Raw genomic sequence first — 143,275 nt, 5'->3', positions numbered from 1 at the left:
TCACTAGTAACATCATTTTGAGGCTTACTAGTGAACATGTAAGCCACAAAACGCCCACTAGTTCACTAGTAAGATCATTTTGACGCTTACTAGTGAACATGTAAGCCACAAAACGCTCACTAGTTCACTAGTAAGGTCATTTTGACGCTTACTAGTGAACCTGTAAGCCACAAAACGCCCACTAGTTCACTCGTAAGATCATTTTGACGCTTACTACTGAACATATAAGGCCATAAATGTGCCCACTAGTTCACTAGTAAGATCATTTTGACGTTTACTAGTTGACATGTAAGCCACAAAACACCCACTAGTTCACTAGTAAGATCATTTTGACGCTTACTAGTGAACATGTAAGCCACAAAACGCTCACGAGTTCACTAGTAAGATCATTTTGACGCTTACTAGTGAACCTGTAAGCCACAAAACGCCCACTAGTTCACTCGTAGGATCATTTTGACGCTTACTACTGAACATATAAGGCCATAAATGTGCCCACTAGTTCACTAGTAAGATCATTTTGACGTTTACTAGTTGACATGTAAGCCACAAAACACCCACTAGTTCACTAGTAAGATCATTTTGACGCTTACTAGTAAACATGTAAGCCAAAAAACGCCCACTAGTTCACAAGTAATATCATTTTGAGGCTTACTAGTGAAAATGTAAGCCACAAAACGCTCACTAGTTCACTAGTAAGATCATTTTTAGGCTTACTAGTGAACATGTAAGCCACAAAACGCCCACTAGTTCACTAGTAAAATCATTTTGAGGCTTACTAGTTGCATTGTAAGCCACAAAACGCCCACTAGTTCACTAGTAAGATCATTTTGAGGCTTACTAGTGAACATATAAGGCCATAAATGTGCCCACTAGTTCACTCGTAAGATCATTTTGACGCTTACTAGTGAACATATAAGCCACAAAACGCCCACTAGTTCACTAGTAAGATCATTTTGAGGCTTACTAGTGAACATGTAAGCCACAAAATGCCCATTAGTTCACTAGTAAGATCATTTTGAGGCTTACTATTTGACATGTAAGCCACAGAACGCCCACTAGTTCACTAGTAAGATCATTTTGACGTTTACTAGTTGACATGTAAGCCACAAAACACCCACTAGTTCACTAGTAAGATCATTTTGACGCTTACTAGTAAACATGTAAGCCAAAAAACGCCCACTAGTTCACAAGTAATATCATTTTGAGGCTTACTAGTGAAAATGTAAGCCACAAAACGCTCACTAGATCACTAGTAAGATCATTTTTAGGCTTACTAGTGAACATGTAAGCCACAAAACGCCCACTAGTTCACTAGTAAAATCATTTTGAGGCTTACTAGTTGCATTGTAAGCCACAAAACGCCCACTAGTTCACTAGTAAGATCATTTTGAGGCTTACTAGTGAACATATAAGGCCATAAATGTGCCCACTAGTTCACTCGTAAGATCATTTTGACGCTTACTAGTGAACATATAAGCCACAAAACGCCCACTAGTTCACTAGTAAGATCATTTTGAGGCTTACTAGTGAACATGTAAGCCACAAAATGCCCATTAGTTCACTAGTAAGATCATTTTGAGGCTTACTATTTGACATGTAAGCCACAGAACGCCCACTAGTTCACTAGTAAGATCATTTTGACGCTTACTAGTGAACATATAAGGCCATAAATGTGCCCATTAGTTCACTAGTAACATCATTTTGAGGCTTACTAGTTGACATGTAAGCCACAAAACGCCCACTTGTTCACTAGTAAGATAATTTTGAGGCTTACTAGTGAACATGTAAGCCGCAAAACGCTCACTAGTTCACAAGTAAGGTCATTTTGACACTTACTAGTGAACATGTAAGGCCATAAATGTGCCCACTAGTTCACTAGTAAGATCATTTTGACGCTTATTAGGGAACATGTAAGCCACAAAACGCTCACTAGTTCACTAGTAAGGTCATTTTGACGCTTACTAGTGAATATGTAAGCCACAAAACGCCCACTAGTTCACTAGTAAGATCATTTTGAGGCTTACTAGTTGACATGTAAGCCGCGAAACGCCCACTAGTTCACTCGTAAGATCATTTTGACGCTTACTAGTGAACATATAAGGCCATAAATGTGCCCACTAGTTCACTAGAAAGATCATTTTGAGGCTTACTAGTTGACATGTAAGCCACAAAACGCCCACTAGTTCACTAGTAAGGTAATTTTGACGCTTATTAGTGAACATGTAAGCCACAAAACGCCCACTAGTTCACTCGTAAGATCATTTTGACGCTTACTAGTTAACATGTAAGGCCATAAATGTGCCCACTAGTAAGATCATTTTGAGGCTTACTAGTTGACATGTAAGCCACAAAACGCCCACTAGTTCACTCGTAAGATCATTTTGACGCTTACTAGTGAACATACAAGGCCATAAATGTGCCCACTAGTAAGATCATTTTGACGCTTACTAGTTAACATGTAAGCCACAAAACGCTCACTAGTTCACTAGTAAGGTCATTTTGACGCTTACTAGTTAACATGTAAGGCCATAAATGTGCCCACTAGTAAGATCATTTTGAGGCTTACTAGTTGACATGTAAGACACAAAACGCCCACTAGTTCACTCGTAAGATCATTTTGACGCTTACTAGTGAACATATAAGGCCATAAATGTGCCCACTAGTTCACTAGTAAGATCATTTTGACGTTTACTAGTTGACATGTAAGCCACAAAACGCCCACTAGTTCACTAGTATGATCATTTTGACGCTTACTAGTGAACATGTAAGCCACAAAACACCCACTAGTTCACTAGTAAGATCATTTTGATGCTTACTAGTGAACATGTAAGCCACAAAACGCTCACTAGTTCACTAGTAAGATCATTTTGACGCTTACTAGTGAACATGTAAGCCACAAAACGCTCACTAGTTCACAAGTAAGGTCATTTTGAGGCTTACTATTTGACATGTAAGCCACAGAACGCCCACTAGTTCACTAGTAAGATCATTTTGACGCTTACTAGTGAACATATAAGGCCATAAATGTGCCCATTAGTTCACTAGTAACATCATTTTGAGGCTTACTAGTTGACATGTAAGCCACAAAACGCCCACTTGTTCACTAGTAAGATAATTTTGAGGCTTACTAGTGAACATGTAAGCCGCAAAACGCTCACTAGTTCACAAGTAAGGTCATTTTGACACTTACTAGTGAACATGTAAGGCCATAAATGTGCCCACTAGTTCACTAGTAAGATCATTTTGAGGCTTACTATTTGACATGTAAGCCACAGAACGCCCACTAGTTCACTAGTAAGATCATTTTGACGCTTACTAGTGAACATATAAGGCCATAAATGTGCCCATTAGTTCACTAGTAACATCATTTTGAGGCTTACTAGTTGACATGTAAGCCACAAAACGCCCACTTGTTCACTAGTAAGATAATTTTGAGGCTTACTAGTGAACATGTAAGCCGCAAAACGCTCACTAGTTCACAAGTAAGGTCATTTTGACACTTACTAGTGAACATGTAAGGCCATAAATGTGCCCACTAGTTCACTAGTAAGATCATTTTGACGCTTATTAGGGAACATGTAAGCCACAAAACGCTCACTAGTTCACTAGTAAGGTCATTTTGACGCTTACTAGTGAATATGTAAGCCACAAAACGCCCACTAGTTCACTAGTAAGATAATTTTGAGGCTTACTAGTTGACATGTAAGCCGCGAAACGCCCACTAGTTCACTAGTAAGGTAATTTTGACGCTTATTAGTGAACATGTAAGCCACAAAACGCCCACTAGTTCACTCGTAAGATCATTTTGACGCTTACTAGTTAACATGTAAGGCCATAAATGTGCCCACTAGTAAGATCATTTTGAGGCTTACTAGTTGACATGTAAGCCACAAAACGCCCACTAGTTCACTCGTAAGATCATTTTGACGCTTACTAGTGAACATACAAGGCCATAAATGTGCCCACTAGTAAGATCATTTTGACGCTTACTAGTTAACATATAAGGCCATAAATGTGCCCACTAGTAAGATCATTTTGACGTTTACTAGTTGACATGTAAGCCACAAAACACTCACTAATTCACTAGTAACATCATTTTGAGGCTTACTAGTGAACATGTAAGCCACAAAACGCCCACTAGTTCACTAGTAAGATCATTTTGACGCTTACTAGTGAACATGTAAGCCACAAAACGCTCACTAGTTCACTAGTAAGGTCATTTTGACGCTTACTAGTGAACCTGTAAGCCACAAAACGCCCACTAGTTCACTCGTAAGATCATTTTGACGCTTACTACTGAACATATAAGGCCATAAATGTGCCCACTAGTTCACTAGTAAGATCATTTTGACGTTTACTAGTTGACATGTAAGCCACAAAACACCCACTAGTTCACTAGTAAGATCATTTTGACGCTTACTAGTGAACATGTAAGCCACAAAACGCTCACGAGTTCACTAGTAAGATCATTTTGACGCTTACTAGTGAACATGTAAGCCACAAAACGCCCACTAGTTCACAAGTAAGGTCATTTTGACGCTTACTAGTGAACATATAAGGCCATAAATGTGCCCACTAGTAAGATCATTTTGAGGCTTACTAGTTGACATGTAAGCCACAAAACGCCCACTAGTTCACTCGTAAGATCATTTTGACGCTTACTAGTGAACATATAAGGCCATAAATGTGCCCACTAGTTCACTAGTAAGATCATTTTGACGTTTACTAGTTGACATGTAAGCCACAAAACGCCCACTAGTTCACTAGTATGATCATTTTGACGCTTACTAGTGAACATGTAAGCCACAAAACACCCACTAGTTCACTAGTAAGATCATTTTGATGCTTACTAGTGAACATGTAAGCCACAAAACGCTCACTAGTTCACTAGTAAGATCATTTTGACGCTTACTAGTGAACATGTAAGCCACAAAACGCTCATTAGTTCACAAGTAAGGTCATTTTGAGGCTTACTATTTGACATGTAAGCCACAGAACGCCCACTAGTTCACTAGTAAGATCATTTTGACGCTTACTAGTGAACATATAAGGCCATAAATGTGCCCATTAGTTCACTAGTAACATCATTTTGAGGCTTACTAGTTGACATGTAAGCCACAAAACGCCCACTTGTTCACTAGTAAGATAATTTTGAGGCTTACTAGTGAACATGTAAGCCGCAAAACGCTCACTAGTTCACAAGTAAGGTCATTTTGACACTTACTAGTGAACATGTAAGGCCATAAATGTGCCCACTAGTTCACTAGTAAGATCATTTTGAGGCTTACTATTTGACATGTAAGCCACAGAACGCCCACTAGTTCACTAGTAAGATCATTTTGACGCTTACTAGTGAACATATAAGGCCATAAATGTGCCCATTAGTTCACTAGTAACATCATTTTGAGGCTTACTAGTTGACATGTAAGCCACAAAACGCCCACTTGTTCACTAGTAAGATAATTTTGAGGCTTACTAGTGAACATGTAAGCCGCAAAACGCTCACTAGTTCACAAGTAAGGTCATTTTGACACTTACTAGTGAACATGTAAGGCCATAAATGTGCCCACTAGTTCACTAGTAAGATCATTTTGACGCTTATTAGGGAACATGTAAGCCACAAAACGCTCACTAGTTCACTAGTAAGGTCATTTTGACGCTTACTAGTGAATATGTAAGCCACAAAACGCCCACTAGTTCACTAGTAAGATAATTTTGAGGCTTACTAGTTGACATGTAAGCCGCGAAACGCCCACTAGTTCACTAGTAAGGTAATTTTGACGCTTATTAGTGAACATGTAAGCCACAAAACGCCCACTAGTTCACTCGTAAGATCATTTTGACGCTTACTAGTTAACATGTAAGGCCATAAATGTGCCCACTAGTAAGATCATTTTGAGGCTTACTAGTTGACATGTAAGCCACAAAACGCCCACTAGTTCACTCGTAAGATCATTTTGACGCTTACTAGTGAACATACAAGGCCATAAATGTGCCCACTAGTAAGATCATTTTGACGCTTACTAGTTAACATATAAGGCCATAAATGTGCCCACTAGTAACATCATTTTGAGGCTTACTAGTGAACATGTAAGCCACAAAACGCCCACTAGTTCACTAGTAAGATCATTTTGACGCTTACTAGTGAACATGTAAGCCACAAAACGCTCACTAGTTCACTAGTAAGGTCATTTTGACGCTTACTAGTGAACCTGTAAGCCACAAAACGCCCACTAGTTCACTCGTAAGATCATTTTGACGCTTACTACTGAACATATAAGGCCATAAATGTGCCCACTAGTTCACTAGTAAGATCATTTTGACGTTTACTAGTTGACATGTAAGCCACAAAACACCCACTAGTTCACTAGTAAGATCATTTTGACGCTTACTAGTGAACATGTAAGCCACAAAACGCTCACGAGTTCACTAGTAAGATCATTTTGACGCTTACTAGTGAACATGTAAGCCACAAAACGCCCACTAGTTCACAAGTAAGGTCATTTTGACGCTTACTAGTGAACATATAAGGCCATAAATGTGCCCACTACTAAGATCATTTTGAGGCTTACTAGTGAACATGTAAGCCAAAAAACGCCCACTAGTTCACAAGTAATATCATTTTGAGGCTTACTAGTGAAAATGTAAGCCACAAAACGCCCACTAGTTCACTAGTAAAATCATTTTGAGGCTTACTAGTTGCATTGTAAGCCACAAAACGCCCACTAGTTCACTAGTAAGAGCATTTTGAGGCTTACTAGTGAACATATAAGGCCATAAATGTGCCCACTAGTTCACTCGTAAGATCATTTTGACGCTTACTAGTGAACATATAAGCCACAAAACGCCCACTAGTTCACTAGTAAGATCATTTTGAGGCTTACTAGTGAACATGTAAGCCAAAAAACGCCCACTAGTTCACAAGTAATATCATTTTGAGGCTTACTAGTGAAAATGTAAGCCACAAAACGCCCACTAGTTCACTAGTAAAATCATTTTGAGGCTTACTAGTTGCATTGTAAGCCACAAAACGCCCACTAGTTCACTAGTAAGAGCATTTTGAGGCTTACTAGTGAACATATAAGGCCATAAATGTGCCCACTAGTTCACTCGTAAGATCATTTTGACGCTTACTAGTGAACATATAAGCCACAAAACGCCCACTAGTTCACTAGTAAGATCATTTTGACGCTTACTAGTGAACATATAAGGCCATAAATGTGCCCACTAGTTCACTAGAAAGATCATTTTGAGGCTTACTAGTTGACATGTAAGCCACAAAACGCCCACTAGTTCACTAGTAAGGTAATTTTGACGCTTATTAGTGAACATGTAAGCCACAAAACGCCCACTAGTTCACTCGTAAGATCATTTTGACGCTTACTAGTTAACATGTAAGGCCATAAATGTGCCCACTAGTAAGATCATTTTGAGGCTTACTAGTTGACATGTTAGCCACAAAACGCCCACTAGTTCACTCGTAAGATCATTTTGACGCTTACTAGTGAACATACAAGGCCATAAATGTGCCCACTAGTAAGATCATTTTGACGCTTACTAGTTAACATGTAAGGCCATAAATGTGCCCACTAGTAAGATCATTTTGACGTTTACTAGTTGACATGTAAGCCACAAAACACTCACTAATTCACTAGTAACATCATTTTGAGGCTTACTAGTGAACATGTAAGCCACAAAACGCCCACTAGTTCACTAGTAAGATCATTTTGACGCTTACTAGTGAACATGTAAGCCACAAAACGCTCACTAGTTCACTAGTAAGGTCATTTTGACGCTTACTAGTGAACCTGTAAGCCACAAAACGCCCACTAGTTCACTCGTAAGATCATTTTGACGCTTACTACTGAACATATAAGGCCATAAATGTGCCCACTAGTTCACTAGTAAGATCATTTTGACGTTTACTAGTTGACATGTAAGCCACAAAACACCCACTAGTTCACTAGTAAGATCATTTTGACGCTTACTAGTGAACATGTAAGCCACAAAACGCTCACGAGTTCACTAGTAAGATCATTTTGACGCTTACTAGTGAACCTGTAAGCCACAAAACGCCCACTAGTTCACTCGTAGGATCATTTTGACGCTTACTACTGAACATATAAGGCCATAAATGTGCCCACTAGTTCACTAGTAAGATCATTTTGACGTTTACTAGTTGACATGTAAGCCACAAAACACCCACTAGTTCACTAGTAAGATCATTTTGACGCTTACTAGTAAACATGTAAGCCAAAAAACGCCCACTAGTTCACAAGTAATATCATTTTGAGGCTTACTAGTGAAAATGTAAGCCACAAAACGCTCACTAGTTCACTAGTAAGATCATTTTTAGGCTTACTAGTGAACATGTAAGCCACAAAACGCCCACTAGTTCACTAGTAAAATCATTTTGAGGCTTACTAGTTGCATTGTAAGCCACAAAACGCCCACTAGTTCACTAGTAAGATCATTTTGACGCTTACTAGTGAACATGTAAGCCACAAAACGCCCACTAGTTCACAAGTAAGGTCATTTTGACGCTTACTAGTGAACATATAAGGCCATAAATGTGCCCACGACGAAGATCATTTTGAGGCTTACTAGTGAACATGTAAGCCGCAAAACGCTCACTAGTTCACAAGTAAGGTCATTTTGACACTTACTAGTGAACATGTAAGGCCATAAATGTGCCCACTAGTTCACTAGTAAGATCATTTTGACGCTTATTAGGGAACATGTAAGCCACAAAACGCTCACTAGTTCACTAGTAAGGTCATTTTGACGCTTACTAGTGAATATGTAAGCCACAAAACGCCGACTAGTTCACTAGTAAGATAATTTTGAGGCTTACTAGTTGACATGTAAGCCGCGAAACGCCCACTAGTTCACTCGTAAGATCATTTTGACGCTTACTAGTGAACATATAAGGCCATAAATGTGCCCACTAGTTCACTAGAAAGATCATTTTGAGGCTTACTAGTTGACATGTAAGCCACAAAACGCCCACTAGTTCACTAGTAAGGTAATTTTGACGCTTATTAGTGAACATGTAAGCCACAAAACGCCCACTAGTTCACTCGTAAGATCATTTTGACGCTTACTAGTTAACATGTAAGGCCATAAATGTGCCCACTAGTAAGATCATTTTGAGGCTTACTAGTTGACATGTTAGCCACAAAACGCCCACTAGTTCACTCGTAAGATCATTTTGACGCTTACTAGTGAACATACAAGGCCATAAATGTGCCCACTAGTAAGATCATTTTGACGCTTACTAGTTAACATGTAAGGCCATAAATGTGCCCACTAGTAAGATCATTTTGACGTTTACTAGTTGACATGTAAGCCACAAAACACTCACTAATTCACTAGTAACATCATTTTGAGGCTTACTAGTGAACATGTAAGCCACAAAACGCCCACTAGTTCACTAGTAAGATCATTTTGACGCTTACTAGTGAACATGTAAGCCACAAAACGCTCACTAGTTCACTAGTAAGGTCATTTTGACGCTTACTAGTGAACCTGTAAGCCACAAAACGCCCACTAGTTCACTCGTAAGATCATTTTGACGCTTACTACTGAACATATAAGGCCATAAATGTGCCCACTAGTTCACTAGTAAGATCATTTTGACGTTTACTAGTTGACATGTAAGCCACAAAACACCCACTAGTTCACTAGTAAGATCATTTTGACGCTTACTAGTGAACATGTAAGCCACAAAACGCTCACGAGTTCACTAGTAAGATCATTTTGACGCTTACTAGTGAACCTGTAAGCCACAAAACGCCCACTAGTTCACTCGTAGGATCATTTTGACGCTTACTACTGAACATATAAGGCCATAAATGTGCCCACTAGTTCACTAGTAAGATCATTTTGACGTTTACTAGTTGACATGTAAGCCACAAAACACCCACTAGTTCACTAGTAAGATCATTTTGACGCTTACTAGTAAACATGTAAGCCAAAAAACGCCCACTAGTTCACAAGTAATATCATTTTGAGGCTTACTAGTGAAAATGTAAGCCACAAAACGCTCACTAGTTCACTAGTAAGATCATTTTTAGGCTTACTAGTGAACATGTAAGCCACAAAACGCCCACTAGTTCACTAGTAAAATCATTTTGAGGCTTACTAGTTGCATTGTAAGCCACAAAACGCCCACTAGTTCACTAGTAAGATCATTTTGAGGCTTACTAGTGAACATATAAGGCCATAAATGTGCCCACTAGTTCACTCGTAAGATCATTTTGACGCTTACTAGTGAACATATAAGCCACAAAACGCCCACTAGTTCACTAGTAAGATCATTTTGAGGCTTACTAGTGAACATGTAAGCCACAAAATGCCCATTAGTTCACTAGTAAGATCATTTTGAGGCTTACTATTTGACATGTAAGCCACAGAACGCCCACTAGTTCACTAGTAAGATCATTTTGACGTTTACTAGTTGACATGTAAGCCACAAAACACCCACTAGTTCACTAGTAAGATCATTTTGACGCTTACTAGTAAACATGTAAGCCAAAAAACGCCCACTAGTTCACAAGTAATATCATTTTGAGGCTTACTAGTGAAAATGTAAGCCACAAAACGCTCACTAGATCACTAGTAAGATCATTTTTAGGCTTACTAGTGAACATGTAAGCCACAAAACGCCCACTAGTTCACTAGTAAAATCATTTTGAGGCTTACTAGTTGCATTGTAAGCCACAAAACGCCCACTAGTTCACTAGTAAGATCATTTTGAGGCTTACTAGTGAACATATAAGGCCATAAATGTGCCCACTAGTTCACTCGTAAGATCATTTTGACGCTTACTAGTGAACATATAAGCCACAAAACGCCCACTAGTTCACTAGTAAGATCATTTTGAGGCTTACTAGTGAACATGTAAGCCACAAAATGCCCATTAGTTCACTAGTAAGATCATTTTGAGGCTTACTATTTGACATGTAAGCCACAGAACGCCCACTAGTTCACTAGTAAGATCATTTTGACGCTTACTAGTGAACATATAAGGCCATAAATGTGCCCATTAGTTCACTAGTAACATCATTTTGAGGCTTACTAGTTGACATGTAAGCCACAAAACGCCCACTTGTTCACTAGTAAGATAATTTTGAGGCTTACTAGTGAACATGTAAGCCGCAAAACGCTCACTAGTTCACAAGTAAGGTCATTTTGACACTTACTAGTGAACATGTAAGGCCATAAATGTGCCCACTAGTTCACTAGTAAGATCATTTTGACGCTTATTAGGGAACATGTAAGCCACAAAACGCTCACTAGTTCACTAGTAAGGTCATTTTGACGCTTACTAGTGAATATGTAAGCCACAAAACGCCCACTAGTTCACTAGTAAGATCATTTTGAGGCTTACTAGTTGACATGTAAGCCGCGAAACGCCCACTAGTTCACTCGTAAGATCATTTTGACGCTTACTAGTGAACATATAAGGCCATAAATGTGCCCACTAGTTCACTAGAAAGATCATTTTGAGGCTTACTAGTTGACATGTAAGCCACAAAACGCCCACTAGTTCACTAGTAAGGTAATTTTGACGCTTATTAGTGAACATGTAAGCCACAAAACGCCCACTAGTTCACTCGTAAGATCATTTTGACGCTTACTAGTTAACATGTAAGGCCATAAATGTGCCCACTAGTAAGATCATTTTGAGGCTTACTAGTTGACATGTAAGCCACAAAACGCCCACTAGTTCACTCGTAAGATCATTTTGACGCTTACTAGTGAACATACAAGGCCATAAATGTGCCCACTAGTAAGATCATTTTGACGCTTACTAGTTAACATGTAAGCCACAAAACGCTCACTAGTTCACTAGTAAGGTCATTTTGACGCTTACTAGTTAACATGTAAGGCCATAAATGTGCCCACTAGTAAGATCATTTTGAGGCTTACTAGTTGACATGTAAGACACAAAACGCCCACTAGTTCACTCGTAAGATCATTTTGACGCTTACTAGTGAACATATAAGGCCATAAATGTGCCCACTAGTTCACTAGTAAGATCATTTTGACGTTTACTAGTTGACATGTAAGCCACAAAACGCCCACTAGTTCACTAGTATGATCATTTTGACGCTTACTAGTGAACATGTAAGCCACAAAACACCCACTAGTTCACTAGTAAGATCATTTTGATGCTTACTAGTGAACATGTAAGCCACAAAACGCTCACTAGTTCACTAGTAAGATCATTTTGACGCTTACTAGTGAACATGTAAGCCACAAAACGCTCACTAGTTCACAAGTAAGGTCATTTTGAGGCTTACTATTTGACATGTAAGCCACAGAACGCCCACTAGTTCACTAGTAAGATCATTTTGACGCTTACTAGTGAACATATAAGGCCATAAATGTGCCCATTAGTTCACTAGTAACATCATTTTGAGGCTTACTAGTTGACATGTAAGCCACAAAACGCCCACTTGTTCACTAGTAAGATAATTTTGAGGCTTACTAGTGAACATGTAAGCCGCAAAACGCTCACTAGTTCACAAGTAAGGTCATTTTGACACTTACTAGTGAACATGTAAGGCCATAAATGTGCCCACTAGTTCACTAGTAAGATCATTTTGAGGCTTACTATTTGACATGTAAGCCACAGAACGCCCACTAGTTCACTAGTAAGATCATTTTGACGCTTACTAGTGAACATATAAGGCCATAAATGTGCCCATTAGTTCACTAGTAACATCATTTTGAGGCTTACTAGTTGACATGTAAGCCACAAAACGCCCACTTGTTCACTAGTAAGATAATTTTGAGGCTTACTAGTGAACATGTAAGCCGCAAAACGCTCACTAGTTCACAAGTAAGGTCATTTTGACACTTACTAGTGAACATGTAAGGCCATAAATGTGCCCACTAGTTCACTAGTAAGATCATTTTGACGCTTATTAGGGAACATGTAAGCCACAAAACGCTCACTAGTTCACTAGTAAGGTCATTTTGACGCTTACTAGTGAATATGTAAGCCACAAAACGCCCACTAGTTCACTAGTAAGATAATTTTGAGGCTTACTAGTTGACATGTAAGCCGCGAAACGCCCACTAGTTCACTAGTAAGGTAATTTTGACGCTTATTAGTGAACATGTAAGCCACAAAACGCCCACTAGTTCACTCGTAAGATCATTTTGACGCTTACTAGTTAACATGTAAGGCCATAAATGTGCCCACTAGTAAGATCATTTTGAGGCTTACTAGTTGACATGTAAGCCACAAAACGCCCACTAGTTCACTCGTAAGATCATTTTGACGCTTACTAGTGAACATACAAGGCCATAAATGTGCCCACTAGTAAGATCATTTTGACGCTTACTAGTTAACATATAAGGCCATAAATGTGCCCACTAGTAAGATCATTTTGACGTTTACTAGTTGACATGTAAGCCACAAAACACTCACTAATTCACTAGTAACATCATTTTGAGGCTTACTAGTGAACATGTAAGCCACAAAACGCCCACTAGTTCACTAGTAAGATCATTTTGACGCTTACTAGTGAACATGTAAGCCACAAAACGCTCACTAGTTCACTAGTAAGGTCATTTTGACGCTTACTAGTGAACCTGTAAGCCACAAAACGCCCACTAGTTCACTCGTAAGATCATTTTGACGCTTACTACTGAACATATAAGGCCATAAATGTGCCCACTAGTTCACTAGTAAGATCATTTTGACGTTTACTAGTTGACATGTAAGCCACAAAACACCCACTAGTTCACTAGTAAGATCATTTTGACGCTTACTAGTGAACATGTAAGCCACAAAACGCTCACGAGTTCACTAGTAAGATCATTTTGACGCTTACTAGTGAACATGTAAGCCACAAAACGCCCACTAGTTCACAAGTAAGGTCATTTTGACGCTTACTAGTGAACATATAAGGCCATAAATGTGCCCACTAGTAAGATCATTTTGAGGCTTACTAGTTGACATGTAAGCCACAAAACGCCCACTAGTTCACTCGTAAGATCATTTTGACGCTTACTAGTGAACATATAAGGCCATAAATGTGCCCACTAGTTCACTAGTAAGATCATTTTGACGTTTACTAGTTGACATGTAAGCCACAAAACGCCCACTAGTTCACTAGTATGATCATTTTGACGCTTACTAGTGAACATGTAAGCCACAAAACACCCACTAGTTCACTAGTAAGATCATTTTGATGCTTACTAGTGAACATGTAAGCCACAAAACGCTCACTAGTTCACTAGTAAGATCATTTTGACGCTTACTAGTGAACATGTAAGCCACAAAACGCTCATTAGTTCACAAGTAAGGTCATTTTGAGGCTTACTATTTGACATGTAAGCCACAGAACGCCCACTAGTTCACTAGTAAGATCATTTTGACGCTTACTAGTGAACATATAAGGCCATAAATGTGCCCATTAGTTCACTAGTAACATCATTTTGAGGCTTACTAGTTGACATGTAAGCCACAAAACGCCCACTTGTTCACTAGTAAGATAATTTTGAGGCTTACTAGTGAACATGTAAGCCGCAAAACGCTCACTAGTTCACAAGTAAGGTCATTTTGACACTTACTAGTGAACATGTAAGGCCATAAATGTGCCCACTAGTTCACTAGTAAGATCATTTTGAGGCTTACTATTTGACATGTAAGCCACAGAACGCCCACTAGTTCACTAGTAAGATCATTTTGACGCTTACTAGTGAACATATAAGGCCATAAATGTGCCCATTAGTTCACTAGTAACATCATTTTGAGGCTTACTAGTTGACATGTAAGCCACAAAACGCCCACTTGTTCACTAGTAAGATAATTTTGAGGCTTACTAGTGAACATGTAAGCCGCAAAACGCTCACTAGTTCACAAGTAAGGTCATTTTGACACTTACTAGTGAACATGTAAGGCCATAAATGTGCCCACTAGTTCACTAGTAAGATCATTTTGACGCTTATTAGGGAACATGTAAGCCACAAAACGCTCACTAGTTCACTAGTAAGGTCATTTTGACGCTTACTAGTGAATATGTAAGCCACAAAACGCCCACTAGTTCACTAGTAAGATAATTTTGAGGCTTACTAGTTGACATGTAAGCCGCGAAACGCCCACTAGTTCACTAGTAAGGTAATTTTGACGCTTATTAGTGAACATGTAAGCCACAAAACGCCCACTAGTTCACTCGTAAGATCATTTTGACGCTTACTAGTTAACATGTAAGGCCATAAATGTGCCCACTAGTAAGATCATTTTGAGGCTTACTAGTTGACATGTAAGCCACAAAACGCCCACTAGTTCACTCGTAAGATCATTTTGACGCTTACTAGTGAACATACAAGGCCATAAATGTGCCCACTAGTAAGATCATTTTGACGCTTACTAGTTAACATATAAGGCCATAAATGTGCCCACTAGTAACATCATTTTGAGGCTTACTAGTGAACATGTAAGCCACAAAACGCCCACTAGTTCACTAGTAAGATCATTTTGACGCTTACTAGTGAACATGTAAGCCACAAAACGCTCACTAGTTCACTAGTAAGGTCATTTTGACGCTTACTAGTGAACCTGTAAGCCACAAAACGCCCACTAGTTCACTCGTAAGATCATTTTGACGCTTACTACTGAACATATAAGGCCATAAATGTGCCCACTAGTTCACTAGTAAGATCATTTTGACGTTTACTAGTTGACATGTAAGCCACAAAACACCCACTAGTTCACTAGTAAGATCATTTTGACGCTTACTAGTGAACATGTAAGCCACAAAACGCTCACGAGTTCACTAGTAAGATCATTTTGACGCTTACTAGTGAACATGTAAGCCACAAAACGCCCACTAGTTCACAAGTAAGGTCATTTTGACGCTTACTAGTGAACATATAAGGCCATAAATGTGCCCACTACTAAGATCATTTTGAGGCTTACTAGTGAACATGTAAGCCAAAAAACGCCCACTAGTTCACAAGTAATATCATTTTGAGGCTTACTAGTGAAAATGTAAGCCACAAAACGCCCACTAGTTCACTAGTAAAATCATTTTGAGGCTTACTAGTTGCATTGTAAGCCACAAAACGCCCACTAGTTCACTAGTAAGAGCATTTTGAGGCTTACTAGTGAACATATAAGGCCATAAATGTGCCCACTAGTTCACTCGTAAGATCATTTTGACGCTTACTAGTGAACATATAAGCCACAAAACGCCCACTAGTTCACTAGTAAGATCATTTTGAGGCTTACTAGTGAACATGTAAGCCACAAAATGCCCATTAGTTCACTAGTAAGATCATTTTGAGGCTTACTAGTTGACATGTAAGCCGCGAAACGCCCACTAGTTCACTCGTAAGATCATTTTGACGCTTACTAGTGAACATATAAGGCCATAAATGTGCCCACTAGTTCACTAGAAAGATCCTTTTGAGGCTTACTAGTTGACATGTAAGCCACAAAACGCCCACTAGTTCACTAGTAAGGTAATTTTGACGCTTATTAGTGAACATGTAAGCCACAAAACGCCCACTAGTTCACTCGTAAGATCATTTTGACGCTTACTAGTTAACATGTAAGGCCATAAATGTGCCCACTAGTAAGATCATTTTGAGGCTTACTATTTGACATGTAAGCCACAAAACGCCCACTAGTTCACTCGTAAGATCATTTTGACGCTTACTAGTGAACATACAAGGCCATAAATGTGCCCACTAGTAAGATCATTTTGACGCTTACTAGTTAACATGTAAGCCACAAAACGCTCACTAGTTCACTAGTAAGGTCATTTTGACGCTTACTAGTTAACATGTAAGGCCATAAATGTGCCCACTAGTAAGATCATTTTGAGGCTTACTAGTTGACATGTAAGCCACAAAACGCCCACTAGTTCACTCGTAAGATCATTTTGACGCTTACTAGTGAACATATAAGGCCATAAATGTGCCCACTAGTTCACTAGTAAGATCATTTTGACGTTTACTAGTTGACATGTAAGCCACAAAACGCCCACTAGTTCACTAGTATGATCATTTTGACGCTTACTAGTGAACATGTAAGCCACAAAACACCCACTAGTTCACTAGTAAGATCATTTTGACGCTTACTAGTGAACATGTAAGCCACAAAACGCTCACTAGTTCACTAGTAAGATCATTTTGACGCTTACTAGTGAACATGTAAGCCACAAAACGCTCACTAGTTCACAAGTAAGGTCATTTTGAGGCTTACTATTTGACATGTAAGCCACAGAACGCCCACTAGTTCACTAGTAAGATCATTTTGACGCTTACTAGTGAACATATAAGGCCATAAATGTGCCCATTAATTCACTAGTAACATCATTTTGAGGCTTACTAGTTGACATGTAAGCCACAAAACGCCCACTTGTTCACTAGTAAGATAATTTTGAGGCTTACTAGTGAACATGTAAGCCGCAAAACGCTCACTAGTTCACAAGTAAGGTCATTTTGACACTTACTAGTGAACATGTAAGGCCATAAATGTGCCCACTAGTTCACTAGTAAGATCATTTTGAGGCTTACTATTTGACATGTAAGCCACAGAACGCCCACTAGTTCACTAGTAAGATCATTTTGACGCTTACTAGTGAACATATAAGGCCATAAATGTGCCCATTAGTTCACTAGTAACATCATTTTGAGGCTTACTAGTTGACATGTAAGGCACAAAACGCCCACTTGTTCACTAGTAAGATAATTTTGAGGCTTACTAGTGAACATGTAAGCCGCAAAACGCTCACTAGTTCACAAGTAAGGTCATTTTGACATTTACTAGTGAACATGTAAGGCCATAAATGTGCCCACTAGTTCACTAGTAAGATCATTTTGACGCTTATTAGGGAACATGTAAGCCACAAAACGCTCACTAGTTCACTAGTAAGGTCATTTTGACGCTTACTAGTGAATATGTAAGCCACAAAACGCCCACTAGTTCACTAGTAAGATAATTTTGAGGCTTACTAGTTGACATGTAAGCCGCGAAACGCCCACTAGTTCACTAGTAAGGTAATTTTGACGCTTATTAGTGAACATGTAAGCCACAAAACGCCCACTAGTTCACTCGTAAGATCATTTTGACGCTTACTAGTTAACATGTAAGGCCATAAATGTGCCCACTAGTAAGATCATTTTGAGGCTTACTAGTTGACATGTAAGCCACAAAACGCCCACTAGTTCACTCGTAAGATCATTTTGACGCTTACTAGTGAACATACAAGGCCATAAATGTGCCCACTAGTAAGATCATTTTGACGCTTACTAGTTAACATATAAGGCCATAAATGTGCCCACTAGTAAGATCATTTTGACGTTTACTAGTTGATATGTAAGCCACAAAACACTCACTAATTCACTAGTAACATCATTTTGAGGCTTACTAGTGAACATGTAAGCCACAAAACGCCCACTAGTTCACTAGTAAGATCATTTTGACGCTTACTAGTGAACATGTAAGCCACAAAACGCCCACTAGTTCACTAGTAAGATCATTTTGACGCTTACTAGTGAACATGTAAGCCACAAAACGCTCACTAGTTCACTAGTAAGGTCATTTTGACGCTTACTAGTGAACCTCTAAGCCACAAAACGCCCACTAGTTCACTCGTAAGATCATTTTGACGCTTACTACTGAACATATAAGGCCATAAATGTGCCCACTAGTTCACTAGTAAGATCATTTTGAGGCTTACTAGTGAACATGTAAGCCACAAAACGCCCACTAGTTCACTAGTAAGGTCATTTTGACGCTTACTAGTGAACATGTAAGCCACAAAACGCCCACTAGTTCACTAGTAAGGTCATTTTGACGCTTACTAGTGAACATGTAAGCCACAAAATGCCCACTAGTTCACTAGTAAGATCATTTTGAGGCTTAATAGTTGACATGTAAGCCACAAAACGCCCACTAGTTCACTAGTAAGGTCATTTTGACGCTTACTAGTGAACATATAAGGCCATAAATGTGCCCACTAGTTCACTAGTAAGATCGTTTTGAGGCTTACTAGTGAACATGTAAGCCACAAAACGCTCACTAGTTCACTCGTAAGGTCATTTTGACGCTTACTAGTGAACATGTAAGCCACAAAACGCCCAATAGTTCACTAGTAAGATCATTTTGAGGCTTACTAGTGAACATGGAAGCCACAAAACGCCCACTAGTTCACTAGTAAGGTCATTTTGACGCTTAATAGTGAACATGTAAGCCGCAAAACGCCCACTAGTTCACTAGTAAGGTCATTTTGACGCTTACTAGTGAACATGTAAGCCACAAAATGCCCACTAGTTCACTAGTAAGGTCATTTTGACGCTTAATAGTGAACATATAAGGCCATAAATGTGCCCACTAGTTCACTAGTAAGATCGTTTTGAGGCTTACTAGTGAACATGTAAGCCACAAAACGCTCACTAGTTCACTCGTAAGGTCATTTTGACGCTTACTAGTGAACATGGAAGCCACAAAACGCCCACTAGTTCACTAGTAAGGTCATTTTGACGCTTACTAGTGAACATGTAAGCCGCAAAACGCCCACTAGTTCACTAGTAAGATCATTTTGACGCTTACTAGATAACATGTAAGGCATTAAATGTGACCACTAGTTCACTAGTAAGATCATTTTGAGGCTTAATAGTTGACATGTAAGCCACAAAACGCCCACTAGTTCACTAGTAAGGTCATTTTGACGCTTACTAGTGAACATATAAGGCCATAAATGTGCCCACTAGTTCACTAGTAAGATCGTTTTGAGGCTTACTAGTGAACATGTAAGCCACAAAACGCCCACTAGTTACTAGTAAGATCATTTTGAGGCTTACTAGTTGACATGTAAGCCACAAAACGCCCACTAGTTACTAGTAAGGTCATTTTGACGCTTACTAGAGAACATGTAAGGCAATAAATGTGCCCGCTAGTTCACTAGTAAGATCATTTTGAGGCTTAATAGTTGACATGTAAGCCACAAAACGCCCACTAGTTCACTAGTAAGGTCATTTTGATGCTTACTAGTGAACAGAAAGGCCATAAATGTGCCCACTAGTTCACTAGTAAGATCAACGACCATTAGTTCACTAGTAAAATCATTTTGAGGCTTACTAGTGAACATGTAAGCCACAAAACGCCCACTAGTTCACTAGTAAGATCATTTTGAGGCTTACTAGTTGCATTGTAAGCCACAAAACGCCCACTAGTTCACTAGTAAGATCATTTTGAGGCTTACTAGTGAACATATAAGGCCATAAATGTGCCCACTAGTTCACTCGTAAGATCATTTTGACGCTTACTAGTGAACATATAAGCCACAAAACGCCCACTAGTTCACTAGTAAGGTCATTTTGAGGCTTACTAGTGAACATGTAAGCCACAAAACGCCCACTAGTTCACTAGTAAGGTCATTCTGAGGCTTACTAGTGAACATGTAAGCCACAAAACGCCCACTAGTTCACTAGTAAGATCATTTTGAGGCTTACTAGTGAACATGTAAGCCACAAAATGCCCACTAGTTCACTAGTAAGATCATTTTGAGGCTTACTAGTGAACATGTAAGCCACAAACGCCCACTAGTTCACTAGTAAGATCATTTTGAGGGTTACTAGTTGACATGTAAGCCACGTGCAGATTCGGCTGAGAAGAAAGATCAGGGAGGGGAAGAAGTTATACAGGATGAAATTGGAGGACCAGTTACAGGCCAGCAATGTCACTGGTGTCTGGAGGGGCCTGAAAACCATCTCAGGCCATGACAGCCCAAGGACAGTGGTTGAGAAGGACAAGGACTGGGCAGATGGACTGAACCATTTTTTCAACCGTTTCGACCAGTCGTCTGTCCCTTCCCCCAACCACAAACTGCAACCTCTCTCACTGAGGACTTCTTCTCCTCCCCCTCCTCTTTCGACCAGCTCTCATCAACCCAGTATGTCACCTGGTTCCTGCCTGTCCATCACAACAGAGCAGGTAAGGAACCAACTGAGGAAGATGAATGTGAGGAAGGCAGCAGGTCCGGACAAGATCAGTTCCCGGCTCCTCAGGACCTGCTCTGACCAGCTGTGTAACATTGTCCAGCACATCTTCAACCTGAGCCTGAAGCTGGGCAGAGCTCCACAGCTGTGGAAAACTTCGTGCCTGGTCCCAGTGCCCAAGACCCCCCACCCTAAGGAGCTGAACAGCTACAGACCGGTGGCGCTGACGTCTCACCTGATGAAGACGCTGGAGAGACTCATCCTCGCCCACCTTCGACCGCTGGTGAGCCCGTCACTGGACCCGCTGCAGTTTGCCTATCAGCCTGGCATCGGCGTGGAAGACGCCATTATCTACCTCCTCCACTCAGTGCTGTCACACTTGGAGAAGGCTGGGAGCACTGTGAGAATCATGTTCTTTGATTTCTCCAGTGCCTTCAACACCATCCAGCCCAATTTGCTGGGAGGCAAACTGCAGAACGCCGGAGTGGACCACCATCTCACAGCATGGATCATAGATTACCTCACAAATCGGCCGCAGTACGTGAGATTGCAGAGCTGTGAGTCGGACCAGCTTCTCTGCAGCACTGGAGCGCCGCAGGGGACTGTTCTGGCTCCATTCCTGTTCATCCTCTACACCTCGGACTTCAGACATGACACTCCTAACTGCCACCTTCAGAAGTTCTCCGATGACTCTGCGATTGTTGGCCTCATTACAGAAGGGGATGATCGGGAGTACTGGGGACTGACAAAGGACTTTGTGGACTGGTGCCAGCAGAATCTCCTCCAGATCAACCCGAGGAAAACTAAGGAGTTGGTTGTGGATTTCTGCAGGAAAAAGTCCTCACCAGCACCGATGAACATCCAGGGTATGGACATAGAGAGGGTGACCTCCTACAAGTACCTTGGTGTTCTTCTCAACGACAAACTGGACTGGTCCACAAACACGGACACCCTGATTAGGAAAGGACAGAGCCGACTCTTCCTACTCAGGAAACTGAGGTCTTTTGGGGTTCAGGGGTCACTCCTTAAGACGTTCTATAACTCGGTGGTGGCCTCGGCCATCTATTATGGCATTGTCTGCTGGTCAGGCAGCATCTCGGCCCGGGACAGAAAGAGACTGGAGCGACTGGTCAGGAAGGCCAGTTCTGTCCTGGGTTGCTCCCTTGACACTCTGGAGGAGGTGGGCAACAGACGGATGCTAACTAAGCTAAAAGCTATGATGGCCAGTCCCTCCCACCCCCTCCAGCCCGCCCTGACAGCACTTGGTAGCTCCTTCAGCCAGAGACTGTTACACCCGCGCTGCAAGAAGGAGAGATACCGACGCTCGTTCCTACCGACTGCTGTCAGGCTGATGAATAAAAAATAACAATCATAATAATAATAATAATAATTAAATGATGTGAAGGTAAATTGTAAATAGTACTGCGATTTATTCATTTGTGTTCATATTTAATTGAATTTATTTATTTATTTAATTGAAAGATGTTTGTTGTTGTTTTTTTTTCTCTTCTTCTTTCTACATACATTCTTGCTGCTGGAGGCTGTAAATTTCCCCATTGTGGGACAAATAAAGGATATCTTATCTTATCAATTCTTATGGTGTCGTCTTGCAAGGTCTCATGATGTCAAAATGTGAACAGTATGTTGGGGATGACTGTATAAACATCATCTCTCATGTAACCAGGACATTTATTGGTCGATTGAAAATCAAATGCCTGTTGTGAATTTTGACATTAACCTCCTTGTTCAAGAACAGCGACTTGAACAAAAAGTATGTCGTCGTCCACCCATCCCCAAAGTCAATGCAAAACACTTCCATAGTACATTATTTTTTAGTATTTTTTTTACTTGTCAAGTTAATGAGTCATACATGGTAAATTTATGCAGGTCAAAGTCTGCCTTACAGTGTAAACTATGGCAGGTCAGCTTTAACGTGGATAACGCCGAATTTATGCGACATCCGTTGCTTTTTTCCGCTACACATTTCTCCCCTCTTCTACCAATGAGCATTGGAGCTGCTGTCCCAAGTTTCCTGCGGACAGCCCGCCTCCACTTCCTCTGCTTATATAAGGCAGAGTCCCCCGCCAACGCGTCACATTGCCTTGTCTCTGAATCCTCTACGTTGCTCAAAGGACAAGCAGACAAAATGGTAAGTAATCCCGTGGCCTCGTGACGTCGCATTCGAGTCTTAATTGTTTCACTTTGCTCCTTTGTTCTCATCGTAGTGATTCGTAACAGGAGTTTACAAAGCCTGCGTCACGCTAGCGAGGTTTCAGTCCGTAAGGTTAGCGGGACAGAAAAAAATGTAGCGTTCCTACATTCGATGACCGCGGTTGTTCACTGACGACGTGTAGCCTGTGGGGAAAAAAAGTGTACAAACGTTAAAAAGGGGCAACTCAAGCTCATGAAATAAATATATTAAAAACTTTAATTGGGTTATAAAATGGGTCAAACCAGCTAGGTTTATGGAAAAAGGGGTTTACGATTATTTATCAATGTTGAAAATGATTAGAAACGTTGCAAGTTATTGATGTAAATGGTACCGTGGGCCTGGTATGCTCGATAGAAGTGGGAAAAAAGGAGTGGTCCGTAGTCATAAGACCCCCCCCCCCCCCCCCCCGAGTTTCAGCCGCCATTTTTTCGGCCTTTGGGCGGTTTTTTTTCTTCGTGGAGGGAGGGGAGGGGCCGTCCCCGGCATTACACAGCACTATGCAGCTGGAAAGAATGGGGGAAGGGAGAGTCCTCAAATTTAGGGTGGGAGGCATTGACATGTGCATACTTCCCACACGGATGAGTGGACTTTAGTTTTCCAGAACTTTTTTGTTTTCCCCCATTGTTTTAGAACTTGGTACAATTCACAATGTTTTTACTTAAAAACCCCCGCTTGGTTCATGTGTTGCACATTGCGGAACATGCATACTTGGAAAAATTTGTTTATAGTAACATTTTGTACCTTTTGTCTTCCTTTTAGCGTGAATGTATCTCTATGCATGTCGGCCAAGCCGGTGCCCAAATGGGCAATGCCTGTTGGGAGCTTTACTGCCTGGAACATGGCATCCAGCCAGATGGACAGATGCCCTCTGACAAGACTATTGGAGGAGGTGATGACTCGTTCAATACCTTCTTCAGTGAGACTGGAGCTGGGAAACATGTGCCTAGGGCAATCTTTGTTGATCTGGAGCCCACCGTCATAGGTGAGTAACCGGTGGCGACTCGTGCCAAATTTACATTTGGCGCTTTAATGCTGTAACTTAAATCTTGAACTTTGTTTTCTACAGATGAGGTTCGTACAGGTACCTATCGTCAGTTGTTCCACCCAGAACAGTTAATCACAGGGAAGGAGGATGCTGCAAACAACTATGCCCGTGGGCACTACACCATTGGCAAGGAGATCATTGATCTTGTTCTTGACAGGACTCGCAAACTGGTAAGTTCTTTGGGCAGGTTGAGCATTTCTTTCAAAAATGTGTAGGGGAAAAAACATGCGACATTGTTATGACATAATTAAAAAAATTATACTCTTTCATCTTTTAGGCTGATCAGTGCACTGGCTTGCAAGGATTCCTCATCTTTCATTCCTTTGGTGGTGGCACCGGTTCTGGTTTCACCTCTCTGCTCATGGAGAGACTGTCTGTAGATTATGGGAAGAAGTCCAAACTTGAGTTTGCTGTCTACCCAGCCCCTCAAGTGTCCACAGCTGTGGTAGAGCCCTACAATTCCATTCTGACCACTCACACCACCCTTGAGCACTCCGACTGCGCCTTCATGGTGGACAATGAAGCAATCTATGACATCTGTCGCAGAAACCTTGACATAGAGAGGCCAACCTACACTAACCTCAACCGGCTGATTGGCCAGATTGTGTCTTCGATCACAGCCTCACTTCGCTTTGACGGCGCCTTGAATGTTGACCTAACAGAGTTCCAGACCAACTTGGTGCCCTACCCTCGTATCCACTTCCCTCTGGCCACATATGCCCCAGTCATCTCTGCAGAGAAGGCCTATCATGAACAACTTTCTGTGGCTGACATTACCAATGCTTGCTTTGAGCCAGCCAACCAGATGGTTAAGTGTGATCCTCGTCATGGCAAATACATGGCCTGCTGTCTGCTGTATCGTGGTGATGTGGTGCCTAAAGATGTTAACTCTGCGATCGCTGCCATCAAGACCAAACGCACCATCCAGTTTGTGGATTGGTGTCCTACTGGTTTCAAAGTGGGCATCAACTACCAGCCTCCAACAGTGGTTCCTGGGGGAGATCTGGCTAAGGTTCAGAGGGCTGTGTGCATGCTGAGCAACACCACAGCCATCGCTGAGGCCTGGGCCCGCCTGGACCACAAGTTTGATCTCATGTATGCCAAGAGGGCCTTTGTGCATTGGTATGTGGGAGAAGGAATGGAGGAAGGAGAGTTCTCAGAGGCCAGAGAAGATATGGCAGCCCTCGAGAAGGATTATGAAGAAGTTGGTACTGACAGCGTTGGGGATGAGGATGAAGAGGGAGAAGAGTACTAAGGTTTCATAATGCTCAGTCTTTGAGATTACACGTTACAAAAAGCCAGTCATGACATCCTGCAGATGATATGCTTCTTGGCCATCATTGGTCAGTTAATAAAGAATTCCAAACTGATTGAATGCAATTGTGATTATTTTAATCTTTTGACAACTTGCTCCTATAATTTTGAATTTAATCTAGGTCCCCCATGTCCAGGTAAATTACATGAATTCATTGTATACTTCATGCCACTAAATTCTAGTGACCACATCTTGGCTATTCAGTACGGTGTATGGTCTGAAGGCTTTTAAAATTCAGTAAACATTGCACCAACTAGTGTGGGCATTTCTAAAGTAGTAAAAGTGTGAAACCTGTTGCAGGCAAACGGGACTGACATAGCTCAGTTGCAAGGCGCAGAATCCCTGACTGATTTGGCAATTAGTCCCACTCCTGAATTTGGCCTTAAAAATTACTATTAATCCAGTGTTGTACTATTACTTTCCATTTATCAACTACGGACTTGATCTTAAATCATAACCACGCTCATTAAATGTACCATTTCAACAAATTCTGAAGCCAGAATAGATTTTGACCTGAAAGTGCATGCAGTAAAAACTAAGGTGATATCAGTTTAATGCGCCTACAATCTCCCCCCGCATGCACACACGCGTATCTTTTGGACAGTGAGCATTGCGGATGCTGCCTGAAATGCGGACCGTCTTGCGCCGCTTCTTTCCATCCGCGGTCCTCCTGCCTTGCCTGAAGTCTGCAGAGTACGGCATTTCATCGTGAAGGACGAGCAGACAAAATGGTGAGTGTCTGCATTCCCTCATTACCTCATCCTGTAAGCGTCTTGTTTGGGTTTCCTCCACGCTTTAGAGATTAGCAACCAATAACTAAGGACGGTGTCATGCTGATAAATCCTTTGCTCGTGCTTTGCCTATTAGGTGGCAGCCTTTGTTTGCTCACGGAAACTCGTTTAATTTATTGAAAATGTGTGCGAACCTTCCAAGAATGTGTAGCCAGCAGGTGCGTCACTAGGTTTTTTTTTTTTTTACCGATAGGGTGTCCTAGCCCCCAGGCGGTGCATCATTCTCTCATCCTATGTTTTTCCTTTGCTCTGACTCTCTCTATAATAAGCCGCTCTCGCACAACTCTAATTGCACCATGGGGATGAAGTTTTCTGAATCTGAATTCACAGGATGTGGCAAATATTGCTCTCACATACTCACATGTAGCTAACAAAGACATCTGGGGTTTTTTAGTTTGCTTTTTTGACACTTTAAACCAGGGGTCACCAACGTGGTGCCCAGAGGCACCAGGTAACCCCCAACCACTACGGGAGTCACAAAAATTAATTACTTGGGTAATGAACAGACTCACCCCTGCCCACCCTGTTTTGAGGCAGAAATTATAGCAGCTGAGTTGGATTCCCCCCCCCCCCCCCCAGTATAAACATCCATTCATCCATTGTCTGATCTGCTCATCCTCACGAGGGTCGCGGGTGTGCTGGAGCCTATCCAAATTGTCTTCGGGCAGCAGGCAAGGGACACCCTGAACTAGTTGCCAGCCAATCTCAGGCACACGTAAACGAAGAACCATTCACACTCGCTATCACACCGAAGGACAATTTAGTGTTCAGTTAACTTAATCTGCATATTTTTGGAATGTGGGAGGAAACCGGAATATGCAAAGTCCCTCGCAGCACCTTACCTCTGAGCTCCTCTGTCTCGACGTACCTGCCCGCCTCAGACACTATTAGCGGTACCGAGAACTAAGTGGAGGCTCAGGGGGGGATGTGTGTGTGTGTGTGTGTATATATGTATATATATATATGTATATATATATATACACATACATACACACGTACAGTATGTGCATAACACTTGAGTCTTATGTGACATTGTTATATTTATACCTTCTCTTCCATCCAGCGTGAATGTATCTCGATACACATCGGCCAAGCTGGAGTTCATATGGGCAGTGCATGCTGGCAGCTTTACTGCCTGGAACATGGTATTCAGCCAGATGGACGGATACCGTCTGACAAAAGTATTGGTGGAGGCGATGACTCATTCAATACTTTCTTCAGTGAGATTGGAACTGGGAAGCAGTTTCCCAGGGCCATCTTTGTTGATCTGGAGCCCACGGTGATCGGTCAGTAACCGCTGACTCCGCAGGCCATGTGCCCTATTGCTAATTTTACATGAAGTGAGCGCTACTTGGAACTTCAACATAAATAGATACAATATAGTTATTTGAATATCTCTTAAATGTTCAATTTTGTTTTCCAAAGATGAGGTTCGTACAGGTACCTATCGGGAGCTGTTCCACCCAGAACAGATGATTACAGGGAAAGAGGATGCTGCCAATAACTATGCCCGAGGTCATTACACCATTGGCAAGGCGATCATTGAGCTCGTTCTGGACAGGATTCGCAAGCTGGTGAGTGTTTTATACATGCAGTTTATCATCAAGGTAACTGGTTGAAATGTTGTCCTGCTTTGGACTATTGGTATATACACAGTTAGAGCTGATTGAAAATAAGACTTGATCCTTTTCCAGGCTGATCAGTGCACTGGCTTGCAAAGTTTCCTTATCTTTCACTCGTTTGGTGGTGGCACCGGCTCTGGTTTCACCTCCCTGCTCATGGAGAGACTGTCAGTTGATTTTGGGAAGAAATTCAAACTTGAGTTTGCTGTCTGCCCCGCCCCTCAGGTGTCCACATCAGTGGTAGAGCCCTATAATTCTATTCTGACCACTCACGGCACCCTTGAGCACTTTGACTGCGCCTTCATGGTGGACAATGAAGCAATCTATGACATCTGTCGCAGGAACCTCGACATTGAAAGGCCAACCTACACTAACCTCAACAGGCTGATTGGCCAGATTGTGTCATCGATTACAGCCTCCCTTCGCTTTGACGGCACCCAGAAAGTTGACCTGACAGAGTTCCAGACCAACTTGGTGCCCTACCCTCGAATCCACTTCCCTCTAGCAACATATGCCCCATTCATCTCTGCTGAGAAGGCCTACCATGAGCGTCTGTCTGTGGCCGACATCACCAATGCCTGCTTTGAGCCAGCCAACCAGATGGTCAAGTGCGATCCTCGTCATGGTAAATACGTGGCCTGTTGTTTGTTATTATATTTTGGTGATGTCGCGCCGAAAGATGTCAACTCCGCCATCGCTGCTATCAAGACCAAACGCAGTATCCAGTTTGTGGACTGGTGTCCTACTGGCTTCAAAGTAGGCATCAATTACCAACCTCCAACAGTGGTTCCTGGAGGAGATCTGGCCATGGTGCTAAGGGCTGTCTGCATGCTGAGCAACACAACAGCTTTCGCTGAGGCCTGGGCTCGCCTTGATCACAAGTTTGATCTCATGTATGCCAAGAGGGCCTTTGTGCACTGGTACGTGGGAGAGGGAATGGAGGAAGGAGAATTCTCAGAGGCCAGAGAGGACATGGCAGTCCTTGAGAAGGATTATGAAGAGTTAGGTGCTGACAGCACTGGGGATGAGGATCAAGATGGTGAGGAGTACTGAGGAGTATGATAGCCCGGGCTTAAAGAAGTTGTCAGTCATAATATGACAGGTGCTGCCTGTGGTGGTGATTCCTCGGTGTTAATAAACACATCCAAACTCCTTTGATGTATTTGTGATTTTGTGTGGCAGTAGAAAAAGATAAAGCAAATCAGATCTTTTCAGGTTGTATCCAGGCTAAAGTCACAACATTGGTTTCCTTCGTCGTTTTCTTGACTTAACAAGACTGACTTTAAACACACATTCTTTACACCGTTTGTTAAAATGTACTCTATTGCCAATCGAGTATCCAGTATAGTCATCTCTTGATTTTTGGAACTTTTTTAGTTCATCTCCGTAACTTTAAGACATGACATGTCCCAACCGTCTTCCAAAACGATTTTCTTCAATGGGAAAATGGCGCTACCTGCTGGAGATATATGGAACTGACAACAGCTTGGTGTAAGCGCACAATCTTAATGTTTTAACGTTTTTGGATTTTATCAACCTATTTTTGAGTCATCATTATCAGGCTCGACCTTTTAGGGGACGCCTGCTTGTGAGGAGTCATTACACTATCTACAATTTAAGAATACGAGTTGAGTTTTGTTCGATTTGTGTTATTATTATTAGTATTCTGCTTCTTATTATTGAGAGACATTTTACCTCCAGTCAATTTTCTATGTGGCGAGTGGGCAGTTTTATCACACATCAACAGGCAGCCGTTAAGAAGATTTATGTTGCGTTGAATACAGGTTAAAAGTGGGACGGATTATTACGACAGTATTTTATTTGTTCCAACAAACTATTATGGTTTGGTAATATTACAATCTAATTTAATTTATTTTTGTTTAAAATACGCAGAAATACACTGTCTCCCTTGGCGTTATTTTTCCTTTGATAGTCTGAATAAGATTTACGAGTTACATTGGACGCAGCATTAAGGGGCGTGTCGAATGACGTCTGTAAACTCCGGCATGTTCTCGACTCTCTATTCCTTCTCTCAGCTGATTGTGACGTAATATTCACAACAACGAGGCTAACTGGGCCAGAGACCTGCAAGTTTTGACACCCGCGGAGTGGATCGCAGAGGCGACTGCTCTGCATTGTGACGAAGGGACGCTGGAGAGACACACCGGTAAGAAGAGACGATTCTAGAAACACGGCTGTCTCTGTCAACGACCACCTCATCGTCTGTCAGGCTCACAAGGTAGGTCAGGTTACACGATCAGACTATTTTGTCTTTCACTCTTGTCCAACACACACTGGACATTAAAATGAGGACTTTACGCTTAAGTGGGCAATATGTACAGGTTTGTTCAACCCCACTGCCTGCGAGTGGGATGCCAATGCTCTCGAAATACACTTATTGTTGCCTCCCAGGGGCCTCACGGTTGCACGCGGGGTGTTTGCATCAATTTGGAAACCCCCCTCGACCCCCAGTCAGTGCTGACACTTGTGGCAGTCCACCAGTAAGTAAGATGGCATGGAAGCCCGAGGGGCTAAAATAGTCAAACGATAGCTCAACCACCAATTATTTGAGGTATTTCATAGTTGTTTTTATTCAGATGCCAGTAATATGTACAGTCGTTACGTTGACTAAAAAGCAGGATAGTGGTTCCTACATTGCTTGCATGAAAATACAATGTATGTACAAGTGAATAACCGCATACTGTACTGTATTCACATTCTGCAAATTTACCGAATAGCAGATTTTTTTTCTATTTCTGGCATGGCTCCTACCCTAATATAGTTTTAGGAATGTTGGCATTCCTTAATGTCAAAATACTGTCATAAGAGACATGATTAGAAACCCAATTCTAATGAAGTTGGGATGTTGTGTTAAACATGAGTAAAAACAGAATACAATGAATTTGCAAATCTTGTTAACTGCAGAAACTACAAAGACAAAAGATTTAATGTTCAAACTGTTAGCTATTGTTTTTAACAAATAATCGTCAACTGTGATTGTAATGGTTGCAGCATGTTCCAAAAATGCTGGGACAGGTGGAAAAAAAGACTGAGAGAGTTGCGGAATGCTCATCAAACACCTTTTTGGAACATCCTGCAAATGTACAGGGTAGCTGGTAACAGTTGGGTGCCATAATAGAGAATCACAGGAGCTTCCCTGAATTGCACAGTCATTCATAACCAAAGATGGGGCGAGGTTAAATTTGTGTATAGCTGCATGAGAAAAAAAGTTGAACAGTTTAAGGACAAGGGCTCAGGAACTGTTCAGAAAACCAATGTCAGTAAATACAGTTTGGTGCCACAGCCATAAGTGTAACTTAAAACTCGACTCTGCAAAGAAAAAGCCATATAGCAACTACACTTTGCCGGTTTCTCTGGGTCCCAGATCATTTAAGACGGACTGATGCAAAGTGGAAAAGTAGTCTGTGGTATGACAGTCCACACTTCAAATACTTTTGGGAATTTTTTTGACATTGTATCCTCCGGGCCAAAGTGGGAAGGAACCATCGGGTGCTTTTGGATGCAAAGCTCAAACATCAGCATCTGTGATGGTGTGGGGCTGTGTTAGTGCCAATGGTGTGGGTAACTTACTCATCTGTGAAGGCGCCATTAATGCTGAAATGTACATACAGGTTTCATCAAGACACTGTCAAACCATGTTCTGCAAATGGTTCAACAGCTTGGCTTCGTAGTAAAGGCGTGCGGCTACTAAACTGGCCTGCCTGCAGTCCAGACCTGTCCCCCATTGAAAATGTGTGTCACAGTATGAAGCGTAAAATACGTCAATGGAGAACTGTTGAATAGCTTAATCTGTTCATCAAGCAAGAATGGGAACGAATTCCACGTACAAAGCTCGCACTTAAGGGTTCTCAGTTCCCAAACATTTGTTGAATGTTGTTAAAAGAAAACGTGATGTAACACAATGGTAAACATGGCCCCATCCCAGCTTTTTTTTTGTTTGTAACGTATTGCAGCCATACAATTCATCAGATTCAATATAATAGGTTATCAAAAATCTGCCCTCAGAAAGATAATGTTCACTTTTGATTGGCAGTCACAGGTAAGGGCAAAAAGGTAGTGCAGTGGACACCCGCTATTCCCAGCATACAGGGATCGGGCCAGACCGCAAATAGAAAAACTACATATGACACTGAGTGAAATGCATTGGGGGAGGGACTGGGGTGGGTTGGGGAAGAAAACAAATCTTCCAAAAACACTGAAAAGCAATTCAATTAGCGTTTTCCATGAAAAACTGGTAGAAATGGGAAAATAAAGCACCCCTCCAAAAACAAGATATTAAAAAGCATTGGGAAAAAAAACAAATCTGAAAATAATAGGAATTCGCGGGTACCAAACCATGCACGAGCATCTTCCTTCCTTCCTTCCTTCCTTCCTTCCTTCCTTCCTTCCTTCCTTCCTTCCTTCCTTCCTTCCTTCCTTCCTTCCTTCCTCCCCTCTGAGTTTTTAGTTTTGTGTTCTTCCAGACTCACTTCACTGGAACCTGCTTTTCTGCCTTCCTTCATTCAATCCCTACCTGCTTCGTTCTACCTCACCTATTTGTACTCATGCGTACTGTCTTTACTTTTTCTTCTTTCCTTCTCTCTTCCTTAATTTCCCCATCCACATTCCCTCAGAATTTCCTTTTAGTTTGCATTCGTCCTCACTCTGCTTGAAACTACCGTCGTTTCTTTGTCTTCTACTAAAAAAAAAAAGTTACGGTACATTACAGTTTATCAACTACAGTCGTACCTCAGTTTTCGAACATAATCCGTTCCAGAAGGCTGTTCGAAAACCAAAACCACACTTTAAAAAAAAAGAAAATCTTTATTGAATACGTCTGCTCACAATGGAACGCTACACGAGGAAGCAAAATTTTTGGTCGAAAACCGATTTGGTCGAGAACGGAGACGTTCGAAAACCGAGGTTTGAATGTATTGCCTTCTGCTTATTCTTCACATTGCTGAATAATGTCAGCATCTGAGTTTTTGCCATGAAAGAGTCGTGTGAAATCTATAGAAAGTCTTATACACATGGCGTGTGGCGTCCAAACTTCAGGGATGGCATTGCACCAGGGTTAGTGGGTACTACAGCCCCATTCGAAATCTGTGTAGCCCCAGTTAAGCCACTCCAGCATTTTATTTCATATTCTAAAATATATTTTTCAATGATTTTCTCAGCGCCCCTATGTATCAGTCAAGCCCCCCTTTCTCTTGGAGGTGTGCGTGCCAAACATGCAATTTAACCAATTCATTAAATTGTTCACTATCCGCCACCTGAATGAATGAGGATTACCTTTGCGATACTCTATTTTGGAAATTGCAGAATGTTTGTCTAGCCTATGAAAGCTGATCTGACATTGCACTCAATAAGTGTGTCCCTTTTTGTTCCCAGCGAAGTGGTGTAGAGGGGTGACAGGAGGCGTCATGGTGGATTACTACAACATCCTGGGAGTATCCAAAACTGCAACTCAGGATGACATCAAGAAGGCGTGAGTATTGATGTCCTCCCATGTCAGTACTCCAGCCTGTGAGAAATTGGCTCATTATTTTTTGTAGTATGCCGCGATGTCCCTAATGTGTGTTTTTATGTTATATTTATCCTATTTATTCACATTCAAGTATTAAAAAAGGTCACATCATTTGGTGTCACAGTGCCCACATTTGTGTTTTTGTTTCAACTCAGATATAGGAAACTTGCGCTTAAATGGCATCCTGACAAAAATCCAGACAACAAAGAGGAAGCAGAAAAGAGGTTTAAAGAAGTTGCTGAGGCGTACGAAGTTCTCTCTGACCGTAAGTCTCGGTACAGGTTGACTTGTCATGTTACTCATCTGTGACGGGCAATCGTTTTCTGACATTTGATTTCATTGTCATATTACTCCAGTCTTAAAGATTTGACACTGGCTCCCAATCAGATTGAATAGATTTGAGAAATTCTGCTGCTGGTCTGTAAATCATTGATTGATTTGTGTCCTGAATACAATTAAGAAATGATTTGATGATAAACCTAGTAGAGCTCCGAGATCTGTCGACTTGGGTCAATTAGTGGAGTCCATCGTTCGATTTTTAAACATTGTGGAGCTGCATTTTGCTGTTAGGCTGCACACAAATGGAAAAAAAGTGGCCAATAGAAGTTAAGTCAGCCTTGAGTGTGAATACTTTTCAATCCAGTTTAACTTTACTTTAAGGTCTTCTGAACACTTTAATCATATTTTTTTCCTTTGAGTTTTTTTTTCCTTTTCTGTGAAGGCATTTCCACGATGTTCTTTTGGTAATAATATTTGTAAGCTACTTTAGTTTTCGCTGCTTTGCTTCTGAATGTCATTAACTGTTGTCTTTGTAAATGCTTAGTTGTCGGTGTTGGGTCTTTGCCTGTGTGAAACACATTGTGTGCGATATTATTATTATTAATAATAATACATTTATTGAGTGTTGTGAAGGGCGCTTATAAATGAAATGTCTTATTATTATTATTATTAGAGTTGCCTTGCCATACCTTGTTCATGTGAGTGGAATATTCACTGATAATTTGTTTTTTTTGTACAGAGAGTAAACGGGATGCCTATGACAGATATGGGAGTGATGGAATGAGATACTCAGGTATAGGAAAGAGCCATTTTTTTGCCTCGCTCACATCGACTTTCCTTTTTGAGTCAGGTTTTCAAATTTTCTGCCCCCCCCCCCCTTCCAAGATTTCTATTAATCTTTTAAGTACTTTCCCCCCAGGCTCTTCCAATTCAGACTTCTCTTCAGATTTCCCAGGATTCGCCTTCACATTCCGCAGCCCAGATGAGGTTTTCAAGGAGTTTTTTGGTGGCCAGGATCCTTTCGCCAGCTTCTTTGGTAAATCATGCACAACAGGATTGAATGATTGCTTCCAGGATGTTCAAAAATGGGTTTCATTTACTATAAGTACATAAAATATAAATGAAGGAATGAAGGAATCCAAAAAGGCATATGCCAACGCCTCACCTCTCTGTAAGTGTATGATTTACATCTGTACAGTCTAAACAAAGAAGGATAAAATTATATACATGAAAATAAGATCCTAGAATATTCAAAAACCCTTGGTAATCAGGTAAAATGTGTTTTGTTTTATTTATTTTTAGTATTTGTAAAGTTGATGTATGCTGTTCCCTCTGCTTCAGTGTGTAATGATTTGAAGAAAGTCAGACTAAATGGAACATTGCTATTTAAATGGTTTACTTTTTGTGGATGATTCAGTTTGGCACTTTGATTATTTATTGTTCTTCAGAACCTGCTTGCCTGTGAACGAAACACAACCCTGACAATTTGTCTACTTTCCATTAGATGACTTCTCATCCTTCGGTGGTTCGTCCTCCCGCCTGGGGCCCAGCCGGTTTTTCTCGTTCCCTTCAGCTGGAGGTAAAGTCTTCATACATGATGACACATCTTACGGCACATATTGAATTAAGAATGCCTACAATTGAAAACAAATACCTCTTTGTCTTTTTTTTTTTTAATTCTTCGACAGCTGAATTTACATCTTTTTCATCCATGGGTGGTTTTCATGACATGGGAAGCATGGGAGGTGGTAATTTCAAATCTGTGTCAACTTCCACCCGCGTCGTAAATGGCAAACGCACGACCACCAAGAAGTAAGTGCCTTTGTGACCATTTCAGTGACACATTTACCACCATTCCCCATTGCAATATTATGCAAAAATGCAGTTTCGATAAAATGTCAATTATCAGCAGAATCACTTCAAGTTCAATGTTTGTTTTTGCCCTTGTTTTGACCATGATTTAAGAACAGTTTTTCAACTTGTATGTACTGCTACAGCTCTGAAGTCAATATAACACTTTTTCTCTGGCAAAAAATTAAATATAAAAAGCAGTACATTATGGAGAGTAATCATTTGGTGTTCACAGAATAGAAGTCACTGAAGATTTGCTAACATCTCGTTTGATGTGCTGAGGGTTGTTCAAAAGCTTCTAGCAGAGGTTTATGATGCGGTATTCCTGTATAGTCCTCCACTGAGACTTTTCCTGGCTTTGAGCAATCGCCTGCTCTAGAAGTTTGGTATTTTCATCAGCGGTGGTTGGAGCAGTCCTTCCACTGCATGTTTTGTCAAGGATAGATCCCATTTTGAGGAGCTTGCCATGGATAGAATACATTTATATTGTGCTGTGCAGCGCGATGGCCATCAAGCTTTTCACACTGGCGCCAAACAGGACAAAAATTTATGCCAGGCGGCAATTTTGTTTGCAACGCTGCTCCATTGCCGATTTGCGAGCTACTGGCACGGGAATGATATGCTTCCAAAAAGGGCAACTGTCAAGTGTTGATGGCCTTACGTCTGTTCGAATGACACCAAAGGTTAAGTAAAAAAAAAAAAAAAGATAATTTTAATGTGACTTTTGACACAGCCTGTACAGATGCGTTCATGCCTTCAATCCGAAAATATGTCACATTTTCTATTTTTCTGAAACAAGCTGTACGAGCGTAGCCTATTTTCATAGTCACCAAGAAGAAATGTTATGAGTTATCAAGAGGAAATTTTAACAGCGTAACACACACATAACACACTGAAATATGTTTTGAATCGGGTTCTGTTTTTTTAGGATTAGAGAGAATGGACAGGAAAGAACAGAGATCGAAGAGGATGGCGTGTTAAAGACTGTGCTAATTAATGGTAAGGGTATTTTATTTTTGTATGTTTGTTGATGAAGATAATCATTGATTGTATGGGAACAAATTTTAACGCGCTTTGTTGTTCTACCCCCCGCAGGCGTACAGGATGATATGGCTCTCGCACTGGAACTGAGTCAACGAGAGGGACAGCCTCATCAACCACCTCCAAATCCCTCAATCCAAAACAGATTACGTCATGAAACCGGGAGAACCTGGTCCAGCCCGTATTCCACTGGCACACAACGCTCGTTCAGTGCCGCCCCTTTCTACCATTACGGGGGAGTTACTGGACGCGAGCAAGACGAGGACGATGAAGATCTACAGATGGCGTTGGCGTGCAGCTTGTCAGAAATGGAAGCCCAGCAGAGAGCAACCGCTCCCGACTTCTTATCAGGTGCCGGGGGCGGGGTCAGAGCTGTCATTGATAGAAGTGATGATCACAGAGGAAGCGGGGTTGTTCAGACGGAACATTCACATGCAGCCGCTAGTGACAATGTTGCTCCGGTCGAAAAAGAGAATGCGCTTAGAGAGGATTCAGGGCCTGGAGATGTAGTGCCGCAAGACTCTGCCGTGCAAAGTAGTCATGGCGGTATGAAGAAGAAGAAGAAGTGTGTCTGCATTGTGTGTTAATGCAGCGTGCGTCCTAATTCTATTGAGTTGCCTTAGCCTTCACATTTATGCCAGAGGTCACCCAAAGTTGAGGCTTTACTTTCATTCTTTTTTTTTCAGCAGCTAAAATGGATTGCACTCAAGTAAACATAAAAGATTATTCATGAATATGCATGTGCAACTATGCCATTTAACACGACTTAAGAGAGTCAATAACATGATTCTTCTTTGTGATCAGAGTGAAATACCCCCCCCCCCCCTCCCGAAACAGGGGAGGGGTGTAGGTGAAATTGCGTTGAGGTTAAATGTGTGTGTGTGTGTGTGTGAGTGTGTGGGTGTGTGTGTGTGGGGGGGGGGGTGTATATAAGGTAATCCTTTTCCTGCTTGCATTTTTGTGTGTTTTCGCTCCGTGTAGACTATGCCATAATGTTGATCTCATTCAAAGGGAACATATCAGAACCGTGACACACTGAGCCCAGCACAGCACTCAGGATCATAATCCAAAAGTAGACCACATAACATTCGCTGATCATGCACGTCTGCTTTAAAAAAAAAAAAAAAAAAGTAAACTCAGCAGTTCCAACAATGTGTCATTGGGAACATGTGCCTTTGCAAGCAGTACATGAATAAATGTTGTGACACTACGTGCTTAGTTTAAACAGAACGGACGTAACAGAATGTCATTCTATTTTGGGATAGGAATGTTTAAACTGACCCTGACCTCACAAACCAAACCTTCTGAAAAGAAATCCAAAACAAAACAGCATCATTTTCAGAAACAGTGAGTTAAAGCTTTCTTCAAAAGTTGAGAATTTATCTCTAAAGTGCATTCAACAAGCAGGAAGTATTTATTGTATTTACTGCCCAATCTATTTATTGACCGTTGCCAGACAATCACCACTGAAGAATTGTTGCGATAGAATGAAGCAGAATAACTCAAACACATTAAAATTTATTGTTTTGTATTTGTCTGCTTTCTTGCCGTTTATACTCCCGATTGTTCAAAATGCAATATTAAATAAAAGTTTGAGCCAAAAGACGAGTTGGAATATTTGATTTGTCATTTTGTCTGATGACGCTGTTGATTGATCATTTAAGGAAACATGTTTTTTTTTTGCCTGCAAATTTAATTTAAGCTTAATTAAATGATACAGTATTGTTGTTTTTGAAATCTCTTGCTTGCCGTTGCAGACTCAGACTTTGAGGCTTTCACCAGCTAACCGTCCCTTGCTGTGTTGTGACCACGCCCTCATCTTCCGGTAAAGTGTGCGGTGTGTTCCATGTCGATGCTCCGGGTAGCTCAGATCATGTCTTATGTCTCACTAGTTTTAATTCGCAGATTACATTTCATTTCTCCTCTTACAGGTCAAAGTTTAATATCCCATGATGCACTTGTCTCTCTGCTCAACAAAGCTTCGACATGATGAATGATTCTTACACCGTTCCAGAAGTGTGCTTTGTGTGTTTGTGAATGAGTATTCCCCATAATGGGTGGAAACAAAAATGGCTCTGGATTAATCAGCTTTGATTGTACTGAGTTGTAACTCATTTTTAGAAGAACAATAATGTACAGGATAAACAGGTCAAGCGTAAAGCGCAATTATCCCAACAATTTGAAATGGATACATGTTTTGACATAAGGTATTATGTAAAGCAAGGAAATAAAGTATTTCCTTCCAGTGTTGAGTCTTTTGTACAAACCTCACGAATACTAAGCATAGATGGTTGTTGAAAGCAGATCAGCCTCTTCAATCCGGAATGCAAAATCGTTTCCCATGATACAAATAACAGCTTTGAAAGCAAACTGGCTTATTGACTATACCCCCCCCCCCTCCTCACCCCCACACCCCAAAAAATCCCTCAAATTCCAAATTCTACTGCATTGGGCAATGCACCTTTTGTAGGCCACTTTTGCTAGATTAAATGTGCCATCTGAATATTTTATTTCAGGCAAAATACACAAAAATATTCAAGACATTATATTCATATTGCAGCTGCGCTCAAGCTTGAAAACTGGCGTGTCCTGATTTCTGTGCCAATACAATCCTCAATGTACTTGTTTGGGAATATTTGTTTCATCTTGCAGCGCCATGCTGAGCATTCCAGGGTGCTAAGGACATTTCCATTGACAGTTTGGTTGCTGAAAGTAGACTAAACTTTACCCCGCTTGAACGAGGTCTAACTATTGGCGCAGATAGTGTAACTGTGGATGTGTGTGGGATGTGATCATACCTCATTCAGTGACAACAGCATGCATCAAACCCTCTGAATCATAGCAGAAATCAATTGATTCATTACAAGGGAATTAAGAGAAGGCAGTTCAGTAGCAAAACAAATTGGCTGTACTCACACTCAAAACGGCGCAAAATGCCCTTTCTCAAAATGTGGCATGCTGCACTGACTTGTATGGTTCTGAGAGCCCTCAGGGAACAAAATGACAATTGTACTATATGCTTTTTTTTGCTGCATCACATCACAAATTTATTCATTTCATCAGTCAAAAATACATTTTTATAGGTATTTTATCTGCCTGCTACATGAAATAAATACAGTTATCAGGGGGGAATTATTTACATTAATCACATTGCTGCACAGAAATTAAACAATTTACACTGACAATGACTTGGAGAAACACTGTGATGTGTACTTTTTAAAGTACATAACTTTGTTACAGAATAACACATGAATGTCGACAATCATTGTAAAGGCAAAGCCAAGCCTCATGATAAAAAACATCTCCAATTTGACACAAACAAGACAGTAGCATACAGTATTCTGGTCCACAGAAATTCAGAAGTCGCACAGGCACTGTATACTGTATATTTACTCGTCTGTCTTAAAACCACTCATAATTATTCATAGTGACATATGCATGGCTGAAATGCAAAATAAAAAATGGAACAAAACATAAATTAAAAGCTTTTATTATCAAGCGTTTTATTATGAAATTAAATACCTTTAATGATTGAAATCCTAGCATGACTGATTCATTCAAGTGAATCTGCTGGCGAGTGTGGCTGTCTTAGAACATTTTTGGGTGGGTGTGTCACAGTCGGTGCTGCTGTTCACTGCGGCAAGGCTTTCAAGATGGCATTCACCTCCTCAGCAACGGCCGTCAGTGCAAATTCAAACTGGTCCTGAGTGGGAGAAGTGAGAATATGAGCAGTGAGGAGAAAATGTGAAGAGTGGGAATCATTTATTTGAAAATGGATGACACAATTGGTACCTTGGTGCTGACCAGGCCGGGTCTCTGGTCTCTGACGTGTTCCAGTGTGGCAGCAATGTCAATCTCCTTCACTCCTAAAAACAAGATCAGACTTTTTTTTTCCTTTGTTACGGAGCAAGAAACTGATCGTGCTCTAACTGTCAAAATGATATGAAGGTGAGTTCAAACATCACATTTGTACGTTTTTTTTTTAACAGTGCTCTCATACTTACTGTTTGCCACTATTTGTTTCATGCTGACCAAAAACACAAGATGGGTAATGAAAGCCCAGGTAAACTTTATTTTCCCCATCAAATGCTATTTTGTGTACAGTTTAACACAAAAGGATTAATGCTGAGGCCAAATATAATATGTGGAATCTATTTTCTGAATGGGCATCTTTTGACTGGGAAAAATATAATAGTGGAAATTAGCAATTTTGTTGGTTGTGTGTGTGTGTGTGTGTGTGTGTGTGTGTGTGTGTGTGTGTGTGTGTGTGTGTGTGTGTGTATATATATATATATATATATATATATATATATATATATATATATATATATGATGGGCGGCCCGGTAGTCCAGTGGTTAGCACGTCGGCTTCACAGTGCAGAGGTACCGGGTTCGGGTTCGATTCCAGCTCCGGCCTCTCCTGTGTGTGGTTTGCATGTTCTCCCCGGGCCTGCGTGGGTTTTCTCCGGGTGCTCCGGTTTCCTCCCACATTCCAAAAACATGCGTGGCAAGCTGATTGAACACTCTAAATTCTCCCTAGGTGTGAGTGTGAGTGCGAATGGTTGTTCGTTTCTGTGTGCCCTGCGATTGGCTGGCAACCGATTCAGGGTGTCCCCCGCCTACTGCCCGAAGACAGCTGGGATAGGCTCCAGCACCCCCCGCGACCCTAGTGAGGATCAAGCGGCTCAGAAGATGAATGAATGAATGAATATATATATAGGTATGTATGTGTGTGTGTGTCTGTGTGGCAGCCCATTTGCATGTTCTCCCTGGGCCTGCTTGGGTTTGCTCCGGGTACTCCGGTTTCCTCCCACATTCCAAAAACATGCATGGCAGGGTAATGGACCACTCTAAATTGTCCCAAGGTGTGAGTGTGAGCGCGGATGGATGGTTGTTCGTCTATGTGTGCCCTGCGATTGGCTGGCAAACGGTTCAGGGTGTCCCCCGCCTACTGCCCGAAGACACCTGGGATAGGCTCCAGCATGCCCCGCGACCCTTATGATGGTAGAGAAAAATGGATGGAAGAATGGAGAATAACAATAACAAATAGCATTTGGCCAGGATATGAATAACTTTGGCCTGTACAGTCCATTAAAATGTGTCATTGTTGTACCAGTTGCCATTCTAAACTCTCTCTTAAATGATCTCCTAATCTGTGATTAATTCATCCATCCATCCATCTCTTCATTCACCCAAGCCGCTTATCTTCACGAAGATTGTGGGCGTGCTGGAGCCTATCCCAGCTGTCTTTGAGCAGTAAGCAGGGTACACCCTGGGCCAGTTGCCAGCCAATCATTCATCAATCATTAATCAATTCAGAAATATCTTCATGTAGGTGTGGGTGGATGCAGAGCAGACTCACCTTTGGCCATGCGGTTCAGCACCATGTCGATGAGGATGTATGTGCCAGTCCTGCCAGTGCCGTCACTGTGGTTGCGGCCCAGCAAAAGAAAGGTCAGCGTATACATAGCATCCACTTTTTGTCAATGTACAGCACTGCGTAAATCAATTGCTCTTTCAACTCAATTTAACAATTCAAACACTGTCAAAGTACAGTGTTTGAATTGTTAACTTAACAATGTATTCTGCCGGTCATAAAGTGACTAACAACAGAGACGACCGTGGTCAAAAAGCAAGTGGCTCTTGTTTAAAACTTTCATACTTTGTTTTCCTGTAATTGTGATATTTTTGTCAGGTAGTGCATTCATTATTTTACTTTTTTTTACCTGCAGTGAACAATAATAGGGCAGGAACGACCTCTGTAGCATTTATTCACCTTCCTGAAAAGCATCAAAGAGAGGGAATAGGAGAAGAAAATAGAGCAAAAGACATAACAGGAGTGCGTTACTGGCCTCTTTCACAAATTGTAACAGAGCGAGTGTTTTGAGAAGGAGATTTATGGCTGCATACACAGGATTATGGAGCCACAGTTAATTGTGACTTGAGGATGAATTAAAAGCAATTAGAAAGCAGAGCAAGAAGAGGAATGAAATGAATTATGCAGTCAAGGATGACAAGATGAGATATATGAGATGGTAAAATAATAGAAAGCCCCGGATTCACTGTCCCTCTTGCAGTAGCCAGTCACACCTGCCAATGCTCATTTTTGTGACTATGCAACTGGAGCCAGAGTACTAGCTGCAAACCGCAAAAATGACACTGGGAGATGTTCGAGTACAAACCTGCACATCTAGATGTGCACTGGGACAGAGGGAGAGAGAGACAAGGAGCAGTGAATGGAATGGGCAGAACACAAAATGGGAAATAGGAATAAGGATGAAGCTGAGAAGTGCTTAAGACACAATGTCTGCTTTATCTTTCCCCTAAACTGTTTTAGACAGATTGTTGTGTGGTAAATATTGATGGTGTGTGAGAAGACAAAATACAAAAAGGGTAATGTTAGACCATGTTGAAGTCGTAGATGAAAACTAAAGGCGGGAGTGAATGGCTACTCAACTGGGAAATATTTTATTTTCCAGTTTGTGCAAAAACGGGGTTCATGCGCATTTTGTGTCTGTCTGCTTTCACACCTGCGGAAATCAAGCAGGGGCCGTGTTGAGGTGGGGATTCCGTCAACCGGCCAGCTCAGGAGGTGAAACTGCGTTAAGGTTCTCGTCTCTTGTGTCTGGACATTCTTTAAGTAGAAGCTACGCACCAGGAAGTCCTTGCACCAGATATGCTCTGACACCAGGTTTACCTATAGAGGGGACAGGAGGCAGAAGGTCACCAAACCTGACTATATCTTTTGGTTTTATTTAAGATGCATCCAGACTACAACCACAATACGGTAATTACCATACCTTTAAAATGTCTCTCTAACAATAAAAAAGGAACATTTGATCTTGCTTGATTGTGCAGGTGTACCCATTGTTATGACTAATTCATCACTACGATAGTATGTCACCAGGGGGAAAGATAACATGTTTTTGTTTTTGAATTATGAAAAGTCCTGTAAAACTTGATGAAAAAAAATCAACAAACAAACAAAACAAAAAACTTGCCTCATAGATGTGGTAGAGTGACGAACCCTCATCAGGCCAATATCTTTCGCTCTGTTTCTGTCCATCCTCCGCCAGAGCGGACATCATCACGATCACCGTGCAACCATTCTCCCAAACCATCTGAAGTAAAAAAAACGCACATGAATGGCTGTCTACACATCCGGTTGTCAAACTTTCAACAAGCTCCCAAAATATTGAGCTCACATATCACATAACATTGGACATCTCATATGAATGCGCCGGTGGTCTTTACTTAAGGTTTCACATTCACCTTGACGCAAGTTATTTTGTACATGTCAAATGATCTAATGCGTGAACTGCATTCAATAATGTACTAACCTGCCAAAAATCAGCCACTGTGTGAGGCAGAGGTCCCTGAGTGGCGATATACGCTGGCTGACGCGGGTCATGATCAAACTGTTGATTGAAATTGAATAAGAAGGCAGGGTTAGTGCGCTTGAACCTATAGCAGATTCTCTCCTTATAAGAGACTGTATAATACTCTTAGAAAAGATTCGAATATGTAAATATAATTTCTATTGTATGATATTCAGCATAGAAACAAAATCCAACAACAGCATTATAAATCACACAAATATTTATTTTACATCAATTTAACAACTGAGTGAAGCATTGGGTCATGACAAATATAGTATTTTTAATAAAGAAAAAAAATTTACGATGAAGCTGGCATTGATGTAATCTTGTTTTCTGGGGTTCAGCTCCCTTTTCAGCTTCACACGTGAGTGGTCGTCTGTGAAAAAAAAGGTGGAGACTGCTCAATAATAAAACAAAGGAAATAGACAAGTGATACATAAACCCACTTGGGTCACTAATGTTATAATGTGCTGGCGCAAAAAAGGACACATGGATGAACTGACATGGGAGTGATTCTGCTTGTCTGTTTTTGGCCATGTTGCTGGGAGTTTGAGCCGCAGCCACTGAACTGGGGTCAGCCTGGTAGGAGCAAAGCGCCTCCCACTCCTTCTGAAGGCGATCCTTGTTACGAAGGTGGTCCTCCATATAGGACTGACAGAGAGAGAGAGACGCGAGACATAACTACGAGGTTTTCACGGTTATTTGCGTTTGGATCTGATGGTGTGTTCACATACCAGAATCATGTGACCGGTGGAGATGTCCATATTTGACTGGGCGGGCTCCTCACTCCAGGATGGAGTGGAACTGTGGGTGGAGGACGGGCTATGCTGTGGTCCATCGCTGAATTGGGAGGAAACGCTGCTCACGCGCGATGTATCCGTTCCCCGTCGCCCGCCGGCACTCGTGGCGGAACCTGCCATGCCACTGCTCGCAGCACCCGCACAGTCCTGGCGGCACAGAGATGATTTGGATGCCATGTGCTGTCGACATAACTCCTGAATGTGCGATAGAGACAAGGAAGAGTTGGACCACTGATGCAAAACTCAGCCCACAGTTTTTGTGAATACTGACAGCTAAAAATATTTATTTGATATCCTTGGTAGCCAGCTACGGTCCGTGTACTGGTGTGCTATTTGTCCTGACCAGTAAGACGAGTAGAATGACTCGAGTGCATTCGTAGAACTGACTGGATGTTACTGGGAATATTCTTTCCACTACCATTGCCGTTTTTGACTTACTAGTCCTACTGCATTCCAAAAACATGTATGGTAGGTTAATTCAAAACTCAAAATTGTCTTTAGGTGTGAACGAGTGCTTATGAGATAAATATGCGCCCTGTCATTCGATGCCAACCAGTTCAGGGATAACCCTGGCACAAAGTCAACCGAGAGGCTCCAATTACTTGCAGATTTTTGCAATTCGATTGGTCCCTTCCACTCATCGCAAATCCCACAGTGGGTAATGCATGACATGGGGCATAAATGTGTGTATGTCAACATATGTGTACAGCTTATGAAGATTTTATGACCATGATCTTGAGTAACAGACAGGATCACTGTACAGCATAATAAAACAACAATGCCATGTAGTATGCCATGTCCTGCGCAAACTGAAGTTACTGAAGGAGAAAAAATATTTTGTATGCCAAAAATATTTGTTGGCTTGTGCATTGACATTATTAACAGTATCAAGTATACAGGATTTAAGTAGGATTGAACATTGGAGCACATATATTAGCCCAAATTAATGCAGTTATGCATATATTTAAGTCGATGATGCAGCATATTGAGGATGCGTAGTTATTAGAAATTAGCCGTAAAAGTGTCTGAAGGTAAACTACGCACCTGATAATCAAAGTGTGTTTCGGCTCCTCCCTCTGGCCCCAGACCAAGTTTGCCATTGGCCACTTGGTGAGCGTAGTGTCTGAGGCAAGCGATGGCCACAGCCAGCATCAACACACCCCCTACCACAGCCATGGAAACTAGTGTGATGACCGTCCCACTGGACCCCTGGGAAACCCTGGTTACCTGAGGGAGACCCTGTGCATTTGTCCTCTGGAAAAATACACACAAACACAGAAATGTATTCTGTTATACACTGTACATATTTGCAATATTATAACATTACTACTGCCCACACTGATGTACGTACACTCCAACCTGACATTCATATTAAAATGGCCTTTTGTTGACAATCCATTATTTAGGGAGGGAAAAAAATCATTGGTGATGACTCATGCAGGCAGTCAGTGGGAACAGGGGAATAGGTTAATGACACCTGTTGTCATAGCACCTCGGATCTGGGCGCCACAGTCGTGGAGTGGAGACAAAGCACCATGGCAACGCATGGCATTGCTCTGTTAGCAATGTTGTCACTCATTCACTCAGGAACATTCAGGCAAGCACAGTGGGTACGGAGGGAAAAAAATGTACCAGACAGAAAAATGTTGAACATGTCTCAGTTACATTCAAATGAGAGTCAATACTTGAGCTGAATTCAAAATACCGTCTTCCCAACAGTAGTTACCATAGATAAGTTTTGATTCGACATAAACCCGAAAGGTATTAATCTTATGTAAATAACTATTGTTGTGAGTGTAGTTTGTAGTGCTGAACACCGATGTGTTCTTCAATAGTTTAATTTAATAGATCATTAAAAAGGTAAAAACAAAAAAAGACGAAAACATCTCTCAGGATGATACAGTGAAGTTCTACTCCACTGTTCCGTACAAACCAAAGGGCAACGGCAGAAAATAAATGGCTCTCTTCGCCAAAATTCAACAGTCGTTGCTGCTATACACAGCAGTTGACAGCGTTGGTCATTACAAAATCTTTTTTATTCATTCTGAATTGGCCATTTAGAACAGTATGTAAAAGGTCTTATTATAATAATAATAATAATAATAATAATACATTTTATTTCTAAGCGCCTTTCAAGACACCCAAGGACACTTTACAATAACAAAAAACACAAAACAATACGTCTTCCACAATAATCACCTTTCTAACTGACAAGTCGAAAGGAAAAAAAAGAAAGATGAGTGTATTTTTAATGCGGCAATAAAATTGTTCTTGTTATATTTGCTGTCGATGCAATAAATCAGTAGTTATTAACATGCCTTTCTGAACTAAAATAAATAAAAAAATAAAAACTTATGCTGGTTAAATATGATGCTTGGTTAATTTCAGACTTTTCAGAGAAGCCCAGTGATAAAACTCAAATTTGGGTATAAAAATGTATATTTGAAATTCCTGACTTCTGAGTATCGTGGTAAATTTTCAAGAGCTCCGTGAGATTTGAAAAAAGATAATTAATTAAAGCGCATCATGATGCCGGATGGGCTTTTCTCTCTTTTTATGAAAGGCGGCCTAATATACAGTATTTGTTGAGCACTGTATACATGTGGTTGTATATCCTGTACCTCTCCCACACCAGTCTGTACAATCTTCAGGGTTGTCTCCGACTCCAAAAAGTTCTTTTCAGACACTATAGTGAGAAACAAATAAGTACATCAGTGTCGACCGTGAGAGGACTAAAAGAAAGCTTGGTGAGATTCACTTTGAATGTGAGACAATACAACTTGCGTAGCTATAAAGCTGCATGGCTATGTTTGATATTCTAGTCTCACCGGCTTTCGCTGCCACCTCTGCAGCTGTCATATTGTGCTCGTTCTGGCGGATCCGAAATGTCACTGCTGGTCCCACCACGCTAGTGGCACAAAACACACATGTGCACACAAACTGTCAAAAGAGCGAGTTGTTTGTATTGACTGGTAAAATATACTTGCATGTATTGTGCAACACACACACACACACACACACACACACACACACACACATTCAAATACAGTAGTCACACCTTATATTCATGAAGCTTCTGATTGTCAGGTGGATTTTCTCAGCCAGGAGCTCCAGAAGCTTCACAGCATCATACCAACTTAGAGGGCTGGAAAAGAGAACCTTTATTGTGCTATTGTTTCACTATTTCAATGACCCCCATCGCTGCTGCCCCCCACCCCAGATAATTAATAGTTTTAGAATACCATACCAGTGTTGTTTTTTTGAGGATGGGGGGATGGGGCAAAAACAATAATAGCTTGAATTTCTGCTTCATTAATCTACTCAAAAACTTAAAAAAAGGCATGATTGTGGAATTCCACAATGCAATAGTTGGAGCAACAAAAATCATCTGTGTTAGTTAAAATGATCAACATATAAAAGTCAATATGTTCCAAATATAAACAAATGATCAATAAATTCAATCGAGGCTGGTGGAATGTTGTACAGCACATTTTTAAGTACAGTTCAATTGTATTTAACTTTCTAATACAGTGCAATACATTTGCATTTAATCTTTGGGAACTGTTACAGTGGCTTTTAATATGAAATACAGCTACACTTTTTCGGAATAAAACCAAATTTTTTTTAGGTGATATTCGGTAAACAAAGTTTGAGAACCACTGCAATAGATTTTGATTTTAGATCTACAGTCATACTGACCTCTGGTTGGTGACAATGTAGCCATACTCCTCTTTGGCACCTGTGGCCTCAATTTGTGGTATTCCTTCCTTCTCCAAACTTGCTCCTTCTTCAGGAGCAACCGATCGGGCTTGGGAGGTTGACGGAGGGGCCCCTGTGCTCTTCGTCCTAGGTGTGGTTACAGCTGACACAGGTTGTGGGGCTTCAGGGGCATCAGGTGCAATCGGGACAGAAGCAAGCTTATCTGTCTTCCTAGGCATGGTGTCTGTTTTTAACAGTTCAATCTATTTCGAAGAAAGACAGGAGAATTTTTGGAGTTGAGACTTTTGCAACTGGATATACTACAGAACATGACGCTTTAGCACATTCCCGTAATCAAAGTGAATTCAACTATTCTGAGAGTTTCTGTTCCAGCTATGTTTCAGCTATGTTGAGTTGTCAACTCAACTCAACTCCAATTCATTTAGCCTCCCTCTCTGTCCATTTTTAAGACTCATCTTACAGACGGTGACATACCTCCTTGAGAGTGACCAAGTCCTTCTCGTTTGGATCTGTGTTGAGAAAAGAGACACAAAGAAAATAAAGTTGATTCAAAACTACAATTTGAAGTATCTGGATGGCAAAATGGGTTGCACACAGTGTGTGGGGACTAATCACTGAATATATCAATGGGGCTGTGCTCGACCCTTTAGTTCTGCCAAATGTTCTGAAGGTTTCGACAGACACACTCTCAAACCTTTGACAAACGCTTCCCAGAAGAGTGGAAGCTACTATACTGTACTGTTAAGTGTCAGATAAACGTCATATTATCTCCCATTGTTATTTCCTGTATGGGTGCAAGGACTAATACTTCTTCCCGGGGAATTTCTTTCTTCCCTGATGTTCATAGATCGATTCACTTTGGTAACTAGTTAGATATAATACCGTGTGTCTTGTCTTGGGCTTGTAGAAGTTGCAGTATGAGGGCTAATTTGTAGAGCTGCTCCTGGCTGAGCTCTTTAGGGTCGACTCCGTACCTCTGTAGGACGCCAGACATTTTTTGCAGCAAGCCATCTAGCAAAGCATAGAGCATCATCTTTACAAAAGAGCAACGCATTTACAGTGGTGCACAAATAGATCATCTAAAAGTTGTAGTTTATCAGCATCTAAACGTATCAGGGTTTTTTTTCCCTCCTCACCATTGTTTCCAGACTGGGTGTTGTAAACCTGAGAAACCTTATTTTGGAGCGGTGGTTGCCTGTTTGTAGATCCAAGTCTCTCCTCTAGGGTATAATCTTCTGCATAGTCCAGTGGTAACTCCATTTGAAAGTCATCATAATAAGGCAGGCCTGAGAATATGTTATGATATGAAACCAAATTGCAAGATATGTATCTAGATATTTGTATGCGTAAGATCGGTCATGTTTTTACCTGCAGAAGCCAAGGAGCTTGGCCCACGGTGGCGGTAAGAGGATGGTGCAGAAGCCAAATAGACGGACAATGCCTGCTGAAGGAGTTGCCTGTCTCGCTCTCGCTCTTTCTGATTGGCCTGCGACCATGTGCCGGGGCGGGCATAGCTATCTCCTCCCCTCATAAGAGATCTCGCCGCTTCATCTTGGTGCCTGTGCTGTGATTGAAAAAGATACATTTGGCAGTTTGTTTACTTTCTTTCGATTTGTGGTGAACCGAAGATTGTGGTCCACTGTGGAGCCAATAACAACCGTAGGTTTTATAAATGCACTACAGAGGTACCCGCTATTTGTGTGCCATTCATACGTGCATTAGTTATTTTCTGTCGCCATTTTTAAGGATTTGAAAGGATTCTGACATTTTGTGGGCTCTCAAGTAACTGTCAGAAATGATTGTGTATTGTGGCCTTCAGTTAGATGTGTCTGTGTGTGAGTCCAACCTGCTGGTATGTATAAGGGTTGATGGAGACTCCCTGCATTTGTATTGGTGACCGAGGAGGCTCAACAATCATGTAGTCCGCATAGTTGCCAGCAGGTGCTGCAGATCCTGATTTGGAGACATGCTGTTTGGACCTTGCGAACAAACCCGAAACAAAAGGTTTAGGATAGATGCAGAATGGTAGATTACAGATAAGATGAAGGGGGGGAGCTTGACTGGACAACTCCCGTTGACTTTTGTTGTGTATCATTAAACATGAGTGCAGCTGGAGAGAACTTACTGAGCATGCGAAGAAGAGTTTGGTTTGGATGACTGGGTGATGTGAGGAACTCTTTTCAGTTCCTTTGATAAAATATACTGTGTGATGTCATCCTGCCAGGATAGACCTTCAACAAAGAAAGTACAGACATTTAATGACCACCACTGTATTGTTTAGCTACTACGGAAGTGTGGAGCTGCCGACGTGGCGTAAAAATACTATTTTGATTGGCGAATACATTCAAACGTATTCACAAGTACGTTCGAACCTATTTGCCTGTCAAAATATTGGAAGCTCCACGCTACCACAGCTCCACACGACTTAACTCATTCACTCCCAAAGACGTATTTAGATGTCTTTTCAGACGCCACACATTTAATCCCAGCCCCTCATTTTATATTGACCCTATAGGGTCTGAAAATGGCCATTTCAGACCCTATCAGACCATTTTCAAGTACAGTCAATATGAAATGAGGAGCAGGGATTAAATGTATGGTGTCTGAGAAGACATCTAAATACGTCTTTGGGAGTGAATGAGTTCAAGGACTGTAAGATTAATTTTTTTTTAATGAAACGGAAGGGCTGCCTCTACAGTTAGAAAGTGTCACAAACACACCCTGCAGCATAAGCTGTTTAAGGACTTCCTGCATTCTCTTCAGGACAGGAACTGTCACTTGGAACTGGACCCGGTCCTGCTTAGAACTGCGACACTGACCAAACAGGCCATCTGTTGAACATACACATACATCCATCGGAATTTACAGCGCACTGACAAAAACACCAGCCTGTATCACAGTATTTGTAAAAAAAAAAAAAAAAAAAAAGAATTGTCGATATTCATTGAAACTGAGCGTCCTCTCAATCCCTGCAAGCATACTGCCTTGGACTTCGAGTATGAAATATGCAAAGCTTTGCTGATGCTACCTTTCTATCCCGTGTGGCCACAGTAGCACTTAACCGAGTCATACGATTGAAGTACAGCCCACACATTTTATCCTGATTGCCGCAGAACACTCAACAACGGGCTTTCACTGTCACCAGTCGTCCTCGTGAACACTTTCTACTTACCTGCAGGCAGCCTAATGGCAGCAACACGACTGGACTGACTACTGACTTGATCATTTACCTATGTGATTTATACCGACATAATTCTTCATTTTTAAATCTACAGTATGTCCTAGTGAGTTATAATGAAAAATACTATTATATAGTGGAAAAAAAGTAACTTTCAGACTGCAATGTGTGAGAAGGGCCAAAACCAAGAGGACATTTTTGTGGCGCAGCGATGACTCACTGCAGTCTTTCGGTACGCCCTCTAAATCTGACACAAGCCGCCTGCTATGGTGACACTGTGAATTCTTACAATGAGCAGATTAAAGGAGATTAATGTCGTTTTTTTTAGCCTGTATTTATACTTGTATCAAAGAGAACATCTGTTTTTACAACCTTAAAATATACAGAGGCTGTATGATTTTGCCAAAATTATTTTCTTTTCTTAGACCTGTGGCTTAGACTTAAAATGTTGATGTCAAACTTCATAACAAAAGACACTAAATTAAAAAAATAAAAATCTATTGTAATGTTCATTAAATAGGGCCCTGTAATTCATTTTTACTGTATTTGTTGGTTTCTTAAAATATAGGTAATTATGCTTTACAAAAGCTATAAAAATGGAAATGAAAACTTTTTGAGCAAGTCCTCCCCCTATCAAATAAAGTTGGGGGATTCAGAATTATTTGTTTTCATTTTGAATATATCAGATTCCAATTGCACGGGGGCCAACTTAATCGAACAAATCAGGTACAGGGCACATATATTCAATACATATTGATTTTTACAGCACTTTATATATAACGTTGCTGCTGTAAATTGGGAATTCCTCCATTGTGAGACAAATGAAGGTTTTCTTATTCTTATTCTTATTTGAGTTGGCTGAAGCCTTTGATGTTGGTATTGGACAAAATTATATCATATTAAAACAAATGCTCTCTTTGCAATTGTTCTGTAATTTCAGATCAAAGACTGCCCGATAAATTATGCGGCAATCATTCAATGTTTACTTCGATCATTGAATGCATTTGTAGAGTCAAGTTAGAAGCCCCCTTTAGTCAAACGCGATGTGGCAGCTGCTGATATTTATGATCTATTAGTTAAGGTGGTACCTGTCCGAGTCCTTCGTTCTTGTTTTATGTTTCATTTAAAAAAATGGTAAGAATAAAAAAGCTGTCTATTATACAAAATCATTAAGCTGAATGTCTTGACACAACTTGGCAGAAATTCATGTTGTTATTCTCTCTGTCTCTCTCTTTCTCTCTGTGTCTCTCTAAGCATTTATATGCCAGTTTGATACACACCCTCTGTGTTTGTTTTGTGATGTTTACTGGAGATGCAGCCAGCCAAACAGAACTACTGTATATACTGTGCTGTACATCTCTGTGTACTTCTCCTGACCAAAAATGTCTCTATGATCTCAGGAAATGTGTGTTGATGAACATTTGGCTGCATTATCCTCATTTGAGAAATGTTCCAATTCCGTTTGCTTCTGGATTGCAAATGCAGTCACATTTGGTATTCTGTGTGATGCTATGTGCATTCGTAAGTCACATTTACACGGAGAAGTGCGTAAGCCCATGTCAGTGACTCATCACTGTATTAGCACAACAACTGTGGGGGTGTTGACCTCGATGTGATGTCAGCGTTGCCATGGAGACAGTGGAGCAGGGAGGTGGGGCTTCGATTGAGCTAATGAAAGAGATGGGAAGGTAACAGTGGGAGACGGACACATGGGCTGCTGTCTGGGAGAAAAAAAATCCTTGACTTGATTTGTCATAATTTTGCTGCACACGCCTTGTGTCATTCCATTTATTGCAAACACAAAGATATCATAAATGAATACTCTGTGTGTTTCTGTGTGTGTGTGTTTGTGTCTTACCATCTGAGCAAAATTGATCCCTGGAGCACAGTTTTCTCTCAAACAGGCAACCTGACGCAGAGAAAAACAAACAAGGCCTACAGGTAAAATGTGAGAATTTAACTAACTCTGACATAGCAATGGCTTCACTCTAATGCACTGTGACGTAAACAAAACAAACAATCACAAGACCCACCCACCAAAGTGATTAAAATTTATAATCAGACATTCTTCAAGACATTCATCCAGCCATTTTCGACATTATTTACCATCAAGAAGCTCATGCATGTGTTATAACCTATTGTACCCAGGAAGAACAGAGCCTGAATATTTGAACCCCCACCTCCCTGTACTAGAAAAATCTTTTTCAAAGGCAATTGCTGCATGTGCTGTGTAAAATTGACAGTTTCTTGACACAACTGTAGGATTTTCTTTCATGAATGGCGCAACTGCAGAATTGTCAATGTCAGACTAACATTTGTTTAATTTGAAATCTCTTCTGTTGTTTCTCTTCAGGTTTCAAGGGAATGCGATTTTGGTTTTGTGTGAATGAGCAGGTATTTGACATTAGATAGGAGGCAAGCGCTTCAGGTAACGCGTGGTTGTCACTGTGTGCCTGATTTGCTCACCTGCTCTCTATTTGTATGTATGCAAGAGATCATTAAAATCACATCAAAGTCATACCAAGCATAGGTTTGTCTCAAGATGGATACATGAATGGATCGCAATATAGAATCAAGACTTTGCTTTTGCATCATGTTACAGAAAAAAAGTCAATTTCAATATAATTATTTCTACATACAAGGATAATGATGTTTTGTTTGACAAAGATATTGCTCTGCTCAGACACATTAATGGTGTTCTTCTGTACATAAAATGTACCAAAAAAGCCCTTGTATTGGATCTTTGTAAAGTGCTTTATTGCAGCTGCAGCTGTTGTGACAGCGCTACATAAATATAAATTTATTGTGCTGTATACCAACAAAGATTCTGTACTGAGCTTTGATTGACAATGTTGAACAATGTGTAGATGACTGGAGTCAGAAATTAAGTGAAAAAATAATTGCAGAGGTGTTGAGCCCCTTTCAGGTTGATTAATAAGGTACCCAAAATATGACAAACAGCTGCCATTATCAGGCAGTGGAGTTCTACAGCAAAACAGAGCCTCTAATGCGAACCTCACAGTGGTTACATGTGCCTGTTGGATTCTTGGTCGAAGAAAGAAAGAATGTATTTCAGCATGAATGGATAAAAGTGCTGTATTATTTCTGCCTCCGTTGCCATTACACTTTCTCACCTCTTTTGAATGATGCTTACTTACGAAAGACAAATGTGTCTGTTACAATCAACTTGACAGTACAATTTTCATTGGTACCGTTTTTGGTTTAAAAGCCGGCATTATGCTTATTTATATTTTGTTGACTATAAATGATAGTGAAGAGAGTGACTTAATATTTTCAACTTTGTGGAAGGTTATTCTATTCTTTCTATAAATTTAATACAAGAAAAAAATACTTTTATATCTTGTAATTTCTACTCAAAGTAGGAAAAAAACAAATCCTGTTTTTATATTAAGATACATATGTATTTGTTTATTTGTGAAAAGCAGTTCGGGAACTTTATTCTGTGATTTCGGGAAATGACTGTGCTAGGGAAAGACGCACAGAAGCACCCCGTATTCCCCGCCCCGAAAAAAAGGAACATTTAAAAATATATGTGTGTATTTTATTGTTGGTATTACAGTATAATCTTGAACAAGACGTATTGTGGCAATTGGTAGTAATGTAGTGGCCATATGGTTGTTATCTCGACTTAAAAAAATACAATAAGAGAGAATACAAAATGCACTCCTTTTCACTCCTCACTTGATATCTTCAAGCTAATCATCCGCCACTGTTACACATCACAGTCTACTGTTTGTTTAGCAAAATAAATAAAACAAGCTCGATGTCGACAACGGAAGTCACAACTCACACTGAAGAAAAAAATAGTAATGATAACAATAATAATCCTCCCTCAAAAATCTCGACCCATACAGACTTTTGAGCATTTATCCATCACCTTACCGTATCTGTCTGACAGCCCCGTGTGTAACATGATGGTGAGGAACAGCACAGCTCGCCATGCCCTCGGATGCTGCATGGTGCGTTCAATTGTCACGGCAGAACAGAAGTAATCGTTGCTGTTTTTTTCTCCGTTAAATCCCCATTGTGCACAGAAAGGGCTGCGGAGCCAGTTTGGATGTCTCACATTGAGCACAATCCCCCTTGTGGGCAGCCAAATGTAAAATTATAACAGGTTGGAATTGTATTTTTCGATTATTTCTGCGACTGATGGCTAAAATCTGACTGGGCGACTGGCTGGATCTAACAAGTAAAATGTTATCCCGTTGAGAAGGTGGAAATTGATGAGAACGAGGGGCGGGGCTAGCAGCATCATTGCGGAAATATCGTAAAACCAAATGAACCGTGAACGAAGCTGCAGGTACGTCATCTCAGGCTTAAATAGCAAAGGGAGACGTGGACCTCGGTCAACATGGCAACACTCTCATTCTTCTCATTTGCTTCAAACAATCTTTTCGGCACACGGTAAAACAATGCTATCATACCACTTGGCAGGTCTTCATGATTTGCAACACCCTTCCATCATAACCCCTTGCACCCCCTAACGCTTGAATGAAGTGATTTTATTCAAAGAATATAACAGTCAGGGTACGTGTTATTTATACTGAGAAAAACAAAAAAGCACATGATATACATTTATGAATGAATGTTTTAGTGCAGTAGTTTCTTAATGTGGAGTAAATCAACACTCAACAGGCATGACATGGTACGAAAACAAGTTGAGAAATGACTTTACATAGAAGTAAATCACTGAGTGCAGAAGAAGCGATAATCTCTGCAGTGATAATTTTACAGTTTACCGGCAGCGAGTCCCAGGGACTCGCTGATCTGAAAAGTATGAGTCCCATTATGCATTGAGAGAGTCCCAAATTTCGAATTCTGAAATGGTCTACTTATTCAATTGCATATGATAATAACACAAACAACAACATATACTGTACATACAATTATAAAAAAACGACCATGCAGAGTAAGGTGTTTTTAGCCCCAAAAAAAACGACCGTGTATAGCAGGGGTTCCCAAACTACAGCCCGCGGGCACATTTGACCCGGCCCTCTAACCCTCCTGTTGTCCTTGGCTCAAAATGACCTTCACTGTGTTAAAAACGCCCCAAAAAAACCCTAAATGATAATTTTTTAACTTGAAATTTTATGACTTTTCCTAGATTGTCCCCAACTGCAGAAACATTCAAATGTTTTTATTCACATTTCCATGGAAGCTGTACAAAAAAAAAGTACAAAGGTGGTCTTCGGGGCAAAATGACCCATTACGCAAATAGTGTTGAAATCAAGGTCACAAAGTTATTTACACACCATAGAATGTTTCAGTGTTTTAGTTGTGTCTCAGATCAATTAGTAGAACACATGAACAAGATGGTAGCAGACATAAACAAGACAAGATAGGTGGCGTTCTCGTAGATGGCAGAACTCTTTTTTTGTGGATTTCAAGGGGCTATAAAGAGAGAGTTGTTTAGTTATTAGCTATTTCCCGTTTTTTCTGTGAAGAACTCAGAGAGGGTTACTTAGTTATTATTTATTTCATTAATAGTGTTATTATTTGTTTCCTGGCTTTTTTTCTGTAAAGAACCTGTAAAGGGTTATTTGGTTATGTGTGGCTTTCTGGGAAACAATAAAATTTTTAAGCTCCCCTACGATCGTTGATGTTACAAACTGACACCGGCCCCCCATCAGAGAAGGGAAAAGTTATGTGGCCCGAAAAGGAAAAAGTTTGGGGACCCCTGGTGTATAGTAAGGCGTTTTTCGACGAAAAAAACCCCACCATGTACAGGAAGGCGTTTTTCGACGAAAAAAACGACCATGAATAGTCAGATGTTTTAACAAAAAAAAAAACAAAAAAAAAAACAGCCATGTATAGTAAGGCATTTTTAGACGAAAAAAACGACCATGTGTAGTAAGGCGTTTTTCAACGAAAAAAACAACCATGATTAGGAAGGCGTTTTTAGCCACAAAAAAAACGACCATGTATACTACGACATTTTTAACCGAAAAAAACGACCATGTATAGTAAGGCATTTTTAGCCACCCAAAAACGACCATGTATAGTAAGGAATGTTTAGCGTCAAAAACGACCATGTATAGTAAGGCATTTTTAGCCCCCAAAAAACGACCATGTATAGCACGGCGTTCTTAGCCGAAAAAAAAATGACCATGTATAGTAAGACATTTTTAGCCCCCAAAAAACGACCATGTACAGGAAGGCGATTTTAGCCGAAAAAAAAGGACCACGTATCGTACGGCGCTTTTAGGCGAAAAAAAAGGACCATGTATAGTAAGATGTCTTTAGCCGAAAAAAACGACCATGTACAGTAAGCGGGTTTTAGCCGAAAAAAAAACGACCATGTTTAGTAAGGCGTTTTTAGCCGAAAAAAAAGTCAGCCGTTTTTAGCCAAAAAACATGACCATTTGTAGTAAGGCGTTTTTAGCCGAAAAAAAAACCCAACCATGCGTTTTTAGCCAAAAAAACCCGACCATGTATATTAAGGCGTTTTAACCTGAAAAAAACGACCATGTATAGTAAGGCTTTTTTAGCGGAAAAAAAAAACGCCTTACTATACATGGTCGGTTTTTTTCGGCTAAAAACACCTTACTATACATGGTCGTTTTTTGGGGGGCTAAAAATGCCTTACTGTATATGGTCTTTTTTTTCGGCTAAAAACGCGTTACTTTACATGGTCGTTTTTTTGGGGGGAGGTTAAAACGCCTTCCTATTCATTGTCGTTTTATTCGGCTCAAAACACCTTACTATTCATGATCGTTTTTTTCCTTGAAAAACGCCTTACTATACATGGTCGGTTTTTTCGTCGGAAAATGCCTTCCTATACATGGTGGGGTTTTTTGTCTAAAAACACCTTACTATACACGGTCGTTTTTTGGGGGGCTAAAAACACCTTACTCTACATGGTCATTTTTTTCCTCTAAAAACGACTCATCGTTCACTTCAAAGAGCTAAATCCTCAGGCCTGCTCCTGAATTATTTAAAATTTTGCAACATTTGTGTATAATTGTATGTATATATTGTTGTTTGTGTTATTATTGTCACGTTGTGCCCGAAGCGACAGAGTAATCGCTTAGTGCGCAACAAACTGGAGATAAGTGGATCACCGAAATAGCAGACACAGAAAGGAACTTTGTCACAAAAATGATATTTATTACAACACAAAATCCCCGTCTAAACGGACAACAGAAAACGCTGGTCAAAAAGAGAACCAGGAAATAATTGTAACGAGGCAACAGAAAACACTTGCGGGAAAAAACGGCAAGGAGAAAATTTTGGCAAAATACTATGATCACTCACGAGAGGATATCTAGGAACGCAACAATTGTCAAGAGTCTTTAAGGCAATGTTTCATTCAAGAAGAAATAGGCAATGGCACGGCGTGGAATACTCCGGCAGTGAGTTGACTGCCGCAGCGCCTAAATATAGCAGGTGCAATCGCCTACAAATGGGTAGCAGGTGTGCAGGCGACAAGCATGAACGCCTGCCCCCTGCTGTCAAATACGGAACGTGACAATTATCATATGCAATTGAATGAGAAGACCATTTCAAAATTCAAAATTTGGGACTCTCTCAATGCATAGTGGGACTCATACTTTTCTGATCAGCGAGTCCCTGGGACTCGCTGCCGGTAAACTGTAAAATTATCACTGCAGAGATTACCGCTTTTTGTGCACTCAGTGATTGACTTCTATGCAAAGTAATTTCTCAACTTGTCTTCGTGCCATGTCATGCCTGTTGAGTGTTGATTTACTTCACATTAAGAAACTACTATACTAAAATATTAATTCATAAATGTATATCATATGCTTTTTTGTTTTTCTCAGTATAAATAACACATACTACACTTGATCTTAGCCAAAAGGCCGAGATCGACAGGCGGATCGGTGCAGCGTCTGCTGTGATGCGGACGTTGTATCGGTCTGTCGTGGTGAAGAAGGAGCTGAGCCAAAGGGTGAAGCTCTCAATTTACCGGTCGATCTACGTCCCAACCCTCACCTATGGTCACGAGCTATGGGTCATGACCGAAAGAACGAGATCCCGGATACAAGCGGCCGAAATGAGTTTTCTCCGCAGGGTGTCCGGGCTCTCCCTTAGAGATAAGGTGAGAAGCTCGGTCATCCGGGAGGGGCTCGGAGTCGAGCCGCTTCTCCTCCACATCGAGAGGAGCCAGATGAGGTGGCTTGGGCATCTGATTCGGATGCCTCCTGAGCGCCTCCCCGGTGAGGTGTTCCGGTCATGTCCCACCGGGAGGAGACCCCGAGGAAGACCCAGGACACGCTGGAGAGACTATGTCACCCAGCTTGCCTGGGAACGACTCGGGATCCCCCGGGGAGAGCTGGAAGAAGTAGCTAGGGATAGGGAAGTCTGGGCTTCCCTGCTAAAGCTGTTGCCCCCGCGACCCGGCCCCGGATAAGCGGTAGATGATGGATGGATGGATGGATGGAAATAACACATACCCTGACTGTTCTACTCTTTGAATAAAAACACTTCATTCAAGCGTTAGGGAGTGCAAGGGATTATGATGGAGGGGTGTTGCAAATCATGAAGACCTGCCAAGTGGTATGATAGCCTTGTTTTATACATCTCCTCGGCTAGGCCTAAGCTTCAAACTCAGTCCTTGGTCCCTGGCCTTGGAGGCAAGTCCTTGGTCCTTGGCCTTGGCCTCGGATTCAAGTCATTGGCCTTGGCTTCGGGTTGCTGATCCTTGGACACAACACTGCTGAGAATGCATGACATGGAGGCCTCATTGAAAGATTAAAGATGAAAGCAAGATATTTTGAAGATATTCCCCATTCATGGCCTTACTCAGGAAAATAAAAAAACCCTGTAAGCTTCTGCCTACTCTTAAAATAAAACAGACAAGATGTACTTTTTCAGTTATGATTACTAGCATCAGTAAGTTATTTTTTGCTATGCAGTTCACAACGGTTACAATATCCCCGTGGGAACGTGTTTCGATGAATAAAAGTCACGACAGTCAACTCACACCTAAACATCATGCAAAACATGTAATGTGATGTTTTTTCTTCTCAGCCAGTGCCAAAAGTTAGTTAATAAAAAAAGGGAAGTTATTTGAGCAGTTTTTTTTTTAACATTTTGGACAAGTTATCATGAGTCTTGCATATAAGCAATAAACATATTTACTTTTGACTTTTGGATCTCAGTACATTTCAGGATCTGTATATTTTTCCTTTATCAAAGTGCAAGAGTTGAATCAGTACTTTTACGAGAATAATTTGTTTTACACAGATGTGATCCACTGCCAAGACACTGAATGATAGTACTACTTGTACAAACATTGGCAAATTTAAAGTGGGTCAGTCCATAATATAAAATCCATATTAATATGTACTGTGCACATATTCTACTGCTTGTAAACAAGGTTAAAACTCATACAATGATGCTTGTACCAAACTGGCCAGTATCTGAACTGTCTTTTGGTATTTTCCCTCATACCATAACTTATCCTTTAAAAGTCATGAGGAGTCCCAATCACCACTTGTGACAAATGAAGAAGAGCATGGCACAACATATTAAAGATAATAAGATACAACGTGTTACGAACTCGGGTAAACCGAGTTAGGGAGGGGGATCCAAAAAAAAACGTAGACAAAAACAAGGTCTCCGATGTAAAGACAATTTAATGTCCAAATCGAAAATAAGCGAGAACATAAAGCGCTGGTCCACAATGAGGACCAGGAGGTAAATCAAAAACGACTAACAAAAGGAGCTTGCACAAAAGAGCAAGAAAAGGAAAGTAAAGCCACAAACTATGAACTAGTGATGGGTCCATGAGGCCTCATGAGGCGTGTCGACACACTGACACACTGTGTTGATACTGTGCTGATACTGTGTCACTGACCACTGCCACCTGCTGGACCTTCAAGATCCCTGCATCCAACCCACTCAACAGACTGAACTGACTGATAATTTTTTTGTATATTGAACATATAAAATATACAATTCGGTAATAAATTGGCAAAAAGTGAAGGTAAGATATAAAAAAAGGAAAAGAAAATAGTCATCATCACAAATATGTGTTCAAAGGAGTAGAAAGAAGTAAAAAAACCCAAGAGTCCTACCCCTTCTTATATATGAATTGATCATTTTTCAAAATAGAAAAGAAAGTCTACATATCAACAAATGCTTTTACCCTTATGTATGCTGTACTTATACATTTTTACAACTTTAGGTTTGTATATACAGTACATACTCATTGGAGCACAAGTATATGTCGATTTTCTCATATTCATAATGGATGCTACATTTCATTAATATATTAAATAATCTCATCAATGTATTCCTGATGTATTGCTATATTTCATGGGTGTATCGAATTTATTAGCTTAATTCTGATTTGTGTAGTTGTCTTGTACTACTCTCAAATTCATTTTTAATCTCAGCAAGAGAGTTACTCATTTTACTGGTCCGTTTCAGAATCATTCCACAGATTTACACCTATTACAGATACACTCCTTTGCGTGATGTTTGTTAGTGTTTTGGATTTTTCTGTATAGGTTAGTACCCCTTAAATTATGACAACTTTCTCGAATTTTAAAAAGCTTCTGGATGTTTTGGCAAAGGAGGTTATTGTGTGCTTTGTACATTAATTGGGCGATTTTGAAGTCAACCAGGTCATGAGATTTCATTGTTTAATTTGATAAACAGTGGATTTGTGGGTTCCGTCTATTTGGAGCCAGTGATTGTTCTGATTGCTTTGTATTGTAGTTTTAAAACAGTATTTTACTGGCATTTCCCCATATTTCCACACAATAGGTCAAATATGGAAGTAATAAAAGTGTGTACAAGGATTTCTTATTCAGCACATCCTTAGTTTTGGGAGGATCCCTATGGTTTGGGATATTTTTCTTTTATTATCTATTATGTAGCTGCCAGCACGGTTTTGCATCTACAACTGTTCCAAGACATTTTCATAAGGTCATTCATCGATTTGATGAAGTGTATACAATATCATTCACATCCATGCATTCATTTTGCAACATTCAATGTGTTCAAATAATGTGAAGATCATTTGAATGAGGATGCTTGTGGGCTTTGATTTCACATTTTTATTGAGAAAAATAAGATGCTCCAATGTTTTAAACTTCAGCCAGTTGCGTCTTTTACAAGCAATTTCTCCTGCTGTGGAGAACACACGCTCACAAGGGACGGATGAGGCTGGCGTACAAAGGAACTCCTTTGCGAGGTGGGAGAGGTTTGGGAAAGAAGTGTGTTGGTCCTTCCAGTACAGCTGCTTCCTGGAACCTTGATTGTCAAACATGGAGTGGAGAGTCAACCAATAATTACTGATTGTCAATTAATCATCAACATAGCAACCGTGAAAAGATGAGTGAACGTTTGTATACCTGGCGTAATACCGGGTGTATCGCGAACATGCTTGGCCCGATAATGCCTCAGCATGGTGGAGGTGCTTCTGTTGGCGAATTGACTTGGCAAATTCGACATTTCACCTGTAATGAAATGTGAATAAGAAGTAACTAAGAGTTACCTTGAAATGTATTCGGATTAACAACACGTCAATAATCTGAGAGGCACTCGGCGAGAGGCTCTCGGCGACAGAAGGCGATTTGAATAAATAAATAAATAATACCTTATTCTCCAGGACATCAAAATGGTCCCACACGGCGGATGATTTGCGTCTCTGCTCCATAATCGGCAAGGAAGGCAAGGCACGAACACGAAGTCTGCACTGACACGAGCTTCGACAAGCGAGCGTGAGTGAGGTCTGGCTTGTTTCGGCAGGTGTTCCTTATAAACACTGTGTGGCGGGCTTTTGCTGCGTCAACGCCCTCTGCACTGAGTCGACGCCCCCTGGACTAAGTGGCGCAGCCTGTACTGTGCCAAGCAGCCGATGCAGGTGCAGTTCACGTGTCAATTAGCAGCCTGGACTGTGTCAACACAGTCGATGTGTCAATTAGCAGCCTGGACTGTGTCAACGCAGCCGGTGTGTCAATTAGAAGCCTGGACTGTGTCAACGCAGTTCACGTGTCAATCACGTGACGTAATGAGCCAGCACATGCATCGACACGTGGTTTGCTCTGTGAGCCCGGCGCATGTGTCAATGCATCGTGTCGCTGGACCCATCACTACTATGAACGAAAAACTATGTAATACTTTGTAGACGCAAGAAAAGCCAGATCATCAAAACAAAATGGTACTTACACAAAAACTTGGTACCGAGACTACACGCGAAAACACGACGAGGTCAAAAGCCACTAGTGACTAGTCAATGAGCAACGAGGTAAGCAATGCCATAAACAATACTCCCACAACAGGTGTAGAACGTAGGAGTCCTTAGATAGTGTCTCTATTGATTAATGATTGCCAGCAGGTGTGCTAGGGAGACCGCTCCTGCCACCTGCTGGCCAGACCGAAAAACCGAAATGTGACACAAAGACTACGTAGCGACGTGTCTAATGTCTATCAGGTAAGAATAGACTACAATTGACAGGCTCACAAATATTGCACATTAGAGTATTGCACATCAGATAGGAATGCTTTGCCGGAATCTCAAATGGTGCTCTAAATTCAGATTAGGGGTAACAGTTTGGCATGAACAGCATCCAGACGGACTTCTTTATTTATTTATTTTTAATATTCAGATTAGTGCACGTGTGGGTATTTGAGAAAATTAATTCCCAGCATGCTTTAAGCCTCTGTGCAACTATTAAGTGAAATTAATGACAGTCTTGCTTTGTCGAGGTGCTGTCATTGTACATAATGGTCACAGTGTATCACTGGCTGAGAGCAGCAGTATGACACTTCACATTTAGAATGGAAATGTTCCTCAGATTTCATGCCAAAGAGCACTTTCGGGATGTCTCTGGGATGGGTGATAGAATCAGAGACAGCTCTAGACTTCGGAGAACCAGCCATTCGTCGAGGGTGCCATCTGCTGGACAGAGTGCCACATTGATGTTAAAAAAAACCCGGTCCGTATTCACGTCAGTACTGTATAATTATAATTAATCAAATGAATTATGACGAATAGTTGCAGGCCAAATAGAAAAAGAAGGCAATTGAAATCGATACAAACAATTCATGAAGTTAAGAGGAGCAAAGTGAATTCATTTTAAATCAGTGATCCTTCCAAGGCAGGGTGGCGAATTGACTCTTGAGTTCCTGCATTTGTTGTTGTATATTTCAAAATTTATGATCGTGATAGTTGCAGTTTAAAATTCAATTCTAACTTTAAATAAAGACAAATTTCATAATAAAGGGAAATAAGAACATGCCATTAACTATTTAATGATAAGCCCAAAAAGTTGAACCAGCATCAACAGACTCCTTTGTTGTGGAGAAAAGTGAACGTGAGGAAATCTAAGGCTGTTTCAGAAATTTAAATTTATGCCACTACTCACAACAGAATTTTCTCTCGATAATTTTGTAGTTTTTTTGTAAAAGTCGTAAATCTAACTGAAATGCACTTAATGTACCTCATGTCCAGTGACTAATGTAAGGAATGACGCTTGATGAACTATCAAAGTACTGAATGTTAAACTAAAAAGAGACATTGCTTTATCATTAAATAAAATCCAAATACATGATTCTGTGCTGCATGAATCTTATTAAAGTGTGGAAGCTGCACATATGGGCAATAATTTGACAACTCATGCAACTCACAACAACAACAACAACTCAACATGGAGTAGCTCACATACCGGTAGATTGAAATTTAAAGCAATGGCCAAATAATATGACTGGAAATGTAAATGCTCGTAAAAAAGAGCCTGGTAGAATTTCATGGACGTTGGCACATGTATTAAAATTGTGTTGGTTTGGTCAATAAAATTACATGTTGCAACAAGAAGTACCTCGCATGATTTGTTTGGCAATAATGATAATATCAGTGACTATCAAGAGTATTATTAACAGGACTATGATTTTTCATTTGTATTTGTATTTATTTATTTTTCTTACAGCATACCAACCAAATAGTGACGACTGTATATGTTTCCATCACAAGTGTGTATGTGGCGTTTTAGGCTATCTTTTGCAGTTCAGTGCTTCTTCTCTTGTCCTCATACCTCCTAGTGGTGAAAGGAAATGGGACACGGTACAGTACGTTTTGAGGACTGCTGCCCCAAATAACATCATGCACTTTCAAACATGGCGTAATGTCAATTATTCCTAAAACACATAAAACATACCTGTTAGGGAGACAGAATATTTCTTGGTTTGGCAAGGGTTTGACTATATTTTCAGGTAACACATTCATACATGAAGCTTGCTTCTTGTACTGTATTAGAGAGATTGTAAACTAAAAACCCATCACTGCATTTTAATTTTAGAACAGTGTAAAACCAACAAAAGCCTGACATTTCAAACACCAGATTCTTGGCTTTGAGCCTGCTATTCACACATTTGTCCTATTCTAGGGTTGCCAGAGGCACGATATGATGAATGCCCCATTATATCATGTGGTTTGATGGAATTACTTGCATGCAAGAGGAATTTGGTTTCCAACTGCATATGTGCTATATGTGAAAGTGGGCGTGTTAATCCAAGGTGTATTTTACGCACAGTTATAATCAATTAATACAATAGCTTTTTATTTTGTATACCGGTAAAGCTGGGACTGTTGCCCATGATACAGATTGTTTTTTGAGACTGTGTGCATTGAGATGTTGCAATTACACTGAAATAACGCAGGATGTGGTCCGAGCTTGTGTGACTCATGAATCACAGGGTTTGTTTTAAAGTCCACCGCTTGCTTTTCTTGTCACACTGAGTAGCTGATGGCCCCGAGATGGACTGAAATAGAAAAGGAACTGCTTTGCACGTTACACGTTTGTATGCAATCGCCGACACACACACACACACACACACACACACACACACACACACACACACACACACACACACACACACAGTCATGCCTTTGCCCTCATTTTATCATCCTTGTTTGGCAGCTCACCATGTTGGCATGCGTGTTTGTGTGTTTGTTTGGTTGCTAGGTAACGTGCAACCCACATTTATAATGGACCACACCAGCTGAATGCTATCGTCCGCATGCACACTATCGGGGGTACTTCTCAACATATGATTTTTCCCATCAGGCTGTCCAACTCAGTAGCAGCAGGTCTAGACATGACACAGTATTTAATCACTGAAAGATAAAGAGATGGTGATGCGCTGTTAGTGTTTTCATCTACATTGTTAATACGATGACCACAAATTAGGATGTCGCATTTGCAATTTAACTCATGGTTGTACTGATGTGTTTGTTTTCGTGATGAATTTGTGAAAGTAAATCGCACATTACATAAATGCTTTTACAGGAGAGCTATGTATAAAATACTATGACTGCAAACAAAGTGGAATTCAAAGCAACTGTTCAAAGACGCCGTAGTTAAGAAAAAAAACAAAAAAACATTTTCTAAAATGTCCACTAACTTTTCTTCTGGTTTGCTAATTAGTTTCTTGGCCCCTCTGCTACAGTGTATCTCACTTCTGTTCTTAGTCACAGAGCCTCTTATGTTTTCTTCTAAAAGGTTTGCAATAAAAGTCCCAATTTCCACTGCCTATTTCTTTATTTCACGACCCATATTTCCCATTGGCCTATACCAATATACAATTTGTGGCTAAATATTCTATAGTTTATAACGAGATTCAGATGCACAGTGACATGTCTGTATCACACAATGAGCTTTCTTCTCCTTTTCTAATGTCCATTTAAAGTAACAAGTGCAGATATGTTCATTTTGTACAGTAACCTCATGCTGAAGTTGGAGGCCTGGCAAGGACGGGTTGACTGCCGTGTGCCGTTATTATTCTCTGACTTGTTTGGAACACGTGTTCCTCCATCACCGTGATGAGATCTGAGAGCTAATTTAAGTTTGTTTTCTGACTGACAGTCCCGATGGTTCATCTGTGTATCTGAGCTCATTAGTCAACTCAGAGGCTTCTCATTTTATGTTGCGCGCTGGTGATTGAACTGTAAGTCTCTCTGAGGAAATTGATGCGAGGTGCTTCCCGCCGTCATGTCATCAGACAGTGCGGTCAATTCACTTTATTTCCTGTTGGATCATTTCCCTTCTTTAGTGAGGTAATAAGGAGACCATCCGTCACTTCTGGAAAATGAACACAATGATGGAGCAATCTTGATTTAACCTTTTTTGTAATAGCTCTGTCATGAAACCCATTTGAAGAACAGAATATGTGACTCATGACAGGTAGACAAATGTTGGCGGTCACTCAGCTCCAAAATATTTGACCTTATCTGTTGTTCGCGGCTGGTGTTGATTATGGCAACTCTGGCATTTGTTGTTGTAAAGAAATAACAATAATGATGTCTTCTCTTTAATGGTGCGTATGAATACATTTGCTGTAGTAGGTATCAAATGATAGTGGTCAGTCATTTTTATTGCTGTTCAATTGTCAGCAGCTTTTGACATCGGCTACATCCAGTATTACATAAAGTGCAACGTCATCTTCTTCATTTATGTCCCGCGTGTTGGTTACTGTCATGTCCCATGATCCTTTGGGCATGTGGGCTGGACAAGAGTGTAGTGTTCAAAGAGGAATGCTAAAAATAGTGTGACACCACCGGCAGCTGCCTCGTGAAACGCGACTACAGGCACGGCCACACACACACAAGGACCCTTTGAACCGCCGTAGCCCACCACTCCTACATGCACATGTCGTCGTACTTGGATGCTTGCATGGACTCTTCTAAAATATTTCCCATTATGTTCATTAGAAATATGCTGTAATGTATAATATATTGTATAGTTTATAATCTGTGCCTGTGTGGCGAATGACAGATCCTTTTTTCTTTGTGTCTCAGGTATTGACTGAGCTGTGCAGAAAACAATCTTGGCGGAAAAATGGAGAGGCATCCTATTGTGATTGTTATTGATCACTTTCACTCTCTCCAGAAATGTCTTTCGACCGACTATCCATTATCACAGTACTTCTGTTTTCCCAAGGCACTGCAAACTTTTTCCCCAAACCCTCCAGTTGACCCTTGAGGTCGATGACACTATTCTATATTGTGACTCGGTCTGTTTCTCTCACCCTCAGTTGCCCTATTAACCTTCTGGCTCCACTGCTTAAAAGTGCAAGGGTCATCACTTCATATGATTGCAGGCAAGTTAAGTAACAAAAGCATGTTTTATTTTTTAAAAAATGGTGTATTGCACTTCAACCTGGTCTGAGGTCTATGCTTAACTGTGTGTTTTTCTATTTAACACTCGAATTTACTTAAAACATATACCGGTATTTGAGGATAAAACAACACACAAATAGCATCTTACTTCTGTTATATCAATCCCGAGACCCCCAATGGCAAAATTATGTGACCTTCTTAGCAGTAGCTGGAACTGCTCCTTACATAACTGAGGGCACTGCATGGCCCTGCTCTAACTGTAGGTACTGACTCCAAGGTAACTCACCCTGTGTATATAGTACTGATGTGGTATGAAAAGATATTTCATGTAATCTTTAGGATCTGGGTTCTATATTACTTGTCACAACTCCAATTACAGTTTATGTGTCCCCCCCCCCCCCCCCCCCAAATGGAGGAAGTTACATATGTTTGCCTTTTTGACATCTATACTTACTTTGTATACCGTGTCTAAGGGAAAACATAACTCACCATGACATTCTGGGCTCTTGGAATGATCGCTCGCTAATGTATCGTTCAATTATATACAGTGTATATCACACACACACACACACACGCACACACGCACACACACACACACACGCACACACACTTGAAACCAGACCCATTGGACAGCTGAATAGGCGTCTGGCAACAGGAGGCTATTGGGGATAAGGAGGACAGGAAGCTACGACAGAACAGCTGAGTGGCTACACAGGAGGGAGGAAATGTCGAGCATATCGGAGTATGTATGCTTTTGGAGTATGTATGTAAGAAGTCGGACGTTTCGAAAAATCCACCAAAATGTATTTAGCTCCATGACATGGGTGTATAACTAGAAATGGCATGATGCAGCCTAGGTGTGCCTAATGTGACCGGTGATTGTCAGTACTGTAAAAAATGTTTGATCTTCACAGTTGTAAAGTTTGAAGAGCCTACAAAAGTGATTAAAAATAACAAAATGTAGACAAGGTGGAGTCAGGTGGTCGCAAGACAAAAGAGGTCATGGGTGGACCTAGAGGAGGTGTTGGGGTGACAGTGGGTGTGGTAAAGCTACAAATAGCCATGCTTGCAGCTGGGGGACCCTTCACTTGGTTCCTCTCCCATTCACCCATTGGCTCAGTTGGGTCTTGGTTTCTCCAGCAGCTCCACCACAGCAAATAACCGTCAGCCATGAGCAAGTCCTACTCCTCCTCGGCCCAGACGGCCTCCTCATACCGTCGCACCTTTGGTTCTGGTGTCAGTTCATCCCCGATGTCTTCCCTTTTCTCCACTCACGGAGGAGGAGGAGGTCGCAGCTCCTCAACCCATACTACTCGAATGTATGAGGTGAAGAGTGGTGCTCCTTTGTATTCCAGCTTCAGGGTGTCCTCCGGCGGTGCTGGGATCGGCTCCTCCAAAGCCATGCGCACCTACGGCGAGAAACTTGACTTCAACCTGGCCGATGCCATGAACCAGGACTTCCTCAACACAAGGACCAACGAGAAGGCCGAGCTTCAGCATCTCAACGACCGCTTCGCCAGCTACATTGAGAAAGTTCGTTTTCTCGAGCAGCAGAACGCTGCCCTGACGGTAGAGATCGAAACGCTCAAGGGCCGTGAGGGACCCGGGCGTGTGGCTGAGATGTATGAAGATGAAATGAGGGAGCTGAGGAGGCAGATTGAAGCTCTGTCAAACCAGCGGGCTCGTGTGGAGGTGGAAAGAGATAACCTGGCTGACGACCTTCAGAAATTGAAGCTCAGGTAGGCGAGAGGGGGGTTAAAGGCTGAACACAACCAAGAACAAACCCAAGATGGTCGTCACTGTAGCATTTCAAATCAAGGGCAAGGGTTTGGAGTTGTTACAACATGTAGGCCACAATTGGCTTGAATTAACATTAGCATAAGATTAAGATTAAGATATCCTTTATTCGTCCCACACTGGGGAAATTTGAAACAATGTTTCAATTTATGTTCTGTTTTTTTTTAACATCTTTACATATGGCACCAAGTAAGGGCAACCCCCTGCCCCCAGCATCCAGTGTCCATTTTGATAGTTGTGTGATAACCTAAGAGTCAGTCGGCTCTTCTGTATTCCACAAGTCTCATTGTTTCCTTTCTTTTGTCACTGCAGACTACAGGAAGAGGTTCACCAGAAGGAAGAAGCCGAGAACAATCTCTCTGCTTTTAGAGCGGTAGGCCAATATTTTTTTTCTATACACTATCTCCGTTTTTTTGTTCATTGATGCTCCTGCAATATCCCACACTAATCTGAGGCCTATTGAATCTTCCAATAGTTATCCGTGCACGGACGCAATAATTTTCTGATCTTCCTCTTTCATATTTAGGATGTGGACAATGCCACTCTCGCCAGGTTGGACCTGGAGAGGCGCATCGAGAGTCTACAAGAGGAGATTGCCTTCCTCAAGAAGATCCATGAAGAGGTCTGTTAAGCAGTCAGTTAAATACATCTTTTGTAGCTGTTGACCAATGCCCAAGATACTGTAAATAGACCAAATCAGATGTTGGCTCATTGTGAAGTTCAGGATCCCGAAAAAATGCCTCACATAAACACACAGGCTATGCATGACACATTTCACAGTAGCTCACGTTCAGTGAACTCATGTCATTATGGTCAGTTTGAAAACACAAATAAAGAGATGCTGTTCTTTTACTCATCAACTTTGACCTTTGAGAAATTCTCAACTGCCAACTGCTGGAAAAGAGCAGGTCAGCTGTTGTCTCTATCTATGCAGGAGAGAAAAAAAGGAGTGTATGGAAGTTGTGTGAACAGATGCAAAGCTATTTATACCATTTGGTTGGTCCACAGGGCAGCTGAAGGCAACCGAGACTTCACAGTTTGAATGTAACAGTTGTGCCCTCAAGAAATTAGCCTCAAATAGTTGTGAAGGCTAATATTGGACAATCCTGTATTTGTCATAACCTAAACAAAGCACTAGCAAGAATAGCTTACCCTTGACTGTTAAGGTTGCCATAAAAAGTTGATATTGCATTGTCTTTATCGCAATGTGAATGACTCTTGTTGAAAATGAAATTCTCTGCAGGAGATCCGTGAGCTGCAGAGCCAGATGCAGGACACTCAGGTGCAGATCCAGATGGACATGTCGAAACCCGACCTGACCGCAGCTCTGAGGGACATCCGTATGCAGTACGAGGCGATCGCTGCCAAGAACATCTCAGAGGCAGAGGACTGGTACAAGTCTAAGGTAGGCCGCCACATACACGAAGCAAACATTGTAACCTTAGAAAAGTTTTTTTAAAGCTCTACTTGTTTGTGTGGACAAGCTTTTCATGTGCCATTCTAAAGCTCGGAACTCAACCCTCTTTCCTCAGGTCTCAGATCTGAACCAGGCTGTGAGTAAGAACAATGATGCCCTGCGCTCTGCCAAACAAGAGAGCATGGAGTACAGACACCAGATCCAGTCCTATACCTGTGAGATTGACTCACTCAAGGGCACCGTGAGTATGAAACACAATTTTACTTACCATATGAAGCAGTTTTTTTTTCTGCCCAATTTCTTCACCAGTTCTGCTTTTTACAATATAATCTGTTCTCATGATTTGGCAGCTGCTCCTTCAAATGTTGCTGCATGTTGTTGCTTCAGTTTCACATGATAATGTTATCCGTGTCTTTCACTTCCAATTCGTCCACTGCTAACTTCGCTCCGCAGAACGAGTCTCTGCTGCGTCAGATGAGAGAGATTGAGGACCGCATGAGTCGCGAGGCTTCTGGCTACCAGGACACTATCGCACGTCTGGAGGAAGACATTGCCAAGATGAAGGTCAGCACTGTATTTTATGTTCCATCGGCAAACTAAATAAAACCGAATCCCACGGATGCATAAATCAGTAATGCAGTTCAAAGAGAATATGATGCCCTGCCAGGTGATACTGAGTGCACCGTTTGTCACAGATGTGTTTATTTGCAATCGTCACAGTGCTTGAATGTTTGGGCAAGGCGTTTATTTGACGACACCATTGGTTTTCCAGGACGACATGGCCCGTCACCTGAGGGAGTACCAGGACCTGCTGAATGTTAAGATGGCTCTTGATATTGAGATCGCCACCTACCGCAAGCTGCTGGAGGGAGAGGAGAGCAGGTGAGTTACTCTTATGGAAACTCGACGACAACCCTGTCTAGACTTGACACAAATCTGTATGGCCGGAACGTATCGACAGGTATTTTGTATTTTATGCAAAATCGGTGATCGGTTGCCATGTCATAATTTGCAGATCGATCAATTAAGTCATTGATTGGATCCGTAAAATAAGACATTACGGCAAAAGCAATCTCGTTCACTCCAGGGACATTCTGTGTTACCACATTAATAATCCAACGTTTCATATTTAGTCATTCGCCCTCTGCCCCTCAATATTCTAAAATAAAGTTGCTTTTTTAGACTGTTGGGTTCCGCCCATCCCTTTTCTTGTATTTAATATTCACCAGGAATTTGTTGAGAATTTTTAGGGTTTAATTGTCGTTATTTTTTACCCCAATGTGGATGTCAATTATCCGCACATTTTGGCTAATCGTGGGCTGGGCTGGTCCCAAACTTCCATGAAGAGTGGAGTTTGACTGTACAGTAAATAAACAAGTGGTTAAATAAATTGGTCCAGATTCTGATCGGATTGGTGATCGTTTTTCACTCGCTGAACGATGGTTGGTGATCACTTCCAAAATCCTGATAGCCTTTTGCCTCTGCCCACATATCCATGATTCAGCATTCACAAATTCACTTGTTGGTGATTTTTTTTTTTTAATCCATCCACTATTATTCGCTGAAAAATATTAAATAACTTAGCCCGAGGAAACTACTTTGTATGTTGAAATAAGTCAATTTGACAAAAGTGCTGCTTTTCCACCATCTTGTTGCAGAACTGGCATTTTTGGAAACAATTGCTTTGGGATTTTTTTTTTTTTTTTACTATTCACACAGGCTTGTTCCCTTAGCCCCTATGACTACTGGGGGAACGCTGTATGTCTGAAACATAATTCATCTTCCTATTTTTCTAATATATTGTATTTCTTTGTGTTAATTTATTTTCTAGGATCACCACCACTATGCCTGTCCAAACTGCCTATTCCTCAATTGGATTTCGAGGTAAGGGAAGCTGTGCAGCCTTTCCACAAACATACCCATAGGAAAACCATTGTAGAGGAAGGCATAAAAGAGTAATTATAAACCATGACCGAACATGGTATTTTGCTATTTTGAGGACATTACATAACTCCAGTGACCCATACTCCCCACTGTGTGGGGACGTATGACATGTAACTGAACACTCTGGGCTCACTGGTTCATAGAACTGGGCCGAGAGGCATTAGTGTCATCAATCAAAATAATTAAAATGATACTATGTCTGTGTATGTCTCACCCTAGAGACCAGTCCTGAGTCTCAGCCCCAGCGTTCCTCAGAGATGCACTCAAAGAAGACGGTTCTTATCAAGACCATCGAGACCCGCGATGGCGAGGTTGGAACAAATACACGTGCACGCGCGTTACCATTAGACGTCATTTATAAATGAACCGGTGTCATCTTTTCCCTAATCCAAATGACATATTCTGTGAGCGAGGGCTCTGGTGCCTGATGTGTAAGTCGGGTTCAAGAGTTGCACTTCTTTTTTTTCACCATATTGGAAGCAAACTACGAGATTTTATTAAGATAGTTGAGGTTTCCTCCAGTTTAAACTTGAAACGGCCTTGCCGGCTCCAAACGAAACCTGATGTTGATATAAGACTGACTTGAAGTCTCGTAGTTTGATTTCCACGAGCACTCATAAAGGCTGCCCTCGTGAGTATTTAGGAGTAACGGTAACATGATGTAAATTTTACAAACCATATGCATTGACTGACAATCCTTCACTAAAAAACAAAAAAATAAATAAATTTAAACCACAAAATCAATTCACGTTATTTCAGACTTAAAAAATCAACTTCATGAAAACAGAGTGTCTAATGAAGTTCCTGAAAGAAAAGTCAAATCACGTGTCTGTTTTAGGCCAACCTTTTTGATGAAACCTCAAGACCAATTTCCATTCTTTTCCCAAAGTGTACGCCGATGTTTTGGGATAAAATAAGCAACATTATAGTTACTACTATGGGGTTGCTGCGATGAACTGTAGGAGTGCTCAGTTACTATTTTCTACCAAATTCACATGAGAAAAAGTTGCTTGTGGAAAAAATAAAAATAAAATGAAAATAAACCTGCAGAATTGACGGACCCTTGTCGCCCTCTTTCCCTCTCACTTCATTCATGATGACGTAAGACGCTTCACAGTAGATGGGAAACACGCTCTCGTTTAATCTCAACACACTATGATCCTTCATGTTGGACAATAGATTCTTAACCAACAGTCCAAATATATATTTTTTTATATCTCTGCTGTCTTTCACAGGTTGTCAGTGAGTCCACACAGCACCAGCAAGACATCATGTGAATGGGAGGTGATGACATAAAAACACGTTATTTACAATAAGTTATAAAAAAAAAAGAATAAAAATAGGAAACGTAGGCATCTTCCCATTGTTGTGTAATATGGTTTATGACAAATCTTGTCATACATGGCGTGAAACGTGGTCAGAGCGAATTGTGATGGCAATTTTTCCGCATTTTGTCTACGCAACTATGCATTTGTGAAATGGGATAGAGGATGGCTTGTGTTAGAGTTTGCGGCTGGAACAAAAGTGGGAAGATGGTGGTTAAAAATGTCAAGAAACATCTATTGAAAAAGGAACTAAGACATGTGTGACATTATGATCTTGGCCTTGAGCCGAGAGCGTGTGATTGCGTGTGCATCGGCGACCATGTGGAGCTGCTTCACTCTGACTAAAATCGCAAAAATAAAAGACATTTATGATCACAACTTGTTCAAGGTTCTTTTGGCCAGACAAACATGTGCTGTGGCCGTCCTGCATGCACTACATTTTTTATCATCTGAAACAATTGCTTTGACACCAAGTGTTTTGTGTCGCACATTTAATTGACTCTTTGAGCAAGCGGGGCCCTGTTGAAATGATCAGAAGCGGTCTCTGTGAACAATGGCTCGTTAATGAGCTGGGCTCCGTCTCAACCGAGATTGACTGTGAAGCATGTGACTGAAGTCAGTGGACTGAAAATGTTAGCAGAGATAGGAAGCGGAGGGAAGGGGCACGCTGTAAGACAGAAAGGCTAAGAGAGCAGCACAGGCAGCGAGCAAGACACAGACAGTTCGATGATAATGAAAAGGTTATAACGGGAGAAAAATCATTACTGAATCCGAGAGAGAAAGATAGCAAGGGAAGTAATTTACAAGCTTTTTCGTTGGTTGACGATTTGTGCCACTTCCTGTTTAATGATAACAACATTACCACTCAGCAAAGATATATATATAGATTATTTACATTAACCTTTTCAGGGACGGTGGTTACTTCAGTGGACAGTTTGTCATGTCATCAGGTTACAGGGTGCGTGAAAGAAATTAAATTAGTTTTTTTTTTTAATCGTGGTGTTATTTTGACCCTGGAACATGTTATTTTGAGTTCCATTATTTCTTATGGGAACAGTTGTACCCATGATAAAAGGGACCTTTTTTAAATTTAGTGCTTGTAAAAAAGGTGGTGGCGTGCATGGGTCTAGTATTCACTATGAGTGTAGCGGGGATGAAGCAGAAACCCACTACGATTTGTTTTTCTGAAGGTCATATTATTTTGCCTAAAAAAACATTGAACAGTATTCTACTGTAAATAAAGGAAGAACATGCATTGAGCCGTTTTAAGAACACTCCAAGCTCAACCACAATTTATTTAGATAATGGTTTATGTGCACCCTTATAAAAAAACAAAAGCACACACTATTTTTCCAATCACATGAATGTCATTTAATCATATCATAGGTCCATTTAAAACATGCTTAATAATAATAATAATAATAATAATAAAATAAGCAGAACAATAGAAATGATGGCAATAAGGTGAATCAGCATCTCTTCACAGGCTCATGTCTGTCTCTCAAATAAAAAACGCATCACTTGAACATTCAAGAACACAATTTAAAATATCTACTGCACCAGAAAATAATCGCTGAAAAAAAAATCTACAAGACCATGGCGTAAACACGACGACAGCGAAAGTTCATTACATTTAAAAAGTATTTATATCATGGTATGTACAATGAGTGTTCCAAACATGTCCTGCAGGAGGTGCAAGGTGGCTGATAAAGTGACACATTTTTCACTGAATTTCACCGGAGCCATTGAATCTGTTCACAAATTCAACAGAATAATGTTCATTTAGCTCTTAGCTTTTAACGATGTAGACACAATTAACTTAACTGCAGTTGTGAACCAAAAATGATATCAAGAGACAGACGTGGCAACATAAGACTGAAATGCAAAATGATGACGATACATGACTAATGAGTGGATGGAAATGTTTTCATGCCTTTTCAAAGCCCTTTTCCTGCACAGTTTAAACTGACACGATAAAGATACAAGAGACCTGAAGAAGAATAGACAAAGGATGAGGAAGGACAATGAAGCAAATGTCACAAGTTGAACGTATCCTGCTGTCCTTGATATGAATTTGATGCTGAGAGCCTACAAATGAAACGAGATGTCACGAGTGTACAGAAACATGTGCACATATCCTATTTTCAAGTAACATTTTCAGTATGTCATGGCTGTTGTTTTTGGGTGTTGTGACAGGGCTCTCCACCTTTATCTGGATTGCTGAAAACAGTCCAATTTGAAAATAATATGCGTTCTACGTCCAGAGGGTCACGAGAACACGTCACATCGACACTTCGTCACAATGAAAATACAAAACAGTTCAACAAGGACACTCGTGCATGAGAAGGGGTAACAGGGCACTTGTACCCCTCAAACAAGTGCAAGGCCTGCCAAGTTTCACACAACCACAATATACTGTATGTTGTGGCACTTCAGTATTGAAGTCATTGCAATCCTGTGTTTATCGTATTTAAACATCTACAACATAGGCGTCAAACACAGGTCCTGGAGGGCCGCTGTCCTGCGTGTTTTCCAAGTCTCCCTGTTGCAACACACCGGATTCAAATGATCGGATCATCAGCAAGCTCTGCGCAAGTCTGACATTGAACCTGTTCATTTGAATCAGGTGTGTTGCAACAGGGAGACGTGGAAAACATGCAGGACAGCGGCCCTGCAGGACCTCAGTTTGACACCTGTGATCTTCAAGATGTACACAGAAAATAGGTACAAATTTGCTTTTGGTACCATATGTAATGTTGAACAGTGGCTGCGTGTTTCATGGCCCCACAATGAAAGTAACAATCATAAAGAGAATACAAAGTGAAAATAAGACCGTAAAAAATGCCGCTCGATATCCACCAGCACACAAAATCCACAAAAATATACCCAGTTTTAAACAATAGAGGGCGCCATTGCAATTGCTTCAATCGTTAGCTCAATTAAGAACCACATTTGCGTGTCTTCGCCACCATCATGATGTTATGGTATTTATAAGAATTATGTTATTTACTCATGTTTTCTTATTAAAAACAAAACAACAACAAAAACATCATATAATTACATCTACAGTACCTACATCAGGAGAGGACCCCCCTCACTTTAGCCAATATTTGGTACAATCCATCACTTGCCAAAGGGCTTGTGTGTCTGCACCAACACTGTAGCACATGATTTCATATGTTCACTGTTGTGTGTTGTCCGCCTTGGCAACAACAGACGGTCAACTCAGTCAGTTTCCTTTTAGGACCAGTATACATTGAAACAACTGCTGCAAATGTGCTTGTGAATAGACTTTTACTGTGGTGTTGAATGGGGTCAGGGGATTTGAAGAATAAAATCAAATGAGGGGAATAGAGAATATACTCTCATATAAAAACACATCTATCCTTTTTCTGTGGCGCTCATTGGGTTACCAACTGACCTCTGGTGAGAGGCCGCACACATTTGTTACCAATGAATCGAAATAAGTTGGATGATAGAATGGTTTCTGACTATAAAAATGTAGGTAATGGATGTATCACAGTGACACATTTCTGGTCCTAAAATGACATTGGGATTAAAATTGGTACCTTTTTAGGAGAGAATGATGGCATACTGGTTCGCGAGTCTGATTGCCGTAGAGGCGGCATGCATTCACTTCCCACTCAGTGACTGAGAATAGTGTGTGTCTGTCGTTAGATTGGGAATTTACATATTTCAGCAATGGTCACCAGCTGGTTGGGGTAACACAGCTACCAGTCAGCCGATATCATAAGAGCAAAACTTCTTAGAGAGGAATTTAAAATAAAAAAAAGACAAAGGAAAGTGTTGTGTTCATCTTTCAGTGTAAATAGCCTTCTCCATGGGAAAATCCAACATCTGAAGGTAGTGACTGCTTCCTGAAAAATCACTCAATGTGACTCCTTGGGCCGAAATCCCCAAATCAGCACATATATATTAAAACTGCACTTGGAAAGACAATGCTTTCAAAGGTTGTCTGATCATGTGACAGTTTTGTTGCTGCCCCTGTTGATAGTTGTTTGCTGTAGAACACTGACAACAAGCCAACTTAACATGCAGCTCTGTTCCTGTAGTTCTTGTTTTCCTGCGGCTTTACTTTGATAGACACAACATTTAGCGTGCCAAAAACCTTTTTGTATTTTCGTTTTTTGGGAGGATTTGTACATTTCGAGCCATCAGATACGAACTGGAGCTCCTGAAGGCGCTGTGAGGGGCACTTGAGAGCCACAGTCATAGTCAAGTTCAGCCATCCGGGAGCGGCTCATCATTCGACTGTGGGAGTACGCTCGTCTGTCTGTTTGCCTGTCCCTGAAACTGCGGATGTAGCTCTGTGAACAGAAACAAATGGAGTGATTCCACAGCTGCAGCAAACGCTGACTCAGAGACCATCCCAACCCTGACCAGGATAGACTCTACACGTTGTGCAGGTCGCCCACTTCCCCCAGGGACAACTGTCCCACACAATACACACCTCCTTTTGTGGAGATGCCCAAGAGAAAAACAATGGAGCTCAACAGGAAAGCTGATAAAACGCGCTGAGAAACCAGCCAAATGATGCTCTTTGACAGGCTGTTCCATAGCTTAGGGCCATAATAGCTAAATGCAGCTTCCACGTGGAGTTTTTGTTGTAGCTCTCGGATCAATTAAAAGTGCCAGAGGAACTAAGGAAACGAAAGGGCTGACATGATAAAAGCAGGTCAGGTCATATAAATAGGATGGCCCAAAACCATTGAAACATTTAAAAACTAATAAAAGAAAATCAAAACCATCCGGAAAATCACAGGGAGCCAAATGATATGCACACCAGTCCTCTCACCACCCGGGTTTGAGAGAAACGACCTGAAATGTTCTAGGGAGACTTGCCAGTCCGTTATCTTTAATGCTCACGATAGTAGCCAAAAGACAGCATATTTTCCGTTGAACTACTGTACTTAATAGAATTCAAAAAGATCGAGTACATGTCTGTGGAGCATTTTTCTGAAAAATGTGAGAGTAATTTTATCCTAAATAATTGCTTATTTTTATATTATCTCTGTCACGCCCTAGCCCATGTGACAATATGTGGAATCAACTAGTATGTGTGCCAAGAGCGCCAGGATGGAAAGATTAACTAGTGGACCTAAAATTGACCCTTGGGGTACCCCAAACTGAATTTTTCTTGTGCTACTGAGGAACGTACTTACAAAAACAAATCAATGTAAGAGACAAGAATGGAACCAGTTAGAAACAGAGATATTTTTTTATGTGACATTTGTGCTTGTTTTACTGTTCTTATAAGTTCGGAGAGGTTCTCCAACCCCTCTCTTCATTCCTCTTTTGGTATTGGTTCTCCACATTGGTATTTGGTTTACTTTTATGTTTTTATTTGAAAGTGGAGCCAATGATTCTAACGTTTATTTCAGTTTACTGTTACAATGATCAACAATAGAATCACAAGGTGCGGGTAAAACGTCAGCAGGAGTGCTCTGTAATATCTCTATTTAAATGCGCAGCCACTTCAGAAGGTTGCATTTCAATTATGAGAAAACAACAAAATTACCTCACAATTCTAAAAGTGTAAATGGATTGTATAGTGTGTATATTTTTTTTCCCAACAGATGAAGTAACACATCTGTGCAAATAAAGCTCTTACCGGTGAGAGCACATCTCCTTCAAAGCGCTTTTTGGGGTTGGGCTTGCGATGGAAACCCGGCTCAGTCTGAGGGTGAGGGACTTTGTGGGGCTGCGTGCTTCGGGATGTGTGATGGGGGTGAGATGTCCCCGGATGATGGTATTGCTGGTGGCAATGGCTGTTGGCTTTCTGCTTCTGGCCGTTCTTCTGGTTCTGTTGTTTTTTCTTCTTCTTGTTCTCATTCTCCTTTTTGAGCCTCTCTTCTCGCTGCCGGATCCGCATGAGCTGCACCCGCCTTTGTTGTCGACTCAAAACCACTAGAGAGACAACAGGATATAATTAAAAAGAACGATGTTTTTAATTTCCTGGGGAAGTGAATGGGAAAATAATAATAAGATATTTTAAAAACATTTACTATTCAAGATTGTTAATAATCCCACTGGAGATGGTCGCAGCGAGGAAAGGAAACGATGCAAATGAATATTTCTTCTCATCGTGGCTTTGTGCATTTACGGGTATGCATTTCCATTACCTCTCATTTTTGAAAAAAAAAAATCCATAGAAAGTGACCTTTTTCCCTGTTGTTTGCTGATAATGATCCTTTTGTGCACTTAAATGTGCATAATATTATGTAGGGATGCGATGTAACAATGATGCAATCATGTAAAAGCAGCCCCTCTGAACATCATGAAAATCATAGGGTGTCACCATCCCTCTGTGTGTTCTTGTTGTCCATTGTTTTGGTTTTCTTTGTGTGAGCGCATGGATAACGAGGCACCATCTGCCAGAGAATTGCTTGATGAAACCCCCATTTTCCTCAGCTAACCCTCTGTGGACCCCCTGGCCAAATGACACTTATAATGTCTGTGTGTGTCTTAATGGGAGAATAGAGTGCCGTCGAGGGCCCTCAGAAATAGGGAGAAAACAAAACAAACTGAAGAGAAAGACGAACCAATTATGTTCCAACATATCAGTAGAGTGCTGCACGCAATTCACTGGCTGCCACGTGATTTTCCTCACTGGCCCACTTGAGTGCCCCGTTTACCCAGTATGCACCAGTTCAAACCCCCGCAAGCCCCTTCCTCACACCTGCTCCCTCTGCACCATCCCCTTTTTCTCCCCCATCTCTACTGTTAATAGACAGCATGAAGGGATTCAACATCTCAAGTCTTTCAAATCACACCACAATATTATAAAAAAAAGGTGGACAAGAGGATGCTACTTGAAATGAATCCATTATGCTCATTGCAAATATTACCAAGTGTTTACTAAAATCCCTTCCCATCCTGAGCTTTCCTTTGTGCCATTTTAAAAAAAGAAAAGAAAACAACATTCTGACAACTTGCACAAGCAATTGAGATTCATGTAACTACCTTTATGAAAATAAATTCTCATTTTTGATTTACCTTGTCAGGGAGGTATTAAAATGATCGGTACTGTCCAAAAACAGATGTGTACTGAAGTTTTTTGTTTGAATCCTGAGACCCTGGGCTTCAGCGTAAGCAGCCACAAACCACGCCTGTACTCCGCATTACGTGGTGATAACCGTTTTTCATTTTGCTTATCCATTCCTGCACATGAGCAAACAAACACAAAATATGCAAAGTGGAAGCCAAATTACCCCCCCCAACCCCTCACCCCTCGCTCAAACTTTGAAGTATCTCTTCTTTGCATATGTGGTTGCTTATCAGTGCGGAAAGCTTTTATGAGCACTGGTCTTGTTCCTATTCAGGAGTCATGTTTTCCTCAGGATTCTATTGTGTAGTTTGAAAGCAGTAATGTTTCCACGTCTATTTCCCTGACGCTTCACTATTTTTCAAAATAGCCTGACAGAGCTTCATCGCTCTTCCCTCACCCTCTGACTGGAAGCCATTACAGTCCATTGTTAAAAGCTGTTTTTGAAGGCCGAGCGTGGCACCGTTTTATCTGCCGTTGCTGCGTGAGAGCTAAATGAATGAATGAGCAAAAGACCTTGTATGTCTGTAACAGTGTGTGAATGCATGCCTGTGAGAGCTGTGTGTTGGTGAATTTGCAGCTTGAAGTTCTTGGTGCCATCTTGCCATCTGTGTTGTGGTTGCTTTCGGGACAGATCAAAAAGCTATTTCCCATAACAACACACAAACACGCATGCTCGTGTTATTATTCCATCATTGTGGATGCAATTACAAAAGCAATTAAACCGTTCAGTGAACTTGTGACAAATGTAGAGCTGCTAATAACATTGCAGCAGCTTGGGGTGACCTCATGCTGATACTTAACAGGAATTGGTTTGTAACATTTAAATCATTGCGGGTAAATAAATGAGACACCCCAAAAAACAAAACAAAACAGTGTTGTACTGTTTTGTGTGCTCTAAGATTTTTTTTCTCCCTCAAGTACCCTTTCATTTGGCGTGCTCCGTCGGGAGCAGCAAAGCTTGTTCATGCTATACATGAAGGTACAACAGTGAGAAGGCCAACTTGAAAATTAACCTCAGCTTACCAAAAAATACAAGGACATCAATGTCTTATTACTTTCGCTTATTTTTTGTTATTCCCAGTAGCGCACGGCAGTGTGGCACCAATCTTGACTTGTCTTCCGGCCTGTAGTTGGGGCCAGTTTATATTGCTATAGCAAACTGTTGCCACCAATATCAACACGATGTCACACTGGAATCAAATTTAATCTCTAATTAAGGATGCAAAAAAAACCCTTGAATTAATTACTGTGACATTGACATAAGGCACATTTTGCAAGCATTGGCCTCCAGTTGCTAGCAGCTGCCTACCAAGCCAATGTCTCATATATATAGCCATCGGGCTGTGTTTGAACGGCAGTTCAAGAAGCGAAAATATGTGCACTTTTGTTGACAGCCTGACAAAGTCCTACTTATATATTTTCCGCACGATAAGGCGCACCTAAAGGGATTCAATTTTTGCAAAAGAAGACATGCACTGACCTTATATGGATCTTCTAGCTCGATAAATATAATGATTTCTTGGACGCAGTATTTTAAATGTGCTGTGAAGCGCTTTGTTACAGTCGCAGCAGTTATTAAAGCGCTATACAAATAAAGCTATATTGAACTGCGTAACGCAACCACAGCCACTATTGTAGCTTCTAGTCTATGCACCTTATAATGTGGTGCGCCCTATATATGAAAACAGTTAGGCTGTTCAAGATAGGGCATTCATTGAAGGTGCACCTTATACTCCTAAGTGCCTTAAAGTGCGAAAGATACGGTATATTTTTAACAAACTAGGCTAACTCAAATTTTGCATCATCTACTGCTGCAGCTGACAAAATCACCTTCAATGAACCCCATCATTCCATTCCATTACAAAATGTCAATCACAATAACATGGTTGGGTACTCACCCTCAGTGTGAGAAAACCCCTCTGCTGTGACTTTCCACTGAATCAGCACTCCAAGCAGTGCCAGGACAGGCCACACCCCCATGATGACCCACGTGAACCAGCAGACCGGCTTCTTGGGCGCCACCTGTATTGATGGCAAACTACAATCTTAATGCTGTATCGAGTCAACAGCCAAGTGATTAATTCATCCCGAGGACAGAAAACAACCGCAACAAATGCAATAATTTTGTGGTTTACAATGTCGGTGGACCAGCCGAGCCACACATTACTTATACACTGAAGTGATTCCATGTTCATTTCAAAACATGCTATCACATAAATTGCATTTATACTTTGGGCTTATTTGCCACTACTCAAGCAGATTAGTGTTTGCCAATCATAAATCACACTTATATGCAGCATGAGCAGCATGAAATAGAAAACCTATTTCACGGTGCTACTTAAGCACTAAATTGTGAGGGTGCGAAAAGAGCTCATGAGTTGTCGAAAATGATTAACTTGTGAAACCAAACAGTCCAGAGACTTGCTGATTAATTCATCAATAAAGCAATTATGCACAGTTGAACAGTTGCTGTTGTACTAAGCCTACAAAAGCTGATGTGGTATTGAAATTAAATGTGTTGGTTTGAATTTATTGGTAGGCTCAATAAGAGTTTAGCATTGGCAGGTATAAATATAGACCAGAGGAAGCTTTAAAGCACCCCATGGCTCATATAGGCTGGGTGTGGGTCTAACGATTTCCTGGACAAAGTGTAGTTTGACTGGCTTGTACAAGACTGGATGATTCATGACGGGAAGCCTGTATGACCCCCCCCCCCCCCACCCCCTCGGCCTTCTGCAGTATTTCCTCAGCACAGCAAATGTGTCTGACTACATCCCCAGTAGAAAAAAGAAATGAAATGCTCGACTGCACATTACCAATGAGTCATCAAGGAGTATGTTGTGTATGCACTGTTGCAAGTGGATGATAAATTGCTATTTTCCACATCGCTCTATCTACTTTGCTTATCTGCTCATTGCTTGACAGATTTGAAAATCTGAGTTTGCGGCGCTGCATCGTTCTAACCCAAATATGGGGGTTATCTTTAGTTCTGAGCCAAGCAATTTACTCCCAATCTCGAACGACTATATTGTATTTCTGTCTGCGTGTGCAATTAAAAGTTCAGCCAGAAGCACAAAGAAACCAGAAGGAGCACCTTGAGTCTCTCATAGATGTATTGCACCATCGCAAACAGCTCGATGAAGTAATCCACTGTGATGGTAATGATGGCTGAACCAAAGGTGGCGGTAGACAAGGTCACGAAGCAACGTTGCCATTGAAGAGTGAAGACAGCAAACAGAGTCCCAGAACCCAGAAGAATTCCCAGCGGAACCCACACTGTTCTGGGGTGGTAAAATTCCTCCATGACCTGAAAAAGAATGATTGATACATTTTGAGACAGTATTTATTTAACACATTACAGATTTTTTTTCAAGCGTGTTGGCACATACTGTAAATATGTGAATGCAGCTGGGACATGCAAAGGAGGCTTCCAAGTCATATGCCCCCAAAATAGAAGAGGTTAGAGAACAGGTTTCAAACTCAATGCCCGCGGGCCAGATTCGGCCTGCCGCTTCAATTTATGTGGTCCGTGGCAAATCATGTGCGTCAACTTAGTATGTTGCTAAAATACTAAAATTGGAAATTGGCTTTACTTTTGATTGCACTGAAATGTTCCAAGCATTTTTTGTTTAATCGTCCGTTTAAAATGATAAATGATAAAAATGATTTTGACATCCCTGATTTATAGTATCTGGAGAAATATTCTTCAAAACACAAAACAATTCACAGCATGATCTATTATATGCTTGTGAGACATCAAGTGTCTTGAGGCTTTAGCTCAGTTCGCATCTCGGTGTGTTTTGCAGCTAAAAGGTCTGCTTCTTGGTGCTGAGATGAACGGAAGGCATGCCAGGCGGAATGAAGGAGGACAAATGTGGAGATTGGACAGGAGTGGCGACAAGGAGGTCTGACAAATATGGAGAGGTAAAACTGGGACTTGCTATAAATGTGTGTAATATCATTTTTAATTTAATATTTGCACTGAGGTGTCTTAGTGATAAGATGGACTGCAAAGGTTGGAGTATTTTTTTTTCTGTTTGTCATGCAACCAGAGAAGGGTGAGGAATATGTCATCATACTGAATAAAAAATGGAAATCTATGACATTAGAAAGTGCAATTTTAGCAAGACATACAACACTTAGTTTGAGCAAAACCTATAAAACACCACTCTTTGCAAACAAAATATTGCAGTACAATTCATGTTGGTTTTATGATGGTAACAGCCTTTAATATTTTCCATGAGAAAAACAGAAATTAGACTTTGGAACTCAACCAGCATCAACTGATTGTGTTTAACTTTGGAAATTGGACTTGTGTCCTCACCACCAATGAAGCCACTCCAACCAACAGGCCCAGCAGCAGGCCCACCATGAAGAGTCCTACACTGCGGACCAACATGGTCACCAGGCCGCACAAAGTCCCGATACCAAGGCCGATGCCCACCGACGCCTCTATGCTGAGCTGAGTGTCCATCACCCTCTCCTTGTAGCACAGCATGAAGATGACCACACAGCCGAACATGAGGCCTGTTAGGAAGAGCACGGCCTTGAAGCATCGGTAGCCTGCGAAGAGATAGGAAGAAAACTCAGATGTGACCAGCATGCATGTAAATTATTATACATAAATTATTTTTATGGATGATAATATAACCATGCCACACTGAGCATCACTAAGGATATTGCTAAGGTTATCATGGACCTCAGCTCCTTCCCACATCTTTTGTTGGATTTGACAGGATTATTTCACTTAGTTGCGAGAATTGTGATTAAAAACATGTTGAACAAAATCTTATTTCTCTAAAACACAAACTGGTTTGATGGCCAGAGCCAAAATGATGCTACGTTCAGATTTTTTTTTCAATGTAAAAAGAGCAGTGACAAAGTCAGTTTCAGTGATTCAGTGGGTTTTAGAATTTCCAAGAAGTTACATTCCTGGTCTGTGAGTGGCTTAGACATGTGACCAATTAACCCACCAGCAAATAGTTTGACCCCACTACCCCCCTCCCATAAAAAACCAAGAAAAAAAAAACAAGTGCTGCTTTTAGTCTCAAAAATCATTATGTGCAGTGTTGATACAATAGTGATGAATCACAGCTTTTTTGTGTGTTTGTGTCACAGTATCAAGTGAATAAACCCAGCAGACAAGTCCTTTGTGGAGTTTTGTTGAGAGTTTTGTTTGAGCTAGTTGGACGGACAGCTAGTAGCAATGGCTAGTGAGGCCTTTCAAACACAGACGATTGCTCATTAGAATGTGGTGGAAAATCCGATAACATTGTTAGCGCGTGTGTCCAAAATATGCTAATCATCATATAATAATGCGCCTTCATTAGCTAACAGAAACTCTGTTGCTGCCCTTCTCATTTCCCTTTCCTTTGTCTCCTCGCTTGGCATATTTTATGTTTCATTTCTTTGGTTCTTTTTCTTCTCACGGTATCATTTTGTGTCTGTACTTATTCCAATGTCCTTTTCTCTCGTTATTTTCAGTATGTGACATGACGCAAAGGGGAATCAACGTTGGATTTGTAAAGCTGGCCATTACGCTGCTCTTTCTCCCGTTCAACCAAAGACCAAGCTCTGGTGGCCAAAACTCATTCTGTTGAAGCATTCCTTTGAGCTTTCCTTATCCGTGGTCTCACTTGTTCTCAAAGTGTCTTCATTCCGCAAAGCTGAAATCAATTTTAGACTTCGAGGATCGTAAGCAATTTCAAATCTTTCAGATTGTTTCATGTATAAAACCTGTCTATTTGTGTCTTCAACCAGACAAATCCTTACATCATATTGGTCTTGCGGCCACTCCCTCTCATTGTCTCCTCGCCTTCCTCTAACATCCCTCGAGCAATCAAGTCCTCCGTCCCATCTGTTCCTGTCAGCTGATGCGCTTTTATTTTTCCTGCTTTGTCCTGGCCTTTTTCTCTCCCCACATTTGTGCTCTAACTTTTTGGAGGTGAATTAAAGAAATATAATCCCCGATTCATTTACCTTACCTCTGTGACGGTGTCATCACGTACATTATATTCGAAGACAATTATATGAGATACATAACATGATTTGAATAATAATTGAGCGATATAACAACATTGCATCATGTACCAAAGAAGCAGTAGATGATTCCAAAAATGCAGCTCATGGAGCAGACCACAGAGGGCACGATGTCATATTTTCTCTCTATCTCCTGGTCACATTTCAGTCCCAGCTGGGCCAGATCGAACAGCCGGCTAGCGGTGGGCATGTCGGCAGACAGGAGGGGAGCCAGCGTTGATGGAAGGTGTGTGCCGGTAAGGGATGAAGAGGTTGTTCGGGGCGGGGTTCTAGATCAGTGGGCCTCACCCATTGAGGTGTGGGAAACTACAAAAAGAGGTAGGAGAAAGAGAGGTTAGAAATTATTGATCACATCCTCAAATTGCTCCGCTGGAGAGCACGTGATGCTGTAAGCATGCTTTCATTTGAACAAAAACATCTGAGCGCGGCCACAAAGCGCATCGCTGAATTGATTGCATTAATTAAAGCACTCATGCCCAACAAAGGGAAATTATTCAATCTAGTCACTTTATTTGTCTGAAAACTTTTATCTACGTAAACGACACCGTATAGTGCCAGGGATAAGGATGAACTGCTCTTCCATTAGATTTCAAAAGGTGGAATTAATGTATCGGTAAATAAATACATATTACTAGTTGCCATTCATACAACAGAATAAGAGATTTGTGTCCCACTAAACAGGTCCACATTTCACGCTAACTAAAGTTGGGATGAGATCATGAGATCTTTTCAAATGAGTGTAAGTGTTATTAAATAGTGCTTAAAAAATACATAAATCAGTAAGATTTTACAACAAGAATGTGGATGAGTGCTGACCCCACATCTCAGTGTGCTAACGACTAATGACTTGCCTGTTGCTTCGAGAACTCAAACGTCAAACATGCTATTATTATCACACACAGTGGCTTTTCTGTCACTAGCAATATGAAATTAACAGCATTATCATCGGTTAATGAGAAGAAATATTAATGTAACTGTGTTATCAGTGCCTCCTGTGGGCGGTGTGCATGACTCAGAGTGAGAGCCGATTAGCATTAATACAGTTGGCAGAGGCAGTAGCTCGGTCTGTAAGGCTTCTTTCTGGCGTGGGTTAAGACCCGTTGCGGATTGGCCAGAGCTGAAGCAGATGACGGTTTACTTCTAAAGGTGCCCTTGGGCAAGGCCCGGTCACCTGACAGCTCTAGAATGTGGCCTGGTTGATACAGCAAGCATCCTTTCATGTCTTACATATTGTCTCAAAATGGTAGTTCATGTTCTAAATTAATACACATTTTACAGTGTCAGTTCACCATTCTATCGATGCACCTGAAAAAAAAAAAGACACCTTTCTAACAGTCACCGACAACATTGTTAGGGACATGTATTAGAGTTCTCAGAGTCATGCCAAATGTCGCGAGTTTAAAAAGAGTATATGAATGAGACAAAGTGGGATGTAGGTGAGTACGTTTGTACCCAGACCGACTGTATTTGTATAATCAGCTGGTCAGGTCTAATGACTCACATTGTCTTCCCAAAACGAGTTTCGGATTATTCATAATTCATTGAATAAATAAAATAAGTAATTTGTTACAAATATATATATTTTTTAATCGAAAGTGTCCCGACCCGAAAATAAATGGGTTACCTATTAAAGAGAGTGGTGAGCACACAATGTGCCATCCTGAGGAGCGCTTACTTGGCAGAAGAGGAACTGAAAGTTATTCAAAGTCGCCAATTCCCCAAAAGTTTTGCATCTCTTTTCAGTCAATTTTTATTTTTTGCCATTCCAGGGAATGTTTCTTACAATGCAGATCGACGACGGCCTTAATGAACAGAGCTTCACACAACTTTGCTTGACCTTTTCCACAATGGCTGACCAGCGTGACGACGAATGTGGTCGAGTTCTCTCGAGCAATTATTGACACGACAGCCTGATGAATTCACACGCAGCGTTCTCATGGAATGAAGACACAATTAAAGAAAAGACTGAGCCTAAGGCCAGAGCCAGGGACATGATTAAACAACACAGGATTGCGTCACATCCTCCCTGTTGCCATAACAACCTGCAGCAAAATAAGAACCGTACTAATGTAAAGGAGGGCAGTGTTGTTTCTAAGGAAACCTGCTCTAAGAGAAGAACCAGCTTTTCGGGGTTGCACATTGAGGCCCCTGGTAGCAAAGAACCCTGACCTATGACCCTTTTTCTTGATCATTGACCAAAATGTAACAGAACTAATAGAGGTAAAATCAACCACATAAAATAAAAAATAGGTTGAATACATAAAAACATACTACGCTTCAGGACTCTTAGTCAATTCTTTAAAAGTTTGGATCATATTCTTTTTGCCAGTACCGAACCAACATTTTAATGAGGTCTAACCTCAACTCTGCATGCCTTCAGCCTCCTCATTTTGCTGGAGAGCAGCCACAATTATCAAAGAGTGTGCTTGCCTTAATGACGTGGGCGGAGACATCACACCATCGAGTAAGAGCGCAGAGCTTAATCGAGCGTTGTCGCCCATACACTTTGGATGCAAGGTTAACACATGTCATGATCAAGTACAGTAATTAGATCACATATGTTACATAAACAATCTGGGTGGAAAACTAGTGACAGTGACAGTGATAGAAATCATACCACTGAAGTGATTGGTCGGGGATGTTCAGATTACAAGAACCGAATCCATACCTCTCTCTTTTGTTGATGATTTTTTATTTTTCATAAGGAGTGTTCACGCGGCACACATTTCCATCGGTGCTGCACCGATGTATTTTGTTACGATATATCTTAAACCGGTGTAAATTTTGTGGCGCGTTCACACATATAAAACTGCTTACTAAAGAGAAGCGTGTTAACCCCGGTGCAGCCCCACTTGCTTTCACACGGCAGTTTCTGTGGCCGTGCAATACGATAATATGGAAATAAAACAGATAGACATTGAGCAAGGCATGCGTAAAGTGTACTTCTTTTTCCCCGCCTTGTTTGTGACATATAAATAAAAAAAAAAACAAAAAAACATGGATTATACTTCTCCAGACAAATCAACGCTGTGGTCTATCAGACACCGTAAAAAAGGATGAGAGAGTGAAATGAAAGATGAGGGAAGTACAACAGAGCATGAAAGCAATGCATTCTGCCCGTATGTAATCAACTCTTCTCACGCGTAACGAATCTACTCCTGTAGCGTTCATACGTCCCATTTTATATCTGTGCTGCCCCGCAAACTAGCATTTACTCCGGAGTAAATTTTTAAACCACCTCCTGAGCAGGGTTAAATTTGCTCTGGTTTAAGCTATTTTCAGGGGCTACACCGGTATAACTTTGTACGTGTGAACGCTCTACGGGTGACAGCCCCGGTATGACACCGGAGTAAAAGTTACCGTGTGAACACCCCTATAGAGACAACAACATTATGTGCAAAAAGACTGAAAAAGCAGTCATATGCATGTCAATCCAGTCGTAGGCAAAAAGGAAAGAAGTAAATTTTTGGTAACTCGACCAGTAACAATGGTAGTGTAGTAAATGCACATTTGTTGGAGAAGCAGTACAAGCACAATCAATAGATACTAAAGCACCGTTTGCTGTCAATAATGTTTGGGCTGTGACTGTCACTGAGTACTTAATACCCAATGCGCAAGTTCTCCGATTTCGCTGATGAATGTTTTCAATGTTTACCATGCATATGAAAAGAGTTTACCCATCCCTGTTCAAATTCCATCGTTTTGTGATATAAGAATAAACAAAATCTTTTCAAACTTTCTATCAATAATGTGACCGACATCAATGTCTCTGTGAAGCACGGTAAGGGCAGCACAATGCTTTGTTGCTATTTTTCTTCAGCTGGAACTGGTGTCACCTTTGTCAAGGTGAAAGGAACTATCTACAGTTTGAAAGAGAAGTCAGTGTTATCACAAAACCTTCAGTGATTCTGCTAGAAAGTGCAACAATGTCAGCAAAAGCCTCCTAGAATCAATGAAATGGCTTTTGGATTACTCAGAGGCAGTTTAAATTGTGTCCGATGTGTGCGCTGACTCCCATTTAATATGAGTTTGAATGTAGCTGGTTCAATCTGAGCGCAGCAACATCCCGAGTTCTCACAGGCATTAACTGTATATGCAATCACATTATTGGTTGTTTTTCTAATAATTGGAGGACTGGTTATATGCCAAATTAATGGTGGCAATAATTGTAAAATGATTGAGCTTGGTCTACTTTTTTATATCACAAAAACCTGGCATGGGTGTGTAGACTTTTCATGTCCACTGTGCATGGATACTGTAGTGCCATGCAAAACTTTCAAGGAGAGACCTTTTTTAAAAAAAAAATAAAATATGAATAAATATTTGCTCCAAAAATACCATAGGCATAAATAAAACAAAGCTAAACCAACGTCACTTAAAGTCCAACACCATTTTTAAGGTTGAAACTATCCCCTAACTCAGGCAACAGCAGGGAAAAAAATGGAAATGTTCTCTTTATTGCAAAACACATTCTAACGTGAAGGTTTACTGCTGCTTTCCTGGCTGCTGTACTTAAGAGCTCTTGTACAGAGACACTGCAATGACACTAACATTTCACAGGCTTTTTTTTTTAACCTTGCTTTCTTCACAGCTGGAGGAAACGCAAACATGGAATGCAGTTAGTTGGACACAAATGAGTGCTGTTTCATTACTTGCATGCCTCTGTCAGGCCAATAATGGAATAGTTGTCAGCATCAAAATAACAATACAACAGCCGCATGTTTAAGAAGTGTGTGTGTGTGTGTGTGTGTATATATATATATATATATATACACACACACACTCCCCTGTACAGGTATATATGTACATGTGTCTGAGTATATGTAATATTTATAAGGCCAAATTTAATTAACATTACTTAATGCTATATACTAGTATAAAATTACATGTATAAGGTGTGTAAGTTAGGTTAGGTTAGTGTATGAATAACAAAATACAGTAAACATATACATGTAGTGCTGTATATATTGCTGTATGTGACTCGCTATTGTTTTGCTGACTTTCGCTGCCTCTTGCGGACCTTTTGCGGCATTTTAGCTTTTTTTTTTTTTTTGGATGAATACTTTTGAAAAATCTGCGATGCACTGAAACCGCGATAAGTGAACCGCAAAGTAGCGAGGGATCACTGTATATATACATATATATACATATACATACATATATATACATATATATACACACATATATATATCTGTCCAAGAGAAGGGCCACGGTGAACGGTAAATGTAAAAATACGGTTGAGGAATTGACAGTGTGATGAGCAGAGAATTATGTCATACGCGCTCGGTTTGTGTGGTGTAATCCAATTGCCTCTTTACTTTGTTTTGAGCTCCACGGCAATGGCACAACCCTCTTAATGGATGTCTGTCTTCCATGTGTCCTGCCAATATGAGATTCTCTTGAGGAAAAAAGTCTCCAGCCGCAGTGTCAGGCGAGCATAAAGGGCGTTGACGAATGAACGTTTGGATCCAGAATATCATCTTTCCTTAAACTTGGTCTAAAGACTCGAACGATACCTGAGAGGGTGTAGGTGAAATGAGGGTTTTGCTGGGTTGTATGTGTGATTGGTTATATGCTTTACAAATCCATGAGAAGCGATTCACAGTACACTGTCAAAAGATGATGAGTAGGCGCATGTGTTTTAACGGCATACATATTGATCATGCTGAACCCAGCAAGAAACCAACTGCCTCATAATTTTCGAGAAGCAGATTCTGCTAGTATGGCACAGTGTGGGGTGAACGTGACAAACTGATGTTGGCAAAGGGAAACTCAGGAGCCATCTTTCAAATTTCTATCACACTTAACACAGAAACAAAGTTTTCTACCAGGGGATTGCAGCTCAAAGGGGGAAGACAGTGCATCCGAACGCACATGACAGCGATACTGTTGCTGATGGTGTGATGATTGACAAACAAGATGACCAAGTTTGATCAAGTCCATCTATCACTGGGCAGACTATTGTGTGTGTGTGTGGGGGGGGGGGGGGATATCTGGATTAATAAATAAATAGATGTATGAATTTATGAGGGGTGGCCCAGTAGTCCAGTGGTTAGCACGTCGGCTTCACGGTGCAGAGGGTTCGGGTTCGATTCCAGCTCCGGCCTCCCTGTGTGGAGTTTGCATGTTCTCCCCGGGCCTGCATGGGTTTTCTCCGGGTGCTCCGGTTTCCTCCCACATTCCAAAAACATGCGTGGCAGGCTGATTGAACACTCTAAATTGTCCCTAGTTGTGATTCTGAGTGCGAATGGTTGTTCGTTTCTGTGTGCCCTGCGATTGGCTGGCAACCGATTCAGGGTGTCCGCGGCCTACTGCCCGAAGACAGCTGTGATAGGCTTCAGCACCCCCCGCGACCCTAGTGAGGATCAAGCGGCTCGGAAGATGAATGAATGAATGAATTTATGAATTCAGGAAAAAAAATGACCTTGTTTCATGTTTCCTGTGAAACTTGATTATAACCAAGCCAGCGTTATTATGATTTCATTTTGTTGCGCCTTATTTAAAAACATATTTCTAGGGTCATAATACTGAAACAAGAACACACACTTTAATTATATGCTGCTTCGTGTTTATTTGCAACAGTCTGCAAAAGCATAAACAACAGGAAAGGACAGCTTTAGAGGTCATACTGTCATATGCCCTGTTGCAATACAGAATTTAGAATGAGGTGCATTGACTGCATACTTTTACATTTGCATTGATGAAATCAACTTCAACCTCAGAGCACTCGCATTGGACCAGCCTCAACCTTGGTCATGTGTCTGTTCAGGTCATTAAGTTTAAATGCAGCAGGGGTGATTTGAATGGAAGCTACAACACCATTAACTTTCTCCTCACACTCTCTCCGCTCTCCCTTTTGTGCTACAAATCTATTGAGGTTGCAAGTGACCTATGGCATCATCTACCAGACTTACAGCACATACACCCAAAACACAGTGCCGGCAGCTTGTTATGCATGTTTAAAAAAATCCATACAAAGGTATTAAAAAAATAAAAAAGAAATAAAAGATAAAACAAATAGAAAATGCTGAACAGTGACCCCTCGGTTGGGTGTAGCTTGGGACCACCGTAGGTAATTTTACGTGCGTGTACAGTATGTGGTGACCGTGTGGTGTTGGTGGTCTCAACAGTGATCCCCATGTAAGCTCTGGTCATTGCTAGGAGGCGGAAGGTGAGGTAGTAGGGGCTAAAGAGGCTTTCATCAGATTACAGTTCATTCTCTATCTTTCAACATCATCCACCAGCATTGACGGCTGCTTTCAAGCACTTTGCTCCCTCTCAGAGAAAATCGGACCACAGTGTGTAGTTTGTCTCTGGTACAAAGCAGATCAATATTCCTCTTTCCTAATACCCGTAATGCACAGATCTTTCAGACTCAAAATACACGCAATGTACAACTCAAGGTGTAATGACCACAATATTTTGCCATTTTCTCCTTCTAATTGACATAGTTAAATTGTTAGCGCACCCACATCGCCTTTGAAATACATGAAAAAATGTTTGAACTGCGAGCACTTGATAGTTTAATATTCCGGACAGCAATGAGGTTTCACACCAAAGTCAAATGTTTTGCCTAAATCTCAGCTCAATCACTGGGCTTCTCTCCAAATTACAAATTAATACAGCATTACATCCAACCGTTAAAACATTTTTCTACTTGGGGAGTCACGTAAATGACTATAACTATTAATTTAATCATCTGCAGTACATTTTAAAATGAATGGAATTCATATTTAGCATAAAAAATATTTCACTTCAAGTGGTGCCACAAATAATGATTTCGGAATGACCCGTGCGGTTTATCTGGGGCAGCCACGGCATAAACGGTATTGATTGAATAAAATTGTTGAAGACCGTACATGTTTTTTTTTTAATAGATCCATCTTGTCAAGTATGGGGATTTAATATTCCATTTCGCAAGTTAAAGAATGCATATCCAGTATGCTAAAGCCAAGACGAATATTTCATACTTTCCTCAACTTTCTTCAATACAAAATAAATGTGCATGCGTCATTTGGGACACTTTGACGTATGCATTAAAAAAAAAAAAAAAAACATAAATCAGAAGGGATAATAAATCGTCCTCTAGTCCCCAAACACTGGCAGATAAGTTTTTTTGCATCCATGACTTAGATGTCGCCAGATTCTGCAGACACACTCACGAATATGGAGACCGCGGCCTCGCTTACAAAGCAGCGCGATGGCAAACAAATATCCACACAGGCCGTGCTGCCTGAGGGTACATGCACACTGTGAGTCATATCTGATGCCGTCCTCATTACAGTAACTATGGATACGTCGTCGTATATTATGGTCACAGACTGTACCGTTTGTCAGAGTAATCTGTGTGCACGTGTGTGTGAGTGTGTGTGGTCATATGCCAATAGCAAAGGCATCTCTGGTGTCTATTAATGGGATTAAGATTGACTTTTTCTCCCACAGCTCTCCTTTCTCTTACTCGCCTAGTTCTCTTAATTCCGACCGTATGCCCATTGCTTTGTCTTGCTCTCATTTTGAACTGTGCTTTTCATGGCAATGCAATTTTTTTTATTTTTTTTATTTTTTGGATTCGGTCTTGTCACTCATCCATCTGAAGGATGAGCTCTGCTGCAGACAAAGTGACAGACATCATTGTAGACATTTTGTGCACAGTGCTCAGTCCTGAGAAAATCTTTTTGTCTCATGTTCTCCAAACTTACCTAACCCATCGTCTCTCTTTTTATAATTATATATATATATATATACAGTATATACAAAATATATATATAAAAATATTTTAAAAATTGGGACCATTTCGAACCAGCTAAAGGTTCTGAGGCGGATAGTTTTCTGCTGGACTTGAGTCATATTTTCTTGCGCAGTCCAATTTCTGAGAGGAGCGAAATCCTGTCTAGATGTTTGACATGTTTTCAGCGGCTCACATGAGAAATGCCAGTAAGAGATGAAATTTCTGACTTCTGGCCAAACTGTTCATCAATTCTGAGCTTGTCACATCCATGAAGGTCTGAGGATGACTGCTTAGCTGTTGATTACAGTTACATAAGAGTATTGCACTATATGAGACATCACTCAAAAAGCTTTCAATTGAATTTTAAATAATCGATCTTTAAATATGATATAATGTGTACTATCCCATGATCTTCTAATAGCTCCCATTAGCTCATTTGTACGGCCAGTTTTTGTATAAGTATTATGCAAAATTATTACTTAAATATAAAACCTTATTTAAACACCACCGTTTAATTTTACCATCACATTTTTTGTTTTCTTGACTCCGAAAAATATTTACATGCATGTACTGTATTCCCTTTGGGCTTTTCTTCAGTCTGCCTTATGCAAATAATGTACTGAATATGTCACAGTTACCTTTCAAATAATTTGTTGTTGATGTCACAATTCAAAACAATTTAGAAGTATGTTTTAAGCGTTTGTTTGTGCATTCTAGAGTCTTCAAGAAGCCTTTTGGAAGGTGAAGGTGACAGGAAACAGAAGAACCAAGAACACGCAAAGACCTGAACCTGGATTTGAACCCCCAAACTTGAAAGCATGAGGTGCTTAACCACTCGTTCACCATACTGCCCACGACCTAATAAGATATATGTACATTTATTTTAAAAGTATCTTTTAACGAGGTGGCAGAGTCAGTTGCGTAATTATTAACAAATTATTCCTGGTCTTTTCATTATTTGAGAGAGACATTTCCTGCATCCTTAACAAAAGAATAGATAGATAGATAGATAGATAGATAGATAGATAGATAGATAGATAGATAGATAGATAGATAGATAGATAGATAGATAGATAGATAGATAGATAGATAGATAGATAGATAGATAGATAGATAGATAGATAGATTAATGCACTGACAGGCAGACTATAGATAGATAGATAGATAGATTAATGCACTGACAGGCAGACTATTGGTGAGTGTATTACCTCCCAGTGTTTACACTCTGTTCAATCCAATTACAGTTTGTATATACGTAAGGTTATCATAAACAAATTTAAAGTGTATTCATTTTAATTTGGAATTGTCAAATACCATGAGGTATCATATCGACACGGTTGACAAGCGTGGAGTTTGTTGTATTTGAGAACAAAGCAAATACTCCCTAATGAAAACAATGGGGGGCAAACAGCATACAGATGACACAGTGCGACTGTCTCGATTTCAAACACATATTAAAAAACAATATTACAACAATGGTAGACACTCACCAGCATGTAAGTCTGTTTTGGGGGGAATTCATTGAAATAATTAGGAAATGCGGTCCTAATAGGAATCTTGACGATGTTGTGTGCGCCATGCTTCGTGTCAGAACAAAGAAAACTCACCTAACAAAACCATGTTTCATGTGTCCAACTGTTTCCTGCGTTGTCCATGTAAAGAAAACCACAGGGAGAATCATCCTCTTCTCTTGGTCTGCTTGAAAAAAAGACCTCATTTCAATCTCACTGCATGGTGCCAACCGGGAGAAGAACTCCAGCGACACGCCACACAAGGCTCTCAACTCCTCTCATCCACACGTGCAATATTCTGTTTGTCCACGCGAAAATGGCGCGGCCACCTTATGCAATATTGAGAACCCATAACCGTCCAGGAAATTGAATCAAAACCGCAAGACAGCCGTTTCCCCCCCACCTCCCTGTGTTTACATCACGCTCCCTCTCCTTAAAGCACTCTCTGTGTGCTTCCTTTGTTGTCAGCGTCTCATCCAGCATGACGGAACAAACCATTCCACGACACGAGAGGGGAGTGCAAGAGTCGGGGGGGGTGATCCATTTCGTTACGGGAGCAACGAATGAGCTTGGTGACTCGTGGCCAAATGTTGTTATTGTGGAGGACAGAAGGTTGGGGGTTGGGTTGGTGGTGAGGGGCCCAAGTGAGTGAAGGGGGGAGGGGGGGGGGACAAGGGGAGCAGAGTGGGCTCACGCACGGAAGATATGGCAGGATAAAAAAAAAAACATAGCAAGTGATCTGTTTCAGCACCGTGGAGAGTTCCCTAAAAAGGAGAGAAAAGCGAATACATATTTCCTTAAACTCAATCGATGGCAGCAAATCCATTTATCGGAAATTGTTTGGAAGCCAGACTCATAAATGCGTCAACCACAGGATGCGATATAATGTTTCTCTCTATTGTCTTCTGCAGAGTGACAAGCCAACTCACACTCACTTAGGACCAAAAGCAAATAATACATAGACTATTGTACTGCATGCTCTGTATGCATAATACTTAGAGGCCTTATATCTAGGAGTGTGTTGTGTGAGCATGCGTAAAGAACTAAACATTTATCCCATAGTGTGCCTGTGGCGCCATCTCCAGGAAAACAATTTAGCATTCATGTTAGTAACTGTCTGGAGAGGAACGATACAATTGCAAGCAAGCTTATGATTATGATCACGTTGCTACAGTTCTGTAAGACTGACATCTGTCTTGATATGTGTTTATTTTATGTACTATTCGCAGATACTTTAGGTTTGCGCCGTGAGGTAAAGAAAAAGGCCAAGACCCCGGAAGCAGGAATGGGCAGCAAAAATGTTTTAAAATATATTTTGTCCAAAGCAGGCAACTGAAAATGACCTCCTTCAAGTACATACTCGTGACAACAAGATCAATTAGATCACCAGGCAACATCTTAAAGCTGGAACGCGTGGCAGGAGGAAAACCAGCAACGTGGCGAGACACAGCATAGACATCAAGAGATTCAGAGAAGCAAGATATCACCATGTAGATTTGGGTAGTAAGTTTTATTAATCACTTTAAATCAGTCAATTGGCTTCCCCATCATTCCTTGAAATGCTTTTGGTAGAACAATACTTGTCAGAAGCATGGCTTATTCGCCAACATGGAATGGATGATCACTGACTTTAGAACGACTCAGTGAGGTATTTAGCCGCACGAGTAGTCAGCCGATGGTTGTTGCTCGCTCGCTGTCGAGCTTGTCTTGACCTCCCACAACCCATTGTAGATGTTTAGACTGCCACCCGTGAATCCAGCCCACCGAAGCTTTTTGGGATATTCTCGAGGCTTAATTCTCAGTTTTACTATTCAACGTGTTTTGAAGAGGCGCAGAATGGAAAATTTGCCTTACAGACTGCTATAAGAAACTGCTTATTTCCCGTCATTTACATTAATCTAACTTAATTAATGCAATTTTCTATTGGTCTAACTGATGTGTGACACAGTTCGATTTCCGTACTTATTTTTTCCCTTTATTTAAGCACAATGTTAATGTTCAAACTTTCCAGAATGTTACAAAGTCTTCCAATAACAGAGGTATTTAATGAACACTTAGGCCTACTACGTTTCTGTATTTTATTGTTGGATTGTTGGCAGTGATGGTGATACTTGGATTTTCAGGTGGTGCTTTGTGTTACTAATTTGACAATCACAACCATTTGGTCGGCCTGCGTGTATTGTACCCTATTGCACGTGTACGCGCAAAAGGCTGCTCTGTACCTTTAAGAGCATCACTGTCAGCATCCTCCTCCCGTGCTGTGGACGCGCACGCTTAACAGCACACTATTCGAGAATTACAGCCAGCCTGGCTTTGCATCATCCAACTGATACCACATCAGCTTCGCGCGACACGAACATTCCACGTTTGTATTTCTCATCGGGACATTGATGTATTTTCCTACACGGTTAACGTAGCGGTCCAGCCGTTGGTTTTTGCTCCTATTTCTCACCCGTGCGCGTCCCCAGGCTGATCCAGGCTATAAGATGGCTGAGCTAAATTTGGGGAAGGGTTTGACTGCGGGGAAAGTGGCCAGCAACGTCCAAAAGAAGCTAACCAGAGCCCAAGAGAAGGTAAGAGCTGCGGACTAAACGTGAGCGAATGGGGGGGGGGCGGGGGGGGTTTGGGGGGGTTGCGAGGCCTGTAAAAATGAACGTGGAACCAAGTTGCGCACCCTCCCCACCAAGGGACAATGTCGCATCGCGACAGCCTCACAGCTGGGAGCTGAGATGGTGCATTTGGGGCTCGGGTGCTGCACGCGTGCATTTCCGTGCATTTTAGGCAACGTCATTGACAGGAACACTGACGGAGAAGGAGATGGGCCCACTCATTGTCGTGTGTATGTGACACTTCAAAAATCTTGACCATGTCTTATACGTGCCACAGCCTCAAATCTGTCACATCCAGTTAAAGCACAACGATAGTACGAAGCTAAACGCTACTTCGTGTACTCTATGCTTAGAGGCCTCGGCAATTGCATGTTAGGGATGCTGTAAAATGTATGACAGAGGGCGCTATATTAGTTAAAGCCTATATGCATCATCCTTGCAGCGTGATCACCATGTGCGCCATCAATACAGTTGGTATTTGGTACACCTGCAAGAGGCGCTTGGTAATCTCATTTAGCTGTATGGGCCCATGAAAGTCTCTTCAAGGATTTTTTTTTAAAATCAGGTCTTGTGTCATTATCTAAATAATTAATATATAATTAATCAGTTGCTTTGTCATTGGTTTGTCAATCTAAATGTACAAACTGAATGTCATAAAGTATCTCTTTGGAATAAACGACTACCGCAGCCAACCATCCATTCATCAGTAATATATCAAAATACTATTATTGACAGTTCTTGCTTTTTGTGATTGGCAGGTTCTACAGAAGCTTGGAAAAGCGGATGAGACCAAAGATGTTGCTTTCGAGGAGGGAGTCATCAACTTCAACAAGCAATATGTGAGAGTCCAATGAATGATATTATGAGAGCAACAACAATGAGATTTTATTCGTGAATATCTGATTATCTGTCCGTCAGTTAATGCACGCGTCTTGTTAAATGTGTCATTTTTCAGGCTGAAGGGAGCAAACTCCAACGTGACCTTAGAGCATACCTGGAGGCTGTCAAAGGTGAGACAGACACTGATGATTGTACAGTATTACAATAATGTACTTGCTCCAATTCAAATGTTTTTTATTTTGCGAATGTGCTCCATGTTGTGTATGTGCTTCTTCACAGCCATGCACGAGTCCTCGAAGAACGTGCAGGCGTGCCTGGCTGACATGTATGAGCCCGACTGGTATGGCAAGAATGAAGTCGATTCCATTGTGGAGGTCAGACATGTTATTATTATTTTTCATGATTGAGATGTGTGCATTTATTTGGCTTCATTGCATTGCCCGTGATGTTTCGTTAATTCATCATTCTATGGATCACATCAAACTATATAGCTGTTCCTAATGTTGTCACTAGGAAGTATTTAATATGATATTTGGCTATCTATCCGACCATGTTTTGTTTGACATTACATTGCGCCACTATGCTTCCTATTACACAACAAATGGAACCTTAAAGAAAGAGTTTCCGGTGTTAAAACTTCTAATAAATGTAGCCTAACTTCACTATCCCTCCCCCGCTTGATGTCCACGAAACATACACTGTAAAGTTTACAGTGTAAACAATCAACCTTTACACTCTAAAAACAGTTGGATTATTTCATGAACTCCATTTTTGGACTGTTTGTGTTGGGTCAAAATTCTGGGTCGAAATGGAAGACAGTATCCCAATTTTTTTGCAGTGTTTTTGGCTCCAATTAACTCAGGTGTGGGTTGGTCCTCTTAAACACAGTTAATGCAGTTATTTTTGACCCATGGCTACTATGTTGGTAGCATGATTTATTTAGTGTCACTATGACACTAAACTTTTTTGACATTTTACTTTCTGGAATGTGCAATCAATTAAAATCCAAAAAGAGGTGATCCTCTTTATACCCAAGCAGAAATGTTGGTCATTCGTGTTGCTTCTGGATCCGCTCAGCTGCCTGAGGTCCCTGAGGCAACTCAGATGTTCACCGTTTTTTTCTTTCTTGGGTTCCATCCAATTCTTGGTTTTACTGGTTCTTTCGCTCTGCTTCTGTTATCTGTTCTCTTATGGCCAGTTGTAGGGAAATGAGAGATGGTATTTTTTTTTCTTTTCTGAGGGAGATCTGCTCCCGGAGTTTCAGCAGATGACAAAAAGTGACCGTTTTGAAAATTTCAAGCTTCCCATTGACACATTTCTTCCCAAGCACCGCTCAATATTTTCTCTTTCTGATATCCCGATGTGCATCCATCTTCAAGGATTGCGATGTGCTGTGGACTGACTACCATCAAAAGTTGGTTGATCATGCGCTCATATCCATGGATACCTATTTGGGACAGTTTCCTGATATCAAGGTAGGGCGCCATGGTAACATAGACCTCTTAATGTGAATGGCAGAAAGACTTACCTTAATTTCCATTGTTGCTCAGGCTCGTATTGCCAAGAGGGACAGAAAGTTGGTGGATTACGACAGTGCCAGACACAACTATGCCACCACGCATAAGACCAAGAAAAAGGATGGCGGTATTAAAATCACAAAGGTATATTGCGAACACACAGCAGCCCTGAAAACCACAATCGAGATTCTATTGAAGATGAGGAGAACATAACTGACGTGCAACATGTGCGCATCTCCCTTTTAGCCATCCTCTTTGTTGGAGAGGGCGACGCCCGGCTGGGCTCAAGGGATTCTGTCCGCACACAATGTTGCCCAGAGTAGCTTGTCCAGAAGCCAGGTACACCACACTCTAAATGATGGTCACTTTGATATCAAGTACATGTCAACCTGTTTATTGTTTCTGTCATATAGCAAATAGACAAGGGAGTGGGAGGGGGGGGATTACCCCATTTGAACAAATGCCCATGCATTCTACACCACCATTTGGTTTTTCAGGCAGAGGAGGAGTTGGAGAGAGCCCAGAAGGTGTTTGAGGAGATCAATATTGACTTACAGGAGGAATTACCTTCACTCTGGAACAGGTGAACTTTTTTTGTACAGAATTTTGGGAACAAATGTCATTTTACTTCCTCATATATTTCAGGCGATCATAAAATAGGGTGACCAGATTTTGATTTTGATTTAACAAAAGAAAAAAAAAGGCACTTCAGTACTTAGTTGTCTTCCTCATAATTATTTTCTTTGCTCCCCTTCAGTAGACAATGAAACATTTACGTGCGGGCTTTGCATACGGCTACCTTTTCCTTGTGTCATCACTCATCACTGTCCTCAGCTCCAAACTGTGTACAAACGTGGACATGTGGGGGCGAAATAGGACGTCTGATCATCATAAACTAGCACCTCCATTACAAATGGAAAAAGATGAAACAAATATTCTCTCGTCAAATAATCAAAAAGATGAACATACTGTATAGTTGTATTGCTGGAGGATGAAAATACAATTCATTTTGCTTGACCAACATGACACCCCGGCGCATGTTTGGTATTTGTGTGTGTGTGTGTGTCCATAATATAAAGATGATGAGGGAACATCTGTGAAAGGATTGAATTAGTTTTAGTAACTGTTGGTGAACGTTATTAAATCAGCATGAGACTTGATTTTCCCTTTTGCTGTCTTTGTGCTTTCTACTGTCTTTGTTATTAATTTATCGTTTCATTGTTTGTTGTTGTATGAATTATTTTTTTGCTCCATGGAAATCACTTGGTACACAGCGGTGGTTGTTTTAAAGTGCTCAACAGTTGAGTTGAGTTGAGTATGCTCGGAATTATCTTGCACTGAACAAAATGAAAGAGTGAATATGTGTCTCTTTCTGTACCATTTTGCAGTCGTGTTGGTTTCTATGTCAGCACCTTCCAGAGTTTGGCTGGTTTTGAGGAAAAGTTTCACAAAGAAATTAGCCGGGTGAGTATGATACACCATTTGTTGGAAAGAAGAGAAACAAGAGAAAGCATTAGACAAGTATTGGGACACATCACTTGATCACATATCGAATTGGTTATGAGATGCACTAGAGTCCTTAGCCGCCCACGCTGACCCCCCAAACGTTAATTCTTCCTCTTAACAATTTTCCCCTTGCAACTTTGTGAAGATAATTTGTGAAAGCAAAAGCCATATAAGGCATGTTTGACGGTGATTGGTGTTGAAGAAATTGTGAGCACTTGCCTCACCCCCATCGAAACACATTTGCTGAACCTCACAAATGTTCTTGATTGAAAAATAAATACATCTTTCAAATACTTAACCCATTCAACCCAATATATAAATAAGTACCTGGAATTGAATGTGTGGAGCCTGGCAAGTCATATAAATATATCTGTTCGAGTGAATTAATACAAACAGCATTCAAAGAAAAGTGGATGAATGAGTGGCCATGTGTTCCAATACTTTTGTCCAGTATTTTGTCGATTGTTGGCTCATCTTGAGTTTTGTAAAACCTCCTTGATTATACGGATAACAATACCAAGGTGTAAAGTGACGACTCGAAGTAGGCAGGGAATCTAATACCTTCTGTTTTTCCCACTGCCGACAGCTGGATCAGGATTTATATGATGTGCTGGAAAAACTCGAAAATACAGACACAAGCAGGTTAGTGAGCAAGTTTGTCACGTATCCGTTTCTATTCAGCCATTTGTTTTCTTCCACTTCATACTGATTTTGTGCGAAGTAGTGTAATGGGATTACATGGCAGGTTTTGTCCATATCGTGAATAATGGAATGGATTTTCCATCCAGCGTCAGTTGAATTTTCAGATTTGCCTCTTTATCTGAAACTAAAACAGAGCATTTCACAAACGTGTTACGATTAAAACACTTGTAAACAAATCATTAATCTGAAGCCAATTTGAACCTTCATTGCAGAAAGACAGGTAACCGCAGCGCCTTATCGTCAGGAGCAAATAGGAGGTAATCAGCAAGGAAGGTGGTAAAACCACGGTGATGCTCTGTCTGTCCACTTGTCTGTTTGTCAGTCAGTTTGCAGGTTTGAGCGCGCATACAAGGTGCTTGATTGTGCAAGTGGGCTCACAGACACTGTCTGGGAAAGAATGCTGTGCTCTCACAGCTGCAGATATGAAAGATATGGGCAAACCATGAATGCTTTCATGCTGCGCCAGTGCGTTACATAATTTCAATTCATCTTCAAGTGCATAGAATCTTCAAATTGCAGCTTGCTGAGGATTAGGAAGTGTACTGTTGAAAATTCTATAAGCCTAAGTGATATAGTCTTACATCAAAACAGTTTCCTGGTTCAGAAATATGTTGTGGAAATTTCATTGGGTACCACCAAACAATATGTTGAGATTAAATTCAAGAGCTGTGTCCAAATTTTGCCATTTAACAAGACTGCAATTAGAATGTCACATTCAAAGATGACCGCATTATTACTGTACAGCCCACACTTTTGGGCGCATCCCTTTCAATACACAAGCGGATAAACAACTAGAGTAAAGCCTCATTACCATGTGCGGAAAATGTAGTTTGAAAAACTTTTGAACAGACTTATCTTATTAATTAGACTTAGAAAGTACAACACATGATTAAAAAAAAAGGTTGCTTAGTTTGGTAGTACACAAATGGTATAGTTGCAACATACCGTGGATATAAAAGTCTACACACCCCAGTTTATATGCCAGATTTTTGTTATTTACAAAGCTGAACCCATGATGAATCATTTCAAAACTCTTCCTAACAATGACGCGCCGTATAACATGACCAAGTCAATTTATGTATTTATTTATCTTGAAATCTTTTCGGGACCTAAAGTAAAAATCACTGATGCAACAGTATTCCGATTTGACTTCATAACATTTAGACAATTAAAAGTGCCACTGATTACCGTATTGGCCCGAATACAAGACGGCCCTGATTATAAGACGACCCCCTTCTTTTTCAAGACTCAAGTTTGAAAAAATACTTTTTGAACACCAAATTAATTTTTATACAGAAAATAACTACAGACGACCACCACTTTTTCAGTCTTATTTCAATGCAAAAAACACCATCTTATATTGGGGCCAATACGGAATCCTGAATAAAGTGCAGATGTTCTACTAGGTTCTTCCTGACATTTTTTTTGAGCAGTAGCCTGAAGGTTATGTAACACTGACTGGTATTTGGAACCTAGCATAATTCCATCCACCTTGTCTCCTGGTAAATCTCCAGTTGCAGCTCACCAAAAAACATCTGTAAAGCATGAAGCTTTGAAGCTGCCACCACCATGCGTCACTGTAGAAGCCGTGTTCGTTGGTGATGAGAAATCATGGTTTTATTCCAAATATTTGGGAGATTTTGACATTGTTTTTACATCCTCAGTTGAAAAGACACACACACATTCAAGAAATAAAGTCAATTGAGTTGTGCAGGTTACAAGTTACGATCATTGTGAAAAAAGTTGTGAAACCATTTGTCTTGGTCTACCCGGCATTTAACCATTTTCATTTCATTCACACTTATGACTTAAAAAATTTTTTTTTTTTATATCCACTGCATTGCTAACGAAGAACATTTTAGATCATAGGTGAAAGAAGCTGACAACACAACGAGAAAAAACACGGCTGCTGCACTACATGCTTTTGAATCGCAATGCAACAGAATTGGTTCTTTTGTTAAACAAAACGTGTTCTGATCACAAATGAATGTAGAAGCAGACACAAATATGTCACTTCACAATTGTTTTCAATTTTATTTGCCAATTTACATATGGAAGAGGTCTGGATTCCATTGTGTGTGCTTCAATTAAATGAGTAAAAAAATGCAATCGTTTAAATACAGCTCTTGTCTGGAATCTCATTCGATTCGACCTCATTTTAACGTTGGCGCCAAAGTGTTTCTGTCCATCTCTTTCAATATCTTCAGTTCTGAGGCTTTTGTCATCTTCTCCAGTATGTTCCCTTGAACTAATGATGCCGCGACTACTGCTCTCTTGTGAGGATTTATTGAGGCACAGACGCAGCCTGCTTGCATGAGATTGCAAGAGGGATCGAGCAGGGATGGAAGGAGGCTCACTTTCTTGCATGACCACTCTGCATGAATTGCAACTTTTCTGTCACACCTTTCTTCAGCTGTCCTCCTAATGTGTTGTACGCTCACCCTGGGCAACCTGGATTATTTTTCCACCCTTTCTGTATTTCTCACTGACTCAGTGGCATCGATGAGTCCAACCATACTCTCAAGCCAGGAGCACCCCCGCCGATTCCAAAATCCCCATCCAAGGTAAGATGCTCATCTCTAATTTGCCACCTTTTTTAAATGGTATTAAATTGTTCATGTCTTTGTTCCAGCTCAGACCAGCAGTGCCTCCTCCACCCAAGGTGACTCCATCCAAAGAGATGAAAACGGAAAATATCATCAACCTCTTTGATTCTGCAGCAACTCCTGACATTAGTGTCACCTCCCCGACAGAGGTTTGTGTGGATAACTGGTGTTCCCAAACAGTGGAATACTCATTTCACTTTTCTTTCTCTCTCTGTAACTTTCATCTTTCATGATCTTTGTTGTGCAAATGTGGCCATCAAGCCAGTGTTTCTGTCGCTGACATCAGTTTGATAGAACTGTAGCGCCTTCAATGGAACAACGAAAACCTTCAAGGTCTCACGGCTGGAAGAGTAATGGCATGGATATGTAGCTTTTAACTCGCCTTATTACATCATTGAGACGCCAGGTTTCTCAAGCTTTTTTTTCCACATTTCACAAAGTTGGGAATATGATACCACATTAGGATCTCTTGATAGGAAATATGATGATTAGGTGCTTGTACGGAACAAAACAAAGTTTGGAGTGAGGTGTTGCGGATTCTGCCTTCTTTGAAAATACTAAGCTGGTAGCATGGTGGCTTATAGATATGTCCTTCCGTTGACTGTTTTCTGTAGTTTAATTATGATGCTCGACAATGAGGTCTTCGATCGTGGACAAAAGTGCAGAGCGAACATTGAAAAGAGTTGAGTTTTCCTTATTGTCTGTACTGCTGAGACTCACGCTTCCATTGTATGAAGCTTTCCTTTGGCGCTGCTGCTTGTCAGGATTCAATTATCTGGATGAATGGCATGCTGCCTCTGTGCTATTTTATTTTATTTTTTTACTGGCTCCACCATTAGGAACATCTCAGCTCAGTCTTTTCAGAGATAATTATGCTCCATTTGAATTGTTGTTTTTGGAGAGATATTGATCGCTCAGCATGGTTCTGTAATCAACAGGGAGCCGTAATAAAAGACTGCATATTGACCACTAGGGGTAAATTGTCCCGGTTAAAATGATTTACAGTAGAAGTTGACATTTATGCAATGGGAGTGTGAGTTGACAGTGTGTCATTTGCAAAGTCAATGTGTTTGTTAGTTACTGTATAGATTTCTACACATCAATATACACCATTTGATATATTTTGCTGTTGCACAGTTTCAGATACTTTCGTTTTGATTTAAACCAAAACATTTAAGCAGTAGGCCTAAAAACACAGCTTTGTAAAGTAGTCTGATGCTATTACTTCTGCCCCGACAGCCAGCAAACTGGGACTCCTGGGTAAGCTAAGCAACCCCCATTATTTATTTACAAATCATTTTAATAATCGCCGTCATTTACATACTATTGAGTAAATGTTTTCCATTGTTTTACGGAGCCATTATATAAGCATCATTGTCTGCGAGACTTCTTTAACGGCTGCTTTGTGTATCTAAACGCATTACTCCATCAGTGGTACGTCTGTCCCGAATCTCTTTGTGCATTGTTCTCATGTCTGCAATGTTTGATTACGTTTATGTTTACATCGCACAAATGGAACTCGTAAATGAGCTTCAGTCAATTCCTTTTCAAAAAACATCTTCTACATTTAAATTGAATGGAATACACTTGGCTGCTTAAAAATATACCTTCCTCACATTTGAACTGCAAATGAATAATAATCAGTATAAATGTTTGAAACTGAATTGACCTCCATTTTTATTTTTTTGATTCGTGTATTCCTGTATGTTAGACTGACAGAACACGTGCCCTCTACATGCCATCTAACACACAAGGGACAAATGATGAAAGTTGCTCACCTTTATGTCAGGCTTTACCTTCAGTGAAGGCTCCTGCAGGGAGGGAGGGAAAGAAAATGTAAACCTGAGCAACTTCACAGAGTCTCGCTTGCACAGTGGCATCCGTGAACTAACCTTTTCATTCATCACTGTAAGAGAGACGTGTCTCAGAGAAGAGACAGCTCTTTGCTGCAATTACAGCTTGAGGCAAACAACAATACTCCACAATGGAATGACACTTCTGCTCTTACAACGATACGCACCCAACCCCGCCTCTGCCTCATGACCATTGCTCTGTGATTAGAAGCCAACTAAACACAGAAGAGCTCATGTTGATCTTCTGATGGAAATGGCTTCCTTTATACCAGGATGGTCAAACTCAGGTGCTGGAGGGCCGCTGTCCTGCATGTTTTCCAAGTCTCCCTGTTGCAACACACCTGATTCAAATGAACAGGTTCAATGTCAGGCTTCCGCAGAGCTTGACCATGATCTGATCATTTCAATCAGGTGTGTTGCAACAGGGAGACTTGGAAAACATGCAGGACGGCGGCCCTCCAGGACCTGAGTTTGACACCCCTGCTTTATACCTTCGACCGCCATTCTTCTTTCATTTTTGTTTTACAATTTATTCATTTGATTTTAGATCAAACCTTCCCAGTGAAGGTTTATGTCTGTTTTCCCAAAATTGCCTTTTGTTCCTTTGTACAATGATAATGATGATGATGATGATCAGGTTCTGGGCTGTTTGATGTCTGCCCATTGCGCCAGCTAATATGTTGCAGTTTACTTTCAACTTGAGAAAATATGTTGCTTTTTTCATGATTTCTTAAGCGCTCACCTTATTTTTGACCCTTTAAAATGACCTAACAATGAGTGTGCAACTTTTTATTTTATTGAACAGATGCTGTAATTATTAGATACTTCACAATTAGGGAAATCACTTTTAAGTGACGGTAATGCTGGAATCCATATTTATTTTCATATTTCATATATATTGACAATCATCTACCCATGTGATTCTCATAATGTGGTTTGTGGTCTCTTTAGTGTTATATGAAAAATATAGATTCGTTCAGTACATTAGTTATGCCAGTTTAGTTGTATTTAACACTCCCAAAGACGTTTTTATATGTCTTTTCAGACTTGGTTTAGAATTGGCTGGTACAGAAAGAGTTAACTTTTACGTATAATGCATTTGTCTTCACGCAACAATTTAAATACAATTGTATGTAAGTTACATACATAAGTTCATTTTTATTTGATTTAACGGAATCATTCATTCAGTATGTGATTCATTTTCTGACAGCCGAGCAGCGGTGATTTTTCAACTGTGCATCATGTTACAGTGGCTTCCACTCATGGAAACGTTATTATAATAATATAGTTAGGATTCAAGAGACTTTTTCGGGTGCAATACCAACTTTTTGATACGTTAAATTGCATCCTTGAAAATGAAATGTGTTATGAAAAGAGCCAAAAGTGTGATTTCCCCATCCAATCCCAATTATGGTCCTCAATAGTCCAGTAAACCTCCCCAACCCCGGAACAATCTCTGTTTGTAATTCTGAATTGTTAGCTATATCTTCCCTTAATACTTCAGTGTCCCTCAACATCTTCCCCAATTATTTGCCAACCCGGTCATGAGGTAAAACATGTCTTCTGAACTCTGACCCCATGAAACCTAACACCTGCCCCTCAGCCAGAGGATGACGGTGCCCAAGAGGAGCCCACCAAGAAGCACTATGACCCTGTGGCGGCTGCCGCAGATGCCTGGGGGGATGACGATACGCCGCCCGCCCGCTATGACCCGATAGCCGCTGCCACGGAGGGCTGGGGGGATGACAGCACCCAAGCAGTTCGCTATGACGCAAAGGAGGATTGGGGGGACGATGAAACCCAACAGGCTTATGATGAATCCGTAGCTGAAGCCCCAGAGGGTCCGGTCGAGAACGACAACCAGCCGGACGCAGAGGACGCTGCAAGTCCTGCTGAGGCTTCAGTTGACACCTATGAAGAAGCTCCTCCTAATGCTGCAGATGAAGAGGATCAGGTAACCAAGAGGATGCATCTGGATGAAAGCGGTGGATGCATCAGCTTTGTAGGAGATTTAAACTTAAGATGCCAACTTGATAAAAGAAAATTGTGATTAAGAGTCAGAAAGAAGGAGACTTCTTATGATGGAGATGATGCATCTGGACCGGGAGAATGGATGCATCCATTCTTTTTTTCTCTTAAGTCAAATTGTGGAGCCTATAGATGATTTCCGTTCACATCATTAATACGGGTAACTGCAGGTGAATACGGTGCTCTAATCTCTTTGGCATTCTATTCAGCCTTCTTGCCTGTGTTGTCATCGTGCTGCTTTTGTTGTTGTCTGTCTTGCAGTGTGTCAGTCTCACACATTCTCAATTATTTATGGTTTTAGATCATGTACAGTGTCTGCCTCATCTTTTCTACTGGTGTATATTTGGTCTCAGGGTGAGTCTGAAACAACTCCTGAAGCTGTTCCTGAAGCAGAAGCAGTGGACGCAGTAGAAGAAACTTCAACGCAAGATGTAAGTACAAGCAGAAAAATACTTTGATTCATAAAAGTATGATGCATAGATAATTTATCATGGAACTTCCTTGCTCGTATTAATAAAGGAATTACATCAGGGTTAACCAAACTATGGCCCAGAGGGCATTTGCGGCCTCCCATCCATTTTTCAGTGACAATGATGAGAGTAGGCCTGTAGGCTTAGCACTTGAGGTCTTGAGGTAGTGGTTCCATCAACAAAACAGTATTGCACATCTAGCAGTATTGCACAGTAAGGACACACTAAACACAATATTGCACAGTGAAAACAGTATTGTATTGCATGTCAAAAGTACATCAAATAAACCATTTATGACTTAAGGAATAACAAATCTTCAAAACACTGCTGTGAATAAAGACAATTTAATTTTTGAGGCAAAAATGGTTTCTCCCACTTTGTGCTCTATGGCTGATTTATGAGGACATCACATTAATGATCTTCAAGTAGCTATTTGAAAAATGGTCACTTAACAACAGTTTGTTTTGTTTTTGGTTCTGAATGTGGAGATGGGATTCACCTTTCCAATTCTCTGTATGCGGCCCTCAAACAAGAATGTTTGGACAGACCTGAATTAAATTATGTTGTGTGTTCCTATCTAGACACCTGCAGTAAATGAAGAATCAGTAGAAGCAAAGGCAGACTCACCCGACATGCCGCCTGGCTTCCTATTTAAGGTAACACCTGAGCCTGAATGAGAACATTTCAACAGAGTGAAATAATTCTCAAACCCGGGAATGGGCAACGGGTGGAATGCAATACAATTCTAAGTGGCCCCTTGATCGAAAAAAAAAATATATACCTGTATATGCTGTACATATATATTTTTTACAACCCCTCCAAAAACAAAACAAAAAAAAACCCAAAACCTCCACTAAACTTTCAACATTTGTCATAAAAAAAAATGTGGTAAATGTGGAAATCCAGCAAAACCGGAAAAACACCCAAATACAAAAAAACTGTTGAAAAAAATACACCACTGTTTGGTAGTTATGGCTTAGTTGACTGTCCTATAATACAGGGGATGGGAACCTTTTTAACTAAGAGAGCCATGAAAGCAAAAATGTTTCTGTTTGGTTACATTTGGTTTTGTTCCCTCATGTGCCCTTTTTGTCGCCAACTGTTAAGATAAGATAAGATATCCTTTATTCGTCCCACACTGGGGAAATTTACAGCCTCCAGCAGCAAGAATGTATGTAGAAAGAAGAAAGAGAAAAAAAAAACAACAAACATCTTTCAATTAAATGCAATATGAACACAAAATGGATAAATCGCAGTACTATTTACGATTTTCCTTCACATAATTTAATTATTATTATTATTATGATTGTTATTTTTTATTCATCAGCCTGACAGCAGTCGGTAGGAACGAGCGTCGGTATCTCTCCTTCTTGCAGCGCGGGTGTAACAGTCTCTGGCTGAAGGAGCTACCAAGTGCTGTCAGGGCGGGCTGGAGGGGGTGGGAGGGACTGGCCATCATAGCTTTTAGCTTAGTTAGCATCCTTCTGTTGCCCACCTCCTCCAGAGTGTCAAGGGAGCAACCCAGGACAGAACTGGCCTTCCTGACCAGTCGCTCCAGTCTCTTTCTGTCCCGGGCTGAGATGCTGCCTGACCAGCAGACAATGCCATAATGGATGGCCGAGGCCACCACCGAGTTATAGAACGTCTTAAGGAGTGACCCCTGAACCCCAAAAGACCTCAGTTTCCTGAGTAGGAAGAGTCGGCGCTGTCCTTTCCTAATCAGGGTTCTCGTTATCACTTGTTTTGATCGCTCAATAAGTGTCACTTGTGTTTAACCAATCAGGTTGCTCAACCATTTGGGTCCTGTCCAGATGTTTCTCGTTGTCTCGTCTCTTTGCTTGTATTTAGTTCCCCGATTGGCGTCAGTCTTTGTTGGGTTATTGTGAGTTGTTAGTACGTGAGTGTCTGTGTGCTCCACTCTTGTCGCGGTTTGTAGTGATGGGTACATGAGGCCTCATGAGGCGTGTCGACACACTGACACACTGTGTTGATACTGTGCTGATACTGTGTCACTGACCACTGCCACCTGCTGGACCTTCAAGATCCCGGCAGCCAACCCACTTAACAGACTGAACTGACAGATAAATTGTTTTGTATATTGAACATATAAAATATACAATTCTGTAATAAATTGGCAAAAGGTGAAGGTAGGATATAAAAAAAGGAAAAGAAAATAGTCATCATCACAAATATGTGTTCAAAGGAGTAGAAAGAAGCAAAAAACCTACCCCGAGTCCTACCCCTTCTTATATATGAATTGATCATTTTTCTAAATAGGAAAGAAAGTCTAAATATCAACAAATGCTTTTACCCTTATGTATGCTGTACTAATACATTTTTACATTAGGTTTGTATATACAGTACATACTCTTTAGAGCACATGTATATGTCGATTTTCTCATATTCATAATGGATGCTACATTTCATTAATATATTAAATAATCTCATCAATGTATTTCTGATGTATTGCTATATTTAATGAGTGTATCGAATTTATCAGCTTAATTCTGATTTGTGTAGTTGTCTTGTACTACTCTCTAATTCATTTTTAATCTCAGCAAGAGAGTTCCTCATTTTACTGGTCCGTTTCAGAATCATTCCACAGATTTACACCTATTACAGATACACTCCTTTGTGTGATGTTCGTTCGTGTTTTGGATTTTTTTGTATAGATTAGTACCCCCTAAATTATGACAACTTTCTCAAATTTTAAAAAGCTTCTGGATCTTTTGGCAAAGGTTATTATTGTGTGCTTTGTACATTAATTGGGCGATTTTGAAGTCAATCAGGTCATGAGATTTCATTGTTTAATTTGATAAACAGTGGATTTGTGGGTTCCGTCCATTTGGAACCAGTGATTGTTCCGATTGCTTTGTATTGTAGTTTTAAAACAGTGTTTTACTGGCATTTCCCCATATTCCCACACAATAGGTCAAATATGGAAGTAATAAAAGTATGTGTACAAGGATCTCTTATTCAGCACATCCTTAGTTTTTGGGAGGATCCCTATGGTTTGGGATATTTTTCTTTTATTATCTATTCTGTAGCTGCCAGCACGGTTTTGCATCTACAACTGTTCCAAAACATTTTCATAAGGTCATTCATCGATTTGATGATGAAGTGTACAATATCATTCACATCCATGCATTCATTTTGCAACATTCAATGTGTTCAAATAATGTGAAGATCATTTGAATGAGGATGCTTGTGGGCTTTTATTTCACAAATTTTTATTGAGAAAAATAAGATGCTCCAATGTTTTAAACTTCAGCCTGTTGCGTCTTTTACAAGCGATTTCTCCTCTGTGGAGAACACACGCTCACAAGGGACGGATGAGGCTGGCGTACAAAGGAACTCCTTTGCGAGGTGGGAGAGGTTTGGGAAAGAAGTGTGTTGGTCCTTCCAGTACAGCTGCTTCGTGGAACCTTGATTGTCAAACATGGAGTGGAGAGTCAACCAATAATAATTACTGATTGTCAATTAAATCATCAACATAGCAACCGTGAAAAGATGAGTGAACGTTTGTATACCTGGCGTAATACTGGGTGTATCGCGAACTTCATTCTCATGCTTGGCCCGATAATGCCTCAGCATGGTGGAGGTGCTTCTGTTGGTGTATGACAATTCGACCCGGCAAATTCGACATTTCACCTGTAATGAAATGTGAATAAGAAGTAACTAAGAGTTACCTTGAAATGTATTCGGATTAGAATGGTACAACACATGTCAATAATCTGAGAGGCACTCGGCGAGTGCCTCTCGCCGAGAGGCTCTCGGCGACAGAAGGCGATTTGAATAAATAAATAATACCTTATTCTCCGGGACATCAAAATGGTCCCACACGGCGGATGATTTGCGTCTCTGCTCCATAATCGGCAAGGAAGGCAAGGCACGAACACGAAGTCTGCACTGACACGAACTTCGACAAGCGAGCGTGAGTGAGGTCTGGCTTGTTTCGGCAAGTGGCATTGTGTCGCCAAACCCACTTCCTTATAAACACTGTGCGGTGGGCTTTTGCTGCGTCAACGCCCTCTGCACTGAGTCGACGCCCCCTGGACTAAGTGGCGCAGCCTGTACTGTGCCAAGCAGCCGATGCAGTCTAAACTGCACCGGTGCAGTTCACGTGTCAATTAGCAGCCTGGACTGTGTCAACGCAGCCGATGTGTCAATTAGCAGCCTGGACTGTGTCAACACAGTCGATGTGTCAATTAGCAGCCTGGACTGTGTCAACGCAGCCGGTGTGTCAATTAGAAGCCTGGACTGTGTCAACGCAGTTCACGTGTCAATCACGTGACGTAATGAGCCAGCACATGCATCGACACGTGGTTTGCTCTGTGAGCCCGGCGCATGTGTCAATGCATCGGTGTCGCTGGACCCATCACTAGCGGTTTGTTTTCTGTCACAGGTTTCTTTTGTTACTTTGGCTCCTTGTGATTTCCAAGACTTTGTTTGAGCACTTGTAGATACTAATTCTCCAGTGTGCCCATGTTTGCATAATAAATACATCTTGGTCAATCCACCCTGCGCCTCCCTGCCACGACCGTGACAAAAATATTCAGAAATGTATTTCAGTGAGAGCCATGTAATATACTGTATTTTAAAAGTGAATTCAAAAAAAAAAAAGATCAGTATAATAAGCCTCTGAATCTATTCTTTTAAATAATTTAGTTTTTATACTTAACCGTTAATGTGAATGGCTTTCCGTTCCTCACTATTGTTAAATATCCAGCAAAGCTAGTGGAATTGTGACCTTGTCGGGCCCATACACGGAGTTGCTGCTTATTAGCTTGCAGTTGAAGTGTACCATACTCATTATCTTTTTTTTCTTTTCACCAACTGCTTTGTCAAAGGGTTAGTTAGCTTTGAGCTAATGACCAAGCAGACTGATTCAAAATAGGGCGTTTACCCGTTTACCCAAAAACGACCAACGTTGGCCATTATCATCCAATTATAATTGCTCCAGCAGCAAACTGTAGAGTGAACAGGACATGATCAGTGAGAAACAATTGAGAATATTTTGTTTTATCTGTGAGCCAGATGCAATCATCAAAAGAGCCACACTTGGCTCCCGAGCCATAAGTTCCCGACCCCTGCTATAATTCGACCGACATGAGTAGTACGAATACATTTTGTGTGTGTGTCTATATATAGGTATATACTGTATTTAAATATATATATTTGTGGATTTTGAATGACATGGATAAGCATAGTACTTCAGTAGTAATAACATTTTAAGTGATCTTTGTGGAAAAAATGCACACGATTTTTTTCCTACACTTCATGTTGTTTTGCTCTTCAGCAGTTTTGTGCCATTGAATGCTATTTCTTTCTTTGTTTTTTTATGCTAGAAAGCCCTTTGTATTGTGAAAAGAAAAAAAATCACACTCTGTGGTTATTTTGTGGTTTGCTTCAAACTCTTTGTTGTTGGGTTACAAAAGTGAATCTTTCGGAAATGCAGTGAGAAATGTAATACGTGTGTGTGAGCCCCACTATAGAAGTGATAAAAATTGTGGCCCCCTCCAGAATTTCTGTTGCCCATCCCCGCTTTAACAGATTCATCTTCTGTTTCTATTAATGTGTGATAAAGGTCCAAGTGATGCACGATTATGCAGCAAATGACACAGATGAACTTGAAATGAAGGCGGGAGACGTGGTGCTAGTCATACCCTTTGACAATCCAGATGAACAGGTACGCACACACCCGTTCTCACATGCTTGCATCACAATACGTCAAGTAATGTTTGGCTTTGTGTGTGTGTGTGTGTGTGTGTATCTTTAGGATGATGGCTGGCTGATGGGAATAAAAGAGGATGACTGGAAACAGAAAAAAGAAAATGGAACCAAAGGAGTATTCCCTGAAAACTTCACCCAGAGGCTGTAAAAGTTTAATCGTCAGGCCAACTTTTTTTCCTTCACTCCTTTTCCCCTATCATCCTCACTCCCTGTCCTGTTTTTGCCCTGTCTAAATACTTGGACTTTGACCATAGACGCAGAACTGCAGAAGTTGCAGTTCCATGACTGAGGAATCAGAATTCCTGCAGAAGAGAAATGACAGCCATTCAAGGGCGTCAAATATTAGACTAACAGTGCTATCGCTAACTGGGCTGAAAAGGGGATCCTAATCTCATGCAGGACTAATGCAGATGTGGCTGCCTCTGTAATGGCTTACCATAACTCACTCATTAAATTTCGATAGAACTCATCACGAAACTCTCCAACACATAATTGCTTAACAGAAAACACATAGTTAGTTTGTCTATTACATAAAAATCTCTGGTTTGATCTGTTTTGGTCACATGTAGCAAGGGATTTAGAAATATTCAGGTAGGGTGAGCTGTTAAGATCAGGTGTCGCGGATTCTAACATTTGTTGTTTACCAATCAGAAATCAGTGCAATTAGTCTTGGGCAGCTGTAACAATCATTCTTAAATCCTTATTCCTAGTAAACATGGGCCATTGGTTGTTTTGATTTTTTTTTTTTCATGGTGATAAAAATGGTTTAACAGTGTTGCTAGGCAGGTTATTATGCATTCAAGTATCAGTACGACTGTCAACAAAGTGATGCTTGCCTAAAAGCTTTCCAGCAATCGGCACTAATGAGAAGCTCCGACTGGTACTATAATAGTTAGGCAGACTTAATCACACTCTAATCCAACATATTCAAACTGAGCCAGCTTAATTCACTCTTAAAAGGTGAGTTGACATCAGCTACTCCTACTTTCATCAACGACAACTTTGCTGACGAATGCAAACGTTTCCAAATATGCACCAGAGCTACTTGTTTTATTTTTGTATGGCGCCAAGCAATGATGATATAGCCTATATAGCGGTCACCATATTTGCCAACTGAGGATGGTACAGAGCGTTTTGTACTTATGTCAGGTCCGCTCTTACATAGTCCAAAAACATTCACAGACTCGACCGAGATTCACATTTGTTTCTATTTCTGTGTAAAAGTGAGAGTGAGGTGCGTGTATGTATGTGTACGTGTGTTTTGGGACTGAAATTCTTTATTTCTTGGCTAGTGTTATGGGACAAACCCCCTGGAAGGAGTGCGTCCATTTGACAGGGAGCTTTCCAGACAGGACAAACAAATTTGTGCTGGCTTGTGTTGACAGGTTCCAGACGTTATTGTGCATTTGTTGTGTATAAATGTAATTTGCCAAGTGACGACAGCTACATATTCTATAAAGATATGTGTATGTGAGTTAATGTGAGCATGCTGACTTCCCGTGTGTTGTTGTGTGAAAACCTTTCAATGCTACTGGGATTAGTTTTGAAGAATTGTATGTTGTTCCCCACCCAAAGTTTTGTTCATTGATTATTTTTTTTTTTTTATAAGGGAGCTTTTGAGTACATTTATCTTGGATATATACACACCACTCCTTGCCCTCGTGGTAATCCACCAAGCTTGCCTCAAAACTTTGACAGTGTATTGTGGTCCAAAAAGCTTCAATTGTGATATGGAGGCAAAACATACTGAGACTTTTTTTTTTTTTAAATCACAGTTCAATTATTTGACCATGTGAGGTTTGCCTAACTCTCCATGTGCAACTTTACACTTTTGAGAACAATGGCTCCACACCTCTCTGCTTTGTTCTTCCAATTTATTTTTTATCATTTTGGTTGCCGATTGCTCTTCAAGCAAGCCTCCCGTGGTTATGTAAGGGATAAAACATGTTTAAATATTAAAACATATTCCCTAACTGTCCAACCAATATTAAAAAAATGACTTCAAACCTCTGTCAGTTTCGACTTTGTGTCTTTTATTTGGAGCAAGCTTTGATTTGGGGATTTAGATTGCAACACCCCCTGCTGGTTATTTCGATACATATTGATAGATCGTCATATATGCAATGATCACTGCCACCAGCAGGGTGTACTTTGCCTGAAAGTACAGAACATATGAGAAAGAAGAAGAAAAAAAACACACAATCTGAATTGCTGTCCGTGGTACTGAAGCAAACCACCAGCCCACCCTGATACCACCTGATACTAACTCAGGCTCATCTTTGCCTGCTCGTTTCTTCACTCATTGTGCTTAAAGTGTCAAGACATTGTATTCACAAGCATATCACTTGTGTTATTACATGAAATTATTCAGAGTGATTTTCGTCCTGTTTTATCTCTTAACCTCATTTTGCTTGTAAAGAAAACACATTCTTGGTTGTAATAAAAACAACTTTATGTTAAATATTTAAAAAAAAGGAATGCACAACATTGCCCCATTTATATTCTTAAAAATAGATCTTTAAATAATTTCTCAGAAAATAGCTTCATAGACATATTTGACAAATCTTTGCGTAGTACTTCCGAGTCTCTCTCTATCCATCTCCATGAAGCACTTACATCCGAAAATCGGTTTGAAAACCAGCAGAAAATGACACTCATTTAAAATTTGGATTTCATACATGTTCGCTAGAAACGTGGTTTGAAATCTATGGATGGAATGAAAACGTTCATGCAAATGAAAATCATTAAATATAAGAAAATGCAGAAGAAAATAAGCGCAATGGAGCATTATGTATAAAAAGCTAGTTATACAGTAGTTTAATACAGTCTGAGTCAAACATATTTTGGTAGACTGACCAGAAAACTGAGACGTTCAATATAAAACATATGCACAGGGAAGTTAAAAAAAAACTCCTGATATAAATCTGATCGTAAAGACGGCGCATTAATGAATCATAGAATTATGGTGGAAGCAGATGAACAACCCATTTTAGTCACTTTCTTGCATCAGTGCAAGATTATTCCCTCCTATTGGACAGTCAGAAATCCCGATAGAGCTGCAAACAGCATGCAACATCTCAGTGGCACTCGATAGCCTCCTTATGGTTTGGGGGTGGGGGGGGGGGTCGACTAACATGGCACACACCTATTTTTAATAAGGCTACAAGACAATTTCACCATATATGATACAAATGAAAACAAAATTGAATATCCCAAGGACAGACTACTTCTGCATCTGGACAGGACCAACTATAGGTACTCAAAAATTATCTTTAAATTTATTTAAGAAATTATTAGTGGCCTGTAAACAGCCCATCATTCACAGAAATTAATACTTTGATTAGTCATTAGAATCACAGCTCACGGAAGCACTGGAACACCCTTTGGTGATGTGCTCAGCCCCTTGTGATTTCTATTAAATATGACAATCTGGACCCACACGATCACATGTGTAGATTGTGCAATAGTTTTGCTGCAATATATGATACAATTGATGAGCATTGAATTGTGTTGAAAATAAAATTCAGTTTAATTTGGTTCGGTGTTTGAATAGTCCAAGATCTTTTAGGTGTCTACCTGGCCAGAATATTCAAGCCTGCTCCTTGGAAAGTCAAGTTGTAGTTGAAGGTACGTCATTGTTTGGTGCACCAGTTGCAAAGGGAGTGAGGATAAACCCGTCATAAATCTGCTTCAAATGAATCAAGAATACGCTTTATGTGATTACCCGCATAAGATAAATACATCTGGGCAAACATTTGAATATTTTGCACTCTTGGGATTCTGAATGCAATCCGACCATTTTTAAACCATGTTTGCAATCCAACAATTCTACTCTGCCTTGTTTGCAGCCAAGACAAATTCACAATAAACTGAACACATAGTCAAAAATATTCAAATAAATATTGTAAATATATTTTTGCTTACTGTTGTGTCAAAAAAATACATCAGACAACAAGGGAAAGGAATGAGTCAGTAAAGTGAGTAAACTTGAAGTGTAATTAACTTAATTTCATTACTAAATTGCTCAAGTAAACATTTACAGTCTTTTTTCCATTCCTTCAAATTCATCTTTGCCTTAATGTCCTCTTCAATTTATGGTGTTCAAACAAGCCCTCCCAAAATGTATACTCATATTTTCACTTATAGTGATAGCGCCACTGTCTCATTTTGAAGAAAAAAAAGTAAAAATGAATGATGCGCCTAAGTGTTGACTGTTCTGTTCTCAAAATGCATAAAAATAACAAATCATAGTCGCTAAAAGGCTAAGGTGCTCCAAGGTAAAACTGAATGACAGACAAAACTCAATAAGGGGGAGAGAAGGTGGCATTAATAGCGTAGGATTTTGGAGTGCCTCTGGATTTTTTTTTTTTTTTTGGTCACTCATCCACAACAACAATTTGAAATCAGCGTCACAGATGCTGAGAGAGGGCCTGGCTGCTGATTTGTGTTGCAATTTATCCCCAAAGTCTCTGATGGGGTTGACAACTATGAAGTTCTTCCACATCAAACTTATTCAATCATGCCTTCACAAACCCACTGAGACACAGTCATGCTAGATCACAATTATACTGCTAGGCACCCATTATTAAAGTTGCTCAAGATGTCTCCCAGCGCGTTTTTTCATATGGTGTGTGTCAGTATTGTGGCTGATAACCAAGTGCTTACTAATTTGTGGTTTACTGGCACACCTGAATCGCATTTGCGGCATGAAAATGAAATTATGCACATTTGCAAAAGCAGTGTTGAAATCGCAATTCATTCTCTCTATTGATGTCTTACGGCATATCGAGACAAGTGGAGTGAGTCAAACAACACATTTTGTATCTAACCCATTTTTCTGTTGCTATTTTGGTGGAAAGCTCTGTGATTTGCTGTTCTTATACACAAGCTGATTTCAATAGATTTTGTTTTTCTTCTGTCAGAGTCCTCGCTCAGTTCCCAAAGGGTGGAAGTGTTTGGGGTCCAGTAGCATTTCCCCAACCTTCTGTAGAAGCCAGGGGTACCAGTGCACACCATCAGTTTGATGTTCCGCAGCACCCATGAGGGTGCGGACGAAACGCAGTGGGGCTAGAACCCAGTGGGCCAAATGATGATTGTCCACAGCAGCGTAACAGGATGCCAACACGCTGTTCACGACTATAGACCCGTGCTGGGTCAGTGGGGCATACAACCCAGTGCTCTGCCTCTCCTCGACAAAAGTCACGACGGCTTGAGTTGCCTCTGTTCCTTGCGAGGTCAGTATACACTGACCCGGCTTCACCTCACTAGCAAAAGTTGTCCTCACTCCATCTTGGCTGAGTCCACCCATGCAGTCAGTGACAAAGATGAGATGTGCCGCCGTGAGCGTTATATTAAGTCCAGTGTTGGTTCCAATGAGGGTGAAGATTTTCGTGACGTTTGTCTGGAGATCCAAAAAGGATAGTACCGGACTGTAGAGAAGCGAACCACGAGCGTCAGTTGTCGAGGAAGCCAAAACACGGTCACCGGGATGAAGGTCACGCATCAGTTTGGTGACTCCGCCCTCAAGGGTAACTTGAGCATCACCTGGGAAACAACCCCCAGTTTTGGCAGCGACAGAATGTTCTGTAAAATTGAGATGGGAGAAAATCAAGATGTGGATTTGATCATATGAAGGCATTTATTTTGTTCCTGTAAACATAAAAAATATATATAATAGAAACTTCTCCAGGAGCCTCGCTTGAACTTCCACATATGGTCATGCAGACTCTCAGTGCTCCATAAATCAAGTCAGACTTTGACACTGATGAAAGACCACTATTATCTTAGCGGATTAGAGACAGACTGTTTAAAACGTCCTCAACATCTTTTGAGTCAGCAGTCTTGCACACATGCAGGATGATATCTTCATCAAAATTTCCAATTTTCAATTCAAATTGGTTGTGCGTCAGTGATTACATTCATATTTAAAATAATGAATGGTAATGGAGACGCTTCAGTGTTGCTGTAGTGACAGCATAGGACACGAACATAAATGTTAAATCATACCAGCAACAGAAGACATGTTGTTTAAATTCAAGAAGACTCACTTTAGGGATAACCAATATGAATGAGGCAACACCATTGATGTTTCTTTTTTTTGTTCTCGGGTGACTCTTGAAAGCTTTCATAGATGGCCAAACTACTTTCTTGTGGCAGAATACTTCTGAGTAAGGTGGCTCTTTAAGACACAGTGAGACGAGGTGGCAAGAGGAGGTAGTCAGCAAGAGGTAATGGATAACCAGCTGATTGTATCTAAGCATGGCCTGGGGTCAAATAGACAGGAAAGTATGTTTGGAAAAAAGCAAGTGAAAGGTGAGCACAGCTGAGTTAGAAAAAAAAAGAATAGAATAAAAATCAAAGTTTTCCGCCATTTTCTGGAATCACATCAAATCACTTTGCCTGACTGATTTGAGGTGAATTCACACGCATATTCGATGGATGCATGTGGGTGTCTTAAGTATGTCTTAAGGCGGGCAAATATTTGTCAAAGGTGTGTATCTCTGTAAGTATGCGGCTTGCAGAAAAGGAGGTCTGCAACCAGGAGGTGATAAGGCTCAGATAAGAGATTTGAAAGAAACCTACCGAAGGAAAAGCAACAGCAAAACAAAGAGAGAGTTAATCATCTCACAGCCTACTAACCTCAATGGACTGTTAGAATGTAGCTTGGCATCAAATAACTGGCGGTACCAGACATGGGCCTCCAAAATGTCGTAACTGTTCGAATAGCTTGCAATGGAATGTGTTCAACTATTGTTAGCGCTCAAGCCCCTAGATGATTTGTGTTTCATCAAGGGAATTGCTTCAAATCTACAATCGGTATCTTATCTATTAGCTGATTATTTGGCAAGTGCTCCGCCTCTAAATGAGAGACGAGGAATATACTAGAATACAGTGTAGTATGTGCAACACAATACATTTTCAGGGACAAAAATGACAGGTGTGAGTTGGGGAGCATCCTGGAGCGATCACAAACATAGAAGCTCAAAAGAGTTAGGCTTAGAGTGAACCCTAACCCATTTTTGTTCACATTGAAGAGAAATTAAGAATGGTTCATTGACCGAACATGTGGTGCTGATGTTTTGCATTGTGGGAGGAAGTCACAGTACCCACAGAGAAGCCACACAACATGCAAACCCCTTGCAGCAAGGCCCCTGCTGACACAGATGAAAGGAAGCACTGCTATTGTACAAGACCCACTACTTGTAAATCTGACATTATGAAAAAAAAAACTACACAGTTGTACTTTTCCAGTGGACCCCCTCATATTCCCACTTTGGATTTTGCAAATTCAAACATATGGTCGCATTTCTTTTCGGAATTTATCCTCCATTGTTTGGGGAAAAGATTCACCTATTTGTGATTCGCTATAACAGGGAAAAAATATTGTCTACAGTGTATATGACATTTCTATTATTGTTACGTCCCTTTTATTGGGAATATGACGGGTTACTGTCAGCCATAAAAACGACAAAAAGCCCCTGAGTCACTCCTCTAATCACAACTCTAACGGGAGCAGTGTCAGATGTGTGATTGACAGTCAGGTGGAGTGGACAGACTTGATGGCCGTGCACATCTCTGCTCAGCCTCTGGATTGTTTCGCTAAACGAGGACTAAAAGCAGCCTTAAAATCAGGTGAATTTGTTCCCAAAGCCCAGCGGAACATCGCTAAACGTATTTATGACCGCCATTCATGTTGTCACTGTGGGCAGCCAGCAGTTTCGGGTCACTAAGAACCAGAGAACTACAAAGCTGCAACGCTCGCCACCATTGATGTTACTCATGTTCTTCGCTGTGTAGTCAAATGTTTCTTGTTGTCTTGTTATGATCCTCATCATCATCAGAATTGCTGACATGTATCTACCCGTCCTGTACATTATATATGTGTTTGCTTAGGTGTAAGCTGTGTGTGTGTGTGTGTGTGATGCCAGTAAACCGGCACATTATTTGTGATATATTCATGGTGTAAACTATTAAAGAAGGCATTTACAATTCCATGAAGGAGAGTGTCAATTATTCGTAGAAATTAGCTATTTGCAGACATGCTCCTTCTGTATCCGCTTTCATGAAAGCCAAACTAGCGGCTCACATCGTATTATCAAAATCAATAGTGCAATTGCTTGGACATAACAAAATAACAATGAAAGATTTAAGAACATTAGCTACAAAATTATTGCATCTAACATTTTCATAGACTAATGTGACGGAAAACGGACGACTTTTAGTGGGAGACCAAGAACGGCCGCAATTATTGTTCTCAATAGGCGACATAGCCAGCCAGCCAGATAGACGGACAGACAGACAGACAACCCCCCAACACACACTCACACACACTGACACGCACACTTTTTAAATCAGCTCTGCAGTGAATTGTTAACTATGTATTTTACTAGCTTCATTACTACTATATTGATAAATGGCCACAAAACAGTTCAATACAATCACACACAATAGTTTGCTTGCTTACCTGACTTGACGCTACAATGAATATGGGCTTTGGACTCATAGTAGACCCAGTCAAATCCGGCTTCGACAGCAAGCCGAGCCAACATGGCATACTTGTTTCTGTCTCTGTGAAGATGAACATATCGTTATTACTGTGGCACTATTCACCAAGCGTCTATTCATAGAACACCTCTGGCCTGCTCAGGTGTGTTTGTGGCCTGCTCATGAAAATCACCATTTCATGAAACGCCATACTTCCAATAACAGGAATTTGCCCACGTTTAAATCCCAAAATAAATTCCACAAGACTTAATATTCAAATTGGCTCATGGCTGTTAATACATATTGTGTTATTGTCATTGCCCACCTGTCTGAGGTGGTGATGTCAACGGCACGTCCTTCATAGTGCAGCGAGTCCTCTGAGTGATGGCCGTCCTCATCCCATCCCTCTGTCACTCTCAGCTTCACACCAGGCCACATATTCATGACAGAGATGGCCAGGGAGTTCAACTTGTCTTTGCAGCGCTGCGAGTCGGCGGACACGGGAGATTAGAAAAGTCATTAAAAAGACTACATGTTTGTGTGATAGGGCAAATTGAAGCACTGCAGTAGCAATCAATTTCTGTCTTTACAATCTACTGCAATGCACACCTCAAAGTTAATTATTTTACAATTCAGAATTTGAAAAAGCACCAGGAAGTATAAAAAAAGCAATTTGACAGTACCACTCCAGTGAAAAGCTATTGTATTCATAATGATACAATGTTTTTTTTTAAATGTAAAGATCAGAAGATCTATTGCAGAAAGTTAATGAGTTCATTGTGATGGTCATATATTGCTGAAACAAAGTGGGGAGCACACATAAATCAATATTTATCCCAGATCAACATTGATAAAAATGATCTTCCCCCAAATTTCCCAATTATAGGGCATATACACATACCTCACAAATAATAATAGGACTTCCTTCTTATGAATGTAACATTGTTTTTTAAAAAATGTATTTTTTTGTGCCCATTCTTGCCCATGCCTAAACGGTTGGTGCTCCTCTAGAATCACATCACACGGAATCGTTTTTGTGTACAGCGCGTGGCCTAAACATTTAAGACAAGTCAGAAAAGCTGTTCATCATTCAGGTATAATCCCAGCAGTCTTTCTCCAGAACCAATGCTTCGGAGTTGAAGCTATGAATCAATGAAATAAATCATTTCGGTTTAAATATTCAACTGACAGCAAGCACGGAGCAAAGGGTTTAATGTGACTGTGAGGTTTGCTCGTTTTGAAGTGATTCATAGACACGGTTAACCATACAGGACCTAAATCACTTGCACGGGATAAATGCGCGTCTCCGTCCGCACATGAACACTGCAAAGTGTTCCCAGCTCTCCTCCTCATCTTCCTCCTCCTCCTCCTCCTCATTTTCTTCTTTCTCACCTGAGTCATGAGCCGATCCGCACCCGTGTCCTCTTCATCCTTGAAGATGATATCAGTGTTGTAGTTGGGTGTCAGCTCTTTGAAGCGCTCCGAGTTGCGCGTAATTTTGCCCTCGGGCCGCCCGCTCGCACCTAGCGTCTTCTCGGCCACATTCGGGCTGAATTGCTTGTAGGCAAGCGGGATGAGCTTTTTCGGAGGCCTCCTCTTTCCGTACCCCCTCCCCGGTCCGCAGCCCTCCGAGACAGGTGCGAGTAGGAGGAGGAGAACCAAGGCGCACAGAGAGGCGGTGAGAAGGAGGAAGGGGATCCGCATCGCCCCGGGAGGAGGGAGGACTCTCCCGAGGGTGATATGTGTCTTCAGTACGCCTCCGGTTCACCTGTCGAGTCCATGGTCCGGGACAGCCGCGTTCAGTGTGTCCCCCAAATCACTCTACTCCAGCGGGCACCTCAGCATCCGCGCACCGATAAATTCCCCACTTGAATGGAAAAGTTCGCTGGCTGTGGCTCGTGGGTGCGCAGGGCTGTAAAGTCCGTGGATTTAAACAAACAGGTTCAAAGTCGATGAGGTGGGTCGAGGGGGCGGGGGGGGGGTGCAGAGAGAGAGAGAGAGAGAGAGAGAGAGAGAGAGAGAGAGAGGGAGAACAGCAGCAACTGCACGTCCACGCTTTTAATGTGGTCGTCTTTCCAGTCTCTTCTTTTGCTCCGCGAAAAGTGTCACAACATCCCCCGTGGTGGATTGTGAGGTTTTTGATGCTCCCAGCGAGACGACAGCGCGCAACAGGCTGCAGCTTTCCACTTGAATCCACTCCATTTGAGTGATCCACGACGAGCCGTTGCCATTTCAGACCGCACCCTGCCAGTCCTGCCCTCCTCTCCCTCTCTCCCTCATCTGTCCCCGCTTTGCCACCCACCCCGCCTCTCGACTTGGGCACAGTGCGCACGGGAGAATCATGTCGCACACGCACGCACTTACAGACTCACATAAGAACACTGCACTGCCTTGGCAGGCATGCAACAAACTTCAGCTTTGTCCTTCAACGCCGCCACTTATCACTGTCAGCTTTGTCTCGGTGTTTTTGTGCCCTTGTTGGTAGTCTTGTCACCAATTTATTTCCCGGAGGAACAGTACAGTTCACTAGTGGCAAGCCTTTCTGCTTCACAGTTCCAAGGTTCCGAGTTTGAATCTTGGTGTGTACAGTTTTGGATGTCATCCTTCTTATGCGTTAGTTAAAAAAAAACATGCATGAGAGAGAAATTGTCCATGTGGGTAAGTGGGACTGGTTGTTTGTCCACCTGAGTCTTGCAACTGGCTACAGCAATCTGCCGGGTGTACCCTGCCTCTCGCCCAAAGACAGCGATCAACTCCATCTCTGATGAGGGTATGCGCTGTAGAAATTGAGTGGATAGATTTCCCTGGAATAAACTATTTTTTAGAAATTGTACTGGTGTTGTCGTGTTACACGCTGCTGCCTTTTGTGCAGATTGCATGGGTTTAATTCCCAGGCAGGTACCCCAATTTTCAGGATGAAAAAAAACCAAAAACAAGTGGGTTGCATCAAGAAGGGCCTCATAAAAATAAGTAATTAATTAATTACCTAATTAACTAAATCTATCAATCAATCAATCAATAATGAAAGTGACCCTCTGGGGCGACCTCTGATGGTACAAGCCAAAATTTGCAACAACACCAAAAACAACAACTAAAGCCACAATTATGTCCCATGTTTATGAATACCGGGTAAATACAGAACAATTTACCGTCTTCCAGTAAGACTCAAAACAATGTTGGAGGGGCTCTGTGAGAATTGTTGTCAGTTTATCTGGCAAAACCATTTGTAAGGGCCAGAGATGACTGATGTTGAACCTGAAAGAGGTTCTTATAGTCCATCCAGTAGGTTTCCCACCGATCTCCTCCTTTAGACCATAGACTGAGGCAAAGCCATGCTTGGACAGAAAGGGCCAGCCCCAAATTGTTTTCATAAAGTTGGAAGCACAAGATTATCCAACTTTGTGGTGGGGATGCTCAAGATTTAACATACATGGCATCAATTGTGACATCCGCTAAAATCCATCAGATATAGGTGAACACGCAGACAGGCATTTGGGGGAATCTGTGCATTACATGGTATTGGTATTGTTATGGTGATGTTCATATTTGCCTTTTTTTTTGCAGGTAGTCTGATTCCCCAAATGGTATGTATGGAATTGTCCAAAGTTGAGGCTCAGGCAGAACTAAGGGGGCAAGTCCAACCAGCGTTCAACCAAGAGGGCTAATGGTCCTCTTGAGCAAGGCACACAAATCTCAAAGTGGTCCCGGGTGCACTTTGTTGGCCCCTGCTCCAGTGTAGCACAAGTTGTAGAGGGGTTAAATGTTGACAAATTCTTGAAGATTTCATGATAATGTGCCAAAAGGTCAAAGGTGAGTAGCGTGAACAGGAAGCAGGCCTGAAGGTTTGCTGAACAAATTATCCAAATTTTAGGTGCAACATATCATGTGGTCACTGGCTGACTACCTGAAACCTCGATTGTCTCTTTTCCTGAACAAATTAGCTCAAATAGCCCCGACAATCATTCGAAGTAATACAGTAATCTAGATTAACTGTGCACACACCCACACACACATCCCTGCAAACACAAATAACACATTTTAACACACTTGTTTTTTAACACCAGCAAACACAACCCCTCGAAATTAGCTCCTCAAATATTTACCTGCAGAAATTCAGCGGTCTCCCCCCAGTTTCTCTGGCCACCTCCTTTGAATGAGCTGAACTGTGCACAAGACTGAATGTGCACACACTTTATGTTTTATTATTTGCGAGCGTCAACACCGTAAAGTATTTTAGCAGCACTGCTACGTTTCATGTTGCTTGATGGAGAGCAGACAACAAAGAGAGATTCACATAAACGGCAAACTACCAAACATAACCGTGTTTACTTTTGAGCTGAAATAGAACATCAACTGACACTTGTGTAGAACTTTCCAGCAAAGGCCCATACACGCTGGCTGAGGAAATCAAACTTTGTCATAAAGGTGTTAGTGTTTCCTTTGAGTTGCTTCCAGCTTTGTGAGGGTAAGGCTCTCATATATAATCTTAGAAGTAATTATTGCTTTGGAGACCCAGGGTCTGGCTACAGAAGTCGCTGCAGACAAAGATGCACTTTTGCTGCTCCAGTGCAAGAAGCACAACCATAAATTCATTCACCGCCACTTAATCAGTGATCCATGAGGACAAATTGCTTTCCTGCTGTTGTTAAGATTACAGTTTGTAAATCATGACGGTGGGCTTCAGGCTGCACCGAAGGGAAGCAGAGACCAAGTTGGTGATCGTGTTGAAATAGTGTAACACTTAAGGAGCACTTTGAATGGATCGCATACATTTTATATGTCATGCCCGAATGTTAAACTAGAATTTTTAGAAGAGTTATGAAGAAAGCTAAAAAGAATAATTAGCAACAATGTGCGATTGAATCATGTTCAAATATGATTATTGGTTTGGTCAATGAGTGTTCTCCTTGTGGCATAGCATGTGAAAGAAAACAAGTTTGTTTTGGATTGTGGAATTTCCGAATCTAAAGGAGACCTTGAATGTCTCAGATTTGTCTCGCTTTGTATTGGACTTACTTGTAAATAAATGTGCGGGGGTGTTAGTCTTTGTGTGTAGCCAAAAGATTTATTGGAAGTGAGACTTACAAAAAAAAGATACTTTGAATGATTTCACGAGACACAGGGAACACAGGGAAGAGAAAGTTTGACCTTATTGTGTGATAAGTTACTGTTTTGGTAACATTGTGAATAGGATGTGCATTTTTAAGATAGTCAATTGTACCGTTGAGCAGAGACACGTGAGTACTTTGCCGACAAGCACCCAACTTTCCACATGGACCGCTGTTAGTTCTTTAGTGGCCTGATCTATTCAGGTATCGTCAAAGGCGTTCAGCCTTTCAGCACGGTTGCGTTGCATGGTTCGAAACTTGTGTATCAATTGTTGATCAGTGTATTTAAATGACAACTGGCTCAGTTGATCAGATTTGTCAGTTTACAGGTCAGACACGGACAGATAGCATAACATACATTCAACAATGGTTCCTTGCCCTGGGTTAACCTTTGTTTCATGATACGCAATGTCCACATCCTGTAAGTGTATTTCCACTTCCACAGTAAACACATGCGGCATTTCGAATGACATGCGCAACTGCAGAGCCACTGATATTTGAGCATTCCCGCGCTAGTGTGCTCATGCGTTCAACCGCACGCATGCAACAGCAGCAACTATATGCAAATTTGTGAGTATCCACATTTGCTCAACCACATGTTTTCCTGCGACTATCACATTTAGTGGGCTGTGCGTGAGTGTGTGCTTGTGTGTGTGCCATCCTTCCTTTGAAGATCATAAATACAGGCGTGGCTCCAGCCAGGCACGCTGCCTATTCAGCGCGGCTGTCGACAATGCTTCAGAAGTGGTCACATTTTCTCATCCATCCTTCCTTCCTTTCATCCGTCCGTCTCCCAACTTGTCTTCGCCTCAAGACGCCACGCTCTTTCATGGAGGAAACAATCCCACCAGACAAAACCAGATTGTGCCCGGCTTCCTGGCTTGGTTTCTTTTTCGTGTGCCTCTTTGGACGGACTCCTTCAATATTACTGCTATGGATCACATTCTTGAAGGTATGAGCTCCAGCACTCATGCAGGCCCACAAATGCACACGCAAACCCACGCATATCCAAGGCATGTGTTCACAGTGCACATTCACATGGTCACACTCACACGCACAGGAAAAAAAATAACAACCAGCATCAGTCTGCTTTCTCATTGATGTTTGTTAAAGTTATTAATTTTCTCCAGAAAATAAGAGGCCACAGTGGCAGGACAGAGGAAGATGGGTGCCAGGCCCGTAATCTCTTTTGACTTTTATCCACTGGCGCTGGAGCCCAATGAGACATCGAAGAGGGCCTTTACATGGGCACTAGGGTTACCCACGCATACCCAGGGCTGTAACCAACACCGATTTTGACCGAGGAAAAAAGAAATGAAAGGAAATGTTGAAGAAGCAGCAAAGTAAACAAGACGGAGTGCGAAAGAAAACGAGAGCAGCGTGGACCAAATTAAACAGGGCAATGTGGGACGCATCGGAAAAATTAGGGCGTAAGTGTGGAGCTTTTCGGGGTGTGAGTGACTGCATGGCACATTATCTGGTAAACAAGTGACTTTGGGTTGTTTTGCAGGCAGTAGTAGCTAGCGTGTTTGTGGCTTGTGGCAGATTGTTGTAATGGGGGTTAAAGGACGTTATGCTCAAGGTAACAGCAGCTGGTGGCTAAAACCACCATCCCTCTTCCTCCTCCTCCTTCCCTTTTTTGTCCCTCCACACACTCCAAGGCCCAACCCCTGACCACAATAAACACCTAAAACTACATCTTTATACACAGGGCCTCTAAGCATTTGGAGTGGCCCGGCCAGAGATCTCAAAAGTCTTGCTCTTCCAAGACATGTGGATAAAGTTTTACTGGATGTCCACTCTGAAAACACAAATCTTAACTGGTGAACGTCGGACCTCTGCGCATACGTTATTATTTTTTTTGCCTTTTGAGAAAGCCAGTAGAAACCACAAAACCGTACTACCAACAGTAAAGCAAAACATCAGTGCCATTCGTGTTAAGGCTAGCTCAATGTAATACAGTTGGCTAAAGGGAAAGTAAAAGCAGGATGATATAAAAGTAGACTAAATGTGGCTCAGAGTTAGCGGGTAAGGCTAGCCACCAGATGGCTAAAGCAAACAAAAAAGCTGGGCCAAGGGACTGAAGTTCATTCTGCTGTGATACCAAGCACATGAAAACATGCACACACGCGCGCGGACACACACACACACACACACACACACACACACACACACGCACACACACAGTCATATATCCGTGGTTAAGCTTTCATGCATGCCGTCAAGACGGCAGGTCATAAGCTTATTCCCTAGAAAATGTCTGGCTGTGCAGATTGACACAAGGAGTTGTTGTAGTGATTGCTGGGAGTACAAACACTAGCCAGCTGCACACAAATTACTACTTCTTAATGCACTTGAATCCCATATTAATAATTACATGCGAAAAGTCCCAAAATAGGAGATTTTTGGGTTGGGTCTGAGAAGAATCTTTCGAACCTGCACACATATATGAAGATTTGTATGAGGTTCCGTAATAACAAGCACAACAGTTAGTTCAGGCCAACAATAATGTAGTCAATGTTCTTTTCATGTCAATTGAGGTTTCATTCTCCCACTCTTCCTCTTGCCCCCACTCCACCCCCACCCCACTCTCTCTAACTCGCTCTTTTGCTCTCCTGAGTGTGTGCCACATCTGTGGGCTCTGTGGTGATGTTTCTCCGCTCAGAATGGATTCACCAGCTCAAAAACGTCCTTATTATATTTATATTTTACTACACCGCGAGGAAAGCCATGCCAGCTGGGCTAAGGAACCTTGGTCAGAAAACAGGGAGAGAAGTGGGGGTTGACAATTGACAAGGAGTGGGAGATGAGTGCAGGGATGCAAAGAAGTAAAACAAAAATAGCGCATGGACAGATTGACGTACAAAGGCATTGAGGCGTATGCGATGGTGCAAGAGTATGTAGGTTAAAGAGTTGACAAAAAGGCACTGGGCTCTCATATGTTGGATACAGATGCTGACACGATCCGACGATTTTATAACATCATATCTTGAAATGAACATTGCTTGGTCATTATAGTGTGCGAACTCGACGACCGTATTGGCCCGAATATAAGACGGTGTTTTTTGCATTGAAATAAAACTGAAAAAGTGGGGGTCGTCTTATATTCGGGGTCTAGACATTATACCCATTCACGACGCTAGATGGCGCCATATATCATTGAAGCGAATGCTGAATTTGACTCCCCAGGCCAAAGCGAACCACTGTCACAAAGAATAAAAATAAAAATAGCTGTAGCACAAAGGAGAAAAATAAAAACTAGTGGTAAGAAAGAAAAGAGAAGAAAATAATAGGAGATCTGTAGGAAGAGAAACATAGCGACGATCTGGAGAAAAGTGGGGCGAAGATAGGCCAGGTTAACCGGCAGCTGAGGAGAAGTTATGATATAATTTCCATTTCAAAAATCAGAAGCCATTCATTTACGAATGTGATTGCACTTTAGTTTACATATTTAAATGTTTGGATATTAAGATTTGAATGAGGCAAAATAACATGCTTTTTTCTCTCCAATATATTGTGATAATCATTTATTCATTCATTCATCTTCCGAGCCGCTTGATCCTCACTAGGGTCGCGGGGGTGCTGGAGCATATCCCAGCCGTCTTCGGGCAGTAGGCGGGGGACACCCTGAATCGGTTGCCAGCCAATCACAGGGCACACAGAGACGAACAACCATCCACTCTCACACTCACACCTAGGGACAATTTAGAGTGTTCAATCAGCCTGCCACGCATGTTTTTGGAATGTGGGAGGAAACCGGAGCACCCGGAGAAAACCCACGCAGGCCCGGGGATAATCATTTACTCATGTAATTATTTTCGGTACAAACATTTATTTGGTGTTCAAAAAATATTTTTTCAAACCTGAGTCTTGAAAAAGAGAAGGTCATCTTATAATCAGGGTCGTCTTACATTCGGGCCAATACGGTCTTTTCTTTAGCGTCGTTGCATTTCCTCGAGTGCAAAAGTTGACCAGAATTTCAGAATTTATAGAGGGTGAGAAATATATTTCTGGGCTTGTTCTAGATTTGAGCAAATGGGGGTATTCATCCATCCAACCTTTCCTCATTAGGGTCATTTGTGAGCAGGAGCACATCTTAGCTGAATTTGGGCAAGAGGCGATTCACACCCTGGACAGCTTGTCAGCCAATCACACCACCACCTGAACCCCCACCCCGGTCAAATCGGGCCTGATATAATATTACTAGCAGTAGTTTATTTTCCATGCAAACTAGTTCAACGTTCCGTTCACACATTTGAACGAGTTCAGTTTATAGTCCATAATTCACTGCAGCTGTGTGTACGGGGGTGTCAAATAGGAAAGTGAGCCCGTACTTTCTGCGTGGGACCGCTACACTACCAATGACCCAGGGGTTCAACACACGATACGAGAATATAATGTATTCAAGGACACCACATCCCTCCTTGTTTAATGGTGTTTGCCGAACACTACGGATAGCTAACACTCGGAACTTCTGAACAGTCATTGTTCTTATGTTATTCGGAAGAGACATAAGACTTAAAAACCTAGTTGACGTGGTTGCCTTTGAGTTATGATTGAGCTTCAAATTAGAGGGTTCTACATGGTTAAGTAGTGGCTGTACAAGAAAATAAATAATCCAACTGAGCAAAGTCTAGTTTTTATTAACCGTTTTGTATCTGGATATTCTACCTCAATTTTCTTTTGCTCCAGTTGTAGGGGCTGCAGTGTAAACACCCAGACTCCTGTCTCTAGCCACTTTCTCTCCTTCCAAGGAGGGTACAGTGACGTTCCCAGGCCAACTGGTAGACATAGCATCTCCAGCATGTCACGGGACACTTCACCCAAGTAAAAAAACAGATCTCTCAATCTTGTGACAAAGGAACGAGCAAGTATTCAGAAAAAAAACATTCTGTGAATTCAAAAGGACAGAAGGATGGAAATGAGGAAGACTCACATTTCCTACCAACACAAATACGTGCTAGGAAGAAAGACACACAGCGGAAAAGAAAACAGCAATAAAGACCACAAGAAAGTGGAGAAAAGGCGAGACAGAGCAAATAAGAGAGATGGCCTGCTCAAAGACTGGTACTGATCAGTGGCTCACTCTGTGATGCGGCTGCCAGGTTCCAGCCCAGCGATTGGTCAACTGCATAACTCAGAACATGCATTGCCACAATCCCTCAACGCCACTTCAATGCCACCGCACTGGTTCACCGCTTTGTGGCTCCAAGAAATGCCAGCTGGCATGAGCAACATATCAATAAATTCATTACACATTTATTCTAAACAATTTCTCAAGTTGCACTGTTTCACGGGAATGCTATTTAAAGTGATTTGATGTGCCAATGTGTTCTGAAGTTTATAGCATTGATCTGTGTTGTGGTGAGACAGCTGTTTAATGAGGGGGCATTGGCCTCTCAGGTCCGTGTCCATGCAAAATTTGGGGGGAGGGGGCGAAGCATGATTATGAACTATATTTGTAAGCACCGAGGAATAGTGAAGGGTTTTGTTCTTTTTGGGTGGGGCGGATTGTTTTTTTTTTTTTTTGCTCCTAGGCTCCCCCCCACAGGTAACATTGAATTTAATTTCAAGAAATAAATATGGATAAACAGTACATGGAGACTATCTAAAAGTTGCATTTGTGAACCGACAGCAGCGAAGCTGTAACTCAATTTCTCTGCATTGTAACAGCGTGTCTTGAAATAAACATGATAATTTTGCTTGTTGTTTGATCATGTTTGTGTGTGGCATTGTTTGAACAAGCACTACATACAATTTTGAAGAGTAACTTTGGCATAAACATTTGTGCGAACGCTACGTGAGAGCTGTCCAAGCAATGGCATAGACCACAAAATAGGTTGCCATGACAATGACAGAGACACTATTCTCCTTATTATAAGCTATGTCTTTGAAGCTTTTATTTTAAGAATAAATTGCTACATATTATTGCTTTAAGTAATTAAAAGGCCACAAGCGCTGTGAGTCATTTCACTGAGGAACTACAGAAATAATTATCATGGGATTACTGTAACACAACAATATTGCTGGAAAAAGAAACTCAAGTGACCTCCAAGAAAAAACACTTGAAATAATTAAAGTCAAATGGAATTATTTATTCTAAAAACATGATCAGTCCTGCGCATACACTCATTGGATATGAATGTGTTCTTATTTTGGCACACATAACGAGGTAAAGGTCTGTTCTTGTTCATCTGTTTTTGAAAGACAAACAATTGCTCTGAATAGGACGAGTCACTCTGACTGAGTTTAATTGAAAATGTGATTTAAAAAATTATGTGGGATTTGCGCCACCTGATGTAGCACAAAAAATTATTTTTCTATATTTACAGGAAAGAAATCACTACCTTACCCAGTGGAACCTGTCAATGAAGAGCATGAAGGTGATGTAAGAGCCACTCCTCGCGGGACAGCCTTCGAATCAAACCTACAAAATCTGGTTTGTGGAAAGACTTTTCCTCACAGGTATATTTAATATTTGTTTGAAGTTGAAGTCTTTCTGGAATTGAGCAAAATGTAATGAGGAGCCTACCGTGTGACTCTTGAGCAAATTTCTGCTTCAAAACAGAATGATTGAACATTGAACAGAATAACTAAAAAGTCAGTTCATCAGCCAATGCATCTCATCTGCGTTATTTCTATGTTCACAAAAGGCAAAAAGCAAAAAAGAGAGTATGGACCCATTCCTGGGTAGTGGGGAGGGGCGATATGAACTATTCTCCCAAACGAACCTGATGTTACGAATTTGTTTAAGAACACATTTGCTAATCAGTCACTAGCTTTACAATTTTAAAAGTGAGTTTAAATGATACCTATACTTTTACTGTATTTTCCCTTTTGATGAAGTAACGTTTGAAACACTGCATTGTGACTGTCTGCACCACGTCCACGCTGTCATCATAAGTATGAGGACACTGTCTTCCTATTGGTCAGCACCGAAGAACCGATGGAAGGAGGACGTAGGACATCTTACACTATGCGGCAAGACGAACACAAATTCTGACATGCCAGACTTTCATCGTCGCGGTTGTGAAGCGTCCCAGACGCCTCACCATCAGTCATTGTGTATGTCACATTACATGGACTACGGCGCGTCAAGACAACTCAAAATGGACTACGGGATACGTTTGTCCCCGATATTCCTACAGGGTCAAATCAGTAATGTCGTCCTGAAGTTTGTCATCGATTTTCGTGACTCCTCAGAGTGCTGAGTCAAAAATCTGGTTGGTTTAAAGAAGACAGCCATTTCTAACGTGTGTGTGTGTGTGTGTTTGTGTGTGTGTGTGTGTGTGTGTGTGTTTGAAGACCGCACTCAGGATTCTGGAGGCCTTGGGAAAATTACATTCATATGGCAACACATAAAAGCTGACATCTAATTGGAACAAAAAAAAAGCCTGTACTGCCTAGACAGAGGCTATGAAGTTTCATTTCATGGAAGGTACAACATGTTTGGGCCATCAAAAAATGTCTAGAAGTCCGTGAATGCTCACCGCTGGTCAACATAGAAGGGCTTCTTTCCTCTTCATTCCAATGGCAAGAGCTGAGGACTCTGCCATTTGGAAGTATGTGTGACATCATCGGGAGATGTCCCATAACACTCTCGTGTTCACGTATGGGGAATTCGTAGTCGTCAGTTACATACCGTATTTTCCGGAGTTAAGTTGCAGTTTTTTTATAGTTTGGCTGGGGGTGCGACTTATACTCTGGAGCTATTTATGCGTGAAATTATTAACACATTATTATGTCATTTCACATATTTTCACATTAAACCGCAAGAGGCCGCTCTAGACCTGTGTTGATAAAACCACGATGAGTCTGAAGTAAGTGATGTAGAAGAGGAAGCGCTGCATCTTCTACCTCAAGAGTTGGTGGAGTTGTTTTAAAGTGATACAGAGGATGAAGATTTCATTGGATTTAGTGATTTGGAATGACATTGATGGTTTTATTACCCCCAAAATGCGATTTATACTCCAGTGCGACTTATATATGTTTTTTCCTTCTTAATTATGCATTTTTTGGCTGGTGCGATTTCTAATCCGGAGCGATGTATAATCCGAAAAATACGGTACGTTAGTGTACTGTGGGAAGAGGTGAGAGAAGCCATATAAACACAGTAAGAGCATGCAAGTCCACTAAACCCCCCCCTCCCTCCAACAATATCATTTTAAAAATGATGAGTTGGAGCATAAGTCAACCCTTTGTCACCAACCTCAGTCATGACACACAGTGTGATGGAGGAGTGTGTAGGTAACGGGAGAAACGGAAACACAGACAAAGCGACACGCACTAAGAATCACGGGCTCTGCTGACCATAAACGATGTGACTCAGACGAAGTCAACATGTTCGATGACATCAGTGACCATCAGCTCCAATGTTTGAGCTTGAAATGCTTTGATACACCAAACAACCTTTATTTGTACAAACCCACATAGACCAGAGGCGGAAGCGTCATGAAACCAGAACAATTAGGAGGGTAGGTTCCATCAAAAAACATGTTGTGATTCAAATTATTACTACATAAAAAAACCAAAAAAAAACAATGTGCTTTAATCTGGATATTATTTACAAACTTTGATGAATTGTTTCTCTCAAACCTAAAACAGATTTGTCAAATTGAATAGTGGAGCGCTGCTTGACACAGCTGAGAGGTGCCACAGGCATTTTGCAGGGACCAGAAAATATAATTAACACTTAGACTATAATTTGCGGTTGATTAGATCTGTAATGTCCCTTCCAGAGTGGACAAGATGTACAGTATTAAAGCACAGTTGATAATTTCGCTTCAGCCATGGTTAGAAATGGAAGCTGCAAGGGACCTTTTAAAAAAAATGACACAATGAGGGAACAATGGGCGTTCGCAATGATCGTGAACTGCTCAACTAATCGAGATCTGGCTTTTTCGAAAATACCCATTGTAATGTTCGAACTCTGCGTGTTTGTAGGAATTTAATTTTGTGTGACTTATTCCATACCTTGAGATGTGTAAGTTTGGGGTTTGAAGGTGCGGTTGTCTGAATGAGGGGTGGGATAGGCAGGCAGGGGTGTTGGAGTGTTCAAACAAGCAGCCTCTAATCTTGACACGATGGCTCTGCCAATTATAAATGCTTCAAACACGACCGGTGGGAGGAAAGAACATGACCAGGGAGACCAGACGTGCACCGGGGCGTATTTAGCTACATACAGGCAGACTGTAATTACATATTTGGGAAAAGGAGAGATTTTGTGATGTTGAGTGAAGGCAGGTGGACGGAAATGCAGAAACTAAGTAGCTGGCTAGCAGGAATTACTGTAAATGATTGATAGTTATTCAAAGTAAATCTAAGGTGAAACCGGTGTTCCGGGATTTGATATACTGAAAGAAATGATTGGACAATGGGAATGAAGGAACAGGATATGGTAGTCCTCAGGTTAAACCAATCGTAAATATTAGCCTAATAAAAAGCTTTCAAAATAAAACTGGATAGCAAAAAAAAAAAAGAAAAACTAAGAAACAAAAACAAAAAAAACCCCAAAAACATGTCTTAAAAAAAGCTTATTTTGACATCCTACTTTGCTTGGATTTAGTCACGGTCATTAATGTTATAATTAATGTAAATAGCACTGCCTTTTATCCATTTTGTATTTATATTGCACTTAATTGAACGGTGTTTGTTTTTTTTCTTCTTTCTACCCACATTCTTGGTGCTGTAGGCTGTAAATTTCCCCACTGTGGGACAAATAAAGGATATCTTAATGGCTTCTTTATACTCGTGGTATAGAGGCTCGCCCTGATTGGACAATTGAACAACACAAAAGTCACAGGATCTTTAACACCATTCTCAATTAAAGATGAAAAAAGACATTTCGAACAAAAGTAAGCTGTAAGTGGATCTACTTGTGGTCTGCAGTAAATAGTTTTTATGTAGCACTGAAAACGAAATCATAATAAAAACAAAACACCTTGGTGAGGGGAAAACAATAATCAGTCAAATAAAATTATGAAAATAAAATTAGCATGGAGTCATTCACACAAGAGGTCTAACGATGAAAAACAAAAAAATATACGTACAAAATGGACTGACACGTGGACGAAATTGTTGGGACCCCTTTTTCCTGAAAGAAAAATAAATTAATACATTAAGAGTAGGTTGGCATGGTTGTTTACTGGTGAGCATGTTAGCCTGAGAGAGGTCTGACTGAAGATTCATATTTATATACACCAACTATATATATATATATATATAGGTACTGGAAAGGCATATGGGAGAAGGAGGTTGCACATAACAGCAGTGCACAATGGCTGGTGACCCTGAGAGAGGAGCACAGCAACCTCCCTGAACAGAACCCGGTTACCATAACAGTGGCAGACATACAGGAAAGAGTCTCAGATATGAAGAACTGGACAGCACCAGGCCCGGACATGGTCCACACCTACTGGCTAAAGAAACTCACAGCACTCCATGAGCGCCTAGCAGTACAAATGAACCAGCTGCTGAGGGATGGGACTCACCCAGAATGGCTAACCGAAGGGCGAACGATCCTGATCATGAAGGATCCCTCGAAGGGTGCAGCCCCATCCAACTATCGGCCAATAACCTGTCTCTCCACAACATGGAAGCTCATGTCAGGCATCATTGCGACTAAGATAAGTGGACACATGGATCAATACATGAACGAAGCACAGAAGGGCATTGGTAGAGATACCAGAGGAGCCAAACATCAGCTCCTGGTTGACAGAACAGTCGCACAAGACTGCAGGTCCCGACGTACCAACCTGTGCACAGCTTGGATTGATTACAAGAAAGCCTATGACTCGATGCCACATACATGGATCACTGAATGCTTGGAGTTGTATAAGGTGAACAGGACCCTAAGAGCCTTCGTTGCGAACTCGATGAGGATGTGGAAAACCACACTTGAAGCCAATGGCAAGCCACTTACCCAAGTGTCCATCAAATGTGGCATATACCAAGTTGATGCACTCTCCCCACTGCTGTTCTGCATAGGACTGAACCCCCTAAGCCAAGTAATCACCAAGACAGGCTATGGATACCGCCTCAGAAATGGAGCTACTATCAGTCACCTCCTCTACATGGATGACATAAAGCTGTATGCTAAGAGCGAAAGGGACATAGACTCCCTGATCCACACGACCAGGATCTACAGCAG

At 41.0% G+C, this 143,275-nt stretch overlaps 8 protein-coding genes, 2 long non-coding RNA genes and 1 pseudogene across 13 annotated transcripts; 6 read left to right on the top strand and 5 right to left on the bottom strand.

Moving 5' to 3' along the window:
* Positions 1 to 22,957: 22,957 nt before the first annotated feature.
* On the top strand, positions 22,958 to 25,602 carry LOC127611528 (tubulin alpha chain). Its single transcript, XM_052082099.1, has 4 exons — positions 22,958 to 23,119; positions 23,942 to 24,164; positions 24,249 to 24,397; positions 24,505 to 25,602. The coding sequence occupies exons 1-4, from the start codon at positions 22,973 to 22,975 to the stop codon at positions 25,480 to 25,482; spliced, it is 1,497 nt and encodes a 498-aa protein (XP_051938059.1). The 5' UTR covers positions 22,958 to 22,972; the 3' UTR covers positions 25,483 to 25,602.
* Positions 24,541 to 28,420, bottom strand: LOC127611568 (uncharacterized). Its single transcript, XR_007965373.1, has 2 exons — positions 28,301 to 28,420; positions 24,541 to 24,777 (listed from the first exon to the last, which is right to left on the bottom strand). It is a non-coding gene; the product is annotated as an uncharacterized LOC127611568 (long non-coding RNA).
* Positions 26,104 to 29,114, top strand: LOC127611540 (tubulin alpha chain-like). The gene is made up of 4 exons (XM_052082118.1): positions 26,104 to 26,273; positions 27,397 to 27,619; positions 27,759 to 27,907; positions 28,181 to 29,114. The coding sequence occupies exons 1-4, from the start codon at positions 26,271 to 26,273 to the stop codon at positions 29,006 to 29,008; spliced, it is 1,203 nt and encodes a 400-aa protein (XP_051938078.1). The 5' UTR covers positions 26,104 to 26,270; the 3' UTR covers positions 29,009 to 29,114.
* An 833-nt stretch (positions 29,115 to 29,947) lies between these two features.
* Positions 29,948 to 38,898, top strand: dnajb2 (DnaJ heat shock protein family (Hsp40) member B2). The gene is made up of 11 exons (XM_052082128.1): positions 29,948 to 30,194; positions 33,347 to 33,443; positions 33,638 to 33,747; positions 34,501 to 34,554; positions 34,681 to 34,797; positions 35,266 to 35,340; positions 35,450 to 35,573; positions 36,541 to 36,611; positions 36,708 to 37,004; positions 38,411 to 38,478; positions 38,585 to 38,898. The coding sequence occupies exons 2-10, from the start codon at positions 33,379 to 33,381 to the stop codon at positions 38,437 to 38,439; spliced, it is 942 nt and encodes a 313-aa protein (XP_051938088.1). The 5' UTR covers positions 29,948 to 30,194; positions 33,347 to 33,378; the 3' UTR covers positions 38,440 to 38,478; positions 38,585 to 38,898.
* A 1,233-nt stretch (positions 38,899 to 40,131) lies between these two features.
* On the bottom strand, positions 40,132 to 56,004 carry ptprna (protein tyrosine phosphatase receptor type Na). 2 transcript variants are annotated; one of them, XM_052082093.1, is made up of 24 exons: positions 55,634 to 56,004; positions 53,589 to 53,639; positions 51,273 to 51,383; positions 50,678 to 50,783; positions 50,399 to 50,531; positions 49,921 to 50,116; positions 49,689 to 49,838; positions 49,435 to 49,563; positions 49,027 to 49,061; positions 48,532 to 48,794; positions 47,891 to 47,977; positions 47,661 to 47,740; positions 47,454 to 47,518; positions 45,877 to 46,086; positions 44,767 to 44,979; positions 44,536 to 44,683; positions 44,335 to 44,408; positions 43,994 to 44,071; positions 43,655 to 43,774; positions 43,184 to 43,350; positions 42,380 to 42,433; positions 42,016 to 42,080; positions 40,446 to 40,519; positions 40,132 to 40,356 (listed from the first exon to the last, which is right to left on the bottom strand). In XM_052082093.1, the coding sequence occupies exons 1-24, from the start codon at positions 55,707 to 55,709 to the stop codon at positions 40,285 to 40,287; spliced, it is 2,757 nt and encodes a 918-aa protein (XP_051938053.1). In that variant the 5' UTR covers positions 55,710 to 56,004; the 3' UTR covers positions 40,132 to 40,284. The 2 variants fall into 2 exon arrangements, with proteins under 2 accessions (XP_051938053.1, XP_051938052.1); XM_052082092.1 differs by having other exon boundaries at positions 44,767 to 45,027; positions 55,634 to 56,003.
* A 3,400-nt stretch (positions 56,005 to 59,404) lies between these two features.
* On the bottom strand, positions 59,405 to 59,584 carry LOC127612372 (uncharacterized; annotated as a pseudogene).
* Positions 59,585 to 69,907: 10,323 nt separating this feature from the next.
* Positions 69,908 to 75,701, top strand: desma (desmin a). Its single transcript, XM_052082104.1, has 10 exons — positions 69,908 to 70,579; positions 70,950 to 71,010; positions 71,164 to 71,259; positions 71,881 to 72,042; positions 72,170 to 72,295; positions 72,508 to 72,618; positions 72,827 to 72,936; positions 73,886 to 73,938; positions 74,218 to 74,309; positions 75,234 to 75,701. Exons 1-10 carry the CDS (start codon positions 70,011 to 70,013, stop codon positions 75,273 to 75,275), a joined length of 1,422 nt encoding a protein of 473 aa, XP_051938064.1. The 5' UTR covers positions 69,908 to 70,010; the 3' UTR covers positions 75,276 to 75,701.
* Positions 75,702 to 76,670: 969 nt separating this feature from the next.
* Positions 76,671 to 99,216, bottom strand: tmem198a (transmembrane protein 198a). The gene is made up of 7 exons (XM_052082119.1): positions 98,767 to 99,216; positions 88,483 to 88,737; positions 86,717 to 86,955; positions 85,487 to 85,699; positions 84,291 to 84,414; positions 80,956 to 81,251; positions 76,671 to 79,651 (listed from the first exon to the last, which is right to left on the bottom strand). Exons 2-7 carry the CDS (start codon positions 88,619 to 88,621, stop codon positions 79,499 to 79,501), a joined length of 1,164 nt encoding a protein of 387 aa, XP_051938079.1. The 5' UTR covers positions 88,622 to 88,737; positions 98,767 to 99,216; the 3' UTR covers positions 76,671 to 79,498.
* A 1,684-nt stretch (positions 99,217 to 100,900) lies between these two features.
* LOC127611525 (myc box-dependent-interacting protein 1) lies at positions 100,901 to 120,544 on the top strand. Of its 3 annotated transcripts, XM_052082094.1 has the most exons (19): positions 100,901 to 101,243; positions 102,038 to 102,118; positions 102,235 to 102,289; positions 102,399 to 102,493; positions 103,499 to 103,594; positions 103,670 to 103,780; positions 103,883 to 103,975; positions 104,134 to 104,219; positions 105,025 to 105,100; positions 105,729 to 105,784; positions 106,057 to 106,101; positions 108,339 to 108,408; positions 108,477 to 108,599; positions 109,690 to 109,710; positions 111,907 to 112,257; positions 112,685 to 112,762; positions 113,383 to 113,457; positions 118,389 to 118,490; positions 118,581 to 120,544. In XM_052082094.1, exons 1-19 carry the CDS (start codon positions 101,157 to 101,159, stop codon positions 118,680 to 118,682), a joined length of 1,803 nt encoding a protein of 600 aa, XP_051938054.1. In that variant the 5' UTR covers positions 100,901 to 101,156; the 3' UTR covers positions 118,683 to 120,544. The 3 variants fall into 3 exon arrangements, with proteins under 3 accessions (XP_051938054.1, XP_051938055.1, XP_051938056.1); XM_052082095.1 differs by lacking the exon at positions 106,057 to 106,101 and having other exon boundaries at positions 100,902 to 101,243; XM_052082096.1 differs by lacking the exon at positions 111,907 to 112,257 and having other exon boundaries at positions 100,902 to 101,243.
* LOC127611537 (indian hedgehog B protein-like) lies at positions 120,093 to 129,557 on the bottom strand. The gene is made up of 4 exons (XM_052082111.1): positions 128,411 to 129,557; positions 127,344 to 127,501; positions 126,999 to 127,102; positions 120,093 to 124,117 (listed from the first exon to the last, which is right to left on the bottom strand). The coding sequence occupies exons 1-4, from the start codon at positions 128,720 to 128,722 to the stop codon at positions 123,453 to 123,455; spliced, it is 1,239 nt and encodes a 412-aa protein (XP_051938071.1). The 5' UTR covers positions 128,723 to 129,557; the 3' UTR covers positions 120,093 to 123,452.
* A 1,019-nt stretch (positions 129,558 to 130,576) lies between these two features.
* On the top strand, positions 130,577 to 138,688 carry LOC127611573 (uncharacterized). The gene is made up of 4 exons (XR_007965377.1): positions 130,577 to 130,828; positions 132,572 to 132,696; positions 132,941 to 133,078; positions 138,459 to 138,688. It is a non-coding gene; the product is annotated as an uncharacterized LOC127611573 (long non-coding RNA).
* The last annotated feature ends 4,587 nt before the right edge of the window (positions 138,689 to 143,275 follow it).

The sequence above is a fragment of the Hippocampus zosterae genome, chromosome 12 (assembly GCF_025434085.1).
Source record: "Hippocampus zosterae strain Florida chromosome 12, ASM2543408v3, whole genome shotgun sequence".
NCBI lineage: Eukaryota > Metazoa > Chordata > Actinopteri > Syngnathiformes > Syngnathidae > Hippocampus > Hippocampus zosterae.
This window is presented reverse-complemented; position numbering and strand designations above follow the sequence as displayed.

What these genes read in the sequence shown, in the direction of transcription:
- dnajb2 (XM_052082128.1), top strand. Translation starts at nt 33,379, where the DNA reads ATGGTGGATTACTACAACATCCTGGGAGTATCCAAAACTGCAACTCAG. An exon ending in TGATGGAATGAGATACTCAG is followed by an intron (nt 34,555 to 34,680) that starts GTATAGGAAAGA and finishes CTTTCCCCCCAG; the next exon opens with GCTCTTCCAATTCAGACTTC. An exon ending in AAAGACTGTGCTAATTAATG is followed by an intron (nt 36,612 to 36,707) that starts GTAAGGGTATTT and finishes TACCCCCCGCAG; the next exon opens with GCGTACAGGATGATATGGCT.
- LOC127611537 (XM_052082111.1), bottom strand. Translation starts at nt 128,722, where the DNA reads ATGCGGATCCCCTTCCTCCTTCTCACCGCCTCTCTGTGCGCCTTGGTT. An exon ending in CGGATCGGCTCATGACTCAG is followed by an intron (nt 127,502 to 128,410) that starts GTGAGAAAGAAG and finishes GCCGACTCGCAG; the next exon opens with CGCTGCAAAGACAAGTTGAA. An exon ending in GACATCACCACCTCAGACAG is followed by an intron (nt 127,103 to 127,343) that starts GTGGGCAATGAC and finishes TCATCTTCACAG; the next exon opens with AGACAGAAACAAGTATGCCA.
- LOC127611528 (XM_052082099.1), top strand. Translation starts at nt 22,973, where the DNA reads ATGAGCATTGGAGCTGCTGTCCCAAGTTTCCTGCGGACAGCCCGCCTC. An exon ending in AAGGACAAGCAGACAAAATG is followed by an intron (nt 23,120 to 23,941) that starts GTAAGTAATCCC and finishes TCTTCCTTTTAG; the next exon opens with CGTGAATGTATCTCTATGCA. An exon ending in TCTGGAGCCCACCGTCATAG is followed by an intron (nt 24,165 to 24,248) that starts GTGAGTAACCGG and finishes TGTTTTCTACAG; the next exon opens with ATGAGGTTCGTACAGGTACC.
- ptprna (XM_052082092.1), bottom strand. Translation starts at nt 55,709, where the DNA reads ATGCAGCATCCGAGGGCATGGCGAGCTGTGCTGTTCCTCACCATCATG. An exon ending in TAAACAGCTTATGCTGCAGG is followed by an intron (nt 50,784 to 51,272) that starts GTGTGTTTGTGA and finishes TCTTTGTTGAAG; the next exon opens with GTCTATCCTGGCAGGATGAC. An exon ending in TACATTGTCACCAACCAGAG is followed by an intron (nt 47,978 to 48,531) that starts GTCAGTATGACT and finishes TCTCTTTTCCAG; the next exon opens with CCCTCTAAGTTGGTATGATG.
- tmem198a (XM_052082119.1), bottom strand. Translation starts at nt 88,621, where the DNA reads ATGCCCACCGCTAGCCGGCTGTTCGATCTGGCCCAGCTGGGACTGAAA. An exon ending in AATCATCTACTGCTTCTTTG is followed by an intron (nt 86,956 to 88,482) that starts GTACATGATGCA and finishes ATCTCTTCGCAG; the next exon opens with GCTACCGATGCTTCAAGGCC. An exon ending in TTGGAGTGGCTTCATTGGTG is followed by an intron (nt 85,700 to 86,716) that starts GTGAGGACACAA and finishes ATTCTTTTTCAG; the next exon opens with GTCATGGAGGAATTTTACCA.
- LOC127611540 (XM_052082118.1), top strand. An exon ending in TCTGGAGCCCACGGTGATCG is followed by an intron (nt 27,620 to 27,758) that starts GTCAGTAACCGC and finishes TGTTTTCCAAAG; the next exon opens with ATGAGGTTCGTACAGGTACC. An exon ending in TGGACAGGATTCGCAAGCTG is followed by an intron (nt 27,908 to 28,180) that starts GTGAGTGTTTTA and finishes CCCGCCCCTCAG; the next exon opens with GTGTCCACATCAGTGGTAGA.
- LOC127611525 (XM_052082094.1), top strand. Translation starts at nt 101,157, where the DNA reads ATGGCTGAGCTAAATTTGGGGAAGGGTTTGACTGCGGGGAAAGTGGCC. An exon ending in TCGTCAGGAGCAAATAGGAG is followed by an intron (nt 106,102 to 108,338) that starts GTAATCAGCAAG and finishes TCACTGACTCAG; the next exon opens with TGGCATCGATGAGTCCAACC. An exon ending in CGCCTGGCTTCCTATTTAAG is followed by an intron (nt 113,458 to 118,388) that starts GTAACACCTGAG and finishes TGTGTGATAAAG; the next exon opens with GTCCAAGTGATGCACGATTA.
- desma (XM_052082104.1), top strand. Translation starts at nt 70,011, where the DNA reads ATGAGCAAGTCCTACTCCTCCTCGGCCCAGACGGCCTCCTCATACCGT. An exon ending in TTGACTCACTCAAGGGCACC is followed by an intron (nt 72,296 to 72,507) that starts GTGAGTATGAAA and finishes TTCGCTCCGCAG; the next exon opens with AACGAGTCTCTGCTGCGTCA. An exon ending in TTCCTCAATTGGATTTCGAG is followed by an intron (nt 73,939 to 74,217) that starts GTAAGGGAAGCT and finishes GTCTCACCCTAG; the next exon opens with AGACCAGTCCTGAGTCTCAG.